Here is a 144,179-nt window from a genome sequence, read left to right as displayed (position 1 = left end):
TACAATCCGTTTATGTTTTGATAATCAATCTGATCTCTGAACAAAATTTCTTCACAAAAATTAAAATTATTTCAGCTTTTGGCTCAACATTTTGTATTTTTGAAGAAAGCATTTAAGTCTATATACAGAGAAAAAAATCAAGATAGGATGAAAGTTTTTTCAGGTCTTGATTGTTTGTTTGAAAGCAAAGGGTCTGTTCTTTTTAATTTGATATATTTGTTTGTATATACAGTGTTGTTCAAAATAATAGCAGTACAATGTGACTTACCAGAATAATCAAGGTTTTTAGCATATTTTTTTATTGCTACGTGGCAAACAAGTTACCAGTAGGTTCAGTAGATTCTCAGAAAACAAATGAGACCCAGCATTCATGATATGCACGCTCTTAAGGCTGTGCAATTGGGCAATTAGTTGAAAGGGGTGTGTTCAAAAAAATAGCAGTGTGGCATTCAATCACTAAGGTCATCAATTTTGTGAAGAAACAGGTGTGAATCAGGTGGCCCATATTTAAGGATGAAGCCAACACTTGTTGAACATATGCATTTGAAAGCTGAGGAAAATGGGTCGTTCAAGACATTGTTCAGAAGAACAGCGTACTTTAATTAAAAAGTTGATTGGAGAGGGGAAAACCTATAAAGAGGTGCAAAAAATAATAGGCTGTTCAGCTAAAATGATCTCCAATGCCTTAAAATGGAGAGCAAAACCAGAATGGCAAAGGCTCAGCCAATGATCACCTCCAGGATGATCAAAGACAGTCTGGAGTTACCTGTAAGTACTGTGACAGTTAGAAGACGTCTGTGTGAAGCTAATCTTTTGTCAAGAATCCCCCGCAAAGTCCCTCTGTTAAAAAAAAGGCATGTGCAGAAGAAGTTACAATTTGCCAAAGAACACATCAACTGGCCTAAAGAGAAATGGAGGAACATTTTGTGGACTGATGAGAGTAAAATTGTTCTTTTTGGGTCCAAGGGCCACAGGCAGTTTGTAAGACGACCCCCAAACTCTGAATTCAAGCCACAGTACACAGTGAAGACAGTGAAGCATGGAGGTGCAAGCATCATGATATGGGCATGTTTCTCCTACTATGGTGTTGGGCCTATTTATCGCATACCAGGGATCATGGATCAGTTTGCATATGTTAAAATACTTGAAGAGGTCATGTTGCCCTATGCTGAAGAGGACATGTCCTTGAAATGGTTGTTTCAACAAGACAATGACCCAAAACACACTAGTAAACGGGCAAAGTCTTGGTTCCAAACCAACAAAATTAATGTTATGGAGTGGCCAGCCACGTCTCCAGACCTTAATCCAATTGAGAACTTGTGGGGTGATATAAAAAATGCTGTTTCTGAAGCAAAACCAAGAAATGTGAATGAATTGTGGAATGTTGTTAGAGAATCATGGAGTGGAATAACAGCAAGTTGGTTGACTCCATGCCACACAGATGTCAAGCAGTTTTAAAAAACTGTGGTCATACAACTAAATATTAGTTTAGTGATTCACAGGATTGCTAAATCCCAGAAAAAAAAATGTTTTGTACAAAATAGTTTTGAGTTTGTACAGTCAAAGGTAGACTGCTATTTTTTTAAACACACCCCTTTTGTGGACTTCAGCTCGGCGTTCAACACCATCGTACCTGGAATACTCAATGCAAAACTCTCTCAGCTTACTGTATCTCCTGCAATTTGTCAGTGGATCTCTAGCTTTTTGACCAATCGAAGTCAACATGTGCGGCTGAGAGGCGTCACATCTGGATCACGGACAACCAGCACTGGTGCACCACAGGGGTGTGTCCTTTCCCCACTGCTCTTCTCACTCTACACAAACAACTGTACCTCTATAGACCCAACTGTCAAACTTATAAAATTTGCAGATGACACCACTATCATTGGGCTCATCCAGGATGGTGATGAAACCGCATATCGTCAAGAGGTTGGTAAGTTGGTGCTCTGGTGCAGTCAACACAACCTAGCGCTAAACACTGTGAAGACTGTGGAGATGGTGGTGGACTTTAGGAGGCACCCCACAGCGCTATCTCCCCTCACAATATCCAACATCCCAGTGACAAATGTGGACTCATTTAAGTTCCTGGGTTCCATCATCTCCCAGGATCTGAAGTGGGAGTCCAACACCTACGCCATCCTTAAAAAGGCTCAGCAAAGGATGTACTTTCTACGACAGTTGCGGAAGTATGGTCTACAACAAGAACTGCTGGCCATCTTCTACACTGCTGCAGTTGAATCCATTCTCTGCACATCCATCACTGTTTGGTTTGGGGCAGCCACAAAACGACAAACACAGATTACAACGCGTAATTAGGGCAGCGGAAAAAATCATTGGTGTCTCCCTGCCCTCAATACAGGACTTGTACACTTGTCGGATCAGGAGGCGGGCAGAGAACATCATCAAAGACTGCACACACCCAGCATACACCCTCTTTAACCTTCTCCCTTCTGGCAGGCGCTACAGATCTCTGCGCACCAAAACAACCAGACATAAGAACAGCTTCTTTCCCTCTGCCATAACTGTACTGAACTGCAGCTAAGTGGCGTCAGCCACTCTATGTCCATTCACCATCGTACATACTTATAATCCTATATTCAACTGGCACTCATTACATACATACTTACTGTATATTTGTATATCTTATTTGTATATTATGTTAATAGGGTGACATGGGCCTATATGTATATTGTTGTCTATTTGGTACAGTTTGTGTCTTATCATTATTGTTCTGTATATTGGGTGTTCTACTATTGTATTATACGTCTAAATGTTAAAGTATAGAGAGTATCTACAATCTACCGGAAACAAATTCCTTGTATATGTAAGTATACTTGGCCAAATAAACTGATTCTGATTCTGATTCTGATTTCAACTAATTGCCCAATTGCACAGCCTTAAGAGCGTGCATATCATGAATGCTGGGTCTTGTTTGTTTTCTGAGAATCTACTGAACCCTGCTGGTGGCTTGTTTGCCACGTAGCAATAGAGAGTGTGCTGAAAACCTTGATTGTTCTGGTTGGTCACATTGTACTGCTGTTGTTTTGAACAATACTGTACTTTGTATCTCTCTCCCTGTCTCATCCTCGATCTAGAGGACAATGAGACTAACAGACGATGCAGCTGACGCATACACGCACAAAGCCATGTCCGTGTGTCATTGCGTTCATCCATGCACAACCGCATTCAAAAGTCCAGGTGACGCCACATAATTAAGTTAGCATATAAAAACATAACAAAACTAAAGTAAGTTTCTAAATTATAATTTTAATCTTATTTTGACTCAATCACTATCGGCTTCTGTGAACATCAGAAATGTTTTGTGCAAAGCAGGGAAAGGGAAGCAGAAAGTAGAGATGGTAGGGTGACCAGATGAGATTGGCTGAAATTCGGGACGGGGGTCTGACGTTACGGGGGGGGGGGGGGGGGGTTCATCCAGTAATAGTTTAATTTATTTGTTTTATTTAATAATAAAATATAATGAATTTCAAACAGAACCAATCATATTTATGCATAAATAAATTGATGTAGTATGTATAGAACTATTTTATACTTCATAGTTTTCTTTATTTTACTTAATAATAAAAGATAATGAATTTTAAACTGAAGTTACTGAACCAATCATATTTTTATTAATATAAGTACATACATTTATATAATACGTATAGAAGTATTTTTTAACACAGTGAGTGCCTCAACACCAACCTGACTCCTTCATGCGACTGACTGTCACTGCCAGCACTTTCAACTATCCTCGCGACTGCTGCAACTTTCGATCTACTCTATAAAACAAAAAGGCGACAAAAAGGTCCTATTGTCCTTATAATTAAGAGGGGCTGGACACACCAAAACTTTTAAACGCGGCTGAAAAAGCCTTGAGGACGTCGAATGCCAGCTGTTTTGCAGCCGAGCGCTTTGGTAGCTGTGATACTTCAGCTGTGAGCCGGTTGGTTGCAGTGGTAATGTCCCACCCCTCCTCCACTGTAATTGGACGGCCCTGTGAGAACTGACATTGACGAGCGGAGCGTTTCACTCAAAGTTTAATATTTTTTAACCCCGAGGGCCGGGTTTCAGCCCGGAAAAACCCGCTAGCTGCTTGCTTATTTGAAAAACGCAGAGTTTCCATTGGAATCAATTGAAAACATGCGCCGGCCGCAGGCATAAAAGCTTTGGTATGTCCAGCCCCAGCTTCAGGATAATTTTCGGGACAATTAGAGCAGGATTCGGGATTCGGGACAGCAGCTTAGATTTCGGGACTGTCCCGAATTTTTCGGGACTTCTGGTCACCCTATGGTGAGTTTAAGGGAGGTAAGAGAAACTACATCCTCACACCCTGTCAGGTCTCAAACATAAGAAAAAATTTCAGGAAAACCTCTGTCAAGTCTATAGAATTGCATTGTTGCTGAGAAAATCAACATGCATGTCTTATACGGTTCTGTATTTTCAGATATTAAATTAATATTTAGTTTACTAATGTTTAACTAGGACATACATCAACAGTTAGCATTAATGACTGAGATTATTTTAATATATCAGTCATAAAATTACTGGTTTCTTAAAATCTAGTAAAAATATTCTTGTAAAAATAAGTTATTAATCATTGCTATCATTGTATAATGTTGACAATATGCATGTACATGAAAGAAAAAACGAAACTAACAATTTGTGGTGGGAACAAATCATTTTAAAGTTGAGGCAGTAGGCCTAAAGGACCATGAGAGTGCCCAAAGTCATCAGAGAGCCTAACGTTAATTAGGTCATATTAAAGAGAGCCTTGCTGGGAGAAGCCTCACTTTATGTATGTTTTTCATACCAACAATGTTAATAAAATTATCAAATGCTTTCAGTGGCACTCATAATTTCTCGTTTTCACCGGAAAAAATTGGATAGTGGAAATGCTGATTGGCTGGTAAATTTAGAAAGTTACCAGCCACATTGGCTGGTGATCAAAAAAGTTAATTTAGAACCCTGACTGTATTTATATTTATTTCTTCCAAGGGCTTTTTTTCCTCCTAGGACTTTTCCCATTGGGTTTTATCTTCAGCCGACTTTGGCTTAACGTAGCACCCCCTTCTATACAATACATATTACTACGCTCGCCTGTTCAGTTTAATCTTAGCCGCTGTATTTTGCTACTTATGTTGTCTATCAATTTTTCAATGTTTCCCCTCCTTCTATTAATGTAAAGCTGCTTTGAAATAATTACTAATTGTGAAAAGCGCTATATAAATAAAATTTAATTGAATTGCTTTAAGTTTTTGTTGCCATTTTAAAGCATTTGAGATTATTTTAGCTGATCATCAACATTTCTTTATACATTTATACGTAACTTTTTAATCAAATTGCATTATTTCTATGAGTAATGATGGATCATTTCTTAATAACTTACTAAAAGGAGCAGTTTTTCACAGAATTAACTAATTTTACCAATAACAGTGGTTCCCCTTCTGTCACTTATTCAATAAAATTTTATTTATATAGCGCTTTTCACAATTGTTAATTGTTTCAAAGGAGCTTTACATGAATAGATGTAGGGGAAAAACAGAATAATTGATAGATAATAGGGATGCACCGAATCCAGGATTCGGATTCGGCCGAATACTGGGCTTTTTGACGGGGTTCGGGTTCGGCCGAATCCTAGATTTTTTTTCCACCGAACCGAACCGAACCCTAGGCTTGCGCTACGCTGGTCGACGTCACGCGGCCGTTGATTACACACATCGGGTGCTGAAGTGGAGATGAGCTTTTTCTTTCGGTGAGGCTAGGGGCTGGACACACCAAAACTTTTAAACACGGCTGAAAACGCCTTGAGGACGCCAAATGCCAGCTGTTTCTCAGCCGAGTGCTTGGTCGCAGTGATGCTTCAACTGTGAGCCGGTTGGTTGCTGTGGTAATGTCCCGCCCCTCCTCACCTGTAATTGGACGGCCGTGTGAAGACTATGACATTGACGAGCGGAGCTTCTAACTCAAAGTATATAGTTTTCAGTGCGGAGCTGCTTGCATATTGGAAAAACGAGCGTGTCACAACGCATCGCTTTTATTATGCATAGGCTTATGGTAATTGTCAAAATAGTTTTCCAACTTGTCATCCTGGCATAATGTACAGTTAAAATTAAATAAAATGAAAAATACACTGCTGTGGACGTTGTTTACTTCATTAATGTGCTTTACTGTGTTAATGGAATAAGGATGCGAGTAGGATTCGGTATTCGGTTTCGGCCGAATCTTAAACGGTGGATTCGGGATTCGGCCGAACCTAAAAAATCTGGATTCGGTGCATCCCTAATAAATAATAAGAAGTAGAATACAACAGCTAAGAATAAACCGTACAAGCAAGTGTAGTAAAAATGTAACATGTATACAGTAAAGTGCTAAGTTAAGCCAATGTTGGTTGACTCTCCCGGGGATGAAAAAAACCCTAGGAGAAAACCCCTGTGGGAAAACTCATAGGAGGAGAAAAATCATTGGGAGAGATGCATATATATATATATAAACACGTTAAGGATATAAAACGGGTTTTTCTCCTCTTAGGGTTTTTCTCCTAGGGGTTTTTTTCATCCCCTGGAGAGTCTGCCACCTTTGGCTTAACTTACTACTTTACTGTATACGTTACATTATTCCTACACTCACTTCTCTATGCTTTTCCTACATCTATTAATGTAAAGCTGCTTTGAAACAATTAACAATTGTGAAAAGTACTAAATAAATAAAATTGAATTTTATTAAATTGAAAATGTCTTAAGTTTAGACATAAAGTGATTGGTGTGTTGATGAAGTGACACTAGGGGTTCGCCCTTGGGAGACTAATCGCTCTCCATTACATAGAGAATCGGAGTGATTGGTCTCCCAAGGTCGAACCCCTAAATATACAGTATTGTGCAAAAGTCTTAGGCCACCATGCCAGAATTAGATTAGTTGTTTGTGCAATGTTATAGTGATCAAATATTAATGTTTCTCAGTCTCTTTAATAGAATACATCCAGAAAATACAGGAAATGTGTATATAGTATTAAAAACTGTATAAAAATGTAAACTGATGTGTCAAGTTTTTAGGGTAAACCCCTCTTCCACTTGAGCAATAGCAGGAAACTGCAGGATCTCTTAAACCTGAATAAAATGTAAATCCTAATCCTTCTTACTTCATTCTGCTCAAAAACGCTCAAGATGTGTTTAGTGCCAAGAGAGGTCACAACTAAACATCAACGATGCCTAAAGAAGACATTTAGTCCTGTATTTTTTTTTTTTAGGACATGATAATGATAACACAGATTTTATGTAATTAGGTCATGTGCCCCTTCTCATTTTTCTTTGTCCTGTGGAAGTTTGTAAAATGATGTATTTTCTGTTTTGATGACTGAATGACCAGCTTTACGGTACAAAAAATTGGTTTAAAGTGGATGCTCTGAAAGTTCATCCCTCACAGCCTCGGTTTGGAGTAGACATGGTGGCAGGCTGAATAAGGCATAAACAGTGAACTCCCCACAGAGTTTGCACCCCATAATCCCATTCACATAGCACTTTAATCCCAGAAAATGTCTGTAAAATTGGCAAAGAGGCTTCTTTGTGAACACAAACACGTCCCTTAAATGTTCTGGGATCGCTCCCATAAAGAAGACATAGTAACATAAACAGATTCCACTCCAATTTAGGTGTTACAACAAGCTCATCGCCCTAAAGGCTTGATTATTATAGAGGTAATCTCAGTCCAAGCAATACACTGATAATATAACATAACCTAAATGTATATTATCTCAATTATAGAATGGTAGCAAAAGTGAGACGTCAAGAACCAACACAAGTCGAAGGAGGGTCTTTGGTAATTAAAGACATCTGTTTACACACCATCCAATGACTTGGGTGAGCACTGCAGCTTAATCAGATTAATTCCATTTGATTAAGTACTTCTTTGGTGACTGTAAGGAAATGAGCCATTTACATCTGTATTCATATGTTATAGGTACAACATTAGCATTGGAAAATGAGTACAAAGAGTTAAAATGGTCATTTACATGGGTATTCTTGCTTTACATCTCAAAGGGTACAGCATTAGCATTTGGGGTGGGGAAACAGATTTCAAACTGTATAAAATGTTAAGAGTGCTTCATGTACTTTGCTACTGCTTTGATTGAATAAACTACTTTTTGAGACCTTCAATGTCTTCATCATTTTTCTTACAACTGGGATGACAAATAGTCTTGATGATCCACCCGGAAAAAGAAAATCTTCCGCTATACCTTTAAAGCGACAATAAGTAGGATTTACCCCCATCTAGTGGTGAAATTGTATTTTGCATTCAAACGAATAGTGCTCTCTAGCGCCTCGCTTTTCCAAATGCGTGTTGCAACTACGGTAGCCGTTTTGTAATCACTGATCTCATGGGGCCTCATTTATAAAGCGTGGGTACGCACAGATTTGATCTTAGACCGTGCAAAATCCACTCCAACGCTCAGATTTATAAAACTCTTCTTTGACATGGAAAAGTACTTACCTCCACGTCAGGTTCCGACTTCACGTACGCACGTTTCCTTGTGGCAATATTGCAGTATTGCAGGTAGGCATATTCGAAACTTTTTATTTTGTACCTTTTGTGGTCAACATACAGAATTTTTTTTTCATTTGTTTTAGAGTTCTTATTCAAAACATTTTTTGTTAGATTTGTGCTCTTTTGTTAGAATTCATATTTTGCACAGACTTTGTTTTGAAAATATTTTATTTGGTTTTTCTCTTATGATATCTCATTACATAATGAATATTATTTGAGTGTGTTACTTTTGTTGGAAGTTTAGTATGCATAAATGTAAATATGGTGATTATAAACCATTATTCCGTATTTTTCTATTAGAAGTTAAGCAATATCTAAAATATATTTATAATCTGATAAACAAGAAAGCTGCTAAATGGCTATGTCAGCATTTCCATGTTTTTATTTAATTATTTTTCTCTTTCATCCCCTGGCTAACGTAAAAAAAGTGTTGAATATGTTTGATTAAAAAAATCGAAACTTTTACAGCGTCAACATCATCTGTATTAGAGCTTAGATCAGTCCCAAAAACCATTACCGAAGCCCCATCACGTTGTGTCCGAGCCCGATCCGACCGACACATTACTGACAATGTTTTAATAGTGCCCCTTGACGTTCTCAACAACAATTCAGAGTTGTTTGAATTACAGAAATCTGTTCAGAATTATCTTAATGAACTAATGCAACAAGGACAAAGCATGTAAACGGCGCTGTTTGTTTATTCAGAAACTTGATAAAAAACATGCAACAATGATGCACACAGAAAATGAACAAGAATGAACTGTGGAGAAGGCCTACTGCTGCAAAATAATTTAACAAGGTTTTAGAATATATTTTAAACAAAATATGTTGGCCTATTTTGATATTTTAAAATGTAGACCTATTCTGATGCAAAAAGGTGGCGCCCAAGCGTCTGGAAACAATTTTCTAGTTCGTCATCAATTTCAAAAAATATTTAAAAATGATAGCACAATTGTTTCGCGGTGTTTAACGCAAGTGTAAATGTTACAGAACTTGTGCTTTATTGAATGAAAATAAAAACAATCAAATTTAATGATTAAAACAATGTGAAAGGTACTAAATTGTGAAGCGTTGATGTACAATAATGTGACATTTAAGAGTGATGGGTATTTCAAAAATTAATTTTACATTTTCCCATGCATAGATTTTAATGTTAAACATCTGTAAATCCAAATTAATTCATATGGAATATATTCAGACATTTTAGGATACGAATACGATCTTTGAATTTTAAAGTCGAAAATATCTTATTTTACACCGCCGTGCAGAAGACATGGCAAAATGAAACAAAACTTTAAAGACACAAATATTACGTTTACGTGTAAAACATATTTAAATGAAACCCGTGAATTAAAAAGTCAACTAATAAGCACCTTAACTCGAGTGAAGTCAAAGTTTCCATGTTAGAATTTTGAAATATTAAAACGCAATATAAAAAAATAATAAAGCAAACGACAACAAAGATGTTTTCTTGCCACTAGCCATTGTAGAAGTCAGAGAATCAGCCTTTTATACTTGATTATTTATATGCTAATTAATTAAATTAGGGGCGTTTACAAGGAGCATTCGGCTGCACACAATTTTAAGATCATTTGTGATTTATAAACTGCACATCTGGAAAAGAGGCGTACACGTACGCACGTTTGTTTGTGCGTACGCTCCTTTTCTCTGTTTCTTTTCCAAAGGCCCCCAGAACCTTGTTAGGGTGCATGGCATTATGAATGCTTTGAACTACCAGGACATTAACCCGAGGGCCTCCACCAGAAAGCTGAAGATGGGTCGTCATTGGGGCTTTCAGCAGGATAATGAACCAAAATATGTGGCAAAATCTACACAAAAATGGTTCAGCAGTCACAAACTCAAGGCCTCCCATGGCCATCTCAGTCCCCAGACCTCAACCCAATCGAAAACCTGTGGGGCGAGCTAAAGAAGAGAGTGCATAAGAGAGGACCCAGGACACTGGATGATCTAGAAAGATTGTGCAAAGAAGAATGGTCAAAGATCCCTCTCTCTGTGTTCTCCAATCTTGTGTTATAGGAGGAGATTAAGTGCTGTCGTGTTGGCAAAAGGGGGTTGCACAAAGTATTAATATAAGGGGTGCCAATAATTGTGGAATGCATGATTTCAAGGTTTTTTTTTCGAAACGTGTTAATTCTTTACCACCAAAGTAATGTGCTTAAATCAAATGTTGGATTTTTGTCTTTTTTTGCATTTGGGTTCTATGTTGTTTAAAAAACAAGGAGAATTTTTAGAAGTCCACGACCACATATGAAACAGGGGTGCCAATAATTGTGGAGGGCACTGTATGTACAATTGAAGTGTAATCCACAAAGGTTCTGGAAGGGTAAGTCCACAAAGAAAAGAAACTCCACAATCCAAATAGTTGTGTAGCTTTAGCATATGCTATCAATGTGCTTCTGCTGCTTCCTTTTATACCGGCATTGGTTTCCTGTCATGCGACTACATGACAGGCAACCCCAACAAAATAAGACAAACACATAAAATAGTAAAAGGAATAAAATGGCTAAGAAAACATGTAAAACCTATTTAAAACTCAAATATACATAAACCACAATATAATGTATAAAATGAGCGGTACAACATGTTTCTTGTGTGACGTTGTCACAACGCGTTGGTAAGTTAGTGCTTTTTGTCCCTCTCTGCTATTATAGTTTATCAATACGGCAGAACGACATGGAAGACATCTTGGACTTACCCATTCAATGTAAGTAAAGACAAGAAATTCTAAGCTTAGAAAGAAAAGTCAGATCACTGGCAAAGGTCATTTTGCACCAATGAGGACATATTTATGAATAAAAACATTGATTTTGATCAATAAAACACTTACTTACTGCCACTTTAGCCTAAAGTAAATTAAATGTTTATTCATTTTCAAGCGTATCCACCCCAGTGTTTACAAGCATTGAGAAAGAGGACCGTTCCTACATTGTTGTATGTGAACTGATACTAATTAATGTCTTTGTGTCAGTTTATTGTTTACAATGGTCCGCAATTGTGCGTTTTATATATGTAACGCATCACCGTGATATTATTGCGTAATATATTTTATATCACTCTACACACTTATGAAAAACTATTAAACTTTGTGCATCAGAGCTCCGTCGAGTTCATCATCCAAATACTATTTTCTGACTACCTTGTTCCTATTTATATAATATAACATATTAGTTTATCTCAAGAATACTTTACCGTGACGACTATTGAGCAGTACTACCACGTGAAACGATTTATCACTAATAAACACCCAGTGTTAGCATATAGCCCGCTAGCATCAACAAACGGTGCCGGCTTTAATTACCATTTGCCGATCTAATGGCGGACTCATCCGATGTATGCTATTCAGACCTGTCCTCACCTGAGCGGGAAGCTGTGGAGCAGTTGATACCCGGTTATCGCAGATCCTACGCGACGTACAACGCCCAGTTCACCCAGGCTCCAGACGTCCACAAGCGACCGAGGCGCGCAAAACGCGAATACCCTACGCGGTGCAGCTTCACGGACCGCGCTCGAGGGAACGGAGACGCCATCGCCCAGAATGAAAGCGAAAGCGATCGGGAAGCTGTGGAGGAGCTGCTGCCCGGCCTTCACAGATTCAGCGTGCCTCACATCACCCTGGCTACAGACGTCCGCAGGCGATCGGGGCGTGCTGCGAGCGAGCTTCCCTCGCGATGTAGCTTCATGACCGCGTCCAGGTGACCGAAGACGCCATCACCCAACATGAAAGCGGTAAAACTCCGCTTGTTATTGTAACCTGCATTACTTGCCACATGTAATAATAATAATAATAATACATTTTATTTATAATGCCCTTTTCATTCCGAAGAATCTCAAAGGGCTACAAGCACAGCAACAATAATAATTACACAAAAATATGCAAGTAAAACCATAAAAACAATAAAATAATCAGCACAAATAAGCCTTTCTGAATAAAAAGGTCTTTAGTTCAGCCTTGAAAGTGTCCAAACTCTGTATTTCTCTCAACTCAGATGGTAGATGATTCCAAAGCCGTGGTGCAACTGAACAGAATGCTCGGTCCCCCATAGTACGAAGATTTGTCTTTGGGATATGAAGAAGTAGGTGGCCTGATGATCTTAGAGTGCGGGGGGAGGGTTTCAAGGTGATGAGTTCGTGTAAATAAGGTGGTGCATGCCCAGTGATACATTTATATGTGAGCAGTACAATTTTGTAGTCAATCAGGAATGAAACAGGTAGCCAGTGCAGTGAATGTAAGATCGGAGTGATATGATCATATTTTCGGACTCTCAAGAGGACTCTGGCAGCGCTATTTTGGATGTACGGTAGCTTCTGCATGTGAAATCGCAGTGAAGAGTCCATTACAATAATCCAACCTGGTGGAAATGAAGGCATGTACAAGTTTCTCTGCATCCGAAAGAGTTAGAAAAGGACGTAGTTTTGAGATATTTAGAAGATGGTGGAAGGAAGTTTTACAAATATATTTAATGTGTTCGTTGAAGGTCGTCCAAGGTGAACTGAGATACCAGAGACGAGTGGATCTGATGCGGGGTGCCAATGAGTAATGCCTCAGTTTTCCCAGAATTTAGTTGGAGGAAGTTGCTTTCCATCCATGCCTTTATTTCCAGAAGACATGTGTCAAGTCGTGACAAGACTGTGGAGGGACTTTGGGCAGTTTTAATATAAAGTTGTAAGTCATCGGCATAGCAGTGGAATGACAGTCCATGTCTGCTGATGACAGAGCCAAGAGGGAGCAGGTAGAGAATAAATAGAATCGGTCCTAGAACCGACCCCTGCGGAACACCACATGTAACAGGGAGCTTCCTGGACTCATAGTCCCCCAGTATAACACGTTCAGTCCTACCATAAAGGTAGGATTTAAACCACTGCAGTGCTGTTCCTGTAAGTCCAACTGCATTTTGGAGACGATCCAGAAGGATGGCATGGTCAACTGTGTCGAATGCAGCTGTTAGGTCAAGTAGAATGAGCAATGAAGGTGATCCGGAATCAGCTGCCATAAGAAGGTCATTTGTCACCCTGAGCAGTGCTGTTTCGGTGCTGTGAGCCGAGCGAAAGCCTGATTGAAATATCTCATATAAGTTATTGTGTTCTAGATGGTTATGAAGCTGAGTGGCCACTTCCTTCTCTAGAACCTTTGACAGAAAAGTAAGGTTGGAGATTGGCCTATAATTTCCCAAAACTTCTGGGTCTAGGGATGGTTTTTTAAGTATTGGACGGATGACAGCAGATTTAAGGGCCAGAGGGACAACGCCATTCTTGAGTGAGAGATTCATAAACTCTGTAATGATAGGGCTGACACTGGGAATGAGTGACTTGAGCAAAGCAGTCGGGATAGGATCCAGGGTGCTGGTGGACGGCTTCATTTTTTTAATGATTTCCTCAACATGGTTCTGTTGAACCTCAGGAAAGTGTGATAGAATTGTCAATCCACCGAACAGTGGGTTGAAAGACGGTGGAGACAATGAGGAGGAGCCAGATATTGAAGAACGAATGCTATTGACTTTAGATCTAAAATAATCAATGAAGCTGTTGCATCGCTCCACTGTGGTTTCAGTGGGTAAAGATGATTTTGGCTTCAGGAGATTGTTTACTGTAGAAAAAAGATGCTTAGAATTTCCAGTGTTCTTATTGATGAGGTTGGAGTAAAATATTGAGCGTGCATCCTTTAAGGACTTAAGATAAGCCTTTTGATGGTCGCGGAAAGCAAGATTATGCACAGTTAGACCAGTCTGTTTACTGCGGCGTTCCAGGATACGTCCCTTAGTTTTCATTTGCCGCAGTTCCTGTGTAAACCATGGGGCAGAGCGTTCAAAGTTGACTTCCCGTGTCCGAACAGGGGCATGGAGGTCAAAAACACTACTCAGAGATGTATTGTAATGTTCCACTAGTCCTTCCACCGTTTCAGTGACTGGGTAATTTATAAGAGGTTGGAGGTCTCCCATGATGGAAATTGGGTTTAGTTGTTTCCAGTTCCGAAAAGATATTTGGCGCTTGGGTCTGATGATGGGCAGTGAAAATGTAAGGGCCATAGAGATCAACTTGTGGTACGATACACCCAGATCTTTTACCTCCAGGCTGTTCATAGGGGCCGTATCAGTAATGACAAGATCTAAGATATGGCCCTTGGTGTGTGTAGGAACCGTCACATGTTGCTGAAGACCAAGACAATCAAGAAGACTCATGAACTCTGTTGCAAGTTGACAGGTGGGTTTGTCAATATGGATATTGAAATCACCAAGAATAACAATTCTAGTTGATATGGAACAGAGTGATGTGTGTAAATCATGTATTTCAGGGAGAAATGAGGAGTGTGGTTTGGGGGGACGGTATATTAGAAGCACTGTCGTGGAGTATGGAGGTTTACATTTGAAGGCCATACATTCCATTGAGGTAAAATCAGGCAGTGGCAGAGGAGAGAGTTTCAATTCATCCCGATGGATGACAACCAAACCACCCCCACGTCCAGATCTGCGTGCTTTTTCCATATAGACATAACCCTGGGGGCAGGCTTCATTTAGTGATGAGTGATCCCCTGTTTTGTGCCAAGTTTCCACTAGGCACATAAAGTCTAATCCTCTATCCAGAATATGATCATGGATAAGCAATGATTTATTTGTGAGAGATTGTGTGTTAAATAATTCCATAGTTGCAGTAGACAGAGCTGATGGTGAAAGTCTCTGTAAGCTCCGCAGTTGGTAAAGCACCCCGCCAGAAAGTTGTTGCAGTATACAGAGGAAAACTTGCAAAAGGCATGAAAAAGTCCTAAAGACAATTTCTTAAAATACACTTAAAATACGCTAAAATGCACTAAAATATCGGAGGTGGAGAAGCGGCGAACAGACAGCGCCAGCGTCCTCTCCTCTCCTCTGATAAATAAAACAAGGTCCGTTAAGTTTGTTTGTACAGTTTAGCTTCTTCCATCAGCATAGAAGGGTTTACTTGTACTAAGTGTATTGAAGTAGTAAGGCTGACGGAGAAGATTGCAGAACTAGAAGCGCGCATCCAAACGCTAGTTGATGACAGTAATACCGCTAATGCTACAAACGCTAATACCGCTAATGGTACAAAGGCTAATACCGCTAATTCTACAAATGCTAATACCGCTAATGCTACAAACACTGTTTCGGGTGCGCCTAGTATTAAACGTAATAAACATAGCTCGGTTCCGGCATCTGAGTCAAGGCGGCCGACTAACTGGGTGACTGTCAGGCAGCACAGTCGTATCCGGTGCCCACCGGATAAAAATTGTTATTCACGCCGGCACGAATGACACCAGACTCCGCCAGTCGGAGATTACCAAAGATAATATTAAAGATATGTGAAATTGCTAAAACAATGTCAGACAATGTAATATGCTCTGGTCCCCTCCCCGCCTACCGGGGGGATGAAATTTACAGTAGATTATTGTCTCTTCACGACTGGATGTCAAAATGGTGCCCTCAGCATAACGTAGGGTTTATAGACAATTGGAAGCATTTCCGGGGGAGACCTGACCTGCTAAAGAGAGATGGCCTCCATCCGTCTCAGGAAGGAAGGGCGATTCTCTCTATAAATCTGACCAATAGTCTTACTTCTAATACAGTCTGACTATCCAGGGTACAGGTCAGGAAACAGACGGATCGGCTTAACCGTCCGTCTGTTAGCTGCCGTGATATGTCAAGATCACTTATATCCCAGCACTTCGAGTCAATCTTACCAGAATATCAACACATTTCAACTGTATCTGTTCCCCGAACAAATAAATACAGAGCACCGCTTGCCACATCTGGTACAAATCTGATTAATATAAAATTAGAAAACAATACATTAACAGATGAACCTCGAATGTTAAAATTCGGCCTTCTTAACATTAGATCGCTTACCAATAAAGAACCTATTGTCAATGAAATAATTACAGACCAAAACTTAGATGCACTCTGTTTAACAGAAACCTGGCTTAAAGCAGACGACTACATTAGTTTAAACTAATCCACCCCACAAGACTATTATTATAAACACGAACCTCGATTAAAAGGGAGAGGGGGTGATGTAGCTACAATATACAACAAATTTTTTAAAGTAAACCAAAAATCTGAACTAAAATTTAAATCATTTGAACTAATGTTGTTAAATATGGAAATAACTGATCGTAACCACAAACAGCTCTCTTTTGCCTATAGACCTCCGGGCCACCATGCAGATTTCCTTAAAGAAATAGCAGATTTCCTGTCTGAGCTTGTAGTCACTGTAGATAAAGCTCTTATCGTTGGTGATTTTAATATTCATGTGGATAATCCAAAAGATGCATTAAGACGTGCGTTTGTGGATGTTCTAAATTCTCTCAATATTAGACAAAGCATGACAGGGCCAACGCATACTAGTAAGCACACATTAGACTTAATTCTGTCACTCGGACTCAATATTAATGACATCAAAATATCACATCAGAGTGATGCCGTTTCTGACCATTACCTTGTGTCATACACTGTACTTCTAGATAGGATCACTCAATCCACAACATGCTACAGATTAGCCAGAACAATAATTTCCACCACTAAAGATAGCTTTATTAGCACTCTTCCAGACCTGTCCCAAAGTAAACATGTAGTAGATAACGGTGACGATCTAGATATTGTAATAGAAAATCTAAACAATGTCTGTTCTTACACATTGGATGCCGTTGCTCCCATTCGAAAAAAGAGAATCAAAGAAAAACCGCCAGCTCCATGGTATGACCATCATCACACCGCAGCCCTCAAAAAGGCAACTAGGAAAATGGAAAGAAATTATAGAAGCACAAAGTTAGAGGTATGGCGTGCAGCATGGAAAGAGAGTGTTAAACACTACAGACAGACTATTAAAACCGCCAGATCTACCTATCTTAGCAAGCTTATAAATGAGAATCATAATAACCCTCGTTTCCTCTTTAGCACAGTTGCAAAACTGACTAGAAACAAAGAACAAACAGAAACCAATAGTAAACTTCAACACAATAGTAACGACTTCATGAACTTCTTTTCTAACAAAATTACGGCTATTAGGGAAAACACCCATTAGTTCACTTAACACTAGACTACCATACGAACATCTTGATTCATTTAAACCTACTACAATAGATGAGCTCTCTAGACTAGTTACATCATCCAAATCATCGTCCTGTATATTAGACCCCGTTCCCACAAAACTACTTAAAGAGGTATTCCCTGTAGTGTCAACTGGTTCTAAATATCTTTAACTCATCGCTAGAAATAGGATGCGTTCCAACAGCTTTCAAACTAGCAGTTATTAAACCGCTGAATAAAAAACCACAGCTTGATCAGGGAGAGCTTAATAACTTTAGACCAATCTCAAATCTCCCTTTTCTTTCGAAAATATTAGAAAAGGTAGTGGCAAGCCAGTTACGCACATTTTTGACAAATAATAGTACATATGAAAAGTTCCAATCAGGATTCAGGCCCACCATAGCACAGAGACAGCGTTGCTTAGAGTAACAAATGACCTCCTATTAACATCCGATCGTGGTGAAATCTGAATTCTTATATTACTAGACCTTAGTGCAGCCTTTGACACAATAGATCACACAATCTTACTCAATAGACTAGAAAACTATGTTGGTATCAGTGGTCAGGTGCTAGCCTGGTTTAGGTCGTATCTAACCAATCGCTATCACTTTGTTTATGTAAACGAGGAAGAGTCATATCACTCCCTGGTTAAATACGGTGTACCGCAGGGATCGGTTTTAGGTCCTATTCTGTTCTCGTTATACATGTTACCCCTAGGAGACATTATCAGGAAACATAACATAAGTTTTCACTGCTATGCGGATGATACCCAGCTTTACATCTCCTCACATCCCAGCGAAACACACGTTTTCTAAGCTAACAGACTGCCTTAGCGATGTTAGTGACTGGATGGCACATAACTTTCTTAAGCTCAACTCCAATAAGACAGAGATACTTATTATTAAACCGAATCGCTACAAGCATAATATGTCAGATTACAAGTTGCACATAGATGGCTGCACTGTGGTGCCATCTTCCACGGTTAGGAACTTAGGTGTGATGTTCGACAGCAACTTATCCTTCGATAGTCATATCGCCAACGTCTGCCGCACAGCATTCTTCCATCTTAGAAATATCTCGAAAATACGCCATATACTGTCTACATCTGATGCAGAGAAGCTTATCCATGCTTTTATGACCTCTAGAATAGACTATTGTAACTCGCTACTCGGGGGATGCCATGCAAATCAAGTAAACAAGCTTCAGCTAGTTCAAAACGCTTCTGCAAGGGTACTTACTCGATCTAGTATGACCACATAAGCCCAATTCTGGCATCTTTACACTGGCTACCAGTTAAATATCGCATACAATTTAAAATATCACTAATCACCTACAAAGCTTTAAATGGCCTAGCACCCTCATATCTTAGAGAATTACTATCAGAATACAATCCATCACGCACACTACGGTCGCAAAATTCTGGTCTCTTGATTATCCCTAGACTATCAAAAGTGTCTAAAAGTGGAAGATCCTTTTCCTACTTAGCCCCTAAGCTCTGGAATGATTTAGCAACCGATGTCCGAGAATCAGACACAGTCGATAATTTTAAATCTAGACTTAAAACTTTTCTCTTCAACAAAGCATTCGCATAATTTGTCTAGTAAAGGTACTTACCGTAAAACTTCAAATAATAGCCGAGTCCCAAATAGACGCCTGTCTCTTTTAGATGCCTGGTGTGACGACAGGTTTGGGCAAATAAACGCCTGTCTCATAAGGCCTGGTCTGTTTTTTAGTTTCGGGTTGTATTTAATCTTCTAAAACCCGTCAGATAGTCTGTTTAAGACAGTTCTATGGTGCAGATTGAACACGCTAAAGTTTTTTTTGCTTACCGGTAGATGTCACGTGACAGACGCAGTCGTTCCGTTACTCATCACTATGACAACACAACAAGCTTCGTCGCCAGGATTGAGGTGATGATGACAGTAGCGAAGTGGCAATCGGGAGAGTCGGGACTTTTCCCGGTGGGCCAGTAGTGTTTTGAGGTCGCTGATAATAGCCGGGCTTTCAGTCTTTTGTCATGCATGTAAAACCCGTCAGATAGTCTGTTTAAGACAGTTCTATGGTGCAGATTGAACACGCTAAAGTTTGTTTTGCTTACCGGTAGATGTCACGTGACAGACGCAGTCGTTCCATTCCTCATCACTATGACAACACAACAAGCTTCGTCGCCAGGATTGAGGTGATGATGACAGTAGCGAAGTGGCAATCGGGAGAGTCGGGACTTTTCCCGGTGGGCCGGTAGTGTTTTGAGGCCGCTGATAATAGCCGGGCTTTCAGTCTTTTGTCATGCATGCACTCCCGCCACACATTGTATTTCTCACGCGGAAACACTATTTATCATATTTAATATGCTGCAGCGCCCAAAATGTATCTGGCCGCACTGCTCTCTCTCTCTCTCTATCAAGCCCGTCTTCCCTAGAGTTCTAGTCGAGCGAGCCAATACAAAAAAAAGAGAAAAAGGCCACACAATAGCCAATCAGAAAATAGCACTGTTGTATCTGGGTAAGATTTCACGCAACAACCAATAAAAAAACAGGTAACACTTTATTATAATGTTCATGATTTAACATTAGTTAATGCATTAACCAACATGAACAAACCATGAGCAATACATTTGTTACAGTATTTATTAATCTTTGTTAATGTTAGTTAATAGAAATAAAGCTGTTCATTGTTTGTTCATGTTAGTTCACGGTGCATTAACTAACGTTAACCAAATTTTAATAAAGTATTAGTAATTGTTGAAATTAACATTAATAAAGATTAATAAATGCTGCACAAGTGCAGTTCATCATTAGTTCATGGTAACTAATGTAGTTAACTAATGTTAATTAATGAACATTATAATAAAGTGTTACCGTTAAACACATTCAAATTAAAAATAAAACGTAATATGTGGTAACCTCCTGCTGTCATGCTGGAACAATTAAATTAAAAGCCTGTCTCTTATAGATGCCTGTCTCTTTTAGACGCCTGGTGTGATGATAGGTTTGGGAAAATAAAAGCCCGGGCTATTATTTGAAGTTTTACGGTAACTCGAAATAGTTATTTGTACGGAACAAAGCACTCGCGATCATAACACAGACCAACCAAATAAATAAATAAAAACTTATCTTATCTTAACGTATGGTCGGGTTGCGATTTTGGAACTTTCGTGTGTCTTGTGAATAGGATGCCATACAAACCCGTTTGCCACTGAACCTGCATTAACGACGACAGTGGGTCCTCCAGCCTTAGTCAAACGGGTTGGCACGTATGGTTGGGTTGTGATATTGGCACTTTCTTTGTCTTGCGAATAGCATGCCATACAGACCCGTTTGCCACTGAACTTGCATTAACGACGACAGTGGGGCTCCCAGCCTTAGTCAAACAGGTTGGCACGTATGGTCGGGTTGCGATTTTAGCGCTTTCATGTGTCTTGTGAATAGTATGCCATACAGACCCGTTTGCCACTGAACCTGCATTAACGACGACAGTGGGGCCTCCAGCCTTAGTCAAACGGGTTGACACGTATGGTCAGGTTGCGATGTTGCCATTTTCTCGTGATCTTGTAAATAGTATGCAACATAGACCCGTTTGCCACTGAACCTGCATTAACGAAGACAGTGGGGTTACAGGCCTTAGTCAAATGGGTCGACAGGTTTCATTTTCTCTTAAAGATCGGAAGGTGACCCTTAGTTACCATATATACCGTCGCAGTGGGCCCCCAATTTGCAAAATCCTCAACTGTGGATAATATAATTATGCCGCAATAGTTAGTCTGTCTGAAACTTAGCTGATTAAACCACATCACTGTGTGACACTTGCATTACATGTGAACGGCCCCTACGCTAATATGATTTTGTTTTTCTCTCCCGGTCTCGTCCTCGACCCCGAGGACAATAGGACAAACAGACCCAGTTCCGGTAGATGTGAAAGTCGGCACACCTCTGATCTACTGGTCGTCCTTCAACGTGATGCCCAGCTGATGCCTGACCAACGTTCACCGGCAGGACCCGCTTAATCTTCGCTTATTCTCCTTATCCGTTTATATGTGTGTATATACATATATATCTCCCAAGGGTTTTTCCCTCTTAGGACTTTTTTTTCTTCGGCTAAACAGCCCGGGGTTTTTTTCTCCTAGGGGTTTTTTTACCCCGGGGAGGCAGCCTGCTTGGGCTCAACTTAGCTTCTTCTTCTAGACGTTACATTAGTAATACGCTCGCTCATAATGTTGAGTCATAGCCACAGCAAATTTGACTGCTTATGCTATCGTGTATTATGTTGTGCTATCTGTCGTTTTTCTGTGCTTTTACTGCTTCTATTAATGTAAAGCTGCTTTGAAACAATTAAGTATTGTGAAAAGCGCTATATAAATAAAATTGAATTAAATATCTGTTATAAGCAGGGTGCGATTTGCCGGGGGGGATGCGTGGGATTTCCCCCTTTCTGGTCAATGTATCCCCGCCTCTGCTTAATTATTTTTATCCCCCCCTCAAAGTGATCAGTGCTACTACACTAGTGGCGAGACGGATCACAAAACTTATCACGGATCCGTGGTTTGATTAAAGTCAATTTTGTTTTAAAATGCGCTACTTTGGCTGGCTCTGATGATACAGCTGCCGTGCAGTATCTCTGTATTCACCACTCTGCAGACTTGCTCAATGTCCTGCCCACGGCGCTATCTGATTGGTTACACCTCACGAGTAATAGCCTATCAACACTTGGAGATGGTTATGGAGCTGTGTGTCGAAACGATGAAATGCATCATATTCAGCCACATATTAATAAAGCTGGAATAAACATAACAATCTGATTATCTGTTTATGATGACAAGCAGAGTTGGTGTCCCAGTCACACCACTGAGAATGGCCAAAGTTACACATAATACATGCCGATGAGGCGTTTAGCGAGGCGCGGGCACGTCCAGTTTGCGCAAATGAGGCTAAGTGACTAAAGGGCTCGTTATGGTCGTGCGTAGGTCCTGCGGCGTAGCAGCGAGGGCGTAGGTTCCGCATCGGTTTTCATTTATACTTTTGCGTCGTCGTCCGCGTCGACGTGCAAACACACGCGCAACCACTGGTAGGCAGTATCCACGCGTGTAACCACAGTAGCAGCACAAACCTGAAAGAAGCAGCAGCTTAGCAAGTTAACCCACAAACGAAGAAGAAACAGCAATTTGTTGTGTATAATTTGAGAAGACCAGCAATGATGGAAGTAAATAAACAGTGACTTTTGATGCAGTTTGAGTTAAATCACTCCTCAACTTGGCTCATCTTTGTTTACACCATCACAAACGGAAATACCTATGACGCAGTTTTTTTTACCTGATGGGAGGGGTTCTGGTGGACCAATCACAGCGCTTGCGGTCCGCGTAGATCTGACGCGCTGTTAAATTTTTTGTGAGGTGCGCGTCAGGCTACGCAGAGCTACGCACAGGCTACGGATAGCCTACGTAGCTACGGCGTAGAACCTACGCAAGACTATAAATCGCCCTTAACACATAATGCATCTGACTTTTCAATCATTTCACTGTAGCTCAGCATCGCGGTGTAAAGTTAATGTTATTACTTTAAAAGCAGCATTAAAACTGTTTCTACTGTAATAATACATTGTTCATATTTATGTTTAAGTTGACACTACGTTGTGCCATATAGTTTTGCCATTCAAGATTTAATTATTGCTTGTTTTTTCGTATTGCATGATCACAGTTCATATGTGTGGGAAAAGATAAGCTATTAGAGTAAAAATATTGCGTTAGGCTGCTTCATGAGTTAATAATAAAAAAGATTTTACAATTCCTGCAAATGCAGTGATGAGTTATGTTCTCATGATTTATTTTTATGAATTAAAATGTTTTGAAATGTGCTGTGGACAGAGACGCATTATGTCAAGAATTATAAACAATCGTCAATACGCTCATAATTTGTGCTAAAATAGTATAAATGTTTAGTTTTAAAACCATTTTGAAAAGCTGGTTATATTTTTATGTTTCTGCGCAAGTTCAGCAGACAGTGAAGTTCGGGTTTGTTCCGATCAGAGGTCGTGAGCGGAGAGCGCATTTCTGAATATTAGAAATATTTTAATTAGAAATATATAAAACATAATAATAATAATATTATAATGGATTTTTGTTAGGTCGGACAATGATTACCAAATTTCTCTCTCATATTGCTCTTCATAACCACTGAAAACAGTCAAAAAAGTTAAAACTAGTGGTGGGTACAAAATGACTCATGACGAAATCACAAATCGCACCCTGGTTATAAGTCTTCTTTATTGTGTTGAAGTCAGTAGTTATTTATATATTTGATAAAATACAATCTAAATAAAATGTGTGATGTTTTGAGGTATTTTTATTTAAAATAACCTGTTATAATACATTCATATAATATTTCAATAGACATTTTTCCAGTAATAAAATTATTTAATTGTTATAAATTGTGTTATTAATATATTTTTTTATTCCTCCTTATATGGAAATGTGTTTTACTTAAAGATATGATAAAACCACAACATGGAATGTACTAATAGACGTGCCGTAGCCTACTTCACTGCAGCTGGAGTCTTGAGCTCTGTGCTCTTTCAGTGTGTGCATGGAGCAGCGGTAACGCTTATTTCTCTGAAGATCATTTAATTGTTTTGCTCCATGTCAACTGTACATACTTCCCAAAACGTTCCCCTAACATTAGAATAACGTTCCCATAATGTTAGTTTTTGGTTCCCATAACTTTATTTTTTAAGGTTTGTTTTTGGCAGGAAAGTGTTATTCACAGAAATAGAATGAAATAGAATTTTTTAGGTTAGTTTAACGTTCCCCTAACGTTACGATAACGAACACGTCAGAATGAGTTTCCTGCATGATCAACCGATTAAACTGTTGTGTAAACGAATTGTGACGAAATAATATAATTTCCAGCAATAGCCTATGTGAGCCTCATTAAATGTCCAATGATAGCATGCATAAGCCAAATCAAATAAGTTACAATTGGGATGCTTGGGATGTAAATTTTTGAATGTGTGCTCTTGAGCTTCTACATGCCCAATTCTGCAACCTATACCACATGTAAATCTTCACCACTTCTGGCGTTTATGCATTGTTTCATGAGTTTTTGAGCATGTTTAGGCACTTAAGAGGAATAATTAACTCCAGTCCTTTTAAATATTTGAAAATAATCAGAATAAGGCATTCAACAGACTTGTGGTATAATAATGAATAAATGATGCACCTCACAATTTTTTTACTTAAAAATCTCAGAATAATCCCATACAATAAACCACAAGCCATGTGTGTTTGTAATAGAGACAAAAGGAAAGATTTTGGGCTGCATTATGAATTGTGGAAAATGCTATTTTTATTCTTAAAATGACATTTCTTATAATGTGATACAATCATGGAAAGAGAGCCAGAGCCGATTAGCACAGACAATATATGAATATGTAGATAAGTTGATGCTAAGCAAATATAATTTTTACTTGACTGCACCTGAAGTGGATTGCCATTAGTCACCAGATCATTGATATCTCACCACAACATTACAAACCTATATCATCATTAACACATCCAGGCTGAATCAGAAGCATGTCAGACGCTTATATAACAGGACATTGGCATTCACTGAATCTCAATACAGATGATAAAACAAAAGATGTTTACTAGAAATTTTAAAACAGCTACTCATTCTGTACACATGCCGGAGCGGAAAAAAGATGCTAAGTTCTAGTAGGAAATAATTACGGCACTTGAATGAATTGCATGTGTTAAACATAAACATAAATGAAGAAATTCTATTTCTTCTTTTCCCTTCCTCTGATCTTTGGTGAGCTAAACTCTATTTCATGTCACGGTGTGATAGGTGTGGGCATGAAACAGGAAGTGAGAGTTTAGCTACAGAGTGGAGTGAAAACAGAGAGAGATGAAAAGAGAAGAGAAAGCAGAGCCGATGGGAAAACACCAGCTGACGTCTCCTTCGGTAACGCCTCGCACACGTCTGCGGATAGAGTGCATTGAGCGAGTCTATTGTCGAACTTCAACATAATTGGCTGGGAAGAGTCCGTACGCTCCGCGACACACTCCCCGCCACCAACCCTCATCGATCATCTCAATGTTGGTGATGATGTCATCAGGATCAAAGGAAATCTCATCGTCCCCCGCTGTAGAAAACAACACATTATTATTTATTTGTTAATTACATGCGTCTTATTTACTCATCACATGGGAATCGTAAATGAAATGCAATTCTAATACAGGAGGAGAAATTACATATGTGATATTTTGCAACCAGCTTTTTAACATTAAAAGGAGGATTTCTGGGAAACCCTTTTGAAACATAGCCTGGGTTTCCCCATGCTGCCTTGAGTGCAAATTTATTCAAGCTGCAAGTCTAGCATGGAAACCATGGACCAATTTTTCCCCTGAAATAGGGAAACAATCACAGAACCCGGGAGTGGGGCAGCAAGACGATGATGATGACGTCTATGCGACACACCGCAGCAGTTTTGTTTATACAACACGGCAGCAGACGTGAAGTTTACATTTAAGAAAGAAAGTAGGAAAAATAAATGGATCATATTTAAATGAATAATTTACAAAATACAATCGTATTGTATAAAATGTATTTATTTAATTTCTATGTACAAATGTAGCATTTCTCTAGATCAGTCTGTGTGTTTCCTTTTCGATGCAGCCTTAGATAGTGTTCTAAGTAGTTTTGAAAAGCAAGTTTACTTAAAAGAAGAGCTACTTTTGGCGTTAAACAATTTCATATCCAAGAAGGATGTTTGGATATGGCAAGACATGATAGCCACAAAGTTTTATAGGACCAACCTGCTAGGCATCGTCGTCGACAAAGTCCATTTAACTTATAAATGGTAAGTGGTATTTATTAATATCATATTGTGTTGCTTGTCATTATGCCTGTACTATGGTTGTCACACTGCCACTAAGTTGTGTTGCTTGTCAATATCAATATACAGCATGTGGTTCCCAGACCACATCTCATTCTCTATGAGACTAGTCATAGAGCGTTTTTGGGGTTTAAAGTCAGAAGTTGTTCATAATCCCTGTTTTCTACATTTATTAAACTTAGAACTTTGATTGATTTCATCTGAGAAAACGAGTGAATGATGACAAATGGTTTTAGGCCACTGGGATTTTTAGTGGTTTAGCAATTCAGAAAAACTGTTTGATAGTATGCTGGAGTTCGATCTTGCCTCAAAACTAAAGTTTATAACCTCAACACTTACCAGCCTGATAGTCATACAGAGCCACGGCAGTCACACCAAGGTCCTCTCCATACTCTCCTGTATAAGACACAAACACTACTTTAACTGTATGGTGCTTTAAAAACATCACTAACACACAGCACAGAGAGGTGGCAGTATGACGAGTTTAAGGAGTTAGTGGTACCCGACGTCTGGTACTGGTTGTCCTGCTCAGGGTTCTGGTACAGGTCTTCCTCAAGAGCTTCTTCATATGTAGGTTCTGCTGAGGTCGGTTCAGGCTTGTACACATTGGCGCCGTTCTCCACGGCCACAATGGCAGGTTGCTCCTAAAATACAAAGACAATCTTTTATTTCAGAATGTAAGGGGGTGTGCACACCAAAGCTTTTAAACGGCCAGCTTTCTTCAGCTGAGTGCTTTGGTTGCTGTAATACTTCTGCTTTGTTTATCAGTCGACGAACTGATAAAAATTGGTTGTTTTGATATTTGTCCCGCCTCTCCTACACTGTGATTGAATAGCCATGTGAGAATGGACATTAACAAGCTGAGCTTTTCACTCAAAGTTAAATACTTTTTCAACTCTATCCTGGTGAAAAATAAATATACTTTATTGTATTTCAAGTATATTTAACTTTGAAGTAGTACATAAATATAATTACAAAAAATATATTAAATATATTAAATATATTGAAAGCATGGTTACAAAATATTTGCACATATTTTTTACAATTAAACATACTTCAAAATATAATAATTAGCATGCTTCAAAATAATTATAATTTAGAATATTTTCTAAAAGTATACTTTAGAAAAATATACTTGAAGTTCAAGTTCTGTGCAATTATAAAGTATACTAATTTGAACTTATTTTAAAATATATTTTAGGTATACTTTATCAATATGTTTAAAGTTATCATTATAATAATGCACTGACAGCATATTTCTAAAATAAATTATTTAGTATCCTTTAGAAACAGTATATTTTCAGTAAATTTAGCTATAAAAGTTTACTTAAAGGGACACTTCACTCATTTGCATTAAGCTTTGTATCATTAGAACCCCAGTCATGTTTTTGAATGGAATGGAAATACAGATTTCAGTGTTGCACTTCCTTCTTTCAATGACCACGTTTACATGCACCCTAATAATGCGATTATAATGGGATTTTGGCAATACTGCGATTATAATTTACCTCATGTAAAAGCAATACTTAGATAAAAATAATGTGATTAATCGCAGTAAGTATAATCGCATTAAAAGAGGTGGTGTACGCCGTTTTTAATCGCAGTATGTGTCCATGTAAACGCTTTAATCACATTTATACCGCACTAACTGAAGTGCATGTGTGTTTTAGTCACACACCTTAAGCACAAATTCGTTTTAAACTTGACATTAGGAAGTTTTACCTGAACTCTGCCAACACGACTCGCTGTCAGCAGTCTGCCTTCATCCAGAAACAGCTCAAATAACACAACATCAGTGTATAAAACTTTTAAGGGACATTATAACGATAATAATAACGATAAATATATTAGTGACCACATCATAATACAACAGTGCACTCCACAATTATTGGCATGCCTGTTTAATATGTGGTCGTGTACTTCTAAAAATTCTCCTTTTTATTTTAACAACATAGAACCCAAATGCAAAAAAATCCAACCTTTGATTTAAGTACATTACTTTGGTGGTAAAGAATTAACACGTTTTGAAAAAAAACCTTGAAATCATGCGTTCCACAATTATTGGTACCCCTGATATTAATACTTTGTACAACCCCCGTTTGCCAACACAACAGCACTTAATCTCCTCCTATAACATTTCACAAGATTGGAGAACACAGAGAGAGGGATCTTTGACCATTCTTCTTTGCATAATCTTTCTAGATCATCCAATGACCTGGGTCCTCTGTTATGCACTCTCTTCTTTAGCTCGCCCCACAGGTTTTCGATTGGGTTGAGGTCTGGGGACTGAGATGGCCATGGGAGGACCTTGAGTTTGTGACTGCTGAACCATTTTTGTGTAGATTTTGCCACATATTTTGGATCATTATCCTGCTGAAAGCCCCAATGACGACCCATCTTCAGCTTTCGGGCAGAGGCCCTCTGGTTTTTATTTAAAATGTCCTGGTAGTTCAAAAGCATTCATAATGCCATGCACCCTAACAAGGTTCTGAGGGCCTTTGGAAGAGAAACAGGCCCACAGCATCACAGATCCTCCACCATACTTCACGGTGGGCATGAGGTGCTTTTCGACATACTCATCTTTTGTTATGTTGTTTTAAACTTCTTAATGATTCCTCTGACTGTAAATACGGGCAAGTTAAGGCGAGTGGCTATTTTCTTGTAGCCATTGCCTGACTTATGAAGGTCGACACACATCTGCCTTACTTGAATGGTGTGTTCTATTGTCTTTGCCATGATGACAAATGGGTAAGAGAATTAGACCTCTTTGTCACGTCATATTTATACTCCAGGGAAACAGGAAGTCATGAATTACTAATTAAAACTTCCTAGATACCCTGACCAACTTTAGCAACTACAGAAAAATATATTTAAAACTTTTTTAAAATTATTTTTCATAGGAATTGTTAGGGGTGTCAATAATTGTGGAACTTGTGATTTTATAATATATATATTTTTTCCCTAATTCGTGGACTTTTTAAAAATTATTATTAACTTGTGCTAAAGGGTATATTTTTCACAATTTTCCTGTTAGAGATTATGCTTCTGCAAAAAAAGAAAGAATTAATTTGATCACTTTTAACACATCTTAAACAGGGGTGCCAATAATTGTGGAGGGCACTGTAACTTCATGCTAATTCGCTCAACGAGCGTGGCATTAACTGATATTGGATTTTTCTTTTTAATAAAAACTATTTTGCAATTGTTTACAGGGTTCCCACACCTTAGTTAACTTCAAATTCAAGGAGCTTTCAAGGACTTTCCAGGTCCAAAATTCTCAAATTCAAGGACTAAATGTGGAGACACATTTTAAGTGAGAGCAATTGTGTAACCCGAGATGTTTTCATGTGTCAAACACAACTATGCAAAAAAGCATTTTGGCATGAATTCACATTCACATACAGATGAAATAAGCATTTAAAGCGAACAGTTTAGCATGTGTGCTTAAAAAGTCTAGAATTTTTATGATATTATCCTACACTACACAGGGAATAATATGGATTTTTTTTCCAGAAAACTTCTTGCATAAATAGATTCAAGCACTTTCAGTGACCTGAATCTATGTATGTATATTTTCAAAAACTTCCCAGGGCCTTGAGTTATTTCCCCAAGATTAACAAACTTTCAAGGATTACAAGGACCCGTGGGAACCCTGTGTTTACATTTCACTGAATATGTATGCTGTTCTTGTTGCATTTACACAGCTGGAAATCAGCAGATGTCCTCAACTCGCTGCGTTTCTCGTAACTAAACAAAGAATGTAGTAGTTTGTGTAATAATATCTTACCTTTTGGCATAGTCAGTGTGGTAGAAAAAGCATTAAGTATTGAATTTCACAACAACTGCATCAGGACTGGATACCTGAGGTAATTTTATGTTATAGACCTCAGCAATGAATGAGCTTTTCTACTACATTTTAAGTGCGTGTGCACTTCAAGTTCAAATAGATTTGATTGGCTGTCAATGGTTCATCGTTTATCAGGTGGAGCAAAATCGCTATCGTTATAGTTGTTGTGTGAACTCCTCTTTTATCTTTAACATAAAAAGATTTTTAAAACTATATTTTTATAGTTATAGTTATCGTTTTAATGTGAACGCCCTTTACAGGCACTGTCATAATATTTCTGTCTTCATCACGGCACCAGATAATGAAATACATCCATAAAAACGTGTTTGTCATTTAATGTAAGTAAATTAAAACAGTGGACCATATATGTGAGCTCATCATTTGTGCTCTGCATTTGGCTATGTGTGAATAATCCGAAAATAAAAACTGCATGTAAACAGGAGTGAAGAGGTTAGCTCCAGTCATGTAAACATCTTACTGCGATTAAGTCCTTACTCTGATTATTGGAAATAATCGCATTATTGGTGTACATGTAAACAAGCTCAATGTAAAAATCCCCATTTTGCATCATTGAAAGCAGAAAGTCCAATTTCTTTGTTGAGACTACAAACACCCCTTTTCTCGGTCAAAAGGCACCAAATTCGAAATGTATGTTACATTTGGACTACAAATATGATGCACTTTCAATAAAGATTAATGTTACTACGGGTGAAATGCTCCTTTAAAAGTTTAAAGTATATGTGGTGTACAAATGTATATGATTTTTGTGGAGAAATAACGCAGACTAAAAATTACGACAGTAGTGGTTACATTTTATATTATAGATGTATAAATTTGTAATATACTATTAACATAAATAGGTACACTTTAGTTTCACTATAGTCAAGCACTGAAATACCCAAGTAACCGTGTTTTACTAAGGTTAAAAAAAACATGGTTACTGTGGTAAAACCATGGCCCCTGACTACGAGTTTCACGTCTTTGTAAATGAAAGTTTAATGCATTTTAGGAAGGATTGTTCCTGTGCACCTATACAGCCATTATAGAGGTGGGAGGATTATACAAGAAACACCCGAAAATTCTTGGGCCAGCATCATATGTCCAAATTTCAGTCAAAACCGTTCTATATCATCATAAACAATCTGAAAACAGAGCTTTAAGTGTAAAATACCAAGCTTGTCCTTTAAGTAAGTATGTAAGTTAACTGACCACAGCAAAAATGTAAACACTTAAGTTAGTGCACATCCGTTAGCTGCTTGCTAACGTGACTCTCTGACAGTATATTAAGAGTTAAAACAAAGTCATCAATACACATCATTCATCATAAATCCAAGCAATAAAAACGACGACAGACACTAACATTTACATTCGTTTAAGCAAGTATGTGACTTACAGGTTGTGGTTAGGAGATGGATGTTGTTCAAAATGAAGTGGGTACTGAACCATATGGGCATCTTTTCTCCTCTTTTCTCCAAAAATTATTTTGGTTATGTTACCAGCTAAGGTAATCTGTTCCCAAAATAGCACTCTTTAAGTTAACTAATCATTAATCATTAGAACTAGGTCTGTTCCTTTATCACACTCCTCGCCGTGGTTTAATGCTGAGCTACGTGCTATGAAAGCAAGAGGGAGACAGCTTGAACGCCTCTTTAGGAAAACTGGTCTAACTGTTCACTTTCAAGCATTTTCAGACCATATTGAGCAATATAAAACCGCCTTGAACACGGCTCACTCTTCCTATATTTCTAAAATGATTAATAATGCAAACAACAGACCTAAAGCACTTTTTAATATTGTAAACAAACTAGTCCAGGCACCTGCGCATCATGCCTGCCAACAAGAATCGGATGACCTGTGCTGCTCTTTTTTGCACCACTTTCAGGAAAAGTTGGATGCTTTACGTGGGAGTTTCTGTGATGAACCGACCACCTCTACTTGTGAGCATGCTCAGTCTATACATACACTTAATAACTTTACAATGACAAACCCCATCTTAATTAGTGAAATAATTCAGAAATCAAACTCTTCTTCATGCCGTCTGGATCCCGCACCAACTACCCTTCTGAAGCACTGCACCTCTGTCATTTCTGCTCCTATCTCACATCTAGTGAATATGTCCCTTGTCTCTGCTTCTGTTCCTGTTTCACTAAAAACTGCTGCAGTTACCCCTACCCTTAAAAAGACAAATCTGGACCCAACTGACTTTATTAATTATCGGCCCATTTCCAACTTACCCTATGTCTCAAAGATTTTAGAAAAGGTTGTTGCCACTCAGTTGCAGTCATTTCTGTCTCACAGTGATAGCTTCGATTTATTTCAGTCTGGTTTCCGCCAAAATCACAGCACTGAAACTGCACTAGTAAGGGTTATTAATGACCTCTTACTCTCTGCTGACTCGGGTAACCTCTCCATACTTTTATTACTAGACCTTAGTTCGGCTTTTGACACTGTCTGTCATAAACGTTTGTTGAAGCGCCTCTCAGAGATTGGTATCTCAGAAGCTGCGCTCTCTTGGTTTTCTTCCTATCTGGCAGACAGAAAATTTTATATCAGTATGCACAACTATAAATCTCCCACTGTCACATTAGAGCGAGGTGTTCCACAAGGATCAGTTCTTGGCCCATTACTGTTTATTATTTACATTCTGCCTATCGGACAAATTATTCGTCGTCATGGTTTTCACTATCACTGTTATGCCGACGATATTCAAATATACACCGCTTTTAGACCGGACTCTATTCACCAGACTACATCGCTATCCTCATGTATTAATGAATTAAAGACCTGGCTGAACTGCAACTTTCTCAGTTTGAATCTGACCAAGACAGAAATCTTAATTACTGGTCCACCATCTCTAACAAAAAACATAACCAAGACTCCCACTATTGACCTTGAAGCTACATCCATTTTACCAGCTGCTACTGTTAAAAACTTGGGCATCACCCTTGACTCTGCACTGACTCTCGACCCCTACATTAGTCAACTCTGTAAAGCTGCATTTTTTCAACTCCGCCGCATTGCCAAGCTCCGCCCTTATGTTAGCCCAAATGACGCTGAAGCTTTGGTACATGCGTTTATCACATCTCGTCTTGACTACTGTAATGCTCTTTTTTCTGGACTACCCGCACACTCTATCTCATGTCTGCAATATATTCAAAACTCTGCCGCTAGATTGCTAACTCACACCAAGCGATCCGCTCATATCACTCCAATTCTGTTCGACCTCCACTGGCTACCTTTGTCCTCTCGTATTTCCTACAAAATTCTCCTGCTTACCTTTAAGTCACTAAATGGTCTTGCTCCTTCCTATCTCTCTGACTTACTTTCCCGGTATACTCCCCCTCGAACCCTCCGATCTTCTGACTGTAAACTCCTCTGTGAACCAAGATTTCGCCTTTCATCTATGGGTGGTAGGTCTTTCTCAGTTATAGCCCCTAAACTATGGAACTCTCTTCCCTTGTCTCTGAGGGCTGCAACAACACTGCATGAATTTAAGTCTAAACTCAAAACCCATTTGTTTAACAAATACTATCTGTCATGACATGTCTTTCATAATCAGGTTCCTTACACTCGATTATCCTGTTGCTCAGATTCTTGACTTACCAACCGATTTCCATGTTGTCCTGATTTGACCCTGTTTGTTTTTGCTTCTGTTTTATGTTATTTTTTATTTTTATTTTTTTATTTATTTATTTTTTGTTTTTTTTGTTTATTTCTTTTGCAATGCGAAACGCAACTGTGATCGCTTGGACTGGGCAATTGTCCATTGTCTGCTGCTGTATGTATTTACTGTTGGCTGTTATTGTGAAGCGTCCTTGAGCTATGGAAAGGCGCTATATAAATTAAACTTATTATTATTATTATTATTATTATTAACACACTTGAAGTATACTGGTTACTAGTCTTGCTGCAGGCATGCTAAAGTACACCAAATGTAATATGATTAGTATATTATTTTCTCACCAGGGTAGTGTTTAGAATTATGGATTAGCCAAAAATATAGATATAGACTATACGCAAACAATACATTCAAGGTTTACTGATTGTATGTTTGCAAGACATTTGTAATGTACTCCTAACACAAATAAAACACACTTTAAATTCACTTATCAAGCATGCATTTAGCACAAACACAGTCATGTGTTTAAATTGTATTAAGTACATTTAAAGTGGTTTCACGTTAGCACAAAAAAGTACACTAAATACACTTAAAGTTGCACTTTATTACAATAAAATTATAACTAAAATATATTAAGTACAAAATTAGTTGTTCCAAAATAGCACGCTTTAAGTAAACTAATCACTAGCGCACTTAAAGTATATCTGTCATTAGTGTGATTGCAAGTATACTGAAGTATATCAAAATTAAATATATTTTGTGTACTATTTTTTCACCAGGGTCAGTGTTGAGTGCGGAGAAACCATAAGAGGGCCGACTTTCAACGCTTCCATTGGAAACAATTGAAAACATACGCCTTCCGCCGACATAAAGCTTTGGTGTGCACGCCCCCTAAGAGTCAGAAGATCTGTATGTCTATCCAACTTACATGACTGAGAAACACATTTGCAAAAGCCGCAATGACTTGGTGTTCAGATTTAATCACAGGCCAAAATTCTCTTGTACCTTCTGCTTCTTGAGCGCCTCCTCCTGCTCCTCCTTCTCTTTAGCCTGTCGTCTAGCTCTCTCCTCCTCAGCTCTCTTCTTATCTTCTTCTTCTTTCTGCTTGGCAATGTTCTCAAAACGGGCTTTGATACTGCTGGTGCTGCTGGCAGCTGAATAAATCACAATGTACCCTCAATGATGTGTGAACCTTCAGAAACATTATCAACAGTCATATACAGCAGCACTCAAAAACAAACACTTACCTGCTTCAACAGGCCGAATCCTCTGATAGGCCACACTGGGCTTTTCCACCTCCTCAAATGTGCCTGCGCTCTGATGACAACAACACAAACACAATCATCAATGCATTTATACTTACTGATGAGAACATCCCTACGGTCATAATCGCATACTTGCATATTATATACAGTAAAAGTTGAAAATCAGTATCGCTAGTTAGGGCCCGAGCACACCGGGACCCTATTGATTTTGCTTCGTTTATTATTATTCTTATTAGGGCCCGAGCACCATGGGTGCAAAGCCCTATTGTTTTTGCTTTGTTTATTATTAGGGACCGAGCACCGAGGAGCAGGCCAGAATGGCCTGCACCGAAAGGTGCGAAGCCCTATTGGTTTTGCTCTAATTTATTATTAGGGGTCAAGCCCAGAATGGGAAATTTATTAAAGAAAGTTATTAAAAGAATTTTGATAAACCATTCCTTTTTCGTATAGCGCGTCAACAAATTTTACGTAGAGCGCAAAAAAACAGGTTTTAGTGTTTTATCTTCGCCAATCTTATGTCTATTGACGCCACACTTGGTAGTTGTGATGCCAGTGAGGATCTGAGGGGGCATGCAGAGTTTCATCACAGCGCCACCTAGTGGTCATACGAATGTTATACATGCTTATAACTTTGGCTGTGATCAACGTATTTTCACAGGACTTGATTTTTTGGAGTCCTGAATAGTTGCCAAGTCCAACGATACCAAACATGCCAGAATTCGCCTTATGGTTTACCCTGTGCAGCAAAAAAAGTACTTAACAAACATGCGCGAATATCTCCGCGAGCGTTATTCTGATCGACTCGAAAACACCATAGGAAGAACAATACATTACCTTCTGAACAAAAAACTCTATTGGCATTATATTAAAATTTTCATCAGAAATGGCCGAAAATTGCAAAAAATGAAAAATTACGTTTCAAATTTGTGTTTTACACATAAATGGTTATAACTTAGTAACAAAAAGAGATTTTTTCACCAGATTTGATACGCTGATGTATGAACTGAGTCTGAGGCCACACAAAAAAAATGGTATCCCTCCACCACTAGTTGGCCTTATAATTTAACAAAACCTTTCATATCAAGCAATCTCTATGTTCATACAAATGTTTCTTCACTAAACTAAAGTGTATAGTCATAAAACTAGCTAGATGTAACACAGTAATGACCCAAGGTTGAATGCATGATTTTGTTATTGCACCACCTAGTGGTTTTGAGATGTAATTTTTTGCCTAAAACTACTACAATAGTACGTCTAAAATCATGAGTCATTATGCATTAATCCTTTCATGGCTTGGAGTATAGTTAATGGTGGATGCCAATTCACTCACTGGCAACCAATGAGAATACATTATCAACTGTTTTTGCAAGAGCTATATCTTTGCATCAGAACATCGTAGAGACATCGGGGTGGGCTCTTTTGACTCATTAACACCACTGTAGCATTTTGGGACATGAACATTGCCACTGCAAGCACCACTCACATATTTACATATTTCACATATTTCTGTTTAACAGAAACCTGGCTTAAAGCAGACGACTACATTAGTTTAAACGAATCCACCCCACAAGACTATTATTATAAACATGAACCTCGATTAAAGGGGAGAGGGGGTGGTGTAGCTACAATATACAACAAATTTTTTAACGTAAACCAAAAATCTGAACTAAAATTTAAATCATTTGAACTAATGTTGTTAAATATGGAAATAACTGATCGTAACCACAAACAGCTCTCTTTTGCCTTAGCTACAATCTATAGACCTCCGGGCCACCATGCAGATTTCCTTAAAGAAATAGCAGATTTCCTGTCTGTAGATAAAGCTTTTATCGTTGGTGATTTTAATATTCATGTGGATAACCCAAAAGATGCATTAGGACGTGCGTTTATGGATGTTCTAAATTCTCTCAATATTAGACAAAACGTGACAGGGCCAACGCATACTCGTAAGCACACATTAGACTTAAATTCTGTCACTCGGACTGAATATTAATGACATCAAAATATCACCTCAGAGTGATGCAGTTTCTGACCATTACCTTGTGTCATACACTGTACTTCTAGATAGGATCACTCAATCCACAACATGCTACAGATTAGCCAGAACAATAATTTCCACCAATAAAGATAGCTTTATTAGCACTCTTCCAGACCTGTCCCAAATACAACATGTAGCAGATAACTGTGACGATCTAGATATTGTAATAGAAAACCTAAACAATGTCTGTTCTAACACATTGGATGCCATTGCTCCCATTCGAAAAAAGAGAATCAAAGAAAAACCGCCAGCTCCATGGTATGACCATCACACCGCAGCCCTCAAAAAGGCAACTAGGAAAATGGAAAGAAATTATAGAAGCACAAAGTTAGAGGTATGGCGTGCAGCATGGAAAGAAAGTGTTAAACACTAAAGACAGGCTATTAAAACGGCCAGATCTACCTATCTTAGCAAGCTTATAAATGAGAATCATAATAACCCTCGTTTCCTTTTTAAGTCAGTTCCAAAACTGACTAGAAACAAAGAACAAACAGAAACCAATAGTAAACTTCAACACAATAGTAACGACTTCATGAACTTCTTTTCTAACAAAATTACGGCTATTAGGGAAAACATCGTAGCTACCCAGGCAGCCACCACTCTACCCATTAGTTCACATAACACTAGACTACCATACGAACATCTTGATTCATTTAAACCTACTACAATAGATGAGCTCTCTAGACTAGTTACATCATCCAAATCATCGTCCTGTATATTAGACCCCGTTCCCACAAAACTACTTAAAGAGGTATTCCCTGTAGTGTCAACCCCGGTTCTAAATATCTTTAACTCATCGCTAGAAATAGGATACGTTCCAACAGCTTTCAAACTAGCAGTTATTAAACCGCTGATTAAAAAAACCACAGCTTGATCAGGGAGAGCTTAATAACTTTAGACCAATCTCAAATCTCCCTTTTCTTTCGAAAATATTAGAAAAGGCAGTGGCAAGCCAGCCACGCACACTCCCGACAAACAACAGTACACATGAAAAGTTCCAATCAGGACCCAGGCCCACCACAGCACGGAGACAGCGCCGCCCAGAGCCACAAATGACCTCCTATCAACATCCGATCATGGCGAAATCCCAATTCTTATATTACTAGACCTTAGTGCAGCCTTTGACACAATAGATCACACAATCTTACTCAATAGACTAGAAAACTATGTTGGTATCAGTGGTCAGGTGCTAGCCTGGTTTAGGTCGTATCTAACCAATCGCTATCACTTTGTTTATGTAAACGAGGAAGAGTCATATCACTCCCTGGTTAAATACGGTGTACTGCAGGGATCGTTTTTAGGTCCTATCCTGTTCTCGTTATACATGTTACCCCTAGGAGACATTATTAGGAAACATAACATAAGTTTTCACTGCTATGCGGATGATACCCAGCTTTACATCTCCTCACATCCCAGCGAAACACACGTTTTCTAAGCTAACAGACTGCCTTAGCGATGTTAGTGACTGGATGGCACATAACTTTCTTAAGCTCAACTCCAATAAGACAGAGATACTTATTATTGAACCGAATCGCTACAAGCATAATATGTCAGATTACAAGTTGCACATAGATGGCTGCACTGTGGTGCCATCTTCCACGGTTAGGAACTTAGGTGTGATGTTCGACAGCAACTTATCCTTCGATAGTCATATCGCCAACGTCTGCCGCACAGCATTCTTCCATCTTAGAAATATCTCGAAAATACGCCATATACTGTCTACATCTGATGCAGAGAAGCTTATCCATGCTTTTATGACCTCTAGAATAGACTATTGTAACTCGCTACTCGGGGGATGCCATGCAAATCAAGTAAACAAGCTTCAGCGAGTTCAAAACGCTTCTGCAAGGGTACTTACTCGATCTAAAAAGTATGACCACATAAGCCCAATTCTGGCATACAATTTAAAATATCACTAATCACCTACAAAGCTTTAAATGGCCTAGCACCCTTATATCTTAGAGAATTACTATCAGAATACAATCCATCACGCACACTACGGTCGCAAAATTCTGGTCTCTTGATTATCCCTAGACTATCAAAAGCGTCTAAAAGTGGAAGATCCTTTTCCTACTTAGCCCCTAAGCTCTGGAATGATTTACCAACCGATGTCCGAGAATCAGACACAGTCGATCATTTTAAATCTAGACTTAAAACTTTTCTCTTCAACAAAGCATTCGCATAATTTGTTTAGTAAAGGTACTTAACTCAAAATAGTTATTTGTACGGAACAAAGCACTCGCGGTCATAACACAGACCAACCAAATAAATAAATAAATAAATAAAAACCTTATCTTATCATATGGTCGGGTTGCGTTTTTGGAACTTACGTGTGTCTTGTAAATAGGATGCCATACAGACCCGTTTGCCACTGAAGCTGCATTAACGACGACAGTGGGGCCTCCAGCCTTAGTCAAACGGGTTGGCACGTATGGTCGGGTTGGGATTTTGGCGTTTTGTGTGTCTTGTGAATAGTATGCCATACAGACCCGTTTGCCACTGAACCTGCATTAACGACGACAGTGGGGCCTCCAGCCTTAGTCAAACGGGTTGGCACGTATGGTCGGGTTGGGATTTTGGCGTTTCGTGTGTCTTGTGAATAGTATGCCATACAGACCCGTTTGCCACTGAACCTGCATTAACGACGACAGTGGGGCTTCCGGCCTTAAGCCCGGGATACACTGCACGATTATTGGCTGTCCAACACGAAAGATTGCCATCGTGAAACAATCGTCGCGATTTCTGTGATCGTGGCTCTTCATCGGTGGTCCTATTTCGTACAATGAGAGAGGTTCAAAGACGGTCGTTTTCCCGGTCTTGCGTCCAAAGATAGCCTACAGTAGTTTTCTGACAGTGTTAGAAATTCGGCATGACCACCGCACAGTGTGTTTGCTGCTACGACCTGCGCGCTGGTATTTGTTTACCACGAGCACATGCTGGTGACGTTGCGCAACGTGTGACGCTGCCGCCGAAGCTTCCGTGTCATCATCGTACAGTCTAAATGCCTGTCGTACCCGAGTTTAAACACTCCGTGTCGCACAGTGTGATAAGTTAATGATCTTATAAGAGGGCAAAAATCCTGCAGTGTATTCCGGGCTTTAGTCAAACGGGTTTGCACGTAAGGACGGGTTGCGATTTTGGTGCTTTCGTGTGTCTTGTGAATAGTATACCATACAGACCCGTTTGCCACTGAACCTGCATTAACGACGACAGTGGGGCCTCCAGCCTTAGTCAAACGGGTTGGCACGTATGGTCGGGTTGCGATTTGGCGCTTTCATGTGTCTTGTGAATAGTATTCCATACAGACCAGTTTGCCACTGAACCTGCATTAACAACGAGAGTGGGGCCTCCAGCCTTAGTCAAACAGGTTGACACGTATGTTTTTTTTTCTTCTAGGGTTTTTTTTACCCCGGGGAGGCAGCCTTCTTGGGCTTAACTTAGCTTCCTCTTCTAGAAGTTACATTAGTAATACGCTCGCTTATAATGTCGAGTCATAGCCGCAGCAAATTTGACTGCTTATGCTATCGTGTATTATGTAATGCTATCTGTCGTTGTTCTGTGCTTTTACTGCTTCTATTAATGTAAAGCTGCTTTGAAAAAATTAAGTTTTGTGAAAAGTGCAATATAAATAAAATTGAATTGAATTGAATATTTTTGTACATAGACCTGGCATTCCATAATTCTCAATAAGAGTGAGACGATTGCAATGGGCAAAACATCTGAAATCATAAGGTTTCCTTAGGTTCATTAAACTGTTAATTCAAATTCAATTCAATTCAATTCAATTTTATTTATATAGCGCTTTTCACAAGTGTTAATTGTTGCAAAGCAGCTTTACATGAGAAGATGTAGAGGAGAACACAGAAAATCAATAGATAATATAAGAAGTAGAGAAAGCGGTTAAACCGTACAAGCGAGCATATTAATAATGTAACGTATACAGTAAAGTGCTAAGTTAAGCCAAAGTTGGCTGACTCTCCCTGGGACTAAAAACCCTCTAGAAAAAAAAACCCAATGGGAAAAAGTCCTAGAACAAAAGGACAAAAACCCTTGGGAGGAATTAATATATATATATATATATATAGAAACGGTAGGGATAGGAGGCGGGTAAGCGAATTAAACTGGTTTAGCCGGTGGTCGTTGGTCGGGCATCGGCTGGTCATCACGTTGAAGGATGCAATGATCTTCACAGCAACCGGAACTGGGTCTGTTTGTCTCATGGTCCTCGTGGTCGAGGACAAAACAGAGAGAGAAAAACAGAATTCTATTAGCGTAGGGGCCGTTCGCATGCAATGCAAGTGTCAAACATTATAGTGGTTCAAGTCAAACTTAACTTTACTTCATTCTGTGCCCTTATTGGCTTGACCCCGGTGATTGCTGCTTGCAGCTATATTTATTATTAGGGCTCAGCACCGAGGAGCAGGCCAGAAAGGCCTGCACCGAAAGGTGCGAAGCCCTATTGTTTTTGCTCGGATTTATTATAATAATTTTTTTTATTATTATTATTTTTATTTTTTTTAACTTTTGGGCATTTTGGGTGCCTTAACATACTCGAAAACTCTTGAAATTTGGCACAGACGTCAAAGTCGTCCGTCATTGTGAACGGGCAAAGGCTGGAACACGGGCGTGGCACAGGGGCTCTGTAGCGCCCCCTGTAATGCAAAAAAAGCATTGGTGCACAGATTGTGCAAACATGTACGCACATGTACGAGAGTTTGTACGCATATAGATCTCATCGACCCGAACAACTTTCGCCCTCTGACATTTTAGCTCCGCTTAACAGGAAGTCGGCCATTTTGGATTGTTTAAAAAATGCATGCGGTGATCTTTTGAATACTCCTCCTAGAGGATTCATGGGATTGACACGAAACATGGTGATCATGATGCCGAGACATTGTACTTGCTAAATTGTGAAGGGATTTTTGATATCTCGAACGGTTCTGCCATGGCGAGGCGACAAATTCATGGCGAAATCAGAGAAACAGGAAGTGTCTAATATCTAAGGTAAAAAAAGTCTTATTGTGATGACACACGGGGTGTTTGTTTGTCTGAAAATTCCGATCGCATCGATATGCCTTTTGTGACTCCCGGGTATAGCGCCACCACCAGGCGCCAGGAAGTGTGTCTGTCACAAAGGTGGATTTTTTTGTCAGTTCCATGCGATGTTGTTTTAAATACTCCTTCTAGGATATTCATGCGATTGACACCAAAAGTGGTAAACATGATGCTAAGACATTGTAGATGATAAATTGCAAAGGGATTTTTGATATCTCGAACGTTGTTCTCATGGCAACGCGTCAAACTTTACTTTCATTTTAAAGGCATATTTAAGCCCTTCAGTTGCATGCAGTGAACTTTTCAATACTCCTCCTAGGATATTCATGCGAATAACACCAAACCAAGGTGATCATGATGCCGAGACATTGTAGATGATAAATTGCGAAGTGAATTTTGATATCTCAAACGGTGTTCCCATGGCAACGTGTCAAACTTTGCTTTCATTTTCCGGCATATTTAAAGGAACACTTCACCCATTTGCATAAAGCTTCGTATAGTTAGAACCCCAGTCATGTTTTTTGAATGGTCACACATCATTTTCTTAGTTGCCGCTGAGACAGGAGAAATACAGATTTCAGTGTTGCACTTCCTTCTTTCAATGATGTAAAAATCATCATTTTGCATCATTGAAAGAAGGAAGTCCAATATCTTTGTTGAGGGAGTGAGACTACAAACACCCCTTTTCTCTGTCAAATAGGCACCAAATTCGAAATGTATATTACATTTTGACTACAAATATGACGCACTTTCAATAAAGATTTATGTTTCTACGGGTGAAATGCTCCTTTAAGGCTGACAGTTACATGCTGTGAACTTTTAAATACTCGTCCTATAGGATTCATGGGATTGACACCAAACGTGGTCAACATGATGTTGAGACATTGGAGATGATAAAATGCGAACGGATTTTTGACATCTCGAACGTTGTTGCCATGGCAACGCATTAAATTTTACTATTATTTCAGGAATATTTAAGCCTCTTGGCATGCTTAGATTAACTTCAAATTTGGCACACACATTAGAGTTGTCAACTGTTAAGTGTTGACAAACAGGTCAGACATAGGTGTGCCTCTTAAGTCGCTCACTAGTGCCCCTGTTTGTCCAAAATGTGTGGTTTCTTTTACCTACAGTAAAAGACTGAACAAACCTGCTTCGCTACTGTTCGGACGCTTTTACTTGCGCTCTGTGCTTTGCGCTTTTGCTTTTTCTTTTTTATCTTTGATTCAACTACCAGCAGTTCAGCACAGTGCTCAAACTAAACAATTGGGCACTCACACTAAAACTACAAATTCCTGGAACTATATTGATATTTGGAATATTCAACAACTTGGGGTTTCTGTCATAGCGGTTTACCAGTCTGCTATTGCCGGCAGCTGACAATCCTAAAACAGGACAACACAGCTGCCCACACTCAAACAGAAGAAAAGAAGAAAAAAATGCCTTCTTTTGGATCTCTATCCACCTGCTGCTCAAACTGCCAAAGACTTTTACAAAAGATTGCAGTTCTCGAAACAAAGTTACTTGTGGTGCTGCCGACCCTGCCAAAACATACAGCGGAGCTTCATCGAGGTCCTTCTCAACATAAAGCTGGTGAGTCCTGTGAACCTAATGCTTTTAAACAGGTCATAGTGAGCTCAGAGAAACCTAAAGAAATTGAGGACACAAATCGATGGCATAAACAGGGTGCGAGACCCAAAAGTGCTCAAGACATTAGACTGTCACGAGTGTCACAAATTGCTGCATTAGCATCATCTACCCCAGATATGGGTACAACTCGAGTAGCCAATATTGGTATTCTACCACCCCCTGTACGGCTTGAAAATAGATTTGAAGCACCAATGAGTTTGGGTGAAGAATCCCCAAATGTTAATGGACACAGATCACATCAACCCGTAGCTAACAGAGCTAACAGACGCTCAATATCATACAGGCAGCGGCGCTCCGCTCAGACAGCAGCCGAGCCAAGCACGCTGATTGTGGGTGACTCTATTATCAGAAACTTTGAAAGCAAGGCTACCCGTACATACTGTTTTCCTCAGGCAACGGTTTCTGATGTTAACAAGGAACTTTGCAACATTCTGATGAAACATAAGTCTGTCAGTCGGATTGTCATACATGTGGGAAAGAATGATATTTGGAAAGAGCAGTCTGAGCTCCTTAAGGTGGATTTCAATGAACTTTTTAAAACACTTGTAAGACTGAAAGTTCAATCTTTCATCAGTGGACCTCTCCCAGCCCCGAGGAAGAAATATGTTTTCTCGGCTACTAAGTTTAAATTCATGGCTGCAAAAAACCTGCACCATGAGAGGACTGAATTACATTGACAATTTCAATATCTTCTGGAGCCAAAGGCAACTTTTTAACACAGATGGTATCCACCCAAACAAACTAGGTGCTAGGTTGCTTAAAGACAATATATTTTTCTCCATGCATCATCCATCAGCTGAGTGTGCCAGTCCACTACTGAACAGCGGAAATGACCACAGGATTTTACACCAGCACCTGGATGGACATTCAAATGACAAGTATAAAACTCTGCAGTCACAACAACTACTCTTCACAGACACAGCTCAGGCTGAGCCCTGCCCACAGACCTCGCTACAGCTGGATTGTGAATCAACACCCAAGGACGTTTCTGTGGATAACGACGACCAGGGAAGGCATGATAACACTCCCTCCCAGCCTTCAGGAACACCAGAATCACAGCTGATGTCATCACACTCTCTCTCTTTCTCTCAAACATCACAACTTCTGTGCTTTTCAGAGAAAATTGAGAAACTGGTATTTGCTGGAACAAAGCTCTTCCACTCTATTGCTGCGAGTCCCCAAATATCAACCAAGAAACGGCAGGCTCCTCAACCACCAAAGTCTTCGGGCCCAGCCCGCCCTCCCCCTCCATCTGAGAGAGCACTCCGACCTCTGCCTCAACGTCAGGGATCACACCAGCCCTCATCTGCAAACAGCACTGGTAACTGATGAGAGTTGGGTTCCCGCTACGTCAGCAGTAACAATCATAAATATTTTAAGAACAAGCGGGCGCCGATGTCCCTTTAGCTTTCCCTATCTCTGTCCTGACATGTGATAGAAAGACGAAGGCCTTCTCCAGCCGCACAACAATTCTATCTAATCTACTGCCTATTATACGTCATTCTGAGATTGATACAGTGCCAAAACCAGTTACTGTTAAGTTAGCACTTCTGAACATCCGTTCACTAAAGAACAAATCTTTTTTAGTAAATGATCTTATCACCACTAACAACCTGGACTTTATGTTTCTAAATGAAACCTGGTTAGATTACAGCTGCAGTGCTACAGTCCTCAATGAATCAGCCCCACCCAACTTTACTTTTATAAGTGTCTGTAGAGCTGTTAGAAGGGGTGGAGGAATAGCTGCTTTATTCAGAGATGCCTTTCAATGCAAACAAGTGTTACTTGGTGATTACCAATCTTTTGAATATTTGTGTATCGCTCTAAAAGGTGCACCACGCATTCTTTTAACAATTATTTATAGACCTCCCAAATACACCTCAGCATTTGTTAATGAATTCACAGAACTTTTATCAACAATTTCCTCTGAATTTTATTATTTTTTTATTGCTGGAGATTTTAATATTCATATAGAAAATGCAGCAAACAATACTGCAATTTAACTGTTAAATGTTTTAACTACTTTTGATCTGACCCAGCACGTGCAAGGTCCTACACACAATAGGGGACACACTCTTGATCTGCTCATTAGCAAGGGTCTTAACATTTCATCCACTGTAATCAAGGATGACTGACCATTTCTGTGTTTACTTTGATTTATTGATCTGTCCTGCCACTGATGCTAGATCTGTCTATGTTAAAAAAAGGTTAATAAATGAGAACACCAGTGAGGTATTTATGAATGCTATATCAAAGTTGCCAAACATATCGGCAGACTCAGTTGATGTTCTCCTTGAAAACTTTAACATAAAAGTTAAAGATGCCATTGATGGTATAGCTCCAGTAAAGGTCAGGGTGATCACTGGCAGACGTAAAGCACCCTGGAGAAACACAACAGCCGTACAGTACATGAAAAGAACATGCAGAAAAGCTGAACGTATGTGGCGGAAAACAAAACTTGAAGTACATTATAGCATCTATAAGGACAGTCTTCGTGCTTTCAATGTAGAACTAGGCACAGCTAGACAGACCTTCTTTTCAAACATTATAAATAACAACATAAACGACACTTGCACTCTTTTTGCTACTGTAGAGAGACTTACAAACCCCCCAAATCAAGTTCCTAGTGAAATGCTCTCTGACAACAAATGCAATGAGTTTGCAACCTTTTTCTCTGAGAAGATCAGTAATATCAGAATGACGATCAATACGGCCTCATATTGTACCGTGGTCAGTCAGATATCAATCATTGCAACAACCTCAGAAATTAGTCATTCTCTCAGAATTTGACATAATTGATATAAGAACCTTGGAAGAAACAGTACAACATCTTAAAGCACCAACTTGCAGCCTTGACACGCTCCCCACATCTTATCTTAAAAAGGTACTTAACTGCTTAGAAACTGACCTCTTAAAAATAGTAAATACATATCTGATAACAGGCACTTTTCCAGAGTCATTAAAATGGCAGTTGTTAAGCCTCTCCTAAAAAAGAGTAACCTAGACAAAACCATACTTAGCAACTACAGACCAATCTCAAATCTTCCGTTTATAGGCAAGATCATTGAAAATGTTGTTTTCAATCAGCTGAACAAATTCTTAAACTCAAATGGCTATCTGGACGATTTTCAATCTGGTTTCCGTCAGCATCACAGCACAGAGACAGTGCTCATAAAGATAATAAATGATATACACTTAAACTCTGATTCAGGTAAAATATCAGTGCTGGTGCTACTAGATCTTAGTGCTGCCTTTGACACAGTAGATCACATCATACTCTTACATAGACTGGAAAACTGGGTAGGGCTGTCTGGGATGGTCCTCAAATGGTTTAAATCATACATACAAGGAAGAGGTTACTATGTGAACATAGGTTATTATAAATCTGAGTGGACACCCATGACATGTGGAGTCCCGCAGGGTTCAATTCTTGCACCGCTTCTGTTTAATTTGTATATGCTCCCACTTGGTCAAATAATGAAAAAGAACCAAATTGCTTACCACAGCTAGGCAGATGACACCCAGATATACTTAGCCCTGTCACCCAATGACTACAGCCCCATTGACTCTCTATGTAAATGCATTGATGAAATTAACTGTTGGATGCGTCAAAACTTCCTCCAGTTAAACAAAGACAAAACTGAAGTCATTGTATTTGGAAATAAAGATGAAACTCTCAAGGTTAACACATACCTTGACTCTAGGGGTCTAAAGACACAAAATAAAGTCAGAAATCTTGGTGAAATTTTAGAGTCTGACCTTAATTTCAGTAGTCACGTGAAAGGGATAAGCAAATCAGCTTACTACCATCTCAGAAATATTGCCAGAATTAGCTGTTTTGTCTCAAGACAGGACTTAGAGAAACTTGTTCATGCTTTCATCACCAGCAGGGTGGATTACTGCAATGGACTTCTTGGGATCCCCAAAAAGACCATTAGACAGCTGCAGCTAATACAAAACACTGCTGCCAGAATTCTGACCAGAACCAAAAAAATCTGAGCACATTACTCCAATCCTCAGGTCCTTACACTGGCTTCCTGTTACATTTAGAATAGATTTTAAAGTATTGTAACTCATTTATAAATCACTTCATGGCTTAGGACCCAAATACATGACAGATATGCTAACTGAATATAAACCTAAAAGATTACTCAGATCATTAGGATCCGGTCAGTTAGAAATACCAAGGGTTAACTCAAAACAAGGTGCGTCAGCATTTGGTTATTATGCCACCTCTAGCTGGAATCAGCTTCCAGATGAGATCAGATGTGCTTCACCAGTAAACACTTTTAAATCTAGATTTAAAAACACATCTGTTTAACTCTGCATTTACTGAATGAGCACTGTGCTGCTTCACACTGACTGCACTTTTAACATAAGTCACTTTTACATCTGTTTTATTCTTTTTAACATTTTAAACTGTTTTTATTAAAATCACATTTATTTTCTTTAATTGTTATTTTAAATTCTCATGTATCTTTGTTTTTATTGTGATTTTATTGTCTATCTATTATTTTTACATTTTCTTTTTTTCTCTTTTATATATTGTTTTCTCATTTCTATGTAAAGCACTTTGAATGACCTCTGTGTATGAAATGTGCTATACAAATAAACCTGCCTTGCCTTACAGTCCCCAAATGGTTCAGTAAAAACATAAATAGTCCACCGATATTTACCCACTTGATGCACTTGCCCACCGTGCATCGTTTTCTCGGAGGCACCATGTAGCGGTAAAAAAACGTGCGAGGGCCTGCCATTGCTGCTTGCAGCTATATTTAGGGCCCGAGCACCGAGGAGCAGGCCAGAATGGCCTGCACCGAAAGGTGCAAAGCCCTATTGTTTTTGCTCTGATTATTATTAGGACCCGAGCACAGAGGAGCAGGCCAGAATGGCCTGCACCGAAAGGTGCGAAGCCCTATTGGTTTTGCTCGAATTTATTTATTTATTTTTAAACACTTTTGGGCATTTTGGGTGCCTTAACATACTCGAAAACTCTTGAAATTTGGCACAGACGTTAGAGTCGTCCGTCATTGCGAACGGGCAAAGGCTGGAACACGTGCGTGGCACAGGGGCTCGGTAGCGCCCCCTGTAATGCAAAATAAAACATTGGTGCACAGATCGGGAAAACATGTACGCACATGTACGAAAGTTGGTACGCAAATAGATCTCATCGACCCGTACAACTTTTGCCCTCTAACATTTTAGCTCCGCCCAACAGGAAGTCAGCTATTTTGGATTGTTTAAAAAATGCATGCGGTGAACTTTTAAATACTCCTCCTAGGGGATTCATGGGATTGACACCAAACGTGGTGATCATGATGTCAAGACATTGGACTTGCTAAATTGCAAAGGGATTTTTGATATCTCGAACGGTTCTGCCATGGCGAGGCAACAAAGTCATGGCGAATTTAGAGAAACAGGAAGTGTCTAATATCTAAGCCAAAAAATGTCTTATTGGGATGCCATGCGGGGTGTTTGTTCGTCTGAAGATTCTGATCGCATCGATGTGCCTATTGTGAGTCTCGGGTATAGCGCCACCACCAGGCGCCAGGAAGTGTGTCAGTCACATGCTGGATTTTTTTGACAGTTCTATCCGATGTTCTTATAAATACTCCTTCTAGAATATTCAAGCGATTGACACAAAAAGTGCTCAACATGATGCTGAGACATTGTAGATGATAAATTGCGAAGGGATTTTTGATATCTCTAACGCTGTTCCCATGGCAACGTGTCAAACTTTACTTTCATTTTCAGGCATATTTAAGCACTTGGCATGCACTTTGGGTGCTTTAACATGCTCGACACCGGGAATTGGGCACAGACCTCAAAGTCGTCGGCCATTAGGACCGGGCAAACGCTGGAACACGGGCGTGGCAGTAGGGCTCTGTAGCGCCCTCTGTAATGCAAAAAAATTGGTGCACAAATCAGGCAAACATGTACGCACATGTACGAGAGTTGGTACGTATATGGGTGATTCTCACGAAACCATTGAAACACCATGGCACTAATGATTTTAGCTTTAAAATGTGTAATATAGTAACATTAAAAAGCATCAGAATTAACACAATACTGTGTTCTACCTTGTACAATGTACAACTCTCATGTGTGTGCCAAATTTAAAGTTAATCTAAGCACGCCAAGAGCCTTAAATATGCCTTAAATTAAAGTAAAGTTTGAAGCTTTGCCATGGCAACAGCGTTCGAGATGTCAAAAATTCTCAACATAAGAATTTATAATTGTAAATTTTATCTCATTTTCTGCTGAAATTCTCATTACCGCAATGTGTCCGGCTGTGTTTGAACATGCGTTATGTTGTAATTTAAACAAATTAACACAAAAATATTAAGAAAAAAAATAAATGGATGTTTTGCTAGACTACTTTAGATGACAGAAAAAATATTTACTGAATATTCATGTATAATAATAATGAAGAAAAAATATAGCTGCAAGCAGCAATGGCGGGCCCTCGCACGTTTCTTTTACCGCTACACAGTGCCTTCGAGAAAACGATGCACGGTGGGCAAGGGCATCAAATGGGTAAATATCAGAGGACTATTTTATGTTGTTACTGACCCATTTGGGGACTGTAGGTAAAAGAAACCCCACATTTTAGACAAACGGGGGCGCTAGTGAGCCACAAAACAGGCACGCCTTTGTCTGCCCTTTTTGTCAACACTTAACAGCCGACAACTCTCATGTGTGTGCCAAATTTAAAGTTAATCTAAGCACGCCAAGAGCCTTAAATATGCCTTAAATTAAAGTAAAGTTTGAAGCATTGCCATGGCAACAGCGTTCGAGATGTCAAAAATTCCTTCGCAATTTAGCATCTACAATGTCTCAGCATCATGCTGACCACTTTTGGTGTCAATCGCATGAATCCCCCACATCGATCATCATCCCAATATGACATTTTTTGCTTTAGATATTAGACACTTCCTGTTTCTCTGAATTCGGCATAAATTTGTCACATCGCCATGGCAACACCGTTCGAGATATCAAAAACCCCTACGCAATTTAGAAAGTCCAATGTCTCAACATCATGTTCACCATGTTTGGTGTCAATCGTATGAATTCCCTAGGAGAAGTATTTAAAAGTTCATGAATTACACATTTCCTGGCACCTGGTGGTGGCGCTATACCCTGGAGTCACAATAGGCACATCGATGCGATCGGAATCTTCAGACGAACAAACACCCCGCTTGGCAACCCAATAAGACATTTTTTGCCTTAGATATTAGACCCTTCCTGTTTTTCTGAATTGGCCATGAATTCGTCGCCTCGCCATGGCAGAACCGTTCGAGATATCAAAAATCCCTTCGCAATTTAGCAAGTCCAATGTCTCGGCATCATGATCACCACGTTTGGTGTCATTCGCATGAATCCCCTAGGAGGAGTATTTAAAAGTTCACTGCATGCATTTTTTAAACAATCCAAAATGGCCGACTTCCTGTTGGGCGGAGCTAATAGGTTAGAGCGCAAAAGTTGTTCGGGTCGATGAGATCTATATGTGTACCAACTTTCGTACATGTGCCTACATGTTTGCCCGATCTGTGCACCAATGTTTTAATTTGCATTACAGGGGGCGCTGCAGAGCTCCCTTGCCACGCCCGTGTTCCAGCCTTTGCCCGTTCGCAATGACGAACGACTTTGACGTCTGTGCCAAATTTCAAGAGTTTTCGTGTATGTTTAGGTACCCAAAATGCCCAAAAGTAAAAAAAAAAAAAGAATAAATCCGAGCAAAAACAATAGGGCTTCGCACCTTCGGTGCAGGCCATTCTGGTCTGCTCCTCGGTGCTCGGGCCCTAATTAGGAAAATGATGTGTCAATGCCTGATGTTCTCATCCTCCGCAACACTTTTTGAGAACAGTTTAAGCACACATACAGAATTTTAATAAAGTTTGATTTTGAGTGACCAAGCACATGGACCAGTTACTTCAAGATGGCTACCAGGTAAGATAATTTTTTTACAGTTAATTTGAAATATTGTCTTGTCAGAATGCTTACACAACATTTTGATTATCATTACCGCAACAGATGCTTATTAAATGTTAATTTAATTAATAGAAGCATAATACTTTGATTTTAAATGCATGTACAGAATCTCCAAATTATGTTCTTTCAGGTTTGTCATGTCATTTTGAAAATATGTCAGTGTTGATGTTTTCTGACTGTTGCAGTAATGAGATTTTTTAGGACTCATTTTTTATATTATGTTACAAAAAGTGTTAAATGATAAGTAAAAGTTTTTAAATTAATGTTCCCATTTACTCCAGACTTTGTTTTTCAATGTCTGGTGGGAAAATAAGTAAATTTAAGCAATTTTTACATTTTCATGCTTGACATTTTTAAAACCAAGTTTTCGTGAGAATCACCCATACAGTAAACTAAAATGTTTTCATTTCAAGCAATGTGTGCTTTGATTTCAGTTGAAGTCAAAATATTAAATAAATAACCTTAACAACTAATACTTTCCTCTTCACTTAATTCTTTTAAAATCACAAACATAACAACAAATGCCCTTTCAATAGAGAAATATATCCCACCTTTAATATCTGAGCATATTTAAAATACAAACCTTGTCAGCGAACTATGAGGCAAAAAATAATAATAATCGCTCATTAATCGTAACCGATGTCAAATGTTAAATTAACCGAGGTTTTGATTTTAGGTCAAATCATTCAGCCCTACTTAAGAAACACGTATATTATTAAATCTCTTTCTCTTAAGTTTGTTAAGATAGATGAGGATTCATTTACTGCTGGACAGAGAGTGAATGAAAGCGCAGTCTTCTGGCAACAGTGACATATTTCATTGCTTTCTGTTAAATTGCTCAAATGACTGTTTAAAACACACCTGGCATCACATTCATGATTTTATGGTAAAATGACACTTTTTCACGTAAATCCACGAGCATTTAAACAATAAACAAAGCACTTTCACTTTAATTGAGCGTGAGCAGCGCAGCAGAACCGACGCAGAAACGATTGCAGCACTGTTACTACAGAGCCGCGAGCTCGCGCTGCTCATAAGGTGGGGTGCATGCTTGTTAACATGGGCGCTGAGAAAAACACGCGCCGCGCGGCCGCAGGCACTGCTCACCCTTGCTGTGTGAAACCGGCGTGGACTGAAGCCACTCGCGTTGCTACTACTCTACGGCGCCGCCTTTTTGGGTGTGACAAATCGACGCGCATATTTTGCGTCTACGTATTTTTTGCGTCGACATATTTTTTGCGTCGACGTCGTCGATTACGTCGACGCGTTGTCCCAGCCATAATTTTTCGTTTTTTACAAGTATATGTACACATTAAAATACTAGCCTCAAGCGTGACAAAACAAGTGGTAACATTTTACTTGAAGGGGTGTTCAAAAGATTGACATGCCATCTTCATAATCATGACATGACACATTTCATGATCGTGAAGGAGATTTTATGCATGTATATGACAACTGTCATTACGGTAAGTGTCATTCGCTCAATGATGTAATTTTAATGCAAGTATGACACTGTTTGAGATTTCTTGGTTATGACAACTTCACATAAATCAATACATCATAATTTGTCATGACAACTTGACATTACAAAGACACATAACTTGTAATAAATCTGTTAAAAACATGACTAGGCAGATAAATTATCAAAATTAAGAAACTACCTAGCTTTATGGTTTTACAATAAACTGTCATGTGGTTGGTTTTAACATTGGCTGTCATGAGGCCATTATAATTGTGTCTGACCTAGGCCTGGGGCGGTAACCGGATTACCGCCATACCGCGGTCACGTGACCCATGCCGCGGGTCTAAGCTCCTCACCGTCATAACCGCAAAAAAAAAAACCTTGAAACATTTGCCTGCACTTGTGTGTATAGTGGGGATGTCATACACGCAGCTTGTTAACAAACGCAACTTGTTAACTGAACATTAACTGATATGATTTTAATATTAAATTGTCATTGAGTAGAAATACAGGTGACGTTGTCTGTGACTTGTTTAAAGCAATACAAACATTTTATCTAATTTAAACGTGCAAACAGCCGCAACAGATCAACAACAGAATCAGGTTTCATACATTATCAAATTTTCACGCAACATAAAGAGCACTCGATCAGCACAAGGATTAATATCCAAAGAGCTTAGATTGTCTCTTTTTCATCTAGCCTACAACAGTGGCCATTTCTAAAGCAGGACACATTTCAAAAAGTTTTGCTTTTGCGTCTTCTTTCTCTGTTTGTGGAAAAAGACAGATGTTTATGGTAAGGGTCGAGGACAGACGCGGTTTGTCCGAGCACGCGAGACAGAGGCGCACTGCCCAGGCGCGCGCGAGACACGCGGAATGCCCAGGCGCGCGCGAGACAGGCGCGGACTGCCCGGGCGCGCATGAGACAGACGGGCCGTGTCATCTTGCACACACACGTGTCTCCTAGCAGCTTCCAAGCTATACTCAAGCACGGACACATATGCAGTACAAGTGATTTCTCATACAAATGGTTATTTTACCAGACCGTCAGGGCAGCAATAATTTGCGTAATTTACAGGCTATTCACAAATTAAGGATAGAAAAGTGGCGAAATGTCTGTAGGCACATGTGGACACGGACAATGCGTTAACATTTTATTAACTGATAATATTAACTGTTCAAGTTGTTGAATGTTGAAATTGAAGAAATGTGGAAGGAAATAATATTCACTTTACATGTTCCTTAAGTAATTTGCACGTGTTTCGTACTGAAGATAAATAAATCATGCTGTTATTTAACTCGTTGTCTTGCCAATAAACCGCAAAACCACGGGAATTTGTTGACTAGTCTGACCACTTTTTTACCAGTGATACAAATTAAACTCGTCATTAAAATATCATAAGTGTTAATACTCTGTCAAGTAGTTTTGTAATAGTGTCACAAATATTTTTCTTGACCTCCGGATAGCAAGATCCGGTGCTCGTGGGCCAGTACAAGTGACACAGTAGCCTATCTGTAAAAATGTGAAGCTAAGATTCATCCAAACAGTTGCTAGGTGGGTCTAAAAAGTCGCTAAATGTAGCAATTCTACCCTAAGTATTTAATAGTGTTTTAAGTGATTTTTTTGGCACTCATTTGTGTTAATTTCTTGAGCAAGTAAACCCCACCCACTGATAAACATTTAATTTGCATACATGTTTAAAATGAAACAAATATATAAAAGAGAACAAAAACCAGAACATTACATTTTAATTTTGCCACTATTACTGCATGTGCATGAATAAAAAGCCTTTTTAACGTATTTACAGATTCGTTTTCAATTTTTCTCTCATGTTCAAGTTCTGAGTCATTAGGGGGTTGGGTCTCCTCAGGTGTGAAACACATCAGTATTCATGACCTTTGACCCTCCCTTGCATATTGCCTTTACACAGCAAAAAGTGTCCTACAAAACGTAAATCAATGTATTGTTCCATGTGAATGAGTGGGTAAAATGGTTTTTACATCTTTTTGTAGCAAATTCTGAACTACAAGAGTAGAAAAATTTATTGTTTGTGAACAAATATTTAGGATGTGTTTACAGATTCGTTTTCAATTTTTCTCTCATGTTCAAGTTCTGAGTCATTAGGGGGTTGGGTCTCCTCAGGTGTGAAACACATCAGTATTCATGACCTTTGACCCTCCCTTGCATATTGCCTTTACACAGCAAAAAGTGTCCTACAAAACGTAAATCAATGTATTGTTCCATGTGAATGAGTGGGTAAAATGGTTTTTACATCTTTTTGTAGCAAATTCTGAACTACAAGAGTAGAAAAATTTATTGTTTGTGAACAAATATTTAGGATGTGTTTCTTGGCCTTATTTCAGCAACTTTTCTTTTTTTTCTAAACATGCATAAACATTATTTATGTAAAAATACAAACATGTGTACATTTTACTTACATATTATTGTAACACAGTTTGTGCTAAATACAGTGTTATGTGATATTAGCCGTTAATATGTTTTAAAGCAACTGAAAAAAGACCTAATGTAAGAGCATGTCAGAACCTCTGCCAGTGTCCCAAAATGGTTGGACCCCAGAGGGTTAATTAATCAATTTAAAATTGGCTGAAAAAACCTTCCATACTCTCATCTCCTTTTGCTGACTGCTCTAACCTGCTGCTATATTTACATTGAATCTGTTATAAAAACATGTTTCGAGATTATACCGTACACCTCAGAACTTCAATTTATGTGTAATCATTCCTCCAAATCATATATGACTGAGAAGTTTAACAAAGAAAATTTTTTTGTTAAATATTAAAATGATTCGCTTTGTTAATGAGCCATTAAAATGATTCATTTAGTTAATTTATTCAAAAGTCAGATTACTTTAGGAAGAAAACAAACACTGATGTAAATAATTTTGCTCTTAATAATTACAGACACTATTGAAAAATGACTAACATAACAGAAGGCTTTTGGTAACTTTGGTCGAACTGGTCTGGCATGAAAGTCGGGTGCTCTAACAAGAAGGCTCAACGCATTCCCTGACTAGCTGGCCTCTGTTACACAAGATAAAATATATGTGTAGTGTACTTAGCTATTACACAATATTCTCATACCTCCTTCTCAGTACATTTTATTATTTTTAACCTCCTTCTTTGCCTAGCAGTTTAGTAGTCTGCTGTGCAGCGATTCACTTCATTTTTGTGCTAGCCATGCTCTCCGTTTAAACAGCAGCACTTGCAAAGGTCTCACGTTGCGTTAAAGCTCCACTGTGTACTTTTTTGAGTTAATTCCTAGCAAAAACCCATGTTTTCTTTCAAAAGTATGTGCTCATTCATGTGTAATTACTTCCACCCACTAATTAAAGTATTCTCGTAAGTGTAGAATCTGCTATTTAAAATACATACGGTCGAGTCGCTTGACTGGCGCATCCATGTTGTGCCTCCATCTTTGAAATACATTCGCCGACGAGGGACATTCCTAAATTTCAAGCTCCGCCTTTCGCGCTTTCAGACTACACTCACGCTGGCCGCTAGCTGAAGCCTCCGGAGGTTGCATTTGTAGGCGGTAAACGTCATCAAGACGGTTTTATTTCAGAATATTAACAATTATAAAGCTGACAATTATTCTAAGTTAATTGTAAATTGATGTAATATGCTTATGACTTGCGAATGTAATGCTCAGTTAATTTAAATAAACCAGGCTTGATGACATATGCAGCCCGGATATGCGACCTGCGTAGACTGAATCCTTCGGATTTTACAACAGCCGCACACCGTGATGATTTGAAAGCCTGTTGAAGAACTATTCTCAAGGACATTAAAATACGTCGCCAATGAAGTGAAACGGGGATTTAAAACGACAACGCGACAGGAAAAACATCAAGACCATAGTCAATATTGGAATATTGTTAGTTTACCAAGATCATGAGGCTCAAGGGACACAGAAGTTGCATACTTTCTATCTTCTCCACAGGTTATTCAGCATATTCGTTTACATCTATATACAGTCTATGTTGTTAACTTGAAGTTTTATAGTTCTTTGGCTAACTATAGCATGGTTATGCATAACACTTGTTAGTGTAACCACGCATGTGGTTTAATGTGTTCGAACAGCCACACGCCGTCTCGCCGCCCATTTATGTAATCTGAAGTACTGATATAAATGTTTTTCATCTTTTCTAACCTCTAGCACGAACACACGTTGTACAGCGCTATTTTTAGCCTTTCATTGATAAAAGCGTCTGATCTGCGCGTCTTTCATTTCATTTTACAAGCGTGTGAAAGTTAAGCGATCTTTTTTCACCAATATCAGAGAAAGCTCTTACATATACACGGACATGTAACATGTTTACTAAAAACATAAGCATTGGACTCTAACATAATATTAGTTCGCATCCATTTAAACCCGTCATTACTCCCGCTCATGATTAAATGACAGGAGAGGGACTCGTCCACAGACCATCTCCTCAGTAATCTGGAGAGAAGTGGTCGAAAATGGACAAAAGAGACGGATTTAAATACCAAGTGAAAACGTAATGTGTCTCTTTCATCCACTTGTGATCTGATCGACGAAAACACATCTTAATACCAAGTTTAACAGCCCCTATTATATTTTTCCTTGCGTCAATGAAAAAGGAGTGTCTAAGCTACGTTTATGGTTGCTTTTTGTATGTGATTTTAAGCAGACATATCATGACAATCAGACTTTTTCCATGTTTAACATAAATCTGTGTGCTTTGATGGATCACAGGCAAAGGACATTGCAAATTGTTCATTTTCTTTCAATGATTTTGCTTTGTAGCTACTGGAAGCCATGTTAACCTTGGCATGACACGGCCGGGCCACCGTACGAGTTAAAACGCGTTCCGAATGGGGGGGGGGCTAGAAAGTAACATTCAGTTGGTTGTCATATAGAATTTCACCGCTTGATGGGAGTAGATCCTACACAGTGGAGCTTTAAAGAAAGCATGCCGCATTGGTTAGGGGTAACCAAACAGTTTAATGGGGGGTATTTTTATCTGATTTATTGATTAGAAACACATTTACTGTTACAAAATGAATTGTACATATTTGATTTGATCTACTGTGATTTTCATGTTAAAATATTGGGGGGGGGGGGTAACATCATATTTTCATTTATCACATGTGTTAAAGTCAACATCTTTATTTATTTACTCTTATTGACATTCCAACATCTATGGCAGTGCTTTTCTAACTTTTTGTCCCAGTACACCCCATCCATTATCCAGGTCCGATACCACCTTCCACCAAATATGAACTAAATATCTTTCCTGAACATATGTTAACATTCTATTAAATATATTTAATGTATTATTAAAATAAAAATATTAATAAAAATATTATAAAATATAATTTTAATAATACTATGCATACAATTATTATTTTCCCTCTTTATATAAATATTATTATTACATAATAAAAATTGCTTTGGATAAAAGTGTCTGCTAAATGACTAAATGCAAATGTTAATGCCATACACCACTGTTCTACCTCCCATTCATTTTCATAGCAGTTGTAAGATCAACATCGGTAGACAGAGCATGAGCAATTGGTAAGTAGATTGGATATAATACAAAAATTTCCTGTCACTGTTGTTTAAAATCATACTTTAGGTCAGTGTTCTTCATTGCGCGGCTCTGCAAGCTTTAATTTGTGGCTCGCATGGCAGTAAATAATAAATTGATATGATCATGCAGGCACATGCTTTTTCTGTCTTTTCTGCGCCAACTTTGTTAGAAAACCATACCTATTAGATCAAGATTCACGTCGATAAGAGTGTTCAATCGCATGCAGCGCTTGCACAGAGCGATCGTCATATGACATCAAAGTACCGTGAGATTAGACTGCTTGTTATGCTTTCGAATTGCTATCGTGGCACAGTAATGTTACTTGCCAACTGTTCTGTGCAGCGCCGCATTAAATTACGAGAAAGGTGGCCCCCTGGTGGCACTCCATAAGCATATTATAACAATGCTTAGCATTAAAATCCTGTTTTTGTCGTTAAGGGAAATCATATTGTTTCAGTTCAAATTTGACTGGTAAATGCTAAAGAATGATTTGCCCTTGTATTTATTGCATTGCAACAGATTGATAAGCAGACATGCTATTTATGACTGGATGTAATTTTTGATACTTTGCCGTAAAGGCGGCTCTCCTAAGCCTTACCCATCAGTGTGGCTCTCATGAAAAAAATTGTGAAGAAAATTAAATCATATGATTCGACAACCCTCTTTACGTGGCATCCACTGTGTGATGCATTTATGTATGTGACCTGATGTCTTTAAGTGTGTTTAAAATGGCCAACATCAATTATATGCAACGCTTTGGAATTTATGTCATCAAAACAAGCAACTTACATTTTAGCAGACAGTAACTTTTGAGTCTAATTATAAGAACTGATTATAATTTACCTTGTCCATTCGGTCCTTCTGCACACCATATTTCCCCCCAAATCCCTTAGAGTAATCTACAGTGAGAAAGAAAAGTAATTATTATTTAAGTTTCTTTTTTTAGATAAATGAGGAGAAACACATAAAAAGCGGTTAACTAAACCAACCCACAATAATAATCAACACAAACTTTAATCCACAGAGATCACTGCATCATAAACCGCATTTAGTGTGTGTGGGTTGGTATATGTGGTTTACATGAAAAGTGTATAATGACATGTTTATTATGCTATAAACATGGTTTTTACAGGGACACAGGAAGAAAAACACACATACTAAACGGTACTTTTTCATAGAATAAAGACTGCCAACATGTTTATGTGATGGTTGGGGTTAGGGACTGTGGTCGGTTAAGCTGGGCGTACACTGTGCGAATTCTGACGGTCGGAACGTCGTGAGTGAGGTTATGCGAAAATAATTTGTACGCAGTCACACACGACAAGATTTTACTGTACGACTTGACGAATTCTGACGTAAGGATTTTCGCACCTGTGAGTGGCAGAATGTACAAAAAATAAAACAAGAAGAATACGGCAAAGATATTGGCTTAAGTGCAGAAAACAGCCTGGAATTTCTGTTCTTTTGTATTTCTGTTTATGCATTCTGAAATTGTAACATAGGTCTAGTGCTGTGGCGGTGAAGGAATTTCTCTCGCTGTGATTTTTCGTGCTAGCGCATATGCGGTTTTACCGTCTTAATATATCGTGATTGTAGTGCCAAGTAAATATCTATATAGCTATTATTGATGTTATATAAATTGTTGCTTTTTTATAAATATGACCATTTAAAAAACAAATTCAGTGGGCCTATTTATTTATTTGTAAATGCAGAATGACGAGCAATGAGGTAAAACGCAAGGTAAGCTAACGTTACACGTCTTTCCCTTTATTAAATTATTAAAACAATACATCTACAGCCAAATATTAATTTGTAAAATGAAAATCATTTAATTTAATATAAAGTACATTGTCTGGGCTTGTTTGCAATGCGGAGTCTTTAAGTAAAAGTGAGCCTGCAGCCTTTGTGCTCCTGTAACTGCACAAAATAAATGCCATACTGAAGGCATTGCATCATAATATATGGCATTTTCTCAGTAGGCCTATGTAAATTAATACATAGCAATACAAATATAGTATGAAAACAAATTAATCATTATTTAAATAAAGTTTCAGAGATAGCCTACATTTTTAGTCATTTAAATATTCTCATCATTTCAGAACAAGCAAAGGCTACCATAACAACTTACATTGGGCTATATCATGTATTCCTTTGGTCGAAAATATGTAAAAAAAAAAAAATTATATATAAAATTATATATATATGGGTAAAAATACCGAACAAAAACGTTCCAGCTCACTTGTTAAAGCAGAATCTCCATAATAATGTGGAAAACGTTGTCTCCGCGTATGATCATTATGTTTAATGTACTCTCTTGTTCGTTGACAATTTATTTTGCATTTATTACGTGTATAAAGTGTAAAACAATAAATGCATATCTTATTAAACATGGACATTACGTTGCTTTTTATTCTCTGTCGCGACAGCCCTTTTAATATATCCATTAATTTATGAAACTGTACTACAGCGACTTTGGCACAGCTTGGATTACACAAAAATTGCGACATTCGTTATATCTTGTACTGTTTAAACCAGTGGTCTCTGCATGGAGTCCAATCATTTTTATATTTATTTATTACATATTTTAGTTGGCTTATTTTATGTTTAGATTGTAAATAATGATAAAACATGTTAACAAGTAAAGAAAAATCAACAAGTAAAACAAAAAAGTTTTAATATCAAAAAGTAGCCCTCATTTATGCATTGTGGTAGCCCTTATAGCCTATAATCAGAACAGCGGTATAGCCTAAAACAACTACACTCTATCCTGTTTCCACACACATCCAAAGCTGTGGCCGGACATCACAAAAACACGTATGACAGGGTTTTCAGGCAAAGAAGCTGATCAAGAGGTCGTCACTGAAAGGACTGTCATATTTGTCATGATGTCCGGTGTGTGTGCACGAAACATATTCGGCTATAGAGTTGTCATCCAGATTTGAGGTAGCAGTGCCACATTTGTCTTTCTTCTTCTGTGTTTTGTACATTCTGATTGGTCAACTTCAAGTGCTTTGCCAGATCGTCTCGTTCACCCGCACCAACACTACGAATTTATACCAACAGCTCCCGAACTTTTATGACATGTTTAAAAATTATCGGGAGGTCGTGAGGTGCTCGTAACCTGCTCGGCTCGTAATTCCTCTCACACGGTGCGAGCTGCGACTATACGAGCATGAACGATTTGCTCCCGAGAAGAAAAATCGCATGCGAGCCCCTACGACAGCAAAAATCGCACTGTGTACGCCTGCCTTTAGGGGAATACACTATATAGTTTGTACCAGAGGTGTGGACTCGAGTCATGTGACTTGGACTCGAGTCAGACTCGAGTCATGAATTTGATGACTTCAGACTCGACTCGACATAATGTACAAAGACTTGCAACTCGACTTGGACTTGAACATCAATGACTCGTGACTTCACTTGGACTTGCGCCTTATGACTCGAGAAGACTTGCTACTTCACACGAAAACCTAGGGAAAAAATGTGCACAACCTGCATGCAGAGAGCACGTGCGCTGCCTGCACGACAGCCAATCACTGAAGTCTCACGTTGGACTGTAAACAAACAATCCATGTGAAGTGAACGAGTGCTGCAACATAAAATCCGGAGAGTTAACAACGCACATGTGAGTAAACAACATTTAAATCATCAGTCCAGTTTATTACTTTATCTGGAGGTAAGGCTCCAAATGCAATAAAATAAGCCCGTGTTTATGTCCTGATGGTTTTTAGCTGCCTTCAGCATGTTTGCTTGTGCTTCACAGTGTTAAACTTTCCTTCTCTGTGTTCATTTATATTAGGGATGCTCCGATCGATCGGCCGCCGATCGGTATCGGCCGATAATGGCATTAAATGACTCGATCGGTGCTCGCTAAATCTGCCGATCTCATAAACCGATCTTTCTGTTTACTTTTGTCATTAAAAGGATCCTGAATGCGGCGGCAATTAAAGACATTTTTTACGTAGCGCGAGCATTTTTACAACCTCTTGCTCATGTGCAGTGTGCAGATTTGTATGTCTCTCTTTGCCTGTACAGAGATATGCGTATTTACCGGAGGACGCGCTCCGGTAAACAGCGCGAGGCGTCTTCACATCCCCATCAAACAGCGTATACAACACATATCTATCATGGACAATTGCATCCTCATGCCAAAAGTTTCTTATTTGCATGCGTCTTAAAGTTTTGAGCGTTTAAACTTTTATTTTCCTCACAGCTGCTTGTCTGCGTTCAGCCGCCGCCCACACACACAGCAGCCTGTCATCAGTGCACGTGAACAGAGCGATCTCTATCTCACGTCTTAAAGCTGCAGTAACCTAATTCATCTCTCAATAAAATCACTCTCTGCTCTTGACTAAAGAATTTTTATACTTCATACGAATGCATGTATATTTAATTAATACAGTAAAGTCTATGAAGTGTTTTATTTTCAGTACTTTTAGGAGACATACGCCTTTTTAAAGCCATATTAAATTTCTCTTTGCAGAATAAATATTTGTTGTGCTTATTTATTTGAGTCTCTATTAAAACAATAATATACCTAATTACTGCAAGTAATATAACAAAGGCAACATCCGTGGTATTATTTTATTTAGAAAGATTGTAACAGTTACAGTCATCAAAGAGCTTGCATATCAGCTTGAAAAAAAAATCGGTATCGGAATCGGTATCGGCCGATCACGAAGATTACAAATCGGTGATCGGTATCGGCTGCAAAAATCCTAATCGGAGCATCCCTAATTTATATATCTACTTTCAAGATGTATATGATCTTAAACTTCTGTTTGATAATCTATATGATAATCTTGTAACAATAATTAAGTAAATGTCTATTTTCATTTTTAGACAATGCTTGTATTATATGCAAATAAGCTTTTTATATAAAAGACTATGCAAATTAGAGTTAATTCATGGTCATCTTAAATGTGTATTAAATAAAAACATTTACACCGCGGTGCGGAAGAGGCGTTCGGCGTGGAGCGGAAGACGCGTTTCCGCCTCATTCGCGCGCGAATGGTGCTTTTGTGCATTTTGCGGTTCACGCAAATTTGCGGCTGACGCCCGAGTTGAAAAATTTGAACTTTGGCGGAATTTCGCGCCGCGTTAACCAATCAGGAGCCTGCCTGCTGCTGTGGTGGCAGCCCCGCCCGGAGTCACTCACTCAAGCAGTCACTCGAAGCTATATGACACAAGTTGTTATTTCTAGAGAGGAGACAGGAATAAAAAGGACCTCGCTTGGAAAAGTGTCAGTAAGGACTTTGGGCAACCTGGTAAGTTGTAATACACACTTCACTTTTGAGTCACGTGACGTTTATCAACCCGCGCCGTTTATTTTCCCCCTATAGTAAGGTTACCCAATACAAACTGGTAACTCTCTTGATAAATGCACAATCAACATCATCCATCTTGCAAACAGACACTCGCACAGCAGTTGCCCCTCCCACAAGAAGCGGATTTTGCCTCGGACGCGCATCAAATGCTTGCTTTTTCCGCGCGTCTACTCCGCTCTACATGCGCAAATGCATTCAAAGTGTTCAAGCGGCAAACTAGGCGGCATCATTCTACGTCCCTATCGCGCACAAATGACTGACAGACTTTTGGCCAATTTGATCTTTTGCGAATGCAATGCAGTATAGGGGCCTCCCTCCACCTGTCCACAGCACGCATTTTATTTCTGTGGTAAGAGGACTTGAAATGACTCGAAAGTAAAATGGTAGGACTTTGGACTCGACTTGAGACTTGTTGGCTTTGACTTGTTACTCGACTCGGGACTTGCCTCGTCTTGACTCGGGACTCGAAAGCAAAGACTTGAGACTTACTTGTGACTTGCATAACAATGACTTTGTCCCACCTCTGGTTTGTACAATATAAAATGCATTAAGTCTATGGAATTGTCTCTGTAAACCATGTGTGCATCTGTCTGTGTGTTTTACCTTTTTGAGACTCATGTAACTGCAGTTTCTCCTGGTGATCCCACCCCACTGCAGATTTGTCCTGACGATCTGTCAGAACACCATATTTTCCACCAAAACCCTGTGCATAGTCTGCCATACCAAAGAAAAGACGTAAGTGTGTCATAAAAACAGAGGCACTGACTCAAATATTACAATGTAACAAAGCTAGTAGAAAATAAAACTCAGTGTTTGAATAAAGATAGTAACTTCCAGTCTTAAAGTATCAAAACCTTAAAACCCGTTCGTAGTTTTTGATTACATCAAATGTATTAATTAGTGCCAAAGTCAATTTGTTCACCGTGTGAAATCAGTTGGTAAGTACATGTGCAATATTGGTTTTTTGAACGTAAGTTTTTTCTGATAGGTACAGCGATGTTTCTGTTGAGACATGTCGAGTTGTTATTTTTGTGTAGTGTTGCGATGAAAGTGGGTAGTAGTAATAATTATCTTGGGAGCACATCTGTGGTGTTGAAGGCATCACTGGTTTGACCAGTTGCGTTTTTCAGCCAGCGGGCTACAGTCCATAAATTTCCCCACCGGTAATCGCATGAATACCAGGTCACCAGGTTTTTTAGGTCACCCTCACATTTTGGATGCAATAAAAAGCTTAAAGAAAACATTAAAATGGCTTTGAAAATGGAATTGATTGGAAAAAGGTTTTTAAAGACCAGTGTAAAGGAATCTGTACCAACTAAGTGCATCTGATTTGCAAACTACACATATTATTCGTGCTCAGGGCCTGAAGTAAACTTTTTTTGACCACCAGGCACTGCGGCAGGTGGATTTAGAAATGGCTTGCTTTTAGGAAGGTGTCTCTCCGATGTGCCCTATTGAGTGCCCTTAAACCAGCGCGTGCACACAGAGATGGAGGGGGCACAAGCTGCGCACATAAACGCCCCACATATGTTGTTTTTCATTACTCTATTCGGAAGTGGTGCAACTCTCTCTAAAGTTTACATGTATACATCAAGAGTTCTGATCCGTCATAGCAGCACTACACATCTGTGCAATTGCGATTGTACTGTAGCCTATGGCCTAGTCCACACGGACACGGGTATATTTATAACGGGAGTTTTCCCAAAAAAATCCCGTCCACACATGCTCGGTTTATAAATTAAATATCCATCCACACGATAAAGCAAAAGCACGCTATCAAGCGCTGTCAAGAGCATGCCACAACAGCAGGCGGGGATATAACCCAAATCGTGTTCCGCAATATAGTGAGACAACTGAGCATCTATCTGTATACATGTTAGAACTCCTGTAAGCACAGTTATTATTAGCAACATACGTCCGCCATTGTACAGAATCATCAACAAAGCAGTCAGCGGCGCACAATCTTGACGTCAAACACAGCGGATAACGGCGCACACTCTGACGTCGCAAAGGCAAAACCCCCGGTTTTCCTCTCTACACGACACCACTGTAAGCGGGGTTTCTTAAAAAGCTCACCCTGGCCGGGGTTTTCAAGTATGCTCGGTTTCAGTGCCCTGATACTGCGGTTTCGTGTGGACGAATGGCCGAACCGCGTGAAAAAACTCACGGTTATAAAAATACCCGTCGTCCGTGTGGACTAGGCCTATGTCAGCATTGCATTCTCATCCCATCTCACCAACAGTTTAATACTTACTCGCACATCCAAATGTAGTCAGATAAGTGCCTCATCTTCTTTCCAATCGCATGAACATTGCGAAACAGCAGTTGCATCCTCTCAATGAATCACTCAATTTGCATCAGTGATATGCGCAGGTTGATCAGAAATGAGCGGGTGGCGGTTACGAGTCATCAAAAAATATTTTAAAAACTATTTTGAACAATTGCGGGCGGGTTAGTTGAAAATGTCGGTCGGGAGTGGGTTGTTTATACAATGACTCGCGAATCACTGATTCGCATTGGCTACCTGCCAATGTGGCTGGTAGATTGACAGTGTTAACCGCCAATTGCAAAATCCACCCGCATTTGGCGCGTGGTCGGGTGTTAATTTCATGCTTTGTTCGTGCTTTAAGGGGTTTATAATTTAGCGTGTTCCAGCAAACACGTGATTTTGTCTGGCGGAATATTTTTTTCTGTTATTTGGATGAATTTGTTATTCATTTTTAAGCCATTATCTGTGTCCTCCTGAATTACGTATTTGGCTTCGGGGCACATCCCTACTAATTTGTTTATGCCTGATTTGTCTGCTTTGTCTTTTCCTGTTTCTGCCGACGAGTTAGGAAAAGAAAAGCGAATTGACCCGTCTTTGGATAATTTTTCCAGAGTGCTGTTCCTTCAGCAGAAGAGTGTAATGTTGCCCATGGATATTTTGTTCATAATGGAGTATTGTAGAGGAAATGGATTTCTCCCAAGATTTTGTTGTGGATCCGGTTTTCTAAGTAGTGGTTCCAAGTAAGTTTTGCCAAATGATAATCGAAAATGCGCATGATCAATCTGGTCACCAGGGAGTGCGTAAGACATATGAAGTTGTAATATCTGTTTTGTCCGTGTTTAAAACAAGACATCTTTGCGTATATTAAGAGGTTCTGAACACGCCAGTTACTAGTAAGCGGAATCAGGTGTTGAAACCTGCTCCTTTAGAACCAATTCAGGTTACCAGTGAACCTTTCCAGCACATTATTATCGATTTTGTGTGACCACTTCCCCGTTCAAAGTCTGGTAGCAGTTATTAATTAACTGTGATGTGTTTGAATACAGGTTTTCCTGCTGCATATCCACTGCGTACCATTACGTCGTGTTCTATTGTGAAAGCTTTAACCCAATTCATATCTTTCCAAAAATCATTCAGAGTGATCAAGGTTCAAATCTCACTTCACATTTCTTCCAGCAAGTGTTAAAATGCCTGCACATTAAGCATAATCAATCCATTGCATTTTATGCCCAAAGTCAAGGTGCATTGGAAAGATTCCACCAGTCATTGAAATCACTTCTCCGTGCATACTCTGTATAGCTGGATAGAGATTGGGAAGAGGGTTTACCATGGATGATGTTGGCTGCACGTGAGGTAGTGCAGGAGAGTATGGGTTTCAGTCCAAACGACTTGGTTTTTGGACAAAAGGTTTGTGGACTGTTGTCTGTATTTCAGCAGGTTGGTAAAACTGCAGAGCCTCCAAAAACTTGCCATCTTATGTTTTGGGGTTTACTAGGGGTGGAACGCAGGCACGTGCACAGATAGGGCTCAACCTGTGCAGAACACATGCCCTTTTCTTCCTTACACTCCGAAGTGCCCTTTTTTGGAGGTGTTTTATTATTATTATTATTTTATATATTAACAGTGCTTTAAGTGGGCCAGAACGCGCCGGTACTCAGTACTGGCACTTCAAAATATAGCTCTTGAGCGTACCACCACCTCTCCCTAAGCCCAGAACATGCTTTTAGCGTACCGGAACGCTCATTTGCACATCCTTTTTAAATCAGAGGTTTTAATCCTTTGGCTGCACTGCCGCTTTTCAGAGCGCTCTTCACAATGTACACTTCCTAATTCGTCCCATCGAGAGCAGAAACTACATTACCCATACACCCTTGAGTTTCCAAGTTAAAAGCGCATGCGTCGCCTTTGCTGTCAGTCAGCCTCAACGTGGTGTGGAGAGGTGTGTGTTTGTGTGTGAAACGCGCAACCATAGCTGCTCGGTTAAAATGAAAATACAATGAACACTTAATATGCCCTCATTGTTTTAGACTCTGAGTAGTAAAAGAACAAGGTCAGAACCAGAGGACTTGCTGGCTGACATCCCACCAGGCCAGAATGATAGCTGCAGGTCAGAAGCCAGTTTTTTCCAATACCCTTTTGTAGGTACTGTAGGTGATAATCTCCGCTGTCGCGGCTGTCAGTTTGGTTCCCCTCGACGCAACTTTGGATTTCCTCAGGCGATGTGCAGAGTAAAAACATTCTTGAAATTGTAATAGACATTTAATTAAATTGCTAAACTACAAGTGAACAAAATTTCAATGAATTTGAACGACGCGCACAGTAGTTTTACCACCCGCAAAATGGAAAACAATGGGAAAAAATAAAGTTATGACTTTCTAGTTTCAAATGGCCAGTATTTTGTTATTCTTGAACCCATAGACATGGTCTTGGTGTCATTTTAAAGTTTTTGTTTTTAAGCTCTTTCTATCTGAACAACTAGTTTTAGCATTTGACCATGCTGAAAATTTAACTTACATATCTACCTTTTGCACATTTTATGTATGTTCAATAGCTATTTCTAGCTCAAGCAAATCCACAAACTTATATAAGGATTTATTATTTTTTACAAGGTCATCTGTTGACTGCTGAATATAAAACCCCTTCAATATATAAGTCCAGTCAGCAAAAAAAAAAAATAGAGTACCGGCAGTTCTTTTGGGCCTCTTAAAGCACTGTATATTAATCAATGCTATTGTTAACCATTTACGTCTGCCTGTCTGTTTTACAAATATATTTATCAAATAAAATGTATTAAAAAACAAAATCTTTTTGGATCCGCTCAAACTGTCAGTCAAACCTCTTAACTCTGCCCCCTGAGTGCAGCGAGCTTCAAGTTCAACAGCAGTCAGAGCAGCTGAACGTCTTGCAACGGTAAATAAATATCTTGTTGTTTGAGATCAATGCTGTCTCATTAAGAAAGTAACACTAGTGTGTCTATGACGGCGCATGTTTTATAAATTTGAGCCGAGTTATCCATAGACGGGATTGAGCGAGTGTGCAATCAGGGGGCACCAAGTGCTCCAAACTGCAACCAAATGGAGTTTTTGACAAAGCGTGAGCAATTTTTTAAACAAGTGTTCACGCATGTGAAGGGCACTCGTGACAACAATACTGAATGCAGGGTCGGGTTTTTACCGCTTTTTTGCATGACTCGTCTCAATCGTTTAAGACGTTTAACTACGCAGCCCGGGTAGTCAACACATCTCACTCAAACCCGCGAGAAGACGAGCCTGCGCGGGTAAATGTCTAGCCTACCAAAAACATTACAGATTAGAAAGACATCAGACGCCCAGTTAAGGACAACTGGAAACGTGTAACGGATACAAGTATGTACATTATATTGCCCTGCCACTCATTACAATATGCTATCTGGATATAACTTATTGTATATGTATGTATCTTATGCCTTGAATTAGTCAAGGAGGTTGTATGATTATTTGGTTCATAACTTTTTATTCTGAAATCAACTGCATAGAGTTAAGTCTATTTAGTATTTACTATATTTTTCAGTTATGCAGTCATTTGCACCTTCAAAAGACCAAGGTTCCTGGTCCTCAGCAGGTACACAGATACATGTTGAATATGCCAGGTAGGCAGATACAAGTTGAATATGCTAATGGTATGGCTATAATATAGTAACATCTCCTATTTTGATCTTAAATCTCCTATTTCCCCCTCTTCTCAATGACATACATAAACATGTTTACCAAATAATACAAAATAACAGAATAGCTTTTTTCTTCAAACATATTTTTATTTAACTGTATGTATGTAAGCAGAGTAAAAAATTAAAATTAATATATTCTACAATTAAATAAAAGCGAGTACACAAGAGCAGTTCACAAACACATGACTACAATAGGCCTAATACAGACAACCACCCAGGATGTAAATTGGTAAAGCCAACTTACAAGGCCAGATATCCTTTGCACTGTATAATGCCAAGCTATCATTAAATGTCATTTTTCATTCATTTATAGTGATTTTTTTCAATCATTAATAGTGAATATATATAAAGCTTTTAAGACGATTATTATGTGATATTTATTTGGAGGGGGTGCCCTTTTTCAGTTTCAGTACATGCCCCTCAAAAGGTCTGTGCACGGCCCTGGTGGAACGGTACACATAAGTCACGGTTCGGTTCGTACCTCGGTTCAGACGTCACGGTTCGGTTCAATTTCGGTACAATGGAGGGAAAAGCAAAACAAAAATGCAGAAGGCAATTTTTTTTAGTACTTAAGCTAATTCTAAAAACATAGGTGTCCTTATCTGTGTTATCGTGAGATGTCATGAATATGAACTGAAATGCATTTATCTTGTATAACAAAAATGTATAAAGTTGTACTCATCTTTCATACAAAGATGGGTTTCAAATGTATTACAAGTTACCTAAATACATTTTTAAATGACATTTTAGCACATTTATTTCATATTAATGTACTAAAGAACAAAAAATGTAGGCTTGTAGGATGCATTAATAGGTGTGTACGACTTCATGAGGCACTGCAAGAAACGGCAAGTGGATGACGTCAGAGTAACGCAAAAGCGATTTGAAATCAGCCTCCTCCGCAAGATTTCTCACGGTACTCTGACGCTGATGGGGCTGCGTAAAGTTGAGCACACTTAAAAAACTGAATGCAGCTGAACTCGACAGAACTGCCCTGTGTATGTTTGCAGTTCGTCCATTAATTGTATATAGCAGGACAATTTATCTCCTACTTCTCAGGGTGAGAAATACAAGGTGTGGCGTGTGAACTGACTGAAATGCGTGTGTCTCATGGTGAATGCGTGAGACTTGAGAGCCCTGATTAGATGTATTTCCACTCACATAACCAACAACTGCTGAAAAAGCCGACACACAGTCCTCGTCTTTTCCACCACTCTCTCGCCTGTACTACTGTAACTGACTGGAAAAATAAAGTTTTCCCAAACTTGCGATCTTAAAGAGGCCGACGGATCCTCACCACCATTTGCCATACTCGCTGTCGCTGCTATCTGACTGACTCACTCACTTACTCGCCCGTCAACCTGACAAAAAACTGCAGAGTGCTAGAGAATGTAGACGGGCTCTGATAGAGCGCATACATAGGCGGAGCTCGGCTGCATTGGCGCCAATCAGCGCTTCAGAGCTGAAGCAGGGCTACAGATTAGCTATCCCTAAAGAACCCGCGTATCTAACATTAGTTCCGGATTACATTAACTCTTTCACCGCCAGCATTTTTCATGATTTTCACATAAGTTTAATGCCTTCCAGAAAATGCTCCTTTTTAAATATATAAACATATAATATATAAAATAAAAGAACAGATCCTCTGCTTTCAAACAAAAAAATCTGTTTCATCCTACCTTCATGTGTTCTTTTTTATCACCTCTCAAATATGTGTAGGTTACATCAAAAACACAAAATTTTGAGCAAAAAGCTGAGATAATTCCATTTTTGTGAAGGACTTTTGATAGAGATCAGATGCAGAGCGATCTATAAAACATACACGGACTTACAGCTGTTTGCCCTAGGGCAATACTTACGGTTTTTATAAGTTGCGGAAGAGCGCAATAATAATAGCGGTAATGCAGATTGACGAGATATCTCGTCAATGGCGGGGAAAGAGTTAATTATTTTGCACGCAAGTTTTTTTATTTTCATACCATGTATTCTCTGTTTAAATTCGTGCACCGAACCGAGACCTCCGTACCGATTTGGTTCGAAACGAATACATGTACCGTTCCACCCCTAGGGTTTACAAACAGACTGATCCAGGCTAGAGAGCTAGCAAAATTAAATTTGGGAAAACATGTGGGATTTAAATTTGGAAAAAAATATAAAGCGATTGTATGATCGTACGGTTAAACGTTGAGTGTTTGTACCAGGTGAAGTACTTGTTTTACGGCCTATGGTATCTTCTCCTTTTGAAGCTAAATTTGATGGCCCATTTGTTTTAAAACGAAAATTGACTGATGAAAATGATGATGTTTCAATGCCATCAAGGAAAAAGTCAGTTAAACGGGTCATGTCAATTTGTTAAAACCTTATTATGAAAAGGTAACTAAACCTGTAGAAAATTTGACATCTTTGCATCCAGCACTTTCGGCCGTTTCCATTGGTGGGGTTAATGTGAGTTTGGTAGGGGAGGAAGAAGAGATAATATCGCCTGATGATTGTGTTTTTCATGTCCGTTTATATAATTCCGAGGACTTGCACAACTTGGAGTTTATGCTCCGTCATTTATCTCCTGTACGTTTATCTGGTAAATCTTAATATAAATTAGGGTAAATCTTGTTAAAAGTTAGCTACATGTGGTGGCTGTGCTTCAGCCTTCAACCGGGTAACGTTAAGTGAACAGCAATATGATTGTGGTTTTACCAGGCTACTTTTAAGTATAAAAAACAAAAGTGTAAAAAAACAAAAACTAATTTAATTCAGCATTTTTAATTCCACCAAGCATTCATTCAGGGCTGTTCATTCATGTAAACATATGCTGTTATTGAGACAAGACTTGATGGATCAGTTTACGTATTTCTTAGCCAAGCTGCATAGATTGCATATCAGGCATTTATAACCCATCTCATCTGTGCATTAATGCCTGTTATGTTAAATTAGTTGATTAATTAGAGCAAAGAGAGTATACTTAAAGTCCTTTTAATGAAGTTGCATCACTCCGCCGTCATATTTGCTGTGCACGTTGTTGTTAGCTCCTCTCCTCAGATGCTGTGACGAAATGGCCTCCAGCGGGCAATTATTAAAACGGCCACAAGATAGTGGCATTTATCAATCAATCTGATATTTCAAAAGCGATATTCGATAATGGGAAAATGCTTAAATATCGGGGAAAATATCGGGAAACAGATATATCAGTCGATCTCTAATCACAGATGTGTTTTATGATCGCTAAGGTGGTTAATTTTCTGATTGAGCTTATCTTAAATAAAGCTTAACAACTACAAAACAGTGCACAATGGTGAAAAGAATAACATAATTTGGCACGGTGGCCTATTAGATTTGAAATAGCTTACCTTTGATCATCCAATTACTTGAAAACAAGTCTATCCTGCTACACCTTAGTATGACGCTAATTAATATCAGTGAGTTTGTTGAGAGCCCACCCGTTATGAGGTACAATATGTTAGGTCAGTTTTTCTGTCACTTGAAATAACCCTCCCATCAATGTACTGGTAATGGCCTAGTCCTGTAATTTCATTGCTGGCCCGCCAATCTCAGAGTGTATTGGACATAATGTGACACTGCACAGACCAATCAGCGGGCATCTGAACATGGAAAATGCGAGATTAGACTGCTCTGAATGCTTTCAAAGTTCTCGTGTGGTAATTTTATGTAATGCGCCGATCAGTCTGCAATGCGGTTGTAATGGGGGGAAAACTGGTCAACATTTATTAAAAAATAATATGATATAAATTTAAAAATGTTAAGTTCAGGGCCTTGACAGTTAGCTACTGGTATTAACTGAATCATCACCCATCTGTAATGATAGACCTCATACAGTCGGCACATGGGTTAGGGGTAACAAAAAAAACATTTTGGCCACTGGGAATAGCTGAAAACAAACCTTTCTGAGACTCGTGTTTCTCAGTCTTGCCCTGATACTCAAAGCCCACAGCACTCTTGTCCACTTTATCGGTTTCCACTCCAAACTTGCCACCAAAGCCTTTGGTGTAATCTGAAGAGTTAAGAGGAGTAATTATGCTTTAGTTACATTGATCAAGCATTTGTAAAAAGTGTTTTTTTAAGTGGGGAAAGTAAAGCAAACCTTTCTGAGACTCATGTTTTTCAGTTTTACCCTGGTAATCAAAGCCAACAGCACTCTGATCCACGCGATCTGCCTGCACGCCATAACGACCCCCAAACCCAGTGGCGTAGTCTAACACACATAACAGACACATCCAAAAAGCACAGGTCACGGAGCAGCAAAGCACAGGTCATGGAGCAGCGAAGCACAGGTCATGTAGCAGCAAAGCACAGGTCACGGGAGCAGTGAAGCACAGGTCACAAAGCGGTGGAGCACAGGACAGAGAGCAGGTAAGCACAGGTCACACGGCATTAGTGCTTCATAACAATAAATCCCAACTAATCGTTTGCAGAATAAAAGTTTTTGTTTACAAATATGTATGCATATGGTGCATAATAATTATGTAAAAATAACCACAGACAGGCATGTATACATTTAAGAAACATTTACATGTGTATATACATTTTTATATTTATAAAAAAATATTTTATATAAAGGGTCGCGGAGAGGTGAGGCACAGGTCGCGAATCGGTGAGGTGCAGCAATGCTCACTTTGGTGAACGTGACAATTTTTTTCTATCTTTTAGTTCTAAAGGTAGCGATTATGATTTTTTTCACTCAGGGGTAGAAACAGTACAATTTACGGAAGTGCAGAAATTAACCAGAAAATTTGTTAGGATAAAGTTTTTTTTACTGGCAAGGTGTTTCAAACCATACAAGCAAACTCAAAAACAATTCTCATTTTGCAGTTTATATTTTTCAAAATGTTGTCATAAAACAAACTTGATGTATTTTGGGGAATAAATAAAGCATGTTACAGTATACAGAAAAGAAAGAAATATTACCTTTCTGCGAGGCATGTTTCTCTGTTTTTCCGGCATACTCGAAGCCTACGGCAGACTGCAGGAAAATGATGTTACTGGGCACAGAACAACCTCACACTGAAGAAAAACAGCCAACTATCCACTAAAGGCATAAAGCTGTACCTGGTCAACACGGTCAGCTTGCACTCCGAATTTACCACCAAAACCTTTGCAGGTGTCGGTCTGAGAGCAATGTTTGGATAACTTGCTCTGATACTCATGGCCCACGGCAGACTGTAGGGATAGAAATAAAACACACAACTCATTTAATAATTTTGGTAAACCTTATATTGAATCAAATGATCTTGCTGAGAAGGTTTATGTTTTCTAAAACATAAATAAAACAAAATAAAACTGATGACGTTTTTGAGCCAATGCCCACTCCCATCCTTAATCAAGATCTCTTGATATCACACCAAAAGCGCTTTAAACTAGAGCAAAAAAAATCGCCTGCGATTCTCAAGCGTGTCCCATCAGCAAAGCCGGCTCGGTGACCAGTAGTGTAGCGATTTCAGCGGTAGGAGGAGAACGGCGTTATTTAAAACACTATAAACCTCCGACCGAAACACAATGGGAATTTAGGGGAATTTGGGGAAATTCCCAGATTTAGCTCAAATGGAATAATAGGTACAATTAACTGTAATTAATTATACAAATTATTAAGATTTCAACTAATTTAGCAGAATAATAATAACAACTAATTAATGTATTTGTCCAGCAAATACTCATAATTGTACATTAAGAAGTTAATTCCGTGGCCTTTAGAAAATAACATTCTTACTGCTATAAGGTATTGTTAAGCATGTAGCTTTAAGATCTTAAAGGCAGATTAAGTGACATTGATTTCATGAGCATTGAACACAAAAATAATTCAATTGTGAAATGCAAAAACAGTTTATTAAACTACGTTACACTACAAAAAACACACAATACTAACTACACATATAAACAAACAATTGAGAAACATATATGAAAGAGAAAGAATGGAAAATTAAGAGAGAGAGAGTAAAAGAAGGGCAATATCACTATAGACTTAACTTCTGCACAAACCATCAGAACTCTAAGAATCACCTTAATTAAAAGGGGCAATAACTTTTTACAGCGAATGAACAAGCAATACTTGCATTGGCTTTTGTGAGGCACGTGTGTACGTCCAGCTGTATGGGCGCGTATGCGAGGAAGAGAGTTCCTGAGTTAGTGGTAACGTGACGGAGTCCTTGGAGGTGTCCGTAGGAGTTGAAGTTTAAGTCCAAGTGGCAGGGTATCCGAAACTATCCGAGAGAGGGACAGGTCTCATAGCGAGCCTGGCTGGGTGCCGCAGCCTCACTGTTGAGCAGCCGTGTGGCGTGCTGGGCGCGACTGAGCTGTAAGCATCGATTAATTGAGGTGCAGGCCTCTTAACCTGAGCTTAGACCAACCCCTTTGAAGTTCAGATGACCAATACAAAAGGGTGTTGATCGAGCAGGATGGCAAGTCTTTGTTCTCCCAAGACTTAAGGGCGATTTATACTGCCCTCCAAAGGCTAAGTGCAGTATCTACGCAAACACTGAAAATGAGAAAAATGGCTTTAAAGTTTTTTACACCAGCCAGTCAAACATGTTACTGCAATTTTGGCACACATGTTTCTCTGAAATGGGAAAAAAATGAACCAGGAGACTTTGTCACAAGACACAACAGATCTCGCAAAGCCCATTTTAACCCTTTACTCAATTTTGACCAAATGCGTAGTTACTGCGCTTTGGCTTTGTAAGGCAGTATAGTCGTGCGTAAGTTCTACGCCGTAGCTTAGGCTATCCGTAGCCTGTGCGTAGCTCTGCGTAGCCTGACGTGCACCTCGCAAAATTTTAACATCGCGTCAGTTCTACGCGGACCACAAGCGCTGTGATTGGTCCACCAGAACCCCTCCCGTCAGGTAAAAAAACGGCGTCATAGGTATTTCCGTTTGCGATGGTGAGAACAAAGATGGGACAAGTTGAGGAGTGATTTAACTCAAAACTGCAACAAAAGTCACTGTTTATTTACTTCCATCACTGCTGGTCTTCTCAAAACATACACAATAAGTTACTGATTCTTCTTCGTTTGTGGGTTAACTTGCCAAGCTTCTCCTTCTCTGACGGTCCAGCTGCTACTGTGGTTACACGCGTGGATACTGCCTACCAGCGGTTTGTGCATGTGTTTGCGCATCAACGCGGAGGACGACGCAAAAGTATAAATGAAAACCTACGCGGAACCTACGCCGTCGCGGCTACGCCGTAGGACCTACGCACAACTATAACGAGCCCTTTAATCTGCATGGTTTGTTTAATGCAGAGATGTTTCAATAATAACTTGGATTAATCTTAAATGAGTTTGATATCAGTTAGAATAAGATGAAGCATATCATTGATCAGGAAAGGAAAAGGGGATTATTTAGAGTGTAGACAAGATATTATTTAAACACACATCAAGTAATACTTTCATAAATGTGAATTATGAGACATGATAAGATAAACAAAGCATCCCTATAGTGTTACAAGAAAGTGGTTTATTACAGATACGAACATGCAATACAAGGATATATAATATATACAATTTAAACCAATTTATTTTGGTCTTAGCTATGATCTTAGACAGACACATTTTTGTGTCATGACTGCTTCGTCTTTTGCCACGGTTTGAAGTTTGCTTTGAGGTGTTAATTTGCTTAGATTGGTGCAATAAAGACAGCCAGAGTGAGTCGACAGGTCTGGAAATGTGTGTTATCAGGAGATTAGGATCTTCTGATGAAAGCGTCCGAGCAGACCTGGTGATAAAACTCAATCTAGGGTCACAGCATGAAACCGTTAACGACCCAGACTGAAGACACCTCCAGTTGCTGTCCAACCAGATGTTACATATACTAAATCGCCATCACCTGCTTTCAGATAGCATATTACACAGGTCTGTATTTCACCATCTGAAAGCAGGTGATAGCGGTTTACTACTAATCACCGAACCGGCTTTACTGATGAGACATGCATGAGAATCGGAGGATCGCGCAAACGCTCCCTGCCCATAGAATATCATTCAAAAAAGGCGCCTGCAACTGCCATAAATGCTTTTGGTGTGATTGGCCCCTTACTACTCCCACCAAAAATAGCCAATATGTGCTAATTAGTGTACTGTAATAGTATTATGTATATATTACTATTATTATATATCTATATTCACATAAAAAAACTGGGATTGATTCAGTTGTTCTGAAGGCATGTTAAAAAAAATTAAACTGGTCTTTGGGGTCAATAAATTGAAATAAATAGTAAATGCGAGAATTTCTTTCATTTGTCAAATAAAAATCAATAAATCCAGCATTAAAACTTAAATTTGGACACAGAAATAAAGGCCTGGTACACACACACCTTGGGGCGTCTGTGCGCCCAAATTATTAATTTTTTAATATATGTATATAAACATTTAACTATAAATATTTAATTTTGCACAAGAAAACAGCAGTTTTTAATGAATTATTAGTAGCATATAATCTCGGAAGATCGTGCTTGTTAAATAGCTCTGTGGCTATACTGCACTGAAGCGGCAGTTTAAAATACAAACCCAGAATTCAGCGAACGTCAAGAACAAGATCAGAACGCAAACAACAATCAGACAGAGACGCGGAACTCACACAACGTCACACAGACCATGCTCAAATTTCAATGTTTCTACACAGAAATACCAACTTGTTCACTTTGTTTGGTATTAATAAGCTGCGCACTGGAGCGCCGGCCGCGGCGCCGAAGACGCGCTCAGACACAGTACTGGTGGCACATGCACAGATACCCACGTGCAACCTATTGGAAACCATTATTCGTTATTATATAATTTTTATTCGTTATTTTACTTTATTACTTCCACTTAAGAAGAGTTTTGCACTTTTTATTTCAATATTTCTCTTTATATAAATACTATTTTGTACTTAAATCTATAATTTCATTATTTTACTAACCAAACTCATCTGCGCTTTCTGATAGGTTGCACGAAAGGGGAAAAGTATAGCTTTCTTCCCCTTGAGAAGAGTTGTGCACTTTTAAACTTAAAAAATAACTCTTTACAAAAAACTTTTTTCTTCTATTTAAAAGCTATAATTTCGTTATTTTACTACACTGTAAAAAAAAATAGCCTCCCTAACTCAAAATTTTCTTGTTACTGGTAACATTGACATTTTTCACTTGTGCCAATAAATTTTCTGTGAATTGAATTTTATCAATTGTGGCAACGATCTTTAAACATTAGCTCAATGGGAAATAACAGGTTGAACCAATTGAAAATAAGAAACCATGTTTTTTGCCCAATTAACTTTTTAAAATTGTGGTAGCATTCTTTTTTTAATTCACCCAATCTGAAAATGTATATTGGTAAAATTATATTGGTAAGGAACCATGCTGAATTGTTTATTTCCCGTTGTCCTGACTCCTAATAGAAAAAGAAACACTCAAACTATTTTGTAACATTTTATTCATTTTTTATTTATTTGTAATACCTTAAAATTGTAAACATCCAGAAATGGTGTGCATATAATTGCACAGTAAACATAAGAAAATAATTATTTTTAATAAAAAGTTTAGAAAAGATATTACAAATATCTCCAAAAACACCAATATAAAAGTGGTGAGGGTTCCTCACCCAATGTTAATCACAATTTCACTTGAATTTAACATTCTCACACGAAGTTAGAGCTTATGAAACTGCTTTAAACACTTTAAACAATGCCTCATAACGGTTTAAACATTAAACACCTAAAACATTCTACAAATTAAAGGCATAAAGTCTCACAAAATTTCCAGCACAACCTGCTCACTGGAAATGAATCTTGACATGGATCAGAAACTGCTCAGAGTTTCACGAATTCCCATTTTCATGTCACGTGTGTAAATCTCCAAAGCCTTGCTACTCTGTAAGAAGTAAATAATTATCACTGAGCGTTCATGTACCAAATGAAGCCAATGTAACAAATAAACCCAGATCAATATAGAATATCCTGAACATAGAAAAATGGCTGCTATTAGCTATATTGAAAATATATTATGAAAATAAAACAGTTTTAATATAGAAGTACAGTTATTTTGGTATTGTATTTTTCATTCCTATAGTTTCACTAAAATATCCTTTAGTGAGACTTTGGTAAATGTGTGGTTATTTGGTTATCCAACAAAAATAATAGTAAAACTATGGTTCATTTTCTGAGGGATTAATTTGTTCAAGCAAACCTATACTAATGTTTAGTGCTACTTCGTGTTGGTTTTATATTCGATTACTTACAGTACAGTTAACGCGCTGATTATTTATACATCTCGTTTGTTTTTGGCGGTGTTCGTGCACTTATTTGAGACTCACGCTGTTGAGTATAACCGGCAGCTTTACAACACCAGGTAAGAGAGAGAGAGAAAAGAGAGCGTCCCTTTCATATTTACCCCTCGGGGATTTCCTGATGCAAGATGACGACGGCAGCATGCGCGGCGCAGATCAATTGACACATGAGATCAATGTAACGCGAGATATAAGCTTTTGAATGGCTCTCGCGGAACTTTGATGTCATAGGTTGTCTTGTCTGTGCAGTGCTGGACACAGTCGAATACATGTAAACAATGCGCCCGTTTCGTGACTTCCAGGCCAAATACAGAAGCCCCTACACTCGTAATATATTCATTTATTTAAAAAACGCGACAATTTCTCTCTAGAAAGGTGCAGGTTGCAAGCAGCCTTTCATGTCTATGTGTGCACGTGTGTGGGCGCGGCGCAGCGGCTCTTTATAAAAAAACGCACCTAAACCTCGAAAAAAGCTAACAGTTTTCACACAAATATGTTATATAAGAAATACAAATATGATATACTCACTTTGAAAGTTGCAGTGGCCTTGCCATTTCCTCACTAAATGAAGCGTTAGCTCGGTGCGTTACACTGAGGAGAAAACATCATATGCTTTTTTGTTTGTATGCTGTAATTATTCAGTTTTTCACTCGGTTTAACTAGAAAATGACTTTAAAAATACTTAAAAATGACTTAAATGTAAATATTTAAGTACTTACCATAACTTTATTGTAGAAAATGTTGATCATCAACTCCCGCACACCCACACTGAAGCCAATTATTTTCAGGTGTGCACGTACGCTTTTCTGGCTCAAACTGTTCAGTCAACTCAGATTTTTTCATTTGACATGATAAATTGGCTGAGCAGAGTTTAATATGTTCTGTGAATATACATTTTTGTTTTACCCCAATACCTTACGTTTTAATTACCACAATGCATATTTTTGTTTGGGGAGAATTATTTGGAAGCACTATGTTGAGTCAATACTTAACTTTCAGTTTTCACTATTTTTTAAAGTATAAATTTTTTACAGTGTAACTCAACTAATGACTCCTCTGCTTTCCAATAGATTGCACAAGATTGCACGTAAATATCTGTGCATAGTGCCATCACGCGTCTTCAGCACCGCGGGGAGCAGCCAGCACTCCAATGTGCAGCTTATTAATACCAGACAAAGTTGGTATTTCTGTGCAGAAACATTGAAATTTAAACATGGTCCGTGTAACGTAATTTAAATCCGCGTCTCGGTCTGATTGATGTTTCCGTTTTCTTGTTCTTGACGTTCGCTGAATTCTGGGTTTATATTTTAAACTGCCGCTTCTGTAACAATGTCAAGATCAAATGCCTGAGTTTCAGGGAATTGTGTGTATGTGTGCGTGCGTGCGTGTTTTTGTGTGTTTCCCAAATATTTTCAAAATTAAGAAAAACTAGACAAAGCTGTGCATTTTTTTCTGTGTAAGTTTATGAACAAAATGATTGGAACACAATTGTGATTCTAAAGGGCACCAGGTGAAATCTTGCCCAGGGCAGCAAATTGGCCAGGGCCGGCCCTGAGGAATGTACAAGAGGCAAATGTGCAAACAGGTTGACACTTTCAGTATGTCAAAGTGAGGTAGTGAATGATGAATATCTTACGGATAAAGTGAATATTAAGTGTAGACATGACGACGTTAAGAGGCTGGTTTTGATGGGGTGAGACACGCACGCACGCACGCACGCACGCACACACACACACACACACACACACACACACACACGTTTGTATGTTGTTGTTGCTTTTATTTACATATTATTTACATTAACAAGTAATTATTATGTTTTTAAACTTGAAATTAATAACATGAATCTACAATGTGACTCTAAGTCTTGTACTTTAGGTGTGTCTTTATATATATTATATTATTATATATATATAACCTATATTACCTTTAGGGTCCATATTTAGGAAACATGGCATCTCGTTTCACTGTTATGCAGATGACTCGCAACTCTATCTATCTTTGAAACGAAACAATGCAAACTCTATAGCACCTTTGTTGAGATGTCTTGAGGATGTTAAAGCTTGGATGGCCTCCAATTTCTAAAAGTTTAATGAAGATAAAACTAAAATCATCAATCTGGTGGTACCATCAATACCCCCAATGTAGATCTGGGTGACTTAAAGTCATATGTGAAGCCCGTTGTAAAAAACCTGGGTGTTTTAATGGACGGTGACTTTAAACTAGATAAACAGATTCATTTGGTAGTTGAATCGTGTTTTAATCAGTTAAGGCAATTATCCAAAGTCAAGAAATTTGTATCTTTCACTGATTTTGAGAGGGTCATCCATGCTTTTATATCGTCCCGCCTGGACTATTGTAATAGTCTCTATGTTGGCATTGGTAAGACATCCCTAACACGCTTGCAGAGGGTACAAAATGCAGCTGCACGTTTATTAACGGGGACACGTAAACAAGACCACATTACACCTTATTTAGCTTCTCTTCACTGGTTGCCCATTCCTTTTAGAATTGATTTCAAGATTTTACTTTTAGTTTTTAAATCATTAAACAACACTGCACTGTGACATTGAAATATCACCTCAGAGTGATGCAGTTTCTGACCATTACCTTGTGTCATACACTGTACTTCTAGATAGGATCACTCAATCCACAAAATGCTACCGACTAGCCAGAACAATAATTTCCACAACTAAAGATAGCTTTATTAGCACTCTTCCAGACCTGTCCCAAATGAAACATGTAGCAGACAACTGTGACGATCTTGATATTGTAATAGAAAACCTGAACAATGTCTGTTCTAACACATTGGATGCCGTTGCTCCCATTCGAAAAATGAGAATCAGAGAAAAACCGCCAGCTCCATGGTATGACCATTACACCGCAGCCCTTAAAAAGGCAGCTAGAAAAATGGAAAGAAATTATAGAAGCACAAAGTTAGAGGTATGGCGTGCAGCATGGAAAGAGAGCGTTAAACACTACAGACAGGCTATTAAAACCGCCAGATCTACCCATCTTAGCAAGCTTATAAATGAGAATCATAATAACCCATGTTTCCTCTTTAGCACAGTTGCGAAACTGACTAGAAACAAAGAACAAACAGAAACCAATAGTAAACTTCAACACAATAGTAACGATTTCATGAACTTCTTTTCAAACAAAATTACGGCTATTAGGGAAAACATCGTAGCTACCCAAGCAGCCACCACTCTACCCATTAGTTCACTTAACACTAGATTACCATCTTGATTCATTTAAACCTACTACAATAGATGAGCTCTCCAAACTAGTAGTCACATCATCCAAATAATCGTCCTGTATATTAGACCCCGTTCCCACAAAACTTCTTAAAGAGGTATTTCCTGTAGTGTCAACCCCGGTAGTAAATATCTTTAACTCATCGCTAGAAATAGGATACGTTCCAACAGTTTTCAAACTAGCAGTTATTAAACCGCTGATTAAAAAAACACAGCTTGATCAGGGAGAGCTTAATAACTTTAGACCAATCTCAAATCTCCCGCTTCTTTCGAAAATATTAGAAAAGGTAGTGGCAAGCCAGTTACGCACATTCTTGACAACTAATAGTACATATGAAAAGTTCCAGTCAGGATTCAGGCCCCACCATAGCACAGAGACAGCGCTGCTTAGAGTTACAAATGACCTCCTATTAACATCTGATCGTGGTGAAATCTCAATTCTTATTAGGGATGGGCATTCGATTAAGTTTTCTTTGTCGATTGCAGGAGAATTAACGATCGACTATCGATTAATCATTAATATTTTTATAATAAAATTTGTTATTTAACTTTTATACTTAAAAAATGCAATGAATACAAATATACAGCATGTTTTTCCCCGATGAGACCTTTATTACAAGATCAACTTTTGGCAGACAGTTAAACTATGTTTCAAACATATATGTGCGTGCATGTGCAGTGCTCTAAAGCAGCGGACCCTAAAGCTGTGAGCCAGCGTTCTTAAACAGAGACCTCATTAGTTCCAAAATAAATAAAAAAACAGATTCATGTTTAAAATTAAATTAAACAATAAAATAATACTTAGATCTGAAAGGTTTTGTCAAAATGTAACTAAAAATTATTCAAGCCAGAAGAAAGTGCAAGATATTAGCCTTCCTAACATTAGGCTATAACAAATTAGGCTACTTAAAGCCTCGTGAAAAATAACTAACTTTAGTAACTCGCATAAAACTTCTGCACCAGTCTACTGATTTTTTTGAGAAATAAAAGCATGTTTTGGGATCAGACGCGACCGCAACCCATGGTAACCGTCAGTCCAGCTGCCGCCGAAAACACCCGCTCCGAGGAGACTGACCGGGATGCACAGGTACCTCAGCGCTAACTTGGCTTATTCCGCATACAGAGTATGTGTGAAACAGCGTGCGTTTTGTGAGCCCCATTCACCATTGTTTAATTATACTAACATAGTCTTTTAGTTTTTATTTGTAGTAAAACAACAGTAGACACAAATTTACTATGGTCTCCAACTCCACAATATACCATAACCATGGTATTTGTAGTAAAATTGCGGAAATACAAATCGTTTTTAATCTGCAAAAAAACATTTTCACAATGATAAAATCATGGCAAATTTTCCTAAGGTAGTAATTACAACATGATATATGTTTGAAAGACGGAGATGCGCACCTGTCAATCTATTACATAACAGAGCGAGGCCAGAGACAAACGTGCTCATAAACGGGAGTAATATGGAATAATGTGTGCATCTTTGAGTAACTGTAAGTATACATTTCTTTTAAATATATTTTTGTCATATAAAGTTTTGAGACATGGCCTAATAATGCTTTTTTCACTTTTATTGCTCATTTAGACTTATTGTGCGGGTAACAACGTTTTTGACGCATTTACCTCAGAGATTATTTTAGGAATATTGTTTTTTCCGGTAATAATAATACAATTTATATTTCAATCCTGTTTCATTGTCTGTTTATTCATTTCATTATGCTGTTAGTTTAATGTGAGGATATTTATTTGCCATATGAAACGTGCCGTTAAATGAATACTTTTGTATAATATTCAAATATATGCGGAATAATGTGTGCATCTTTGAATAACTGTAGGAATACAGTTGCTTATTTTTGTCATAAAGTTTTGAGAAATAATAATATTGTGAGGATTTATTTCCATATGAGACGCTTTTTGTTGATGAATACTCTCGTTTATTATTTGGAAATCATATACATACATAGTAGGAAATATATAATGTGGAAGGGTAGACTTGCAAAGTTACTCTGCTTATTTTTATTTATGATATATGTGGAGATAAATAAAGCATTGCAAAACTGCTGATTTGATCCATTCAGATCCTGACCACCAGGCTAGAGATTTTAAACATCCTTAATCCACACTTACTAGTCTGTCAAATAATATCTAAAATATATTGTTTTGTTAAAAAAAAAGATGCTTTGTTCTATTGTTTAATGCAGAAAAGTGTTCACAGAAAATGTCAAATCACATGAACGTTTTATATGCAGAATAAGCGGTCAGCAGCGCACTGCAACGGGTGCTTGACGGATTCGCTGCACACATACGCAAACGCACTGCATACGGACTCGGAGTATTTGTGAAACAGGAGTTAGATAAAAAAAATGCATTCGATTAATTGATAACAAATTAACGTGATCGAAGAAATTCTTAACAATCAATTATCGATCGTCGATTAATTATGCCCATCCCTAATTCTTATATTACTAGACCTTAGTGCAGCCTTTGACACAATAGATCACACAATCTTATTCAATAGGCTAGAAAACTATGTTGGTATCAGTGGTCAGGCGCTAGCCTGGTTTAGGTCGTATCTAACCAATTGCCATCACTTTGTTTATGTAAATGAGGAAGAGTCATATCACTCCCTGGTTAAATACGGTGTACCGCAGGGATCAGTTATAGGTCCTATCCTGTTCTCATTATATATGTTACCCCTAGGAGACATTATCAGGAAACATAACATAAGTTTTCACTGCTATGCGGATGATACCCAGCTTTACATCTCCTCGCACCCTAGCGAAACACACACGTAACTGCATTAGCGATGTTAATGACTGGATGGCAAATAACTTTCTTAAGCTCAACTCCAATAAGACAGAGATACTTATTATTGAACCGAATCGCTACAAACATAATATGTCTTATTGCAAGTGGCCATAGATGGCTGCACTGTGGTGCCATCTTCCACGGTTAGGAACTTAGGTGTGATGTTAGACAGCAACTTATCCTTCGATAGTCATATCGCCAACGTCTGTCGCACAGCATTCTTCCATCTTAGAAATATCTCAAAAATACGCCATATACTGTCTACATCTGACGCAGAGAAGCTTATCCATGCTTTTATGACCTCCAGAATAGACTATTGTAACTCGCTACTCGGGGGATGCCATGCAAATCAGGTAAACAAGCTTCAGCTAGTTCAAAACGCTTCTGCAAGGGTACTTACTCGATCTAAGAAGTATGACCACATAAGCCCAATTCTGGCATCTTAACACTGGCTACCAGTTAAATATCGCATACAATTTAAAATATCACTAATCACCTACAAGGCTTTAAATGGCCTAGCACCCTCATATCTTAGAGAATTACTATCAGAATACAATCCATCACGCACACTACGGTCGCAAAATTCTGGTCTCTTGATTATCCCTAGATTCTCAAGTGTCTAAAAGTGGACGATCCTTTTCCTACTTAGCCCCTAAGCTCTGGAATGATTTACCAACAGATGTCCAAGAATCAGACACAGTCGATAAATTTTAAATCTACACTTAAAACTTTTCTCTTCAACAATGCATTTGCATAATTTGTCTAGTAAAGGTACTTAACACACAACTTTTCTGATCTTCAGCTTTTTTATCCTACCACAGTTCCCCATGTAAAGAATCTTGGGGTTATATTTGACACAAATCTATTCTTCGATAAACAGATCAGCTCTGTTGTTAGCTCTATTTTTTTCCATCTCCGCTCACTTTCTAAACTAAACCATTCTTGTCTGAGCATTCCTTGGAGACTGCTATCCATGCCTTCGTGACATCGCTGCTGGATTATTGTAACTCTCTCTATTATGGCATTGCAAAATCTAAAATTTCCTGACTTCAACTAGTACAAAACGCAGCGGCTAAATTTCTGAAAGGTTACAAGAAATATGATCATGTTACACCCCTTCTTAGATCATTGCACTGGCTACCTGTTGAGTTTCGCATTGAGTTCAAAATTTTACTACTGGTGTATAAATCTCTAAATAATCACGCCCCCCTATATCTATCTACTCTATTCTCTCGTTACAGCTCTAATAGGAGCCTTCGTTCCAATGATCAGTTCCTCTTGCAAGTTCCTAAATCTCGCTTAAAGACAAGAGGTAACCGTGCCATAGCTATAGCCGGTCCTACCCTCTGGAATAAGTTACCCTTGGCAATTAAAACGGCTTCTACCATATCAGAATTCAAAAAGAGGCTGAAAACTTTTCTTTTTAATTGTGCTTTTACTTGACACCGAAGGGTTTATTTTTGATTTTATTTTTTATGTTTTTATTATTGTATTATGTAACTAGCCATGGACATCCTGCCTGTTAATTTGTGTTGTCGTGTGTTTTAAGTTTTATGCCTTACTATTATGTATTTACTGTATGCCTGATTATGTACAGCACTTTGGTAGGTTTCAACCTTTTTTAAAGCGCTTAACAAATAAAATGAACTTGAACTTGAACTTAACTCGCAATAGTTATTTTTACGAAAAAAAACACTCACGGTCATAACACAGACCAACCAAATAAATAAATTCAAGTAAAGATGGTCAAGTAAAAAAAAAAAAAATCTGAAAAATTGTACTTTTCGCCTGTTCTCCCCTACACATAACCGGACACCTTACTTAAATGTAGAAAATACATACGAAAAAAATGGATTGTATTTTATTTAATTCCTTCCTAAAGAATCTATATACTTATAAAAATAAAATAATAAAGTATGTTTTTAAAGAAACATGTTTTATATATTATAATAAATGTAGAGTTGATTTGCAAAAACAGATAAGTTCCATTTGAAATTCTAAAATAAGCATTTTATCAAGCTCCTTATGTTCATTAATTGCACATTAATGGCAATGAAAATAACCTATTCATATAAAAACATGACAACAAACAGACACACACATTCTTTTTTGCTTACTGTAAGCTTGTTTAAAGGCAGATGCAGCCAAATTTTGTTGTGAACGTGAAAATAAAGACACAGTTAACTGTCAGAAAACAGTCAGTGTGTGTTTAAGATTTTTTTTAATGACACGTTATGTGATGTTGGAGGACTGAGATAGACTGCTTTACTTTAACCTATGTTAATATAAGTAGTATATAAGCAGAACAATGAGACTTTTAAGGAGAGGTTTGTGAAAGCCCTCCAAGTAGTCTGAAATTCAGGGATTTTACGCTTCTTTTCAATCAGATTGGAAGTAACGAGTAACTAACTACTTGAGTAGTTTTTTCATCTAATACTTTTTTACGCTTACTCAAGTAAATAATTAGATTGTTACTTTTACTTTTACTTGAGTACATTTTTGTATAAGTACTTGTACTTTTACTTGAGTACAGATTTTGGGTACTCTACCCACCTCTGCTTTTCAGGGCTTGTGCGGCACGCTTGGTACAGACATATATACAAACATCCTCATGCACTCACAGGAGTCCCAGGTAGGAGAAAAACAAAGTGAAGTTACATAGAACATTCATTTTTTACACTTGTATTGCCCCCGGGTCCAGTGGACCCGAACACCACATATGTAATATAAATGTGTAGGGGGGTACACAGTGTACAGTAATTATAAAGTTGTTTATTTTTATGTTCTTTATAGAAAATGAGCCAAGGCCAATGAATCTGAGGTTGAAACAACAATTAATTGCATAATTTTTCTTTCAGTAAACATTAAAAACGGGTCCCACAGACCCGAACACCACACAAGGGTTAAAGAAGAACATTTTCTGGAAGGCATTAAACTTTTGTGTAAATCATGAAAAATGCTGGCGCTGGCTGGCAACTTTTTTTTAAAACGCTGGCGGGGAAAGAGTTAATAACTATATGAACATAAAAGGTCTGGCATTGATACTAGGTAGAGAATTAAGGGCCGTTCACATTATAACGATAACTCTAAAAAATATAGTTTTGAAAATCGTTTTATATTAAAGAAAATAGCGGAGCTCACACCAAAACTATACAGATACAGATTCAATGAACGACATCGTTTGGATCACTTTCTTAGCGATTTTCCCCACCTGATGAAGGATAAACCATTGATAGCCAAATCATTTTTAACTTCAAATGCACGAGTACTTAAAATGACAGTGAAGCTCATTGCTGAGGTCTATAACATAAAATTACCCGCAGTTGCTGTGAAAATTGACTACGTAATGCTTTTTATTCTATTACATTAACTAACTGTTATACCAAAAGGTAAGAGATTACACAAACTATTAGATTCACTGTTAAGAGTTACGCGAAACGCAGCGTGTTGAGGACATCTGCAAAAGTTTTTTTTACAAGCAATATTAAAGGGCAGTGATTTGCGCAAGTGCCGTGAGCGAATTAGCATAAACGTATCGTTTGGTGATGTGGACGCTAATATAGTTATCGTTATAGTTATCATATTAATGTGAACGGCCCTTTAGTGCTTGTATGATGTATGCGGATACTGTATGAACAATATAGTTATAAATATCTGGATAATTTACGGCTGGCAATAAGGACGGATCTTTGCTTAAGGCTATTGGGTTTATTTGATATGGGTCCACACCAATCAAGCTTATCTTCTCTTGATATCGACGAGATAAAGCCATTAGGCTACTGCTCCCCTCAACTCAAATCTACGTGCGGCTAGGGGCTGGAGGACAGATGTCATGTCAACAATATGGCCGAGGTTAGCTACTTCCGGTGTTTGCGAATAAGCCCTATACCAGGTATATCAGTATAGATCATATCATATATTTAGGTGCATGAAAAACATGCTAGTAAGGCATAAATAGATTAACGTTGAAAATGTATTAAAAGAGGAGCAGGGATGTAGAAGATTAACTGAAAAACAAAACCCCTTGGCATTCACTTTAAATATTTATTAACAACAGCAGTAAATACTGTCAAGAAATGTACATGAATTGTACTGTCAACTTGTTTATGCAGACTGTAGCCTATTTTATAAGCTTGATCATGGTTTCGGTTAAAAGTGATTTAAGACTTTTAATGACAAATGTCGAGAGGGAATTATTGTTGCCCAAAGCCTACGCGAACCTCTCAGCTGGCGGGTTTCCTTTGATTTCCTGTGCATTAAGGTATGTGCTGAATTTCTCTCCGCTCTTACCCTGAGAGTGTGTGCGAAATGTATATCTCTTTAACATAGGTGTGATTGGCAAGGGACAAAAAAGCAGGAAAATATACGGCACACCTACCATGACGTGGCGACATACATACGCACGCACGCACGCACGCACACACACACATATATATATATAATGAAATACAGTTGAAATATAATTTGAGCTCAAAATTGGTGCTATCAGGGGATGATCATTTGAGATGGTCTTGTCGCTCTTTACTTTCTTAGACGCAAGAGAGTGGCAACACGCAAGAGAGTGGCAACACTGTTATCGGAGCTCCGCCGAGTTCATCATCTAAATCTTACTTTCTTACTATCTTGTTCCTATCTATATAATATAACTTACCAGTTCATCTCAGGAATACCTTACCGTGACGATTATTCAACAGTTTCAATAAGTGAAACGATTTATCACTGGTAAACACCCAGTATTAGCATATAGCCCGGTAGCATCAGCAAACGAGGAAAGCTGCTCCGTGTATTGGAGCTCCGTCGAGTTCATAATCTAAATCCTATTTTCTTACTATCTCGTTCCTATCTATATAATATAACATACTAGTTTATCTTAGGAATACTTTACCGTGACGATTATTGAACAGTATTAATAAGTAAAACGATCTATCACTAGTAAACACCTAGTGCTAGCATATAGCCCACTAGCATAAACAAACGTGCCGGTTGAAGTTAGCACTTGCTCACTGTCTGTTTACTGTAAATCTGCCTTCTTTTTCGATCTAATGGCGGACTCATCCGATGTATGTTTTTCAGACCTTTCCTCACCAGAGCGGGAAGCTGTGGAGGAGTTGTGTCCCGGCATTAGCACCAGGCGGTACAGCGTGCCTCACATCACCTTGGCTCCAGGCACCCGGAGACACCCATCTCAATGCAGCTTCACGGACCGCGTTCGGGCGAACGAAGACGCCATCGCCCAGCATGAAAACGGTAAGACTCCGCTTGTCATTGTAACCTGCACTACTTGCCACATGTACAGTTTAGCTTCTTCCGTCAGCACAGAGGGGTTTACACGTGCAAAATGTATTGAAGTAGTAAGGCTGACGGAGAAGGTTGCAGAACTAGAAGCGCGCATCCGAACGCTAGTTGAGGACAGTAAGACCGCTAATGTTCATGTTACAAACACTGTTTCGGGTGCGCCTAGTGTTAAGCGTAATACACTTGGCTCGGCGGCTGACTAACTGGGTGACTGTCAGGCGGCCTAGTCGCATTCGGCATCCAAATCACGTTCCTGTTTTAATATCAAACAGATTTTCTCCACTCAGCAATACACCGGCTGAGACATCTGTTAAAGGTGCCCTGGTTATTGGAGATTCTATACTCAGGAACGTTGGCATTGAGGCACCAGCCACCATAGTCGATTGTATACCGGGAGCCAGAGCGTCTGACATTAGATCCAAACTTAAAGTGCTGGCTAATGCTAACCGTAAGTTTTCTAAGATTGTTATTCACGCCGGCACGAATGACACCAGACTCCGCCAGTCGGAGATCACCAAAGATACTATTAAAGAGGTGTGTGAAATTGCAAAAACAATGTCAGACAATGTAATTTGCTCTGGTCCCCTCCCCGCCTACCGGGGGGATGAAACTTACAGTAGATTAGTGTCTCTTCATGGCTGGATGTCAAAGTGGTGCCCTCAGCATAACGTAGGGTTTAGAGACAATTGGAAGCATTTCCGGGGAAGACCTGACCTGCTAAAGAGAGATGGCCTCCATCCGTCTCCGGAAGGAAGTGCTATACTCTCTAGAAATCTGACCAATAGTCTTACTTTTGATATTGTCTGACTATCCAGGGCCCAGGTCAGGAAACAGACAGATCGGCTTACCCATCAGTCTGTTAGCTGCCTTGACATGTCAAGATCACATATATCCCAGCACATAGAGCCTTTTTTAACTGAGTACCAACACATCTCGACTGTGTCTGTTCCTCGAACAAATAAATACAGAGCACCGTTTACCTCGTCTCGTACAAATCTTATTAACATAAAACTAGAACATAATACATTAACAGATGAAACTCAAATGTTAAAATTCGGCCTTCTTAACATTAAATCACTTACCAACAAAGAACCAATTATCAATGAAATAATTACTGACCAAAACTTAGATGCACTCTGTTTAACAGAAACCTGGCTTAAAGCAGACGATTACACCAGTTTAAACTAATCCACCCCACAAGACTATTATTATAAACATGTTCCTCGTCTAATAGGGAGAGGGGGTGGTGTAGCTACAATATACAATAAAATATTCAAAGTAAACCATAAATCCAACCTAAAATTTAATTTGTTTGAAACAATACTGTTAAATATGGAAATAACTGATCGCAACAACAAACGGCTTTCGTTCATTTTAGCTACCGTATATAGGCCTCCAGGCCACCACACAGATTTCCTTAAAGAAATAGCAGACTTCCTATCTGAGCTTACAGTCACTGTAGATAAAGCTCTTATCGTTGGTGATTTTAATATCCATGTGGATAATCCAAAAGATGCATTAGGACGTGCGTTTATGGATGTTCTAAATTCTCTCGGCATTAAACAAAACGTGTCAGGGCCCACGCATAATCGTAATCACACACTAGACTTAATTCTATCACTCGGACTTAATATTAATGACATCGAAATATCACCCCAGAGCGATGCCGTTTCAGACCATTGCCTTCTGTCATACACAATACTTCTAGATAGGACCGCTCAGTCTACAACATGCTACAGATTAGCCAGAACAATAATTTCCACCACTAAATATAGCTTTATTAGCACTCTTCCAGACCTGTCTCAAATGAAACATGTAGCAGATAACTGTGACGATCTAGATATTGTAATAGAAAACCTGAACAACATCTGCTCTAGCACGTTGGATGCCGTTGCTCCCATTCGAAAAAAGAGAATCAAAGAAAAACCGTCAGCTCCATGGTATGACCATCATACAGCAGCCCTTAAAAAAGTAGCTAGAAAAATGGAAAGAAACTACCGAAGCACAACGTTAGAGGTATGGCGTTTAGCATGGAAAGAGAGTGTTCAACACTACAGACAGGCTATTAAAACTGCCAGATCTACCTATCTCAGTACGCTTATTAAAGAAAATCATAACAACCCTCGTTTTCTATTTAGCACAGTTGCGAAACTGACTAGAAACAAAGAACAAACAGAAACCAATAGTAAACTCCAACACAATAGTGATGACTTCATGAACTTCTTTACTACCAAAATTATGTTTATTAGGGAAAACATAGAAATTACGCAAGCAGCCACCACTCTACCCAATAGTACATTTTCCACTAGATTACCAAACGAACATCTTGACTCATTTAATCCTACTACAATAGAAGAGCTCTCTAAACTAGTAACGTCATCCAAATCATCGTCCTGTATACTAGACCCTGTTCCCACAAAATTACTAAAAGAGGTATTTCATGTAGTGTCAGACACGGTACTTAATATCTTTAACTCATCACTAGAATTAGGATACGTTCCAACAGCTTTCAAACTAGCAGTTATTAGACCGCTCATTAAAAAGCAAAACCTTGACCAGGGAGATCTGAATAACTTTAGACCAATCTCCAATCTACCTTTTCTTTCGAAAATATTAGAAAAGGTAGTGGCAAGCCAGCTACGCACATTCATAGAAAATAATAATACATATGAAAAGTTCCAATCAGGATTCAGGCCCCACCATAGCAGAGACAGCGCTGCTTAGAGTTACAAATGACCTCCTATTAACATCCGATCATGGTGAAATCCCAATCCTTATATTACTAGACCTTAGTGCAGCCTTTGACACAATAGATCACACAATCTTACTCAATAGACTAGAAAACAATGTTGGCATCAGTGGTCAGGCGTTAGCCTGGTTCAGATCGTATCTAACCAACCGATATCACTTTGTTTATGTAAATGAGGAAGAGTCATATCACTCCCCCGTTAAATACGGCATACCTCAGGGATCAGTTCTAGGCCCTATCCTATTCTCGTTATATATGTTACCTCTAGGAGACATTATCAGGAAACATAACATAAGTTTTCACTGCTATGCGGATGATACCCAGCTTTACATCTCGTCGCATCCTAGCGAAACCCACCAGTTTTCTAAGCTAACAGACTGCATTAGTGATATTAGGGACTGGATGGCACAAAACTTTCTTATGCTAAACTCCAATAAGACAGAGATACTTATTATTGAACCGAATCGCTACAAACATAATATGTCAGATTACAAGTTGCCCATAGATGGCTGCACGGTGGTGCCATCTTCCACGGTTAAGAATTTAGGCGTAATGTTCGACAGCAATCTATCTTTTGATAGTCATATCGCCAACATCTGCCGCACAGCATTCTTCCATCTTAGAAATATCTCAAAAATACGCCATATGCTGTCTGCATCAGACGCAGAAAAGCTTATACATGCTTTAATGACCTCTAGAATAGACTATTGTAACTCGTTACTCGGGGGATGCCATGCAAATCAGGTAAACAAGCTACAGCTGGTTCAAAACGCCGCCGCAAGAGTGCTTACTCGATCTAAAAAGTATGACCACATCAGTCCAATTCTGGCATCTTTACACTGGCTACCAGTTAAATATCGCATACAATTTAAAATATTACTAATCACTTACAAAGCCTTAAATGGCCTAGCGCCCTCGTATATTAAAGAAGTACTATCAGAATACAATCCATTACGTAAACTGCGCTCACAAAATTCTGGTCACTTAATTATCCCTAGAATATCAAAAGTGTCTAAAGGTGGTAGATCCTTTTCCTACTTAGCCCCTAAGCTCTGGAATGATTTACCAAATAATGTTCGAGTATCAGACACAGTCGATCAATTTAAATCTAAACTTAAGACATTCTTCTTTAACAAAGCATTCACATAAAATGTCCAGTAAATGTACATTTCCCGCAGTAGTTAGTTTGTCTAGAACAAAGCACTCACATACCTCATATGGGTAATATACTATTGCCGCAATAGTTAGCCTGTCTGGAACCGAGCCGACTTGAACCACTATAATGTTTGACACTTGCATTGCATGCAAACGGCCCCTACGCTAATAGAATTCTGTTTTTCTCTCCCTGTCTCGTCCTCGACCACGAGTACCATGAGACAAATAGACCCAGTTCCGGTTGCTGTGAAGATCATTGCATCACTGATCCACTGGCTGTCCTTCAACGTGATGACCAGCCGATGCCCGACCAACGACCACCGGCCAAACCAGTTTAATTCGCTTACCCGCCTCCTATCCCTACCGTTTCTATATATATATAAATATATATTAATTCCTCCCAAGGGTTTTTGTCCTTCTAGGACTTTTTCCCATTGGGTTTTTTTTCCTAGAGGGTTTTTAGTCCCAGGGAGAGTCAGCCAACTTTGGCTTAACTTAGCACTTTACTGTATACGTTACATTATTAATATGCTCGCTTGTACGGTTTAACCGCTTTCTCTACTTCTTATTAGGGTTTCGAGCACGAAGTGCTGAAAACCTATTGTATTTGTCTGCTTTATTATTATTTATTATTTTTCCGCCTTAAAACGCGTCGCCCAGCCCAAACCGTAAGTCGTAGAAACTTGCCACTTGGTCAACTGGTTGTATATTAGCAGGCTACTCAGATACAGTGAATCAGCCAAATCGGCCCATAGGTGGCGCTATAGCAATGCCCGACGCGTTGGGCCTCATAACTCCTAAACCGGACATCAGACACTCAAGTGTTTGGTATCATTGTAATCCCTGGCTCCAAACTTAAAAAATGTATATCTCCGATTTCATTTCCGTCATTAAAAATTTTCCGCTATTTCCGATTTTTTCGAAAAAAATAAAAACGAACTAGTCCTAGGTTTTTCGCTCGATCGGAATCGTTCCAGTGCTAAAATGTTCCTTGGAGTTCGAATATCAATAATTATTAAAAAAAAGTTGAACTTTCGACTCACGGTCGACATGCCACGCCCAAACGTCTGAAGTGTGCGCAGCCAATTGGACTTTTTTGGCTATAACTGGGGACAGAAATGAAGTATCAACACGACACTTGGTATTTGTGATGAGAGTCATGGCCTGAGGTTGCGTGCCTCGTTTCGTCACCGCGCCACCTAGTGGTCAGACGAATCATTTAAATGCTTATAACTTAGGCTAAGTTTGACGTATTTTCATGGGACTTTTTTACTAAGAGTTTTGAATTGTTGCCGAGTCCAACGATACCAAACATGCCAGGTTTCGCCTTACGGTTAGCCCTGCACAGCAAAATAGCGCTTAAAAAACATGCGCGAATAACTCCGCGAGGGTTATTCTGATCGACTCGAAACAACCATAGGAAGAAATTAACTTTACCTTCTGAACAAAAAGTTCTATTGATGTTATGTTAAAATTTCCATCAGAAATGGCCGAAAATTGCAAAAAACGAAAAATTACATTTATTTTTTGTGTTTTTTAGATATAAATGCTTATAACTCTGCAACGAAATGACATTTTTTCACCAAATTTGATACGCTGATGTCTGAGCAGAGTCTGAGGCAATACAAAAAAAAAAGGTATGCCTGCACCACTAGTTGGCCTCATAATTGAACAAAACCTTTGACATTGAGTAAGCCCAATGGTCATACAACTGTTGACAACTGTACTAAACTAAAGTGAATAGCCGTGATACTAGCTAGATGTAACACAGTCATGACCTGAGGTTGCATGCACAAGTCTGTCATAGCGCCACCTAGTGGTTATTTGTTTTTTTCACTTAAAAATTCTGCAACCATACATCTAAAATCATGAGTCATCATGGATTATGTCTTTCATGGTTTTGAGTATAATCATTGGTGGATTGCAATTCACTCCCTAGCAACCAATGAGAATACCCTAGCAACCATTTAACAAGAGCTGTATCTCTGTATCAGAACATTGTAGAGACATGGGGTTCGGCTCTTTTGACTCATTAACACTATTTTAACATTTTGTGACCCAAGTTTTGCCACTGCAAGCACCACAAACATTTCCTTCAGTGTTCTGTTTGTCAATGTTCCGTGAGAAGAGAGGGAGACATTTCACTGAATGATAACACCTTTTTTGCTGACAACTTTGAACACGTGTGTCTGGTAGCTGCGAATGACTTCACATTAAGGATGTGACATGTTTGTCTTATAGGCGCACGTGTGTTTAAGCATACATAGTCTGTGTGAACCGTTTCTTACCACCTCTTTTGTTTTTGTGGATGCTGGATCAGCCTGGTCGGCGATGTCTGACGTCTTTGACGTGCTTTAATGCTCGAAACCCGGTAAATGCTGCTTGCAGCTTTAATATTATCTATTGATTTTCTGTGTTCTCCTCTACATCTTCTCATGTAAAGCTGCTTTGCAACAATTAACACTTGTGAAAAGCGCTATATAAATAAAATTGAATTGAATTGAATTGAAAATTGATCGATCTGAGTGGCCAATCGTCAATCAGCATGGGCAAGTGCCACCGTGACCATTATGTAGCCTTGCCACTGCATCAGACTGAACAAAATCATTTTGTGCTTTTAAAGGTAAATACATCAATGTGGTGCATTTTGAGAGTACAAATAAGTGACTAGATTTATGAGGATTTTTAGGTTCTTGTAAAAAAATTTGTGCCCTTTTAGTAAAATCTTTGGTTGCATATGATAATAATAATAATAATAATAAGGCACACAAACCACATACAAAACATGATAAATGAGATTTGCCATTGGTCAAAACATGTTTAATGTTTATAGAATAATTAGAGGGGACATTTAATACAGATTAATTATTGATTACAACATTTGAACGCTGAATTTAAAGTGGATAAAGTAACATTAAAGTTACTTAATTCAAATGTTGTGACTTTCTGGAAAGGCAGTCAAGTGCATTTGTCTTTTGCATAGTTCTTTTGGCACAGCCGAGCTACACGTTTCACCGGCACACACACACACACACACACACACACACACACACACACACACACACACACACACACACACACACACACACACACACACACAGGGAAACCAGATCCATGAATGTGTGTGTTTGTCATTATATTATTCTGTAATCGCAACCATTACTGCCAGATTCACAAACCATTAAGAGGAGCAAATACAGGCGTGTGTTCGTCATGATGACGTTGGATCTGATTCGCGTAACTTATATGCGTGCGTTAACGTGAGTGATTACAGAATAATAATGCAAGCAAACATTTTGACACAAACGCAACTTTATATTGATACTGCGAGACAGCATTTCACCTCGACAAGAAATCTGATATTTACATTACTGGCATATAGCGGTCTAATTTGAAACGGACAGTTTTGTCAAAGCAGCAAACACCTGGCAGGTTCTCTTAATTTCTTACTACTAAAATGCTGTTTGTCTCTGCCTATTCCTTCCATCCATGCCCAGCGCCACTGATTTAAGTCCTTTATCAAATAGGTCGTCTTACCTAGCCTAGGCTTCATATACATACTCTTCATTCTGCTGACAACGTTAACTTGTTATGACATCTCCGCGGCCGCGCGGCATCTGCAGCTGGATCTCAGCCACACCTCAAAGACCCCTCCCCATTCTACTTCTGATTGGCTAGTTTGTTAGTTTGGTTGAGAGTGAAAGATGTGTTCCTCTCATTCTATTTGTAGGCAAACGCATGATTTTTTTTTATTCGCAGCCAAGACCACACGCCGGATCTGTCTGCAAGCTATTTTTTTAGCTCTGCTTTGAATTGAAGTTCGATCGTGACAAATAAATAGACTACTTGCGGAGTGATATGCGGTCATTTATAACGGTGCCTTGCAACCCCCCTCCCCCCCACATAAACACAAAAAAATGGATTTGCATGATTCACGAAAGCCTCATTTTCAGGTCGTAAAAGCCGGAATTCCGGATATTTCCGGAAGAATCACACCCCTGCTTTAATCACTTTCATGCAATTGTTTTATGTTTCCCGAAGTGTGTATGCGCTCATACTGCGTCCCCTTGTGCATTCGCAAATCCATCAGCTCTCGCGCGGGCTCTCTCTGGAAGGTGTCGCTTTGGTCTGATCGCGCGCGCGTCTCAGCAAACGTCTCTGTGCATTGTGCAGGGTGCAGAGTGCTTATGGGAGTTGTAGTTTCCAGTGTCGCATTGCGCATTGTTTATCATTTCGCATAACTTTTAAGAAAACTACAATAAAATAATTATATTCAACTTGCCAAAGTGGCTAGTGGGATTGGCTGTCTTACCCGCCACAGCCGAAATCTACCCGCATTTGGCGGGTGTTTATGTCAAGCCCTGCATACTAGGGATGCACCGAAATTTTCGGCAACCAAAATAATTCGGACAAAAATGGCAAAAAACTAATTTTTGATGTTCGGCTGATAAAGTGAAAAGGCAGAATAAATTTTACCAAATAATAAGGTTTTTAATGACGCAATCAACTAGCATCAATTGCAAATAATAATTGGGTCAAACAACTTGTTGGAATGATTAAAATTATCCAATACTCCGCAATCTTGCATAAAATTTCAGGCCCTGGGGTTATGCTCCCTTGAAATATAATAATCAAATGTTTACCATGTCCTTTGGATAAAAGAAAACAAATATATCTCACCTTATCCATGCGATCTTGTTGCAATCCAAATTTTCCACCATAACCATGAGATGCTTTGGGCATGTTCTCTAACTCCTTCTGCTTTATGTCACTGTGTTCAGATGAAACTCTCTCACGTAACTGATGAATACTGGAAATGAGAGGTGAACATTCATTATTTGACTAAAAACTACATCATCCAAAAATACAGAAAATACTAAAAATGTTTGCTTCTAAATGAGAAGCAAAAGCTGATAGTTGACTAACTTTATGTGTTCCTGATGGCCGGAGCCAACCACCGTCTTGGCACCCCATCGCTGCTCCTTCTCTGAAACATCATTCTGATATTTGGAGGGAAAAAAGCATTAGTGAATTGCCATCCTCATAGCCAAGTTTTACTGTACTACAAGTATAACCTTCCTAAAAACTTGCATGAATCACAAACTATGTGAGAACAAATGAGATTCAGAGTTTTTACCTTGCTGCAGTTTTTCAGTTGTGTGGTGAATGTGAAAAGATCATTACACTAAATTAAATTCCAAATGTAAAGAATCGCTGTATAAGCTGTTGATACTACATGCGTCAGTAGAACTAGAATGTGAACATTTCTGAGCATTATTTGGATTTTAATTCAGTCAGTAAAGTAAGTTACTGTCATCACAGTGGTATGAGTTGGCAGTGTTTTCCCTATATAACACAAGTCCTTAACACTTCAGTTTAACAATAACTAGAGTAATTTGCACAGTGATGCTCGGTTGAGTCATTAGTTTTCTTTTCAGCAGCACATCACCCGCTGCTAGTATCTCCCCCTCGCTGCTCTTACTCTCAGGTGTTGTTGCTGTGCACGCTAGGGAACGAAAATGCACCATGCACCATCGAGTCGCTATAATATCATTGAGCTCGTTTACATGCACACCAATAATGTGATTATTTCCAATAATGAGAGTAAGGACTTAATCACAGTAAGATGTTTACATGACTGGAGCTAACCTCTTCACTCCTGTTTACATCCAGTTTTAATTTTCGGATTATTCACACATAGCCCAATGCAGAGCACAAATGATGAACTCGCATATACAGTATGGTCCACTGTTTTAATTTACTTATGTTAAATGACAAACACGTTGTTATGGATGTATTTCATTATTGCCGTGATGAAGATAGTATAAAAAATATTATGAAAAAATATTATGACAGTGCCTGTAAAGGGCGTTCATATTAAAACGATATAAAAATATAGTTTTAAAATCGTTTTACATTAAAGATAATAGTGGAGTTCACACAACAACTATAACGATAGCGATTTTGGCACATGAAAGATAAACCATTGACAGCCAATCAAATCTATTTTAACTTGAAGTGCACGCGCACTTAAATGCAGTAGAAAAGCTCATTCATTGCTGAGGTCTATAACATAAAATTACCTCAGGTATCCAGTGCTGATGCCGTTGCTGTGAAATTCATACTTAATGCTTTTTCTACCACACTGACTATGCCAAAAGGTAAGATATTATTACACAAACTTCTACATTCATTGTTTAGTTACGCGAAATGCAGCGAGTTGAGGACATCTGCTGGAACAGCATATTTACATATTCAGTGAGATGTAAATAATTGCAAAAAAGTTTTTATTACAAGAAATATCCAATATTAGGTAATGCCACCCTCGTTGAGCGAATTAGCATGAAGTTATCATTATGGTGTGGTCACTAATATATTTATCGTTATAATTATCGTTATAATGTCCCTTAAAGGTTTTATACACTGCTGTTGTGTTATTTGAGCTGTTTTTGGATGAAGGCAGACTGCTGACAGCGAGTCGTGTTCGCAGAGTTCATGTAAAACTTCCTAATGTCAAGTTTAAAACAAATTTGTGCTTAAGGTGCGTGACTAAAACACATGCGAACTTCAGTTAGTGCGTATAAATGCGATTAAAGCGTTTACATGGACGCATACTGCGATTATAAATGGCGTACGCCACCTCTTTTAATGCGATTATACTTACTGCGATTATGAACTTAATCGCATTATTTTTATCGAATTATTGCGTTTACATGAGATAAGGTATAATCTCAGTATTGCCAAAATCCCACTAGAATCTCATTATCAGGGTGCATGTAAACATGGTCATTGATATCATGTTATGACAAATTTTTATCATGTATAAAATATATTGGTATTATTGTGAACAGTATGATATGGAACACCCCTAACATGCATGCATCATACATACATACATACATACATGCATACACACCATACACACATGCATACATACAATAAAACCATACATATGGTTAATATTTAACCATTGTAATTCATTGAACCCCTCTCTATCTCGTGTTACGTGCAGCGCCTCAACAGCGCGTGCCCCCTCTCCTCTCTCATGTTGCGTGCAGCCACTTCTCTCGCATAACAGTGAAAAGTATTTTAACTCCGCGTTCCTCCGTGTACTTTCTTTTTCGCGTAAATGTCAACAGTCGTGGATAATAATGACAGACAAGACGGATGACCAAGTTCATCATGACTTAACGAAACATGACCTGGGTGCAAGCTCTCCCCTCTCCCAACCATGTGTTCTCTAGCAACAGTGTATGCTCTCATATTTATGAATTTGCACCAAATTGTCTGCGCTATACGTGATATACAATAAAACTACCACTCGTATTTCAAATAAAAAAGCGCTCATAACGCAACAACACTGATGAGAAGAGCAACATCAGTACAGCCTCAATGTACAAATGTGGCCTTTAGGAAGGCGCATTTCTCCGGCGGCATTCGGCAATTTCTCTCGCAGAATTCTGCAAGTGCTTTTGGGGGGCACTTACAAATTCCCCCAATGTGTTTCACTTCACAGAATATCCACCAGCTGGCGCATAAAAACAACACACCTAATAAGCCTTACAAGATTTCTCTTAAAACACTTTTTATAAGATTGTATAGTATGTTTAAAGATTATTACTTTACATTTCAAAAAAAGTTATTTATATTTTACTTCACATTACGTCATGATTGTGAGAAAACATCCACAGTAAAATATTAATATAAATATAGAAATAGAAATATAGCTGCAAGCAGCAATGGCGGGCCCTCGCACGTTTTTTTACCGCTACACGGTGCGTCCGAGAAAACGATGCAAGGTGGGCAAGGGCCTCAAGTGGGTAAATATCAGTGGGCTATTTAATTTTGTTACTGACCCATTTGGGGACTGTAGGTTAAAGAAAAGCCACATTTTAGACAAACGGGGGTGCTAGTCAGCCACTAAATAGACACGCCTTTATCTGACGTTTTTGCCAAAACAGCCCAAAACTCTGATGTGTGTGCCAAATTTAAAATTAATCTAAGCAGGCCAAGAGCCTTATATATGCCTGAAATAAAAGTAAAGTTTGACGCGTTGCCATGGGAACAGCGTTCGAGATGTCAAAAATTCCTTCATAATTTATCATCTACAATGTCTCAGCATCATGTTGACCACTTCTCGTGTCAATCGCATGAATCCCATAGGAGGAGTATTTTAAAGTTCACACCATGTAACTGTCAGCCTTAAATATGTATAAAATTGAAAGTAAAGTTTGACAGGTTGCCATAGGAACAGCGTTCGAGATATCAAAAATCCCTTCGCAAATGATCATCTACAATGTCTCAGCATCATGTGGACCACTTTTGGTGTCAATCGCATGAAAATCCTAGAAGGAGTATTTAAAAGAACATCGGATGGAGCTGTCAAAAAAATTCACCTTTGTGACTGACACACTTCCTGGCGCCTGTTGGTAGCGCTATACCCGAGACTCACAATAGGCACATCGATGCGATCGGAATCTTCAGACGAACAAACACCCCGCATGACATCACAATAAGAATTTTTTTGCCTTAGATATTAAACACTTCCTGTTTCTCTGATTTCGCCATGAATTTGTCGCCTCGCCATGGCAACGCCGTTCGAGATATCAAAAATCCCTTCGCAATTTAGCAAGTACAATGTCTCGACATCATGATCACCACGTTTGGTGTCATTTGCATGAATCCTCTAGGAGGAGTATTAAAAAGTTCACCGCATGTATTTTTTAAACAATCCAAAATGGCGGACTTCCTGTTGGGCGGAGCTAAAATGTTAGAGGGCAAAAGTTGTTCGGGTCGATGAGATCTATATGTGTAACAACTTTCGTAAATGTGCGTACATGTTTGCCCGATCTGCGCACTACTGTTTGTTTTTGCATTACAGGGGGCGCTACAGAGCCCCCGTGCCACGCCCGTGTTCCATCCTTTGTCTGTTCGCAATGACGGACAACTCTAACGTCTGTGCCAAATTTCAAGAGTTTTTCGAGTATGTTAAGGCACCCAAAATGCCCAAAAGTGTTAAAATTTTTTTTTTTTTAAAAATAATAAACATTAAAGCTGCAAGCAACGATGGAAGGGCCCTTGCACGCATGTGCACCGCTACCCTATGGCATTAGTTAAGCAGTGAACCGGAGGGATATGAATTAAAGTGGGTAAATATAGGTGGATATTCAAAGGACAAAAAATGTGCCACACCGCCTGTGTGCAACAGGTGGCGCTATGACTGTACCTGATTATTGTTATATTGACGTGTTCAGGCCGGGACCCTTATCAAACGTGTGAAGTCGGGGGCAGATCGGATAATGTATGCCTGAATTACAACAGCTTCCTTTTTTATGGCGAAACATCACACTTTGCCAGGCTGCCACGGGCACGCCCTTCAACGAAAAGTCAAGATCTTCGTTTAACATCAGTCTGATCAAATATGATGATGATTAGATTAAATCTCTAAGAGCAGTAAATCACAGCATAAAACATGGCATTTCCTGCTGCCTCTAGGTGGCGCTATGACTGAAGCTAAATATTGGCATTGAAATGTGTTCAGGTTAAGACCCTTATCAAACATGTTAAGTGTGGGGCAGATTGGACATCGTATGCCTTAGTTATAACAACTTCCTGTTTCATGGCGAAAATTCCGAACTTTGTCAGGCCTCAACGGACACACCCTCCAACGAAAGTCCAGATCTTCGCAATTTAGCATCGCAAAGTCCTTTAGATGAGACTGACCAAATATGATACTGATCGGATTAAATCGCTAGGAGGAGTTCGTTAAAGTACGACGCTTGGAAATGTCAAAAAATGACAGAAAAAATTCAAAATGGCAGACTTCCTGTGGGGTTTAGAGCTTAGCTTCAAGAGACTTTTTTGTAGGTCTTGGGGTGATAGATGACCCTACCAAATTTTGTATCTGTACGTTTTTCGTAGTGGGGGGGCTGTTCTCTTGAAATTTTGCAGGTGGCGCTATCAAGCCATTTTTACACGCCCACTTCTGACGCCTATACTACATGTAAATTTTCGCCACTTCTGACGCGTGTGCAAATTTTCATGAGTTTTCGGGTATGTTTAGGCCCTCAAAAATGCGATCCATTTCGGAGAAGAAGAAGAAAAAGAAGAAGAAAAATAATAATAATAATAAACGGAGCAAAAACAATAGGGTCCTCACACCCTGGTGTGCTCGGGCCCTAAATATAGCTGCAAGCAGCGATGGCGGGCCCTCGCACGGTTTTTTATCACTATACGGTGCCTCCGAGAAATGATGCAAGGCGGGCATGTGCATCAAGTGGGTAAATATCAGTGGACTGTTTCATGTTGCTAGTGACCCATTTAGGTACTGTAGGTAAAAGAAACCCCACATTTTAGACAAATGGGGGCGCTAGTGAGCCACTAAATAGACACGCCTTTATCTGACCTTTTTGTCAACACTTAACAGCCGACAACTCTGATGTGTGTGCCAAATTTAAAGTTAATCTAAGCACGCCAGGAGCCTTAAATATGCCTGAAATAAAAGTAAAGTTTGATGCATCGCCATGGGAACAGCGTTCGAGACGTCAAAAATTCCTTCACAATTTACCATCTACAATGTCTCGGCATCATGTTGACCACTTCTGGTGTCAATCACATTATTTCCCTAAAAGGAGTATTTAAAAGTTCATTGCATGCAACTGAAATGCTTCAATATGCCTTTAAAATAAAAATAAAGTTTGACGCGTTGCCATGGGAACAGCGTTCAAGATATCAAAAATCCCTTCGCACTTTATCATCTACTATGTCTTGGCATCACGTTGATAACTTTTGGTGTCAATCGCATGAAAATCCTAGGAGGAGTATTTAAAAGAACATCGGATGGAACTGTCAAAAAAATCCACCTTTGTGACTGACACACTTCCTGGTGCCTGGTGGTGGCGCTATACCCGGGAGTCACAATAGGCACATCGATGCGATTGGAATCTTCAGACGAACAAACACCCTGCGTGTCATTACAATAAGACATTTTTTGCCTTAGATATTAGACACTTCCTGTTTTTCTGATTTCGCCATGACTTTGTCGCCTCGTCATGGCAGAACCGTTCGAGATATCAAAAATCCCTTCGCAATTTTCGAGTATGTTTAGGCACCCAAAGTGCCCAAAAGTGTTAAAAATAATAATAATAATAATAAAAATATAGCTGCAAGCAGCGATGGCGGGCCCTCGCACGTTTTTTTTACCGCTACACGGTGCCTCCGAGAAAACGATGCACGGTGGGCATGTGCATCAAGTGGGTAAATATCAGTGAACTATTTCATGTTGCTATTGATCCATTAAGGTACTGTAGGTAAAAGAAACCCCACATTTTAGACAAACGCGGGCGCTAGTAAGCCACTAAATAGACACGCCTTTATCTGACGTTTTTGTCAACACTTAACATCCGACAACTCTGATGTGTGTGCCAAATTTAAATTTAATCTAAGCACGCCAAGAGCCTTATGCCTGAAATAAAAGTAAAGTTTGACGCGTTGCCATGGGAACAGCGTTCGAGATGTCAAAAATTCCTTCGCAATTTAGCATCTACAATGTCTCAGCATCATGTTGACCACTTTTGGTGTCAATCCCATGAATCCCATACGAGGAGTATTCAAAAGTTCACAGCATGTAACTGTCAGTTAGTGTTGGGCGATATGCCCTATTTTCAGATCGTCCTATCGTCAGCCTGTGAGATCGGCGATACACGATATTATCGGGGGGCGGGGCAGTAGTTTACTCATTTTTTTTTATTTGTTAATTTTTTACTCATTATAACAAGTCACTTGATGGGTGGACAAAAAAACAAACAAGAGCAACACCGTCATGACCGCAACCTTCTTAAACCTGATGCCATTAATGTGAGCGCGTCATTAAAACCCTATCATGATTACTTAATAACTGTAAAAACATGCATCTGCGCACGCACACACACGTGCGCGCACATAAACAATTCAATGCATTGGTTTAGTGCTGTTGCAGAAGACTACACGTGTCAAGCAGCGGTGCTCTCATGAGGTGCCTTTTTAAACGCATCAGTCCAGCGGAACGCGATCATATTTTAAACACAATCATATATTAAACACGAGGGACGTGTTGCTACAACTCATTGAAATGCATATCATAAACAGGATTAATACCTAGTGATCTGACTTCGGACAGAGCACAGCTCTCTGCACGTACGCGAAAGTGAGAGAGGTGTCATGCAGCGGGTCATATTTTAAACAAAAAGTAAAGTTTGCCTCAGCTCGCATGAAACGCATTAAACTGAACAAATACATAAGGATTACTACTTTAGTTTATGTTTAGACTTCCGACAGACGCGAGAGCACGTGCACTTGAGACAGAGAGAAGCGCAGCTGGTCATGACGCGGCGCGCTGGATTTAGTGGTAGAAGGAGACCAAGACGCGCGCATTAATGCAGGTACGTGCAAGAAGGAATTCTCTCTTTACAAGCTCTCCACGTAAAGTGAAGCCAAACCCTGATGTGAGGAAAAGCATGTATTGTGGGTGTTAATATAAAACGATGATGATAATAATAATAATAATAATAACCATTCGCCAACTATCGTCGTGACTATCGCCATGAAAGCCTGCCATTGGCGATATGTCTGAAGATCGTCGATACACGATACTATCGTCTATCGGCACAACCCTACTGTCAGTCTTAAATATGTGTAAAAATGAAAGTAAGGTTTGACGTGTTGCCATAGGAACAACATTCGAGATATCAAAAATCCCTTCACAATTTATCATCTACAATGTCTCGGCATTATGTTGACCACTTTTGGTGTCAATCGCATGAATATCTTAGAAGGAGTATTTAAAAGAACATCGCATGGAACTGTAAAAAAAAATCCACTTTTGTGAATGACATACTTCCTGGCGCCTGGTGGTGGCGCTATACCCATGAGTCACAATAGGCACATCAATGCGATCGGAATCTTCAGACGAACAAACACCATGCGTGTCTTAACAATAAGACATTTTTTGCCTTAGATATAAGACACTTCCTGTTTCTCTGATTTCGCCATGAATTTGTCGCTTCGCCATGGCAGAACCGTTCGAGATATCAAAAATCCCTTCGCAATTTAGCAAGTCCAATGTCTCGACATCATGTTCACCACGTTTGGTGTCATTTGCATGAATCCTCTAGGAGGAGTATTTAAAAGTTCACCGCATGCATTTTTTAAACAATCCAAAATAGCCGACTTCCTGTTGGGCGGAGCTAATAGGTTTGATTGTGAAAGTTGTTCGGGTCGATGGGATCTATATACGTACCAACTCTCGTACATGTGCGTACATGTTTGCCTGATTTGTGCACCAATAAAAAATTTTGCATTACAGGGGGCGCTACAGAGCCCTACTGCCACGCCCGTGTTCCAGCATTTGCCCGGTCCTAATGGCCGACGACTTTGAGGTCTGTGCCAAATTCCCGGTGTTTTCGAGCCTGTTAAGGCACCCAAAGTGCATGCCAAGTGTTTAAATATGCCTGAAAATGAAAGTAAAGTTTGACGTGTTACCATGGGAACAGCATTTGAGATATCAAAAATCCCTTTGCAATTTATCATCTACAATGCCTCAACATCATGTTGACCACTTTTGGTGTCAATCGCATGAAAATCCTAGGAGGAGTATTTAAAAGAACTTTGCATGGAACTGTCAAAAAAATCTACCTTTGTGACTGACACACTTCCTGGCGCCTGGTGGTGGCGCTATACCTGAGACTCACAATAGGCACATCGATGCGTTAGGAATTTTCAGACGAACAAAAGTCCTGCGTATCATTACAATAAGACATTTTTTGCCTTAGATATTAGACACTTCCTGTTTCTCTGATTTCGCCATGAATTTGTCGCTTCGCCATGGCAGAACCGTTCGAGATATAAAAATCCCTTCGCAATTTAGCAAGTACAATGTCTCGACATCATGTTCACCGTGTTTGGTGTCAATCGCATAAATCCCCTAGGAGGAGTATTTAAAAGTTCATCACATGCGTTTTTGAAACAATCAAAAATGGCCGACTTCCTGTTGGGCGGAGCTAATAGGTTTAAGTGCGAAAGTTGTTCGGGTCGATGAGTTCTATATGTGTACCAACTCTCGTACATGTGCGTACATGTTTGCCTGATTTGTGCACCAATAAAAATGTTTGCATTACAGGGGGCGCTACAGAGCCCTACTGCCACGCCCGTGTTCCAGCATTTGCCCGGTCCTAATGGCCGACGACTTTGAGGTCTGTGCCAAATTCCCGGTGTTTTCGAGCCTGTTAAGGCACCCAAAGTGCATGCCAAGTGCTTAAATATGCCTGAAAATAAAAGTAAAGTTTGACGTGTTACCATGGGAGCAGCATTTGAGATATCAAAAATCCCTTCGCAATTTATCATCTACAATGCCTCAACATCATGTTGACCACTTTTGGTGTCAATCGCATGAAAATCCTAGGAGGAGTATTTAAAAGAACTTTGCATGGAACTGTCAAAAAAATCTACCTTTGTGACTGACACACTTCCTGGCGCCTGGTGGTGGCGCTATACCTGAGACTCACAATAGGCACATCGATGCGTTAGGAATCTTCAGACGAACAAAAGTCCTGCGTATCATTACAATAAGACATTTTTTGCCTTAGATATTAGACACTTCCTGTTTCTCTGATTTCGCCATGAATTTGTCGCTTCGCCATGGCAGAACCGTTCGAGATATCAAAAATCCCTTCGCAATTTAGCAAGTACAATGTCTCGACATCATGTTCACCGTGTTTGGTGTCAATCGCATAAATCCCCTAGGAGGAGTATTTAAAAGTTCATCACATGCGTTTTTGAAACAATCAAAAATGGCCGACTTCCTGTTGGGCGGAGCTAATAGGTTTAAGTGCGAAAGTTGTTCGGGTCGATGAGTTCTATATGTGTACCAACTCTCGTACATGTGGATACATTTTTGCCCGATCTGTGCCCCAATGTTTGTTTTTGAATTACAGGGGGCGCTACAGAGCTCCCTTGCCACACCCGTGGTCCGGCCTTTGCCCGGACCTGATGGCCGACGACTCTGACGTCTGTGCAAAATTTCAAGAGTTTTTGAGTATGTTAAGGCTCCCAAATTGCCCCGAAACGTAAAAAAAAAAATAATAATAATAAAAAATATAGCTGCAAGCAGCAATGGCGGGCCCTCGCACGTTATTTTTTCCGCTACACGGTGCGTCCGAGAAAACGATGCACGGTGGGCAAGGGCCTCAAGTGAGTAAATATCAGTGGACTATTTAATGTTGTTACTGACCCATTTGGGGACTGTAGGTAAAAGAAACGCCACATTTTAGACAAACGGGGGGCTAGTCAGCCACTAAGTAGACACGCCTTTATCTGACCTTTTTGTCAACACTTAACAGCCGACAACTCTGATGTGTGTGCCAAATTTAAAGTTAATCTAAGCACGCCAAGAGCCTTAAATATGCATGAAATAAAAGTAAAGTTTGACGCATTGCCATGGGAACAGCGTTCGAGATGTCAAAAATTCCTTCGCAATTTAGCATCTACAATGTCTCAGCATCATGTTGACAACTTCTGGAGTCAATCGCATGAATATTCTAGAAGGAGTATTGAAAAGTTCACTGCATGTAACTGTCAGCCTTAAATATGCCGGAAAGTGAAAGCAAAGTTTGACACGTTGCCATGGGAACACCGTTTGAGATATCAAAATTCCCTTCGCAATTTATCATCTACAATGTCTCGGCATCATGGTCATCATGTTTGGTGTCAATCGCATGAATATCCTAGAAGGAGTATTGAAAAGTTTACTGCATGCAACTGAAGGGCTTAAATATGCCTTTGAAATGAAAGTAAAGTTTGACGCGTTGCCATTGGAACAATGTTCGAGATATCAAAAATCCCTTCGCAATTTAGCATCTACTATGCCTTGGCATCATGTTGACCACTTTTGGTGTCAATCGCATAAACATTCTAGGAGGAGTATTTAAAAGAACATCACATGGAACTGTCAAAAAAATCAACCTTTGTGACTGCAACACTTCCTGGCGCCTGGTGGTGGCGCTATACCCGAGACTTACAATAGGCACATCGATGCGATCGGAATCTTCAGATGAACAAACACCCCGCGTGTCATCACTATAAGACATTTTTTGCCTTAGATATTAGACACTTCCTGTTTCTCTGATTTCGCCATGACTTTGCCGCTTCGCCATGGCAGAACCGTTCGAGATATCAAAAATCCCTTCGCAATTTAACAAGTCCAATGTCTTGACATCATGATCACCACGTTTGGTGTCATTTGCTTGAATCCCCTAGGAGGAGTATTCAAAAGTTCACCGCATGCATTTTTTAAACAATCCAAAATGGCGGACTTCCTGTTGGGCGGAGCTAAAATGTTAGAGGGCGAAAGTTGTTCGGGTCGATGAGATCTATATGCGTACCAACTTTCGTACATGTGCGTACATGCTTGCCCAATCTGTGCACCAATGTTTGTTTTTGCATTACAGGGGGCGCTACAGAGCCCCTGTGCCATGCCCGTGTTTCAGCCTTTGCATGAGCCTAGTGGTACGGGACTCTGACATGTGTGCCAAATTTCAAGAGTTTTCGAGTATGTTAAGGGACCCAAATTAGGTCAAGTGTTGAAAAAAATAAAAAATAAAAAAATAAAAATAATAATCCTAAGGAAAACAATAGGGCTTCGCACCTTTCGGTGCAGGCCATTCTGGCCTGCTCCTCGGTGCTCGGGCCCTAAATATAGCTGCAAGCAGCGATGGCGGGCCCTCGCACGTTTTTTTAACGCTACACGGTGCCTCCGAGAAAACGATGCACGGTGGGCACGTGCATCAAGTGGGTAAATATCAGTGGACTATTTCATGTTGCTACTGACCAATTTGGGTACTGTAGGTAAAAGAAACCCCACATTTTAGACAAACGGGGGCACTAGTGAGCCACTTAATAGACACGCCTTTATCTGACCTTTTTGTCAACACTTAACAGCCGACAACTCTGATGTGTGTGCCAAATTTAAAGTTAATCTAAGCACGCCATGAGCCTTAAATATGCCTGAAATTAAAGTAAAGTTTGAAGCGTTGCCATGGCAACAGCGTTCGAGATGTCAAAAAATCCTTCGCAATTTAGCATCTACAATGTCTCAGCATCATGTTGACCACTTTTAGTGTCAATCGCATAAACATTCTAAAAGGAGTATTTAAAAGAACATCACATGGAACTGTCAAAAAAATCAACATTTGTGTCTGCAACACTTCTTGGCGCCTGGTAGTGGCGCTATACCCGAGACTCACAATAGGCACATCGATGCGATCAGAATCTTCAGACGAACAAACACCCCGTGTGTCATCACAATAAGACATTTTTTACCTTAGATATTAGACACTTCTTGTTTCTCTGATTTCGCAATGAATTTGTCGCCTCGCCATGACAGAACCGTTCGAGATATCAAAAATCCCTTCGCAAATTAGCAAGTACAATGTCTCGGCATCATGTTCACCACGTTTGGTGTCAATCCCATGAATCCCCTAGAAGGAGTATTCAAAAGTTCACCGTATGCATTTTTGAAACCATCTAAAATGGCCGACTTCCTGTTGGGCGGAGCTAATAGGTTTGATTGTGAAAGCTGTTCGGTGGATGGGATCTATATACGTACCAACTCTCGTACATGTGCTTACATGTTTGCCCGATTTGTGCACCAATAATTTTTTTGCATTATAGGGGGCGCTACAGAGCACTACCGCCACGCCCGTGTTCCAGCATTTGCCCGGTCCTAATGGCCAATGACTTTGAGGTCTGTGCCAAATTCCCGGTGTTTTCGAGCATGTTAAGGCACCCAAAGTGCATGCCAAGTGCTTAAATATGCCTGAAAATGAAAGTAAAATTTTACGTTTTGCCATGGGAGCAGCATTCGAGATATCAAAAATCCCTTCGCAATTTATCATCTACAATGCCTCAGCATCATGTTGACCACTTTTGGTGTCAATCGCATGAAAATCCTAGGAGGAGTATTTAAAAGAACATCGCATGGAACTGTCAAAAATCCACCTTTTGTGACTGCCACACTTCCTGGTGCCTGTTGGTGGCGCTATACCCAAAACTCACAATATGCACATCGATGCGATCGGAATCCTTGGCCGAACATACACACTGCGTTTCATCCCAATAAGAAATTTTTTGCTTTAGATATTAGACACTTCCTGTTTCTCTGAATTCGCCATAAATTTGTCGCCTCGCCATGGCAACACCGTTCGAGATATCAAAAATCCCTTCGCAATATAGCAAGTCCAATGTCTCAGCATCATCTTCACCACGTTTGGTGTCAATCGTATGAATTCCCTAGGAGAAGTATTTAAAAGTTCATGACTGACACACTTCCTGGCGCCTGGTGGTGGCGCTATACCCGGGAGTTACAATAGGCACATCAATGCGATCGGAATCTTCAGAAGAACAAACACTCCGCATGGCATCACAATAAGACTTTTTTTGCCTTAGATATTAGACACTTCCTGTTTTTCTGAATTCGCCATGACTTTGTCGCCTCGCCATGGCAGAACCGTTCGAGATATCAAAAATCCCTTCGCAATTTAGCAAGTCCAATGTCTTGACATCATGATCACCACGTTTGGTGTCAATCCCATGAATCCCCTAGAAGGAGTATTTAAAAGTTCACTGCATGCATTTTTTAAACAATCCAAAATGGCTGACTTCCTGTTGGGCGGAGCTAAAATGTTAGAGGGCGAAAGTTGTTCGGATCGATGAGATCTATATGCGTACCAACTCTCGTACATGTGCGTACATGTTTGCACGATCTGTGCACCAATGTTTTTTCTTGCATTACAGGGGGCGCTACAGAGCCCCTGTGCCACGCCCGTGTTCCAGCCTTTGCCCGTTCGCAATGACGGACGACTCTGACGGCTGTGCCAAATTTCAAGAGTTTTCGAGTATGTTAAGGCACCCAAAATGCCCAAAAGTGTTAAAAAAAAAAAAATAAATAAAAAAAAAAAAATAAATAAAAAAAATAATAAATTCGAGCAAAAACAATAGGGCTTCGCACCTTTCGGTGCAGGCCATTCTGGCCTGCTCCTCGGTGCTCGGGCCCTAATAATAATCCGAGCAAAAACAATAGGGCTTCGCACCTTTCGGTGCAGGCCATTCTGGCCTGCTCCTCGGTGCTCGGGCCCTAAATAAAAAAAAATATAGCTGCAAGCAGCAATGGCGGGCCCTCGCACGTTTTTTTACCGCTACACAGTGCGTCCGAGAAAACGATGCACGGTGGGCAAGGGCATCAAGTGGGTAAAATATCAGTGGGCTATTTAATGTTGTTTCTGAGCCATTTGGGGACTGTAGGTAAAAGAAACCCCACATTTTAGACAATCAGGGGCACTAGTGAGCCACTTAAGAGAAACGCCTTTATCTGACGTTTTTGTCAACACTTAACAGCTGAAAACTCTTATGTGTGTGCAAAATTTAAAGTTCAACTAAGCACGCCAAGAGCCTTAAACATGCCTGAAATTAAAGTAAAGTTTGACGCGTTGCCACGGGAACAGCTTTCGAGATGTCAAAAATTCCTTCGCAATTTATCATCTACAATGTCTCGGCATCATGTTGACCACTTCTGGTGTCAATCGCATGATTATTCTAGAAGGAGTATTTAAAGGTTCACAGCATGTAACTGTCAGCCTTAAATATGTGTAAAAATGAAAGTAAAGTTTGATGCATTGCCATGGGAACAGCGTTCGAGATATCAAAAATCCCTTCGCAATTTATCATCTACAATGTCTCGGCATCATGTTGACTACTTCTCGTGTCAATTGCATGAAAATCCTAGAAGGAGTGTTTAAAAGTTAACTGTATACAACTGAAAGGCTTAAATATGCCTTTAAAATGAAAGTAAAGTTTGACGCGTTGCCATGGGAGTAGCTTTTGAGATATCAAAAATCCCTTCGCAATTTATCATCTACAATGTCTCGGCATCATGGTGACCACTTTTGGTGTCAATCGCATGAAAATCCTAGAAAGAGTATTTAAAAGAACATTGCATGGAACTTTAAAAAAAATCCAGCTTTGTGACTGACACACTTCCTGGCGCCTGCTGGTGGCGCTATACCCGGGAGTCACAATAGGCACATCGATGTGATCGAAATCTTCAGATAAACAAACACCCCGCGTGACATTACAATAAGAAATTTTTTGCCTTAGATATTAGACACTTCCTGTTTCTCTGATTTCGCCACAACTTTGTCGGCTCGCCATGGCAGAACCGTTCGAGATATGAAAAATCCCTTGCCAAATTTAGCAAGTACAATGTCTCGACATCATGTTCACCACTTTTGGTGTCAATCGCATGCATCCTCTAGGAGGAGTATTCAAAAGTTCAACGCATGCATTTTTTAAACAATCCAAAATAGCTGACTTCCTGTTGGGCGGAGCTTAAATGTTAGAGGGCGAAAGTTGTTCGGGTCGATGAGATCTATATGCGTACCAACTTCCGTACATGTGCGTACATTTTTGCCCGATCTGTGCCCCAATGTTTGTTTTTGCATTACAGGGGGCGCTACAGAGCTCCCTTGCCACGCCCGTGGTCCAGCCTTTGTCTGTTCGCAATGACGGACGACTCTAACGTCTGTGCCAAATTTCAAGAGTTTTCGAGTATGTTAAGGCACCCAAAATGCCCAAAAGTGTTAAAAAAAAAAAAAATAATAATAATAATAATAATAATAATAAATTCGAGCAAAAACAATAGGGCTTCGCACCTTTCGGTGCAGGCCATTCTGGCCTGCTCCTCGGTGCTCGGGCCCTAATAATAAATTTGAGCAAAAACAATAGGGCTTCGCACCTTTCGGTGCAGGCCATTCTGGCCTGCTCCTCGGTGCTCGGGCCCTAAAAATAAAAAAAAGAATAAATCCGAGCAAAAACAATAGGGCTTCGCACCTTTCGGTGCAGGCCATTCTGGCCTGCTCCTCGGTGCTCGGGCCCTAATAATCCTAAGGAAAACAATAGGGCTTCGCACCTTTCGGTGCAGGCCATTCTGGCCTGCTCCTCGGTGCTCGGGCCCTAATTATGGTTAGTAGGACATTTTAAGTTTATTTGGAAAGAAACCCTATACAAAAACTTTGTATAAACTAAGAAACTGATACACAACAGAGCTGTAAACTTCATGTGGCTCATGTTACCATATAACTTTATGTCCAAAAAGTGTTTTTCCACTTCATAGTTTTGTACTCATGAGAGAGATGCAGACCTCTAAGAGAGTTATAAACAGCTGTTAGCATAAATTGTCCACAGAAATACCCTTACTTATATAACTGATGGGTAAATGTCACTGATACCAAGTTACATTCATATACTATCTTGTACATAAACTTAATCTCAGATAAACATCTGCAGCAATTAATATAAAAAGCTGTTTTCAGATGACTGTTTTCAGATGTCAGTCCCTTATCGTCTAGCTTCTGTTTTAAACGTGTTTCTGTAAGCGCGTATAAACTTTATACACACATCGCATGTGCGCGAGCTCACGTCTCCGTGTAACGCAGCGCTCATAAAAACGGTGTCGCGTGTAAAGCGCAATGTATGGAATTACCTTGCATGTAAACAATATGGAATCATTTTACAGCAAATCCCGCAGTGCAGCATTTACTCAAAGTTGCCATGACAGATACGAAAGTGAATAACTGTGTCTTAACACTGTACAACATGTAACAGATATCCGCCATTATGGGAGGTCACGCGTACTTGTTTGTAAATAAGCATGTAAACATGGAATCATATTACAGCACACACTTAAAAGATACAGCAGTTCAGGCTTACTGAAAGTTTCCACGAAGGATATAAGTGAATAACTGTGTTTAACACTGTTACTGCATGCAACAGTGAAATCCGCCATTACGTGAGATCGCGTCCGTTTGTAAACAATGCGAAACTTTTTCAATCCGAAGCGTGTAGTCTGCTAAGGTTGCTTAACGTTACTGTATGTAGGCTGAACTGCACAAGCCATGAGCATATTAAGTTACATGATAGCAAATATAGATGGTATAAATTAACTGTTAACGTTACTTACTTCTAATCCAGCAGTGCGTTCTCCAATGTTCTTCTTCGGTAACGTTAAAGATAAATGCTTCTCTTCCTCAATGTCCAGACATAAATGAAGATATTCCTCACGTGTGTGAATAAAAAGTTTATAATCCAAACATGCGGTAAAAAGTCTTTAAATCTGATCAAACTTTACGCTTTGCTTGTTATGGTTGAACAGCTCGTGTCTTCATTACCATGTCAACAGCTGTGGGCGTGACCAAATTAAAGATAATGAAGTCAGCCAGGAAAAACGGTACTCTCTTTACTTCAATGCAGATTACATAAACAGGCAATATTTGTTTTCGATTATATTTAGCTTGTTTAAAAGTAGACATTTCAGGCTTTCTTTGGATGTGTGTATCATGCTTGTGTGACGAGTATTCGCGGAGTTTCAATTGATTTTTGTAACGTGTTTTGAGAGACAGCTGGCGGAGACAGAAATGTCTGGATGCAAAACCTGTTTATTTTCTTTATTTGACAAAAACACAAAGATCTGTTGTTATTGTGAATGAACACATATTAAAGAAGACCCTTTACCGTTTCAAATGATGTCAAACACGTAAGTGTATGATTATTAATGATGGAGTATTTTAAGTTGATTCTGCCATGATAAGGAAAAAACACGTCAAAACGCGGCCCGCGTTTTTGGACCCCAGGGGGTTAAATAGGAAAAACGTTGATGTGTTTAGTCACTTCTAACTTTATCTCTAAATGGTACCATTGAATGAATGGGGCTAAGCTAAATGCTATCGAAGCGTCGCAGCGCGCTCCAGCGCTTACGTGCACGCACACAGATGATAGAGGGATGTATCAACAATTCTTAGTTAAGGTAATAACATATTTTAATATTGAAAATGAGTAGACTATTCCTTTAACCTTTAACAAAGTCATGCTGAAAACAATAAGAGCACTAAACAAGTTATTGTTTAAACCCTTGTAACGTTTTTGATATATAATATTGCTTACCAAATGATTACAAAAATAAACATTGTTGCATGAAAAAGTAATAAATAATCCAGCAGTCCCAGTCCATCCCCCAAAACAGAGTGTACCCAAAGTGTAAAAAGGTTAAGACAGAATATTTTAGGTTTTAGGTAAAAATAAAGTATGCTTGAATGTAATTAAACCACTTAAATACTAGCAAGTACATGTGTAAGTCATGTAAACTTATGCTTAAAAAAACTTATTAAAAGTAAAGTTCTACTTGAGCAGTACTTCAGTTTACCAGAAAAAGTAAGAATACCAGTACCAACTAGATTTTTATTGAAATAAATGATGTCTCAAAATAACACTAGATGTTCTTAACTTAATTTTATTAAGTACCAAAAACAAATGTGCTATATAAGCCACAAAATGAGTGCACGAAAATAGTACATTTACTAAGTGTACTTAAAAAGTGTATTTTATTTAAGTGCACTTTTTTCACCTGGGATAGCATTTGTTAACTCTTAACACCCCACTGGACCTCTGTAATTTTCAAACCCTGGCTACGGCCATGAGCACAGGGCCATTTAAAAACTGCTACCTATCGGAATCGAGTCAAATTTTGGTCTTGGATGTTAGACCCGCAGTTTACTCTTGCTTATTGAGTCCCAAACTGCGTCAAACGCAAATGACACGTTAATATTATTACACCTGTTACATCAAATATTATGCTGTTCACCTGCGGGTACCCCGACCCTGCTGTCTGAAACAGATGAAACAGTCTCACCGTCTGCCTCAAGTTTTTATTACCAACGTCCTTCTCTTCCACCGGAATAATGTAAGTTTCCTTCCAAACAGATTCGACTATAAATGTCTCGCAGTCCCATATGAGTAGTATTCAGTATTTAGCCTTTTGTTTTTGGACAAATATTTTGTCATTTAATGTGAAACTTTGTGAGTGTCAATCTAAAGCGCAGAAGATTGACTGACAGCTGAGCGATCACCAGCGTCTTGCGCTTATAGCCTATATTCTGAATAACTAATGGCCAGATAAGTTGATTATATGAGTACAGTGATTCCAAATAAATGTCCAAAAAAACTCGTAATATGTTAAATTAAAAGTTTTATCTTAATCATGTCATTTCTCGCAGCCCTGCGCTGCGTCTGTGCATATGTGCCGGTGAACAGCATATGCGTGATGACCTTTCACCTTAAATTACCCTAAATTTATGCTCATACAGATATAAGTAAAATAACAAAACAGTAAAAGTAAATTGTGTATTTTTATTTGTGTAAACTTACAATAAGGAGAAAACCTTGTGCTTATTTAAAATCATTAAAAACATGACGTGTTTTCTGCTGCTTTGGTTTTACAGTGCGTCACAAAAAAAAGAAAAGAAACTCAAATACTTTTTTATTCGTTTTGTCAATCTAATAATTATTTAAGTGTAACATATTTCGTGTAGGCTTATTTATTTTATTATTATTTCATCTGTTGATTTAAATCTATTTGTGCATGAAATGAAGAAGTTTATTTTAATCCCAATCTACATAAATGTGGGTTTACCATTATAATCAACTGCAGTGTGTGTGTGAGTTATGCTGTGTGTGTGTCAGGAGTTTGCCATGGGATTGCTATTGCAACCCAGCTGTGTATATACACATAGTTTAATGTCAAAGGTCACAGAGGGTCTCAGTATAAGTAATAGCCTAGGGTCAAATAGGTCATGGGAAGGAGACACTGGTCTGAGGAATGTCATGTGGTTCTTGCCTGAACAGAAAGATATTGTTTTAAGCATGAGGGGAGGGAACAAAGACCTGTATATTTACCAAGCCCTGGCTCAGAGGGTCAGACTGGTTTTGGAGGATCCTTCCAGGACCACAGACTGGTTCTGGGGGGATTCACCAGGGCGGACTCGGCTTTTAATTTGACCGGAAAATAAAAGTCTATCTCTTGAAATCAAAACCTAAGACTGAAGATTGTTTCATTTGAGGGAAAGGAAAACCACAACAGAAACCAAACCCATGGGGGAAATTATGATATTTTAGGAGATTTATTTATAAATGAGTGAACAACGCGAATCCAGAAAGGAATTTATTTCTTTAAGACAGCCAGCCTGGCAAGGGCGGACATTTCGGTAGCTTTATTTTGCGAGCTGTCGCTGTGGGTTTTGTCTAGAAAAGATACAGCAAATGCCGAAAAGTTTAGGATTAGATTTGGAGGTAGGATTATTAGGATGAAAACAGCGACTCTGGCTAAATGAGATACAAATACTACAATCGTGTGAAATTTTGTGTTTAGGGTTGGGTTTGGGTGAAGGATTAGGATAAAACAGTGCTCATTCTGCAAGATTTCGTTTGCTGTATCCCTTCTATCCAACAACCGCAGGCGTGGCGGGCCGCCACGGTAGAATGTATATAGCGGAAACACTGGCTTACCAATAAAGAACCTATTATCAATTAAATAATTACAGACCAAAACTTAGATGTGCTCTGTTTAACAGAAACCTGGCTTAAAGCAGATGATTACATTAGTTTAAATGAATCCACCCCACAAGACTATTATTATAAGCACAAACCTCGCTTAAAGGGGAGAGGGGGTGATGTAGCTACTATCTATAATAAATTATTCAAAGTAAACCATAAATCTGAACTAAAATTTAATTCATTTCAAATAATGTTAAATATGGAAATAACTGATCGTAACAACAAACAGCTTTATTTCGTGCTAGCTACGATTTACAGACCTCCAGGCCACCACACAGACTTTCTTAAAGAAATCTCTACCGGTTGTCAAATTTCTATCGGTTAATTATGTAACGGTTTATCGCCCACCCCTTTACTCTATTATGTATTCTTTATATTTAATAATATCCCAGTTTTTTATTAGCGTTCCTTGTAAAACTGCATTACAAATGAAACATTGTAAAAAAAAAAAGAGCTATACAAATAAATGTGAATTGACTTTTTGACCAACATACGTAAAAACAGCGCTTTCACATGTAAAAATAAATCATTAATCTTATCCCTACCACTAATTCATTTTTAACTAAAATGCTAATATTCTTTATCCAATAGCATCAGTTATACAAATGTGGGTTATCCAACTGGTTATGTTTGGGTAACTGCCTCCAATCCTATTCTTAAACCTGATGCTTATCAGTGTTTGTAACCTCAAAGTCAGGGTCGGTCTCCCAGTCATCTCCTCCATCATCTGCTGCAACCGAAACAGACTGACCAGCGGCTGCCTTCCACATCGTAAAAGAAGAAAAAAAAAGTTACTTTTAACCACACATCACTAGAAACAGATATCCAGACACTGTTTACATTTAAAAAGCTTCATTACTAGAGTTTAAAATTATCACCTACCAAAAAATCACCGACCGATATGCTTTTTTTGGGGCCGATACAGATATTAGGGAGTAAAAAAAGACAGATAACGATATATCAGCCGATTTTCTTTGTGTATATTATAGTACACTACACTTTTACTACAGTACATCATACTACAGTACTGTACATATGATACACTATATACATTAATAGCATTAAATTATATGCATTAAAAATCCTACTATATATAAATACATTTATTTTTTGCAAGGATCACTCACAAATGTGGTGATCAAACACTTAAAATGACGTGACAAAGATATGTAATATGTGTTTAACAATTTAACAATAAACTGTATTATCCAAAATGTGTCTGATATCAATGCACAAAACAGTAAACTTGACTTATTATAAATAATTTCAAAACACAAACTGAACAAAATACATATATTACTTCACTGGCAGTTTTGAGGAGAATAACGTTATATTGGACTTATACTGAAAAGAAAAACGTATAAAGTCATTGTTTTAGTGCTGCAACGACGCGTCAACATCATCGATTACGTCGACTATGAAAATACGTCGACCTGTGTAAAATGCGTCGACGCGTCGCTGTTTACATTAATTTTGCGTAATGGCGGCTTCTGCTCCTGGCAGTGTTATCCATACATTGATTTGTTTGTGTGCACCACAAAATCAACAATGGCCGCAACATTTACATTTTTATTTTCATTTAAAACGGCTTCATTTATTGTTGTGAGCGCTCAGTGGTGCCTCTCTTGTGCACGCGTGCTCTCTCTCTCTTTCTCTGTGTGAAGCCCCTACACAGCGCCTCTCATGCATGACATTGAGTGAAAGAATTAAAAGTTGTGTTTTCCATGCGGATTTCTCTGTGTACCTGCATTTTCACATAAACGTCAGATATTACTGGCAGAGAAGACGACTGATTCGCGTTTATAATGAAAGGTTAGCAGTGTTTTCCCACACACACTGGTTCTCTATGTGCTTGTGCGCGAGTTCTCTCTCTCTCCTATGCCCGCGCATGACTTCTGTAGTAACTGTAGCAATTTTTTAATTTGCGCCGAATTGTCTGCGATGTCGCGTTTATAAATGAAGATTTTAGTAACTTAGTAGTTAAAGTAACAGCTGGTTGGATTAAACACAAGGTTATTGGGTCATGTTTAGTCACTATTTTAATAGTCTTTGGGGTGGTTTCCTGGACAGAGATTAGCTTAAGCCAGGACTAGACATTAGTTTGGAAATATAATTAGTTTAAACAAACATGCCTTACTAAAAACATTACTTGTGTGCATTTTGAGGCCAAACTAAGGACACTGATGTATTTTAAGATATGTCAGTGCAAGATGTTTTCAGTTTGGACAGCTCTTATATTTATTTATTTTAGTCTAGGACTAGTCTAATCCATCAGCTTAATAACTTTAGACCAATCTCAAATCTCCCTTTTCTTTCGAAAATATTAGAAAAGGTAGTGGCAAGCCAGTTACGCACATTCTTGACAAATAATAGTACATATGAAAAGTTCCAATCAGGATTCAGGCCCCACCATAGCACAGAGACAGCGTTGCTTAGAGTTACAAATGACCTCCTATTAACATTTACTATGAGCATTTATTAAAACAGAAATGTGGATTTTAAGAATACGTTTTATAACGTGCTCTGAGCCATCAACACGTTGGCTTTATTTTGCGTGAAAGCACGTCGTGTCTCTCCCTATCAGTGTGCGTTCGCATGCTCAGCTGTTTCTCAATGAATAATTAGGTGCGACGCGACGCAAGCGCAGTGTCTTCCATGTTTCTGAACTTGAGCAGAGGTCTTTCTTCACTGAGGACGCGGGACCCGTATGGTTCCGGGTTTATATTTTAAATGGTCTGTCGGGTCCGGCTAGGTCCTAGTTTAATTCCTTTGGGTCCCAAGTCTGATTAATGTTGTGTTTATAACCCGAGTCGATCGGAAAACGGCCATGAGCGCTACCGTGCTAAAGCTCGAGTGCAGTTTTAGCGTGCCTCCGGTTTCTATGGCGATGGTTCTTGTTACGACCACGCGCAGCATTTTTCTTTCTCACATTTTTTTAATAATCTTATTATTAATAAACCATATCTTTTCTAAAACCATATCCATATTAAGTTTAGACAGAGATTGTTGCAAAAAGCAATGCTAATGTCAAGCCAATTGCACTGAACGAGCAAAGCAATGTAAAGTCTGTCACCGGGACAGCAAGTAGACTCTTAAATCTGAAATAATGAGTGGATTAAGCTTTTTAAATCGGCAAGAGAGAAATAGAAAGATAGAGCAGAAGCAGTAAAAGTGCCTATCTAATAGAAATTATTACCATTACAACATCAGTCATAACATCAGTCACATTTATAATCTATAGACCTGCACTGTCTATTAATATTCTATACATAGTATTGTATTATATTGAGTTTGACAAAAGGGGTCTAATTGCTTCATATATCAGTGCAAAAACAGTAAGTGTTTTCGTGGTGCTTTGACAAACAGTGTCAGTTTTGTTAATGGCAAAGAAAGTTTGGAGTGGTTAGATTAATGAAATATAATGTGAAATTAATATTAATTTTCAATAAATCAAAGTATTGTGTTGTGTCACACATTATTAGTTCTTCGTCACATGTATAGTAGACCATTATTTGTCAGTGGGTAATAATTGCCTTTTTTACCGGCTACCACCACCAAGTAAATTTCAGATCTTTGGGAAACACTGCAACGTTTAAGAAAACAAGGCGGCATGTGCAAAAGATGGCAAGTAAAATAAAAAGCATATCTGTATGCAATACAGTTTCATTATTGTTCATTATTATCCAGAGCGCCTTAATATAACTTGAAAAAAATATGTGCGACCAAATCATATTTTGCGCCAGTAACTGAAAAAGTTGGTAGCGCAAGTGCCACCAGTGGAAAAGGTTAGTGTAGTTCCCTGCTCTGCCCGTCGGGCTATCATAGGAAAAATATTTTAATGTTTTTGCATTCTCTCAGATTTTGTTAGGTAGTATGTACGGCGTCGTCTTGTCAGTCATTACTATCCTCACGTAACAATAAGTGAAACTGAAAGCATAATTAAACCCATTATTCCTTTCGTGTTCACGTCTGAGATGCGCGCTCCTCTGCATCCCGGGTCCACTCTTTACAAGTACGCGCTTGTTCTTGTGCTCAGCAAAAAGCGCGAACTCAAGTAATTTAAAAATAATAAGTCCTTTTGTTTTCGTAGACTAACATTGTTTAAGCGTTTCTTTTTTTCTACCAGGGATTTTGAAATTTAGCGAGCCCTCGTTGTATATGTATTGTTTTACTTACTTGATACGGACTGCAGTGCAGTCACTGCGGTGCCAAGCTTGGGTCAGAGACAGAGGAAGAGGCAGCAGAGGACGGTCGGCGCAGCGCGTCAAAGACGGGGCACACATTTATTTCTACTCAATGAACGAGGTGATTTATTACGTCCGACATGCCTATGCACGAAACAGACGCTTCTTCATTGGTGTTCAGCGGTTTCTTTTTCCGGTTAGCGGACTTTGAATCGAAACTAGAGCTGTGTCTGAAACCGCTCCCTATCCACTATATAGTGCACTATATCGGGTGTCGGCCATTTTGTAGTGGCGTCCGAAACCTGAGTGAACAACTTCATTCCCTACATTCATTCACTACTTTTTACCCACAATGCACTCTGATTTTGAGGGTACATTCGATGTACACTCGTTCACTCATATTTCCCATGATGCAACGGGAGACGAATGCGTAACTTGAATCAGCTGAAGGATACTGACAGTAAACACCAAACATTTAGGTTTATAATTTGTCAGTTATTTTCTGCTTTTTGAAAATAAACAAATTAAAAATAATTGCGTTATCTTTTATTTAAAATCTAATAAACATTTTTATTAAACAATAAATAAACAGCAGAAATAAATATTATAACCAGTTGTTTGCTCTCTTTATTCTCAACTAATAGAATAAACATGACAAATGTGGAAAAACAATAAGAAAGTAAACTTTACCATTTCGCAGCACAATCAAAAGCCACACAGGTGTTTATGATGAAGCTCTGCGACAGCTCTGACGCATGATATTTACGTCAGTGTCCGAAATCGCTCACTCATTTTAATTTGCTTCTTCCCCATATAGTGGACTCAACTGTCATTCCCCATATAGGGAATAGTGAATGAGTGAACGAGGGACCAGTTTCAGACACAGCTAAGGAATCGAAATTTTAACTTTTGAACGATTCCGGGAAAATCGCAAAGCTAGTCCCGGTTCCAATCGATTCTCGATTCCCAAGCCTACCCTTGGGGTTAATCTTACCCCCAAACCACTTTTCTTTAGTTTAAAAACTTGGTTCCCTTCATCTCAGTGGAATAAGATTTTGTGACTTTTCCAGATTATCTGTCAAGATTCATATATAAAAAACTGGGCTTGATTCAGTCATTCTAAACATGGCTTTGAACCAGATTTTTTTTCCCCAGTTGGTTTGTTCCGAACAGAAACAGTATTTTAACGTTTTCGGTTCAACCCTAAAGTTGAGTTCCTGAACCGGTTAGAACAAAAAAAATAAAGTTCCCGAACCGGTTAATAATGTTCCATGTCAGCTGTGGGTCTAAATAAGTAGGCTGATCATTAGGACATTAAACTTAAATTATTAGTCGACATAATTTTCTTTAAGTCTCTATCTTGTCATCAAACATTAAAAAAGGCTACATTATGTAAGCCACATAACTGTAATTCTAACATGCCTACATTTGTTGAGTCCACTTACAGTGGCAAGAAAAAGTATGTGAACCCCTAGGAATAAACTGGTTTTCTACTGTGATTTGCCATAAAATGTGATCTGATCCTCATCTAGGTCACAACAATAGACAAACACAATGTGCATAAGGTGACAACACACAAATAATTCTAGTTTCTGGTGTCTTTTTTGAGAACCCCCATTAAACATTCATAGTGCTGGAGGAAAATGTAAGTGAACCCTTGGATTTAACAGCTTGTTCAGCCTCATTTGGCAGCAAATACTTCAAGCAAGTGCTTTCAGTAGTTCTGAATCAGACCTTCGCATCGTTCAGAAGCAATTTTTGCTTATTCCCCTTTACAAAACCGCTTTAACTCAGACACATTTGTAGGATGTCTGTTGTGAACCGCTCTCTTGAGGTCATTCCACAGGTTAAGGTCTGGACTTTGACTTTTGTTTCATCAATCCATAAAATATTTTCCCAGTAGCACTGGGGTTTGCCAAGGTGCTCTTTAACAAACTTCAGGCTCACAGCAATGTTTTTCGGGAGAGCAGCGGCTTCCTCAGTGGTGTACTGTCATAGACACTGTGCCTGTCCAAAGACTTGCGTATGGTAGACTCAGGAACAGAGCTGTGTGCCCGTTCCAATGATGTCTTCAAGCCTTTAGCTGTTACTCGTGGGTTCTTCTTTACATCATTGAGTATTCTGCATGTTGTCTTAGGAGTCATCTTGACTTGAATTATGCTGGTCTATGCTGGTTTGATGCTGGTTTAGCTGGTGGTGTCCAGCATACAGCACCATAACACAACATATGATGGTCTTTTTGTTATGACCAGCATGGGATGCTGTTGCTAATGCTGGTTTGGTGCTGATGCTGTTTTGGTGCTGATTTTGCTGGTGCTAATGCTGGTGCTGATTCTGGTTTGGTGCTGGTTAAGCTGGTGTTCACTACCAAACCAGCACCAAAACACAACAAATGCTGGTCTTGCTGGTATGCTGGTTTTTAGCAGGGTGGGTTGGACCGGACACATTTAACCGACTGTGCGTCTGTGCATACAGAAAATTTTTCACTTTAGCGCCTTTGTGGTTAAATTGTTTAAAATCACTTAAGTGTTAACATTTGCAAGCCTTTGAAACACGTGCAAATTATCAACTTTTACCCTATTTAAATTTGCTTATTAATCCGTGAATCGTGATCTGTACGGATCACGGATCAACTGCGATCCATTACACCACACTAATTAGTATTAACTCTTTAGCCACCAGCATTTTTCATGATTTTCACAAAAGTTTAACCCTCTGGGGTCTAAGGGGTTTTTAGGGCCCTGGGGAAGTTTTAACATGCACTGACATTTGTGCTTTTTTCAGTTGCTTAAAAACATATAAATGGCAAAATTCTCATAACACTGCGTTCAGCACAAACTGGGCTACAATATTATATGATCAACATGTATGTACATGTTTGTATTTTTGAGAGAAAAATGTTTATGCATGGTTTTTGAAGAAGCTAAATTTTTAAGTCACTGATACAAGTCCACAAAACTCATTCTAAACATGTTTTCCCAAGACTAGTAGTCTAGAGTTTTTTCTTCAAAATGATGTGAAAATTATCTGGTCTGCTCATTCACATAAACCAATATATTGATTTACAATTTCTAAGACACATTTGCTTGGGAAAGGCCGTATGCGTAGAGGCGGGAAAGCTCCTGAATAATCAGTGATTGACAGCTGGAGAACAAAAGAGTTGAATAATGAGCCACACAATGAGCCTTGTGGGGATGTTCAACAGGAATGTAACTTTCTCTGTAGAAACACAACAAGGGACAAGCGTGTTAAACTTATCAATGTTTGTTTACAGTAGTGATGTTACGTTCGTGAACGAGTCGTTCTTTTTGAACGAATCTTTTAGGTGTACGAATCGTTCTCGTTCACGCCATCCATTGACTCATATTTCTCGTTCACTGAAATTTCCCTCCCTTCTTGAGGAGCACGGACAAATGAAGCGCGGCTTTCTTTCTGCCTTCAAAGAGTGACAAAAGTACGAGCCAATGGCAATCGAATATGAGCTGTGGCCGAGCATATGATTGGCTTAACGTACTGAATGAATATGCCCTTCACTGACCGAGCCGCTGTGTTGAGTCTGAACGAACGAGAGAGAGATCGCGTTCTTAAACAAACTGAATGACTGGTACAAGTTACAACCTAATGAATGAGAGGGATCGTACAGAAAGCGAGTGCAATGTAAACAACTTGTGAAAGAATCATGTGGTTTTTGTTTTAGTAAAGTTATAGTAACCATGTTTAGGTGGACTATTTATCTTAATACAAATGATTATCAAGGTAATTACTGTAGAGAAATGTGGTATTTCTGTTTAATATAGTTTTACTACAACTATCTTGGTCACTCTGGTTACTGTAGTAAAAATAAATTAAATATGTGGCAGCTGTTGTTCTGTTACTATGAGCCAATCTTCTATATACGTTTGAGTTGCTGAACGAATCCACCCTTTCACTGAACTTTAACGTTACTCAGTCATCTGCGTCTGAACGAAGTCTTGAACGACATGACCGAAACTATATGATTCGTGAACGAGGATCTGATGACTGACTGAACCAGAGGAGGCATGCCAATCACTCACAGCACGGGAGGCTTTATTTACAACAAATCCAGATTAGATGTACTATAAATGTAGGTGTGTCTTAATATATTCTGTAGCTTGATAAAATTATGCTTAGTATTTCACAACTTGAGCTTTATTAAAAACTAATGAGTTTTTGCAAAAAGTCTTTAATTGTCTTATAACACATAATGACACACATCTTCACCACTTATTGGCGTATTTATGTAAAATTAAGAAATGCTCACTGAACGAATCAGTGAACAAATCTGAACTAATCATTTTGGTGAACGAACTGAAAATGAACGAGTCACCTAAATGAACGAAAATTTCCATCACTAGTTTACAGCCGCCGCCATTCACGTGTTGATCATGAAAGCAGTAAATGTGTGCACATGCGATCCTGTGTTTAATAAACTTGCTGTGCGGAGATATGCGCTTAGAAGCAACTAAATAAGGTTTGTACTGTTTGCAATCACGTATTTTATAAGAATACCAAAAAGCGCGTTGAGTTTCCTGACTCGTGTGTTTGTTTATGTGTGTTCCCCTCGCGTGAACTGTTTGGCGGAAGAACAAAGAAAACACTGGCGTCTGGAGATACTGACACACATACGCAAGTAAATACGGATTCAGATGTCATGTTTGGTAAATTCGGGTGAAACAACAAGGAATGGAGAGACTGGATTGTGAATTGCGTATCCATTGACTGCAGGAGGCACGAGTTATGCATATGGATATCTCTGCTAATTCACTTCAATGGCGCGGGGGTGTGGCGATCTCATCTAATTACAGTTAAACAGGTAATAAGAGAAAGAGGGTACTTCTCCTCCTTCTCATACAGTTTACACCGAATGACAATATCTGTTTTCGATCTCACTTACATCATTTAAAAGCTGACATTCCAAACTTGTGCAGTATTTATTAATCTTTATTAATGTTAATTTCAACAATTACTAATGCTTTATTAAAATTTGGTTAACGTTAGTTAATGCACCGTGAACTAACATGAACAATCAATGAACAGCTTTATTTCTATTAACTAACATTAACAAAGATGAATAAATACTGTAACAAATGTATTGCTCATGGTTTGTTCATGTTAGTTAATACATTAACTAATGTTAAATTAGGGCTGGGCGATATGACCCAAAAAATTATCGAGAAAATGTTTTCCATATCAGTCGATATCGATAATTATCATGATAAATAACAAATCTTTACTCCTGTCAAATTTAAAGGCAGATTTTTGCTCCTGAATGAAAGTTGTAAAAACCAGACAGTTAATAATCGTTTTAAACTACTTTTTATTCAGAACATGACAAATACAAATACTAAAATCTTGTTTTAATGTTCATGCATCTGTATTAAATGTAAATCTATTTTTTATGAAATCAACACATTTCTGACACAAAAGCAGCAGACTACTGTCACTTTAAGAACCAAGACAGACTGTTTTAAGTTTCTATATACTGAGTAACAGACTTAGTTCAGTGATCACGCGTGTGTTATACAAATACGAGCTATACACGCTGATAAATGGATGTCAAGAGTGTCACGTTGCTTTGGGAGCGCACATACGCATACACAATATTCACTGCAGTGGTGGATCTGCTGTTTTTCCTCAGTTTCCTGAATTAGTGAATGTCCTGTTAATATACTTTTAAAGCTGTGCGGACGTGTGCGTGCGCAAGGCGGACGTTAAATGAAAGTACAGTATACTGCACATATTGTGTCTGCTGTGTTTGACGAACCCTGTTTGCGCGTCCAACATTACACACAAGAAAATGTTTCCGCGCATTTGGATTCCGTGATTCCGTCCGCGTTGTCCGCATCGCGAATATCATAGGTCTCTACTAATAAATGAATAACTTGCCTCATCTTCCACTCCTTCAAGTCTAACTGACACTGTGATTGTAAAGCAAGAGCGCGTGCCGCACCCGGAAGTGCTCGCGCAACATTACGCACAGTGCGTAAACATTATCGATCACTTATCGAACTGTCCTTATCGTTTTATCGAAAAAGTTTATATCGGTAAAATTATCGTTATCGAATTATCGCCCAGCACTATGTTAAATCATGAACATTATAATAAAGTGTTACCCACGGACATACAGCTGTTTGCCCTAGGGCAATACTTCCGTGTTTTATAAGTTGCGGAAGAGTGCCACCTGGTGGATAATAGTGATATTGCAGATGGCAGGGAAAGAGTTAAAAAAACATCTTGAGATACTTGGTAGCCTACAATATTTATGTGATCCCTGAATTTGAAACGGCACATTGTACTTTCTGCATTTATCATTAAAGTATTTATTAGTAATACAGTGGAAATTAGTAGAAATGTGAATATTTAGTTGGCATGTTGATTTACAGTATGTGCCTCTAAATTTTCTGGTTGCTCGCCTAAATTTTTCATTTGGGGGCCACTGTGCTCCTAGTAAAATAAGTTAGTCTGGAGCCCTGCGATACGGTACATATCACGATACATGGGTCATGCTATGGTGTGCCACGATACGATACGATACTGTATGGTACAATACACTGCATGCTGTGATACGTTGCAATAATCAAAAATGTTTAAAGACAAAGTGCTTCCACACGTTGGCTTAATTTTCTGCCATTTTCTCACTCTCGCTAACTTCTGATACATTGGCCAAATGGCCGTATATGACAGACAACTGGACAGCGACAACTACAGCAGTGGCAGAGGAGGTCGTTTGATGCACACAGAGGGATTTGATGAATATCAATAGTAGAGATTGAAATATCGACACACTATCGTGGAAAACATTATCACGATACTTACCTGTATCGATATTTTTGAACAGCCCTATGATTGAGCATTAGAGAATTGGCCTTGAGTAGGCTACTTGCTGGTAGCAAGCTTCTAGGGGTGTAACGGTTCTTGGTAAAGAATCAAATCGTCCTGTTATCCTCCCACAAGGTTCGGGAGGCACGTGCGGGAGGTGTATGGTTCTGAATAAGCTCTGCGCGCGTTTAGGTGAGAGTACCTATCCAATCAACTCGAAGGATGCAAATCTGTTGCCAACCTCACAGTTCCTCCTCACACAGGGCTCGAAATTGCGACCATTTTGGTTGCATATGCGACCGAAATTGAATCTGTGCGACCTTAAAATATATTTGGGAGCATTTGTGCGACTGCCCATTTTGTTGTGGTGCGACTTGAGATTGAGATGCTGCGTGCTGGCGCTGTCCCAGGTTCAGTGTTCTCTCCAAAGTTACATAACCAATCAAATTTCACCATTAAGTTCTTGCGTTTAATGAAGACCGCAGATTGGCTAATATGAGCGTCAGTCATTCCTAGTTGCCGTGCCACGTTGGTATGTGAAGTGCGAAAATATGAAAAGACGAACCGCGAGCATGACGAGAACGAGCCGATTACAGCCAATGTTACTACTGTAACTAATGACGACGATCCATATTCAAATGCGACTTCACCACCGGAAGATAAGACTTGACTTTAAACCTTTCGGAGAGAGTGGCTTAAAGATTACGAGTGGCTCCGCTATGAAAATGGCTCGTTGTACTTGCTGTGTTTTATTGTAAATCCTGTAAAACGGTGTTGGTGGCGGAATCAAAATATTTTAAGCGCCAGACCTTGCTTAAACATGCCGAAAGTGCCAAAAACACAAGACGTGTCGTGACAAATGTGTTCATTATTAATGAGGCTGAGTGAAACCCAAGCGCTAGCGCACAGATGAAAGGGGCGCGGTTGACATTCATTTTCGGTTTACATTTTCGGCTGGATTTTTTATTTCGGCCCGAAACCGATAATGCCATTTTCGGCCGAACTTTTCGGCGACCGAAATTTCGGTGCACCCCTAGTAAAATAGGCACTTTTGTAATGTCACAATTAATCAGTGTTTTACGTGTTTGCTAGATTTTCTATTATAATCTTAATCATGTTACCTGTAATTGTTAAATTATTATTGCTGCTATACTATTTCAACAGCATTTGGGTATTAATTTAGGAATCTATGCAGCAAAAAATAAAAAATAAATAAAATAGAAGACCAAATTTTAAATGCTGGCCATAGGATGTGTAAAGCCTGGATGTGTAAAGAATAAATGTATTAACATTTACATTGTAGTTGTGGTGTTTTACATTTTTTGGATGGATGCGCCTAAATTTTTGCTGGTGCTCCTAACTCTTTAAAGTTGGGAGCACCAGTGCTACCAAATAAAAAGTTAATTTTGAGCCCTGTCACATGTTGGTGTGTGTGTAGTGCAGACCGTTTAGCGCGGCAAATAGGGGTGGCACGGTTCACAAAACCCTCAGTTCGGTCCGTATCGCGGTTTTATGGTCACGGTTCTCGGTTCAGTACGGTTCTTGTTGTTCTTTTTTCTTTTAATTTTTAACACTCCAGAAATGTATTATCTTATTAATGTATTAATTATCCATAATTTAGAATACAGTATTAAAAAAGTTATATCATGTAATCATGCACAAACTGAATTTGACTAAGCACACTATTGGGACCTTCCCTGAGGCAGTGTTTCCTCTAGGATTTTTTCCAGCTGTGGCGGCAGGGGGCGTCCATGATGATTATAAATGCACATTATGTTTTTAAATGTAGAATATAGGCTACAATAAACTAACATGTATTTTTTTTTCATGCTGTCATTTACTTTTCCTTGTATTTATAGCATTTTGCTTTTCTATGTTTGATCTAAACTGTATTTTCTTTTAAAAATACGTTTTATAGCTTCGTACGGATATTTCATTGTAGTTTTAATGTTGTGTGCAAGTTCGTGCTCGTGTTTAGCGTTACAGTTTCCTGTTGCAAAGTCATGCACAGTCCTGTTTGGTAATCCGCAGTGATTGACAGAACACCCAACCAGTTATCCGACATCAGCAGCAATTTTATTTCACACCCGGCCTGTTTGACATAAAGACCCCGACCCGGTCACAACGCAAATTGCGCAGTTAAATATAAACCTTTAACGGTCTTCAGACAGAGCTTAAACACAAATAAGCACAGGGTCATTTAAAAACTGCTACCTATCGGAATCGAGTTGAATTTTGGTCTTGGATGTTAGACCCGCAGTTTACTCTTGCTTATTGAGTCCCAAACTGCGTCTAACGCAAATGACACGTTAATATTATTACACCTGTTACATCAAATATTATGTGGTTCACCCGCGGGTTCCCCGACCCTGCTGTCTGAAAACAGATGAAACCGTCTCACCGGCTGCCTCAAGTTTTTATTACGTCCTTCTCTTCCCACAGGAATAATGTAAGTTTCCTTACAAACAGATTCGACTATTAATGTCTTGCAGTCCCATATGAGTAGTATTCAGTATTTAGCCTTTTTGTTTTACAAATATCTTGTCATGTGAAACTTTGTGAGTGTCAATCTAAAGCAGAGAAGATTGACTGACAGCTGAGCGGTCAGCAGTGCGCTGCGCTTATAGCCTATATTCTGAATAACTAATGGACTGATAACTTGATAATATGAGTACAGTGATTCCAAATAAATGTCCAAAAAACGTAGGATAAAACAGTGCTCATACGGCAAGATTTCATTTGCTGTATCCCTTCTATCCACAACCGCAGGCGTGGCGGGGATGTTTTAGGCGTGGCGGGCCGCCACGGTAGAATGTATATAGCGGAAACACTGCCTGAGGAAAGCCATGTGAGATTTTGATACAGCAAGAGGGAAGACATTGATGATTTCAACATGCTTTACATTTATTTGGAAAAAAAAGAAAATGTGTATTGCCATCTACATGAACTTTATGTGCATTTTTAGCACACAAAGATAACTTGCATTTATCAAACTGCCAACTTCAGTGTAGCTCTTAGATTTATCACTGAGAGGCTGCTTAAATACTGCATAGAGTATATGTGGACGAGAGAAAAACATAATGTTTACACCTGTAATATTTAAATCCGTTCTTTTGTTCACTTTTGACTACTTCTGTCCTGTTTACTTTGAGGGGCAATTTATGAAATGAGATCACGCAACTTTCACACGCTAAGCAAAATGAAACTACACGGAAATCAGCCACTTTAGTTTAATCAATGAAAGGCTAAAAATAGTGCTGAATACGAAAAGACGTAAAACATTGTGTTCAGTAGGGCTGGGCGATTAATCGAAAAATAACCGAAACCGAAATTCAGAACCTCTAACCCACATTATTTTATCATGTCGGTTATTTCGGTTTTTAATCCTGTTAATACTTTCCCTTTAAAAACAAACTGCTGCGTGTGATGTTGCGTAACTTCGCCCCGTCCTGTCAGTGGCACAGCGAAACATGGAGGAGAACTCAAACACTGTTTAACTGAGCAGCAGGATCATCTAGTGCCCAAAAGAAGCACAGTACTTTTTTTAAGAAGTACTCGCGAATGTGCAGGCACCTGTGACAAAAATACGGAATGCGCGATCGGGTTTTTACCGCACACGCGCTCAGTTTAATCTACCGATGGGTCTCTAAGCAGCCCGGGTAATGTCATCACATCTCACTCACTCAAAACCGCGAAAAGACGCGCCCGCGTGAGTTTAATTAGACACTTCAGAGAAGACGGAGAGAGAGAACGGGAGAACTTCTAGTCTACATTAACACCAAAAGCATTACAGATGAGAATAAATGGCTTAGACATCAGTGCCCAGTAAAGAAAAAATGGATCGAATACAAGAAACGTGTAAAGGATACAGTCCAAGTATGTATTTTGCCCTACTCATCTCATTACAATATGCTATCTGGATACAACTTATTATGTATGATTCTTATGTCTATAATTAGTCATGGGGGTTGTATGATTCTTTGGTTCATAACTTCCCATTCTGAAAGTTTCATCAATTGTACATAATGACATGCAACATCTGCATAGAGTTAAGTCTATTTAATATTTTTCAGTAATGCAGTTATTTTGGGAAAAATGTGAATAATTGCATTGCAGGCTGATTTAAGGTGTGCCCTAAACTTTCCAACCTTGTCAGTGAACTATGAGGCAAAAAAATAATCGTTTATTAATCGTAACCGATGTCAAATGTTAGATTAACCGAGGTTTTGATTTTAGGTCAAATCGCCCAGCCCCAGTGTTCAGTACCTCAGACTAGATAAATGGTCGGAGAGAAGGCGGTCTCCTGTGGCTGTTTGAACACATTCAACCCATAGACTGCAGTTCTATCTATTGTTTAATTTCCGCTGTTATAGGTAACATGAAATAAAAAATGTTTCCACACACCAAACTTATACGACGTTGGCGCATCCTCAAACTCCGGGCAGACATCCTTTTCTCTCCTACTTGCCATTTCTACATGTAACCGGCAGTACTTACACTCCAAACCAGTCACCTCATCTTTCGCGCGAAAGGGAAACACGCTATCTGAGGTCACATACAGGGCATGAGGCTACATTGCACATTACATGAACTGTTGAACCGTGTGACGCACACGCGCTCCGAACCGAGACAAGCGAACCGAGTGGTTCTGATTTTTTTCATGAACCGTGCCACCCCTAGCGGCAAGCGAAGGAGAAAAGATGCTATAGAGGCACCACCAGTAGGGCTGGGGTAAACGATTATTTTTTAAACGATTAATCTAGCAAATATTTTTTCGATGCATCGATTAATCTAACGATTCATTTTATCAGTCCGATTCGACTTCGATTCGATTCTCGATTATCTCCCCATTAATTAACTAATAGCAATTTATACGTGTTGATTTACATATCTGAATGTAAACATTTCAATATATGTTTATTGCTCTTAAAATTTCAAAATAAAAAAAGACTATACAAGTGCAAAATAATGCATTCTTAGTCAGAGGTAGCATTCAATAAAGCATTTGCAGTGCATACTGTGCAGTTTAGTAACCGTATAAAAATCTCAAGTTCAAATTACTTTATTTTACATGCATTTATGAGCAAAACCCCTTGAATGTGCCTTTTGATGGTCAGTGTAATTTTTACAACTTGATTTGTTTAATCCACATTGTTTTCGTGCTGTTCTAGTCCATTTAATGATGACAGACATAAACACAATTATAGACTTAAGAAACACGTATATTATTAAATCTCTTTCTCTTAAGTTTGTTAAGATAGATGAGGATTCATTTACTGCTGGACAGAGAGTGAATGAAAGTGCAGTCTTCTGGCAACAGTGACATATTTCATTGCTTTCTGTTAAATTGCTCAAATGACTGTTTAAAACACACTTGGCATCACATTATGGTAAAATGACACTTTTTCACGTAAATCCACGAGCATTTAAACCATAAACAAAGCACTTTCTTTAATTGAGCATGAGCAGCGCAGCAGAATCGATGCAGAAACGATTGCAGCACTGTTGCTACAGAGCCGCGAGCTCGCGCTGCTCATAAGGTGGGGTGCATGCTTGTTAACATGGGCGCTGAAAAAACTACGCGCCGCGCAGCCACAGGCACTGCTCACCCTTGCTGTGTGAAACTGCCGTTGACTAAAGCCACTCGTGTTGCTACTACTGTACGGCGCCGTCTTTTTGGGTCTGACGAATCGACACGCATATTTTGCGTCAACGTATTTTTTGCGTCGACGTTGTTGATTACGTCGGCGCGTTGTCCCAGCCCTAACCACCAGCTTCATTTAATGGTGCTTTTCCATTGCATAGTACCCCACGGTTTAGTTTAGTTTGGGTCGGGTCAGTTCATCTCACTTTTTGCCGTGGTTAGCTTTTCCATTGAGTTTAGTATCACTTCGCAGCGGGAGGGATTATAGGCGTGTCGTTATATTTGCGCTGCATACTGCTGTGACATCATACAAGTGAGAGCGTTGTTGTACATTACCATACATTTATTTATTTCTCAGTCCACCACAAAATTTAAATTGGCCACCACAAACATATATTTGCACATCGTGTTTATAACTACCTCTGTCTCACATGACAGTTTCGGTTCAAACACCCGTGGCGTCAGTCGACGGCGCTCCGCTGAGTCTCATTGAAGTTGCATTTAAGCATATATAATGCTGACGTGCTCGTCGCGAATGTTCCGCCACAAACTGCAAGTTTGGAAAAAAACTGTTATGGTGTTCCTGATTCTCAACCTGTGGATGTTTTTCATCTCTAAAAGGGAGTTTGGGAACTTATAGCTGAGCACAGATGACAACATGATTGCTCGAGACAACGCAAGCTAGCAGTAAGCTAAAGCTAATCTTTTAGCGATGACGATTCTCTCAGACCAATCAGTGATCTACAGTGTTTTCGCGTCACGTTTGGTATCAGCTCAGGTCGCTTGGAACCCCAACTGAGGTGGTACAAAAAAAATATCGGGTACTTAGGGGTGGGCGATAAACCGGTATGATAGTAATTACCGGTATTGTGTCACGCCATGATATGGATTTTGCAAAACCGTTGATACCGGCGTTACATATTTTAAATTCTATTTTTGCACTTATCAGGGTTCCCGCGGGGTGTTAAAAAAACTAACCTTCAGAAAGTTATATCTAAGGCCTTAAAACGCCCATATCTTCATCCTAGGACTTAAATTTAACTTTCTGAATGTTATTTTTTTAAGACCCCGTGGAAGTTTACCCGAGTCTTAAAAGTCATACTTCTGGTCCCGAGATGCGCTCCGCTCTCCACAAAAACACAAAACGAAAAGCTCCGATCGCACTTCAATCCATTTTTAATCATAATTTTTTTAAGAGGATGCATATCATAGTGCACGCAAATCCTGCCAAAGGCTATATTTCAGGTGTTGTGATCTGTATACAGCGAGTTTGGCGAGAAACAAGCCCGTGGCTTACCCAAGCATTACCAGGTTCTGAAACATAAGAGGACTCAAAAGCTAACAAAATCAACACTGCTTTATTGAAAATTAACTTAAACAGTCGGGCCGTCGAGTCCCAAGGCACCAACAGCGCTTCAACAGTGTTATACATTTAGGAGGCTTTTTTTACCTCACTGCTTCAAAGGCGTTTAACGGTGTTACTCGCTTTTCACTCAGACCTGCTCTCTACTGCACACTGCACTGTACGCGCTCTCCAGATAACAGCAGCGATTGGAGGATGAAGAGCAAGAAATGACCGTAATAAACCATAATTTGCCAAAAAGTGCAATTTATCTTCTTTTAGGAACCATTTGTTTTTTGATAGCGCAAATGGTTGAGGAGTTACGGTTAAATGAATAGCGCTTTCAGAGCCCTTTAGCGGATAACGTAAGCAACATATCAAACACATTAAAAACAGCCTTTAATGGTAAATTTCATTTTCTTAATGCAGATTTATTAATTAGAGAGGCTATAAAATAATATATAGTGCATATTTACGCATAAAAACGTATGAGTGGAGTGTTTTTGGCACTGTGAATCTGCTGGTTAATTAAATTAAATGCAATAAACACGTGTATTAATATAACTAACTTGTATTAATAACCTGCATTTATTAATGCGTTCAGGGATTAATAATAATTTAAAGTGAGATGGCATCTCCCATCAGATGTTCATATTAACAACAAAAAGAAAAAGAAAATCTTGTTCTTTGTATATTTATAAATCAAGCAGACACAAGATATACACAGCTTTAAAGTTGTTGGGTGTAGCGTAAAACATTGTAATACAACACATAGCCTTCCAGCAAATTACCATACTAATTTTTATACTTTATATTAGTGACAATATGCATAAGAAGATAAGTCCACCCATCCACACAATGGCAAAAATTGGAAAAAATTGGAAAAGATAAAAAATCATGTCTATGTCCCATCCCTCACTTATTAGTAACATAAGGTTAAAAATAAAAATTTTGCCAGTAATTTAACTAAGGTTTACTACAGTGTGACTCCAAAATGTTTTATCTCATAAGGCAACATACCGTAATACCGCTATACCGGCTAAAGAGTGGAAAATACCTTGATATAAATTTTTGCTCATACCGCCCACCCCTACGGGTACTACGTACTGCACCCAATGGAAAAGCTCCCAAAAGTGAGCTGACCCGACCCAAACTAAACCAAACCGTGGGGTACTATCCAATGGAAAAGCGTCTACAGCAGCAATGCTCAAGAAAATGTCAAAACTGTAAAATTCGCAAGTGCCGTATGCTTAAGGCAATACGTCATCTAATATGACGAGTTGCTTATTGTGCCGTCATCACCAAGTTGTTGTTGATAGCACGCGATCGCAGGTGAGACAGAAACAGCACACATTGCCTTCTGTGTTTAAATCTTAACACACTGGTCTTCTTGCGAAAAAACTTGAAGATAGTGGCATAGAATATAAAAAGTAACTCTGTGTTCTAACCTATTTTGTTCTTGATTTTGGCAGAGGTTAAAAACAGCTTAGCTTTTTTATTTTTGTAAAGAAGCCTGTTGTGACCAAAGTGCATCGAAATGTACCGAAACAGTGACCTTAAAATTAAAACCGTGATACGCACCGAACCGTGAGTAATTTGAACCGTTACACCCCCACAAGCTTCTCATTTCCCCGATGAGTTAACGACGATCGGAAGTGAACTTCAACGAGTCACAATGCACAGAAATCTTGTCAAAGAACGGAAAAATAACGGTTTTAACCGGTTACCATTATTTTCAATAACCGGTTCTGTTCCGGAACACTTATTTTTGGAAAGTTTCTGGTTTCGCTTCTGTTCCTTGCAAAACATCAAAACCTTCAAAGCCTTGCATTTAACATTTTGTATGTGTGTGTGATTACCTTAATTAGTTCGTTACTGATAATAAACCCACATTATACTCAAATTTACAAATTCATAATACATTTATTTCATGATTTAATAGTTGACTTTAAGGGGCGGTTTCCCAGACAGGGATTAGACTAGTCCTAGACTAAAATAAATGTATGAGATGTCCAAACTGATAACATCTTGCACTGACATGTCTAAAAATACACCAGTGCCCTTTGTTTTGCCTCAAAATGCACACAAGTAATGTTTATAATAAAGCATGTTTGTTAAAACTAGTTATATTTAATAATTAAATTAAGGCCTAGTCCTGGTTTAAGATAATCCCTGTCCTGGAAACCACCCATAAAAGTAACATTTTTAGTATTTTAGCTAAGCAGTAATGATATTCATCACCTGATTAATGGCTTTTTACAGTCCTGCATTACTACAGTAAATGGTTGATTTTGATTTTGTTTGCACCCCCCCCCTCCCATTTTTATCACCAATCCGCCACTGTAAACGACTATCTATTTATAGTTAGACCTGCAAGCAAAACTACCATTAATACAGAGGTCGAATTGTGATAAAAGTTGTTCTTTATCTTCCACGTTCATGAGGAAATAAGCAAATATATATAAATCGTGTATACTTTTCCCCGCGTAATAAATTGGATATGTAACTTATTCAACAAACCAGTCCACAACAACAGTAGTAGCTTTTATTTGGTCTGAAACTATTTGATTTAATTCATTATGGCGATAACGAGCAGTATGTTAAACTTACGAGTAAATAAACCCAGCCTGTTGGAAGGAAGAACTCGTGCTCTTTTCTCGTCTCACCTCGGTTGTGTTGTATTAACGTTAGTTAAAAGCAGATAAACACTCACCGTAAATGTCTGCTTAATACACGTATCCGTCAGTAAATAACACGTATAATGGTGACGATGGTTTTTAAACAGGTTTTCTTGTGTTCCCTCTTTGGCCGCAAATTTCCCACTTCCTGCTCCAGGAAGACCGCACCACTTGCGCTGGGAAGAGGGGGGACGAATCTTTCGCTGTCAGTGACAGAGTCCGATCTTTACCCAGTACTACCATTGATGTTAATCTATCACGGTCACGATGGATTTGTTTGGACTTAAAACAAAGCATAGACTTCAGATTGCCCTTTTAAGTAGATCTCTTGAGCGTATAACGTAACGAATTCCATTCGTGTTTAACAAGAAATCCCCCTTATAATATAAGAGTTAAACTGATCCTGGACAAACTATCTGAACTAGTGATGGGAGAAACGAAGCTTTTCGAAGCTTCGAATCAATTTTACCAATTGCATCGTGAAATGATTCACTGTTTTGAAGCGGTTAAAACATGGCGATACCCAGCAAACATAGAAGTCTCTCAGTTTTTGGTTATCTTTTGGTTCTGGGAACGTTCTTTTTAGGTTGTATGGTTTGCAACCATACAATAACATTCTCATAACGAGGTATTTAAAAAAAAAAACTAAAAATAACTTCTATAATGGTTATTTATTTTTTCTTTTTTAATTAAGTGAAAGCATAATTAAACCCATAAGTGTGCACGTCTGGTATGTGTGCTCATATATATATATATATATATATATATATATATATATATATATATATATATATATATATATATATATATATTGCAGTCAACAATAGTACAATGAGAAATATACAATTAAACAAAAGTATACAATTTTTAAATCAACAAGCCAGAGTTATTTAAAATAAATACATTAACAAAGAGAGAGAGAAGGGAAAAAAAGAAAAATGATGTCATTCAACTAGCAATATCATATTTGCTTGTAATCATGTAAGCTCTGTCAGATTTTTTACTGTTACAGTTCTTTAGCATAGTACAGTAATTCTTAAGCTCATTTTTAAAGTGAATGAAGTTTGGTTTGGAGTCAGACCATTTTACCTTATGAATGTGAAATTTCCCCAGTAAAATCAACATCTGAATAAGATATTCCTTTTCTTTATAAAGTGTTTGATCATTGAAGTATATTAATATGTCCAGTCCAGTTAGCTGTAAAACAATGTTCAGTTTTTTCATAATAAATCTTTCCAATTCAACCCAAAACATCTTTGTGTGTATACAATGAAAAAATAAATGAAAAATGGTTTCCTTTTCACCTTGACAAAAACAACATAAATAATCAATATCCAATTTAAACCTTTCTAACACATGCTTTACCGGGTATATCCTATGCATTATTTTAAAAGAGACTTCTTTTATTTTATTATTAATAAAAAATGTGTCCACTGTTCGCCAAGCTTTCCGCCAATTCACATTCCCAAAAACAGAAGTCCAAAAAAAACGAGCTGGAGGATAAACGATTTTATTAAATTTGTTTCTAAAATAGTTATTTGTGATTCTGTTTTGCAATATATTTATATCACCAATAAATATTTTGCTCTTTATGTCAATAAGGTTTGGATCTCCATCTTGTGATGCATTTTTAAAAAGAGTCAATACCTTTTGGGGAATCGCATCCATCACAACAGCAAATTCCTTGGGTTTAATTGGTATTTTAAATCTATCCAAAAATTCCTTATACGTTAATAAATGACCATCTTTATTTAATAACTGACTAACTAGTACAATTTTATTTTCATACCAATGGTCAAAGAAAAGTGCTTTGTTTTTATACAGCATATCTTTATTGTTCCAAATGTAGAATCTCCTAGGGGAAAAGTTGTATTCATAGGCCAGAGTCCAAGCCGAGAGAGCTTGTTTATGAAAATTAGCAAGTTTAACTGGTAGTTTTTCAATTACATTTTAATAAAAATGCAAGGTCACCCATTTGTTTAAACAAATAGTTTGGAAACAAATTCCATATACTATCTTTATTCTTTAGATATTGAATAATCCAATTTATTTTAAAAGAGCATTTCACCCGTAGAAACATTAATCTTTATTGAAAGTGTGTCATATTTGTAGTCGAAATGTAACATACATTTCGAATTTGGTGCCTATTTGACCGAGAAAAGGGATGTTTGTAGTCTCACCCCCTCAACAAAGATATTGGAC

General features: G+C 38.9%; 1 protein-coding gene and 1 pseudogene across 2 annotated transcripts; one reads left to right on the top strand and one right to left on the bottom strand.

Moving 5' to 3' along the window:
* Nucleotides 1-16,209: 16,209 nt before the first annotated feature.
* On the top strand, nt 16,210-20,394 carry LOC141349668 (uncharacterized; annotated as a pseudogene).
* A 4,512-nt stretch (nt 20,395-24,906) lies between these two features.
* cttn (cortactin) lies at nt 24,907-142,177 on the bottom strand. Of its 2 annotated transcripts, XM_073853278.1 has the most exons (15): nt 142,019-142,172; nt 121,976-122,065; nt 100,746-100,819; nt 100,500-100,629; nt 75,351-75,461; nt 75,210-75,264; nt 74,386-74,496; nt 74,185-74,295; nt 64,918-65,028; nt 59,831-59,886; nt 35,197-35,266; nt 34,955-35,103; nt 26,986-27,127; nt 26,823-26,879; nt 24,907-25,730 (listed from the first exon to the last, which is right to left on the bottom strand). In XM_073853278.1, the coding sequence occupies exons 2-15, from the start codon at nt 122,057-122,059 to the stop codon at nt 25,594-25,596; spliced, it is 1,398 nt and encodes a 465-aa protein (XP_073709379.1). In that variant the 5' UTR covers nt 122,060-122,065; nt 142,019-142,172; the 3' UTR covers nt 24,907-25,593. The 2 variants fall into 2 exon arrangements, with proteins under 2 accessions (XP_073709379.1, XP_073709378.1); XM_073853277.1 differs by lacking the exon at nt 64,918-65,028 and having other exon boundaries at nt 142,019-142,177.
* Between the last annotated feature and the right edge of the window lie 2,002 nt (nt 142,178-144,179).

The sequence above is a fragment of the Misgurnus anguillicaudatus genome, chromosome 15 (genome assembly GCF_027580225.2).
Source record: "Misgurnus anguillicaudatus chromosome 15, ASM2758022v2, whole genome shotgun sequence".
Classification (NCBI taxonomy): Eukaryota; Metazoa; Chordata; class Actinopteri; order Cypriniformes; family Cobitidae; genus Misgurnus; species Misgurnus anguillicaudatus.
The sequence above is the reverse complement of the archived record's forward strand: the minus strand, read 5'-3'. Positions and strand labels throughout refer to the sequence as shown.

Excerpts from the sequence above, each read along its gene's own strand:
- cttn (XM_073853278.1), bottom strand. The coding sequence starts at position 122,059 with ATGTGGAAGGCAGCCGCTGGTCAGTCTGTTTCGGTTGCAGCAGATGAT. Across the intron at positions 74,497-75,209 it reads GAAACATGCCTCGCAGAAAG|ACTACGCCACTGGGTTTGGG; the intron begins GTAATATTTCTT and ends TATGTGTGTTAG. Across the intron at positions 65,029-74,184 it reads GAAACACGAGTCTCAGAAAG|ACTATGCACAGGGTTTTGGT; the intron begins GTTTGTTTTCAG and ends TTGGTATGGCAG.